The sequence below is a fragment of the Manacus candei genome, unplaced genomic scaffold (assembly GCF_025592945.1).
Source record: "Manacus candei isolate 608988 ecotype Guabito, Panama unplaced genomic scaffold, ASM2559294v1 h1tg000014l, whole genome shotgun sequence".
Lineage (NCBI taxonomy): Eukaryota > Metazoa > Chordata > Aves > Passeriformes > Pipridae > Manacus > Manacus candei.
In genome coordinates, this window is record NW_026138062.1 from 62,350,490 (window position 1) to 62,494,668 (window position 144,179).

The 144,179-nt window shown below is 38.5% G+C and overlaps 2 long non-coding RNA genes across 2 annotated transcripts; both read left to right on the forward strand.

Annotated features, from left to right (window-relative positions):
• Positions 1 to 7,840: 7,840 nt before the first annotated feature.
• LOC127468164 (uncharacterized) lies at positions 7,841 to 106,241 on the forward strand. Its single transcript, XR_007903427.1, has 3 exons — positions 7,841 to 7,863; positions 80,988 to 81,045; positions 105,826 to 106,241. It is a non-coding gene; the product is annotated as an uncharacterized LOC127468164 (long non-coding RNA).
• On the forward strand, positions 61,701 to 67,976 carry LOC127468163 (uncharacterized). The gene is made up of 3 exons (XR_007903426.1): positions 61,701 to 61,758; positions 63,936 to 64,085; positions 67,882 to 67,976. It is a non-coding gene; the product is annotated as an uncharacterized LOC127468163 (long non-coding RNA).
• Positions 106,242 to 144,179: the final 37,938 nt, after the last annotated feature.

Sequence of the window (144,179 nt, forward strand, 5' to 3'; positions counted from 1 at the left end):
TATTATTAAGTATGTCTTTGTTTCTTCACCAGAGGTAAATTCAAGTACTTTATTTTCCTGAAATGGAACCCAAAGCTCTGTTGGTGCCCCTCTCAGAATCTAGCTTAATTCAGATCAGATTTCTCACCATTCACTGTGGTGCCACCTGGATCTGTAAATTAGTCTTTCTAACTAGCATATGCCTAAAAATGTGATTTTTTTTTTCCTAGCCAAACACAACATGATACAGAATTTCTAGTGTTTTAAACCTCTGTATTCATCAAACTCATGATGCTAGTTTGATTATTTTGTGGGATTCTGTGTGCTTTAGCAGGCACATGAGTCTGTTAAAATCCCACCTTAGTATACTGTCAAGAAGCATTAAGACTATTCTTTTAGGGTATACCGTGTCCTGGCCCAGCTGGCCCAGCCTGCTGTGGTTGCTGTTTGTTTTCCTAGAAAAGTCAGTTTTCTGTCATTTTTTTGGTCTGTCATTGGAATTTGGAAAAAAATATCTTGTTGTTAACTGTAGGGCTGGGATGAAATTCTCACAACTCCCACGGGCTTTCTCTTTTACTTCCACTTGTGTTCCTGACCATTGCTTTTTATAGAGTTGCTGAGAGTGCTGTGGCCATTTTTGGGACCCCAAATCCAACCGGGATTTTTTTCCTAGGTATTTTCTGCTTCAAGTCTTTAGGGACTCTGATGTGAACATCTAACAGAAGCTGTTTTGGGGAAGAAAGTGTCAGCAGAGGCCAAACTGCACTTTATTATCTCTCTGCAATTGTGTGACCTAAATATACAGCAGAGTTTGCCTTCTGCGGCCTTTTTGCAAAATTCATACAATTGAAACTGTTTTCTGTCAATACTTCAGATGGGCAATAGTGGATAGCTGTGGTAACATGTTTAAACCTTCCTTCTGTGTAAATTCATGCCCATTAAACTGTGTGCTGTGGTCAGACATTATGGACATAAGTTGTAGCAATAATAGTGAAAGTGGATTTCAGATGCACAATTATTTTTTATCTGTAGAACCTACCTCTTTGCAGAGGGGGACAATATTACTCCAGGGAAACTTGAACTTTTTATTTAGGTAGCTGGTTGAGCATTTTTTTCTTTTTGTCTATTACTTAGTTTTGCTGGGTTTTTTTCTATGAGGATGGAGGAGTTGGGAGTAATTGGAGTGGGTGGGTGTTGGTTTTTTTAATCAATCAACACTAATAGCAAATCTACACCTACTTTGTTCATTTTTTTCCTTCAGTTTCCTTTGCTGTTTTTTTTCCCCTGGTGCTACCAGGGTTAGTGATCTTTTGCTTAACACAGGATCCTTGCAAATTAATTTCATATCCTTCTAAAGTCAGGATATTTTCTTCAGTATACATTTCAATAAAAGTTAGCTGCCTCTTAAAATAATGAAACCTAGTAAGTAAAAGGCACTAACATTGTAGTCAAAGGGGGAAACTGTCAAGTCACTGTGATCAAAATTTTAATTACTTTTCTTTGCCCCTTATTTGTGACTTTCAATATAAATGAATTCTCCTAGTGACCTGGAAAGCTGGACATTTCCATCTCTGTCCTCTGTTCTGCAGAGAGCTATCCAGTTATGAAAAATAGGACCTTAAAATTTTCGTGTTTTGGGTACCTTCCTGACAATACTTAACTTCCCTGCTGAGATCAAAGACATAATATTATTTGGCCAAATATTGGATATATTTGCTTCTGGTTTTGTCTAGGGGAGTGGGAAGGTGTGTCAATGTCCTTCTGCTTTGTTCACCTACTGATTCATAGAGTAGAATCACAAAATCACAGAATATGCCGAGTTGGAAGGGACCCCCAAGGATCATCGAGTCCAGCTCCTGGCCCTGCGCAGGACCATCCCCAGGAGTTACAAAATGTGCCTGAGAGCATTGTCCAAATGCTTCTTGAACTCTGACAGTGCTGTGACCACTTCCCTAGGGAGCCTGTTTTAGTGTCTCTTCTATATACTTATTCCTTCTTACCCATAGCTTTTACGAACACTTTTTCATTTGCTATGTGACTTGGAAGCCTTTCTTGATTTGCAATTAACAGCGCCCTTACTGGTTATTCATCTTCTGCTGAATCATTTTCTTTGCTTCTTTGAAGCTTTATTATTTGTTGAAGTTTTATGGTAGGGGCTTTTATGTTTGCTTTTTCTTTCCTAAATGTGTAATATTTCCTTGGCTTCTGGGTTTTTTTGCCACTGATCACCACTCATAGGCTTACAGAAACTTCGTTTCTCTTTAAATTACTGTTACTACAAACCTAATTTCACTTGGCTATGTCAAAACATGATTCTGGGTCTTCCAGCATAGGGGTTTTATCCCAGATCCATCCCAACAGTGGCTGAGTTTCTTACAAAAAACTCTGTTAAAACCCCCAAAACTGTAAGATAGGGTTCTGTAGGTTCTGTATTTTTCATTTAAAAGCATGTGTCTCTCACCTTTCCTCCTACATGGAATGCAGCTCAAATTTCTGCAATACAGTTTCAATACAGCTTTTTCTGCCAAGTTAACTGAAAACTATTAAAATCATCAAAAGCTTCTGAGGCAACTATTGTCAGAAAAAACACCACTCCTTTTTCTTTTCTGTTTTCACTCACTGCTTGCAGACAAAGAGAGAAGCAGCGTTTAAGTCTTTTTCACTTACTTTCCAGGCTTCTGGAGAGTTTTGGTTCTACTGTTGAGCTTTTAACTGCTCTGTTTGTGGATTTTTCTGTAGTTACTTCAGCTGAGCAGCATTTGTTGTTCAGAAATTAGTTGTAGTGAAGAGAAGTATAGTAAGGCTTCTTCTACCATCACTGGCTGCTTTCTGACTGGCCTTAACATTGCTTAACACCTGCCTGTTAATAGAACACTCCAAATTACTTAGATCAGGACCCTAATTAACTGTAAAATCCACTGAAGTTTTCATTAACCACCTCAAGGTGGTTAATAGCAAGAGTCAGTCTAAACTATTATGTCTTGCACAGCATCCCTTAGCCGTGCCATGCTTTTCTTCCTTTGTTAGTCCTATACCTGCCCCCCCAAATATTACATGGCACAAATCCATCCTTCCTCCTTTTTTTGGAGGAACAATATTGTCTTTTTTGAAAGTTTCAGTCTTATTCTGGATCCTTTTTCTGAGGAAACTTGACTTCAGACACCTGCTGTGAATATTATTTCTGGAAGTACTGTGTCTGTGGACAGAAAACCAACTTTTTCATTCACTTCTCCAGCCTATCTTGTCCCTACAGATTCACACAAGTAGCCCGAAGCTGGCAACCAGCAAAATCTTATCACTTTATACAGCCAAAAATAGTTCAGGCGAAATGTATAATGAAATCAAAAACATTGTAAATTTTACCTAGCTTTTCCGACTGCTCTATGAAGTTAAAGACAAGAGAAATGTCATTTTTCTTCAGACAGCCTATCATAACTTGAATAATAAAATTCAGAAGTAGGAAAATTGCTATTATATGTGAATAATTGCACTGAGTATTTCACAATTTGCGTATTTGATGCCACATCAAAATATATTGCAATGTAAGCCACAGGATCAAATATTAAAAGAATGTTTTTAATTAGAAAAGAGCTTTTATTCCACTTTTGATAATGCCTATCAAAAGTATATTTTTTAAAAAAATCTGCACTTTATTCAATTAGAAAAGCTCAATTAATCAACAAGAGCCAAATGAGTTCTGTTCAAACTAATGAAGCATAACACCGTTTACTCCCTTCATCCATTCATTTCTTTAGAGGTCAGTTTTGTGACTGTTCTGCTGTAAGGCCATTTCAATACTGAGGAGTTTTTATGGCAGGTTGGTTTTTGGTTGTGGGGGTTTTTTTAGGGTTCTCTGCTTTTTTTTTTTTTTCCCCAATGCTTTCCAGTCCCAACATTTAGAATGGAGTTGCAGAAAGATAAGTCCATCTCACAATTAGTTCATGTACAGCCACCAGAGTGCCTGGTAATAACAGCTTCCGACAAGAATGGATGGTTATTGAAATAGAGTTCTATCTCCTGTAGAAATAGTGGGGAATCGATAAATTATTATTCTATAAATTATTAAATGTATAGACATGCGATGATCATAAGTTGAGTTCCTTCTCATCAATTAATTAAATGAGGACATATGCCCATTGTTACCATCTGTCTATTAATTTAATAATTTATGGATGCTGCTAATACGAGGTTGAACATGACAATATCCATCTCCAGCACTAGTCCAACATTAATGAGCTTGACACTACATTAATTAGTCTACTCCACCTTTTTGGCAAATGTCTTTATTTAATATGGTCCAGAAGAATGTGTTGTCTGGATTTTTAACTTGGCGAGTGCTTAATTTCTGACAAATTTCTGTTCTACCAAAAATTTGGCTTCACAAGAGGCACTTTTTTTGACCAGCAAGGGAGGGTGAGGCTCTAAAATTGTGCCATGAAAATAAAGAAGAGGAAAGGAACAAGGCTGATGTGTTTAAATAGGTCAGCTAAGTAACCCATTGCAAAACTGTAGCCCTTCTGGGAAGAATTGACTAGCTCTTCCAAGAATCACTTAGTAGATAACACAGTTTGATAGTAAATTTCCAGATTTTTTATTAACTCTTCATACAGGATTTGAAGAGTTGGCATAAGTTCTCTTAGTACTATCTTCCCCTATTTCTAAAAGAGGAGACAAGAAATTCTTTCAATTTTTTCAAACTCTGTTGCATTTAGGTTTTTGAAAAGCTGTGTACTAAATATTACACATCATTCCTAGTAAGGATGTGGCTTCTTTCAATTTCTTATCCAACTTTCTAATTAAACCAAATTTTACTTAAACACAGCAACTGCTGAATCTAACAGAAGGTATTGATGTTATTTTCTGTGCTCTGAAAACAACATTTTCAGGTGAAGTTGGCTTCAAGATAACTGTGCTGATGTACTGATGTACATCATTAAAAGCTAAATCAAATCAAATGAACTCTTGCGTATCCCTGTGACCTCCTAGACTGTGTTGTATAGAGCTTCAACTGGCTCTTGCAGGCTATATTGACTATGCATTATCACTTACACCAAGTGATCTTTGAAAATCACATTAACTAGATAAATGGCCTAAATACATTTAATTGTCTTCACATGCTTCTCTTCAATAAAATGAAAGGTTGTCAGAAAACAACTTACATTTGAATTTGTTTTTCTTATCTCCAATGATTAATCAAAATTTTTTTTTTAACACTAGATAATCACAGTAATATGGTCCTGATGAAATAAAATGGATGATATTTAGGAAATTCGCTACTGGGAAAATTAACTGAGTTCTAGTTGGTTTGAACCTAAATGAATAAAATGGATAGAAAACATCAAGCATGAACTGTGGAATTAGTTCAAATATAACAGGTCAGATTTTTGTACATTTGAATTTCCTTTAGAAAATGGAGACTTGTAATGGCTGCAAAAGAAACAAAAACAGGAATTGATTTAATCACATAGTCCTTGTTCTTAAGACTTCATGTACAGTTACTTGTCCAAAATATCTGCAGTATATGTCACTTTTCTTTAGTTAGATGAGCTCTATCTCCAGGTCTATGCCTTCCAACAAAATATTACATCATGTACATTTTATCCAAAAAGGCACAATTAAATATTTAACTATTAAAAACAGGCTGTGGGATTTTTTTTTTTCGCATATTCATTATTTTGCTAAGGATAAATTGCAAAAAGCAAGTGATTATCTTATCCCTCTCCAAAAAAATGCATTGAAACTTTTAGAAGACTTATCTTGAGCAAGAGCTTCAGACTTTTATTGACTCTATTGTACAGAGGTGCATAACAAGTCTTGTATAGTGCATGCAGATGAGACTAATGACATATGCATAACTTTGATATAGCTACAACAGTGGCAACATCAACATGAGAGTGGCCTCGTTTTCTTCTTGCAAGGCAAACTCCTATTGAATACATTTGATAAAAGCTTTCCTTGTAATGGAGTAAAATTTTGAACCCTAATTTAGACTGAAGTACAGCTGTTGGAACCTATGAAAAGACTTGTAGAAATTTCAGTGGGAGCTGGAACAAACTCATGATGTGCAGCAATATGTGAGTATGCCCCTCTACCCTCAAAAAAGAATCCTATCCCCCTCTCCAAATTCAATCTGGACAATAGATATATTAAATATATAGCATTGCATGTCACAAGAGAAATGGATGAGAGTGTTTTGTAACATCAACAGACTTCCATACAAAAAGTATTTTTCTAGATGTGGCAACAGATGGCTCCACTTACCAAAAGAATACAACCTTATTCATATTTATATTCTCTTAGTCACTCCTTCAAGCCAAATTCACTTGCAACTCAGCCCACCAGGGAAATTAAAGCACAGCCTGAGACAGCAAGACTGGGGGTTACAAGAAAGGCATACCTGCATTCAAAAGAGGTCCTTGCCAGTTTTACCCTGTGCAGAAAACTGCTGTAATACCTATGCTGCTAGTTAGCCCTCAAAAAGAGTATTGAAGTCAGGATGAAGTGACACATACGCTTTGTGCTGTCATTCAAAGAAGGATGAGTTTTACCTCCCTAGCAAATTGTTCTAAATATGCAAAAGAAGCTTTACCTCTAAATCAAGGATAAAATATTTTAATCACAATTTACTACAGCATACGCACTTTAGAACTGTAGAATGTATAGAATGTGTTGTATGAAATATGCATTAAGCACTTATATATATATATATATAAATATAAAAAAAAAAGTTAGGAAGAGAAGAATCAAACAGGAGTGCAGGAGTAACACCCAGCTTTGTGTAAGCCATGAAAGGATGAGTAGGTAGTAACTATCGTGATTTATTAGAATAATGGCATAGAAATAGACTTACCCTGTAATAAAGTCGTGTGCAAAGTATTTTTCTCTCATGTTAATCATAAGTCACCATTTTGCTTTTATGCTTGAAGAGAAACACCTTGGAGTACCTCAGGCAGTAACTAGGGAAAGAATGGTTTTCATCCAAAGGTCAAGACTGAATCTTGTAGAGATTTCCATTTTTATGCCATCTGGATACAGATAACACAGCACAGTATTTAGATCCAGATCACTGTTAATAGCTCTGGTAATAGAAACTCCCCTAAGGGTAAGAGTCTTTAACAAGGAAATGTCAGTGCCCCATTCAGAGAGAAATAATTTCCATGACATCTAATAGTGATTTAAGTGACCACCGTTGGGATGTCATGGTACAAGTAAGTGATGTATTATCAATATTGCAAACATGAATAAGAGCTGTCAGGGAGAACTGGGTTCTCCCAGATGGAAAATACTGAGTTTCTCTAACTGCGTTGACTAAGATGTTCTTGGTTAAAAGCCAGGAAATCTAACATAGTGCCCTGGAACAGTCCTTGGCTGCTGTTAGCCCAGTTGTTACATTTGGTCTAGATCTTGGACTCTTATCTGACCCCATAGCACTAGTGGATAGGATCAAGCAAGTCAACTTACTGTTCTGAAAATGCTATCTAAATGGCCGGTGGCATAACTACAAGACAATGAATTTTGGATTGAAGCTGGTCCCATGCTGACTTTGTGGTATGGTTTGGAAAATACTTGAAATGGCTTGGGATGTTGCTTTGCTGTCTTATAACTTCCTAATGATGGTGCTGACCACCCTTGCCTGCTGAAGAAAGGACTGTTGAAGAAGTCGTATAAAAAGACACCTCTTTAACCTCTTCCCATCAGAGACTGCGTGGGGTGCCTTGAGCCTTACTGCTCAAGCTTTTCACAGAATCACACTCCAGTTAGTTTTTAGAGGTTTCTTTTTTCTCTGTTGTTGGTTTTTTTTGGTCTTTTTTTTTTTTTCTCTTCAGGGACTTTGAAAGAGCAGCTATATTCAGGAGAGCTCTGGGACACTTCTGCACACTTCAGGTATGAGACACATTTTTTGTGGTCACAGATTTAATTTATCAGGAACTCAAATGGGCAGAAAGATGAGAGAGAGCCCACATAAAAACCAGTGGCTTCTATTTTGGAATCAGTCTTATTGATTAATATTTCTGTTTCCACAGGTCATTTGCTTTTAGTGATGATAAGTTTTTTGGTATTTCTATGAATTCTTGTTATTGGTAGTCAGCAACTGGATTAGCTGGAGCCTACTGGACCAATCACTGGTCCCATTCACAGTTGCTTGAAATGCTTCATTTTCTCGTAAGTCATTGGTACCTTCTCATAGACCGAGAACGATTTTTCTTCATATATACCACTGCCACAGCTTCTCTCTGAGGAACTTGGCTCAAGGTCACCTGTCTGCCTAATTTACATTACTTATAAAATGCACATACAGACAAGAATATTTTAAAAAAGAAAAAAGTCAGGCTCATGATGAGTTTTTGACCAGGTAGAGAAACGTATGCAAATCTAGAACAGTAAAGTTACACGTTGTTTTGTGTACTATTCACCTTTACTGGTGCTGTGGGATAGAAGCAAGTCAAATTTTGGGATGCCTTTACTTTTCTGTCCTGGACCTGTGGATATTTCAGAAGTACGCATGTAATCGTTTTTAAGAGATTCAGGAAAGAATCTAGAAATTTTTTTTAGCTGTGAAATGGGAATCTCATTTTAGATGTGGCCTGTAAACTGCGTGAAGAAAATTTATATCAAAGAAATGTAGCCCAAACAGCAGGCACTAGAACCTGATGCAGTCTGTGCCTTGTAAGCCTCACTCCCGTGTCTGATGCTATTGTTCTGTTTCTTACCAGGAGAGCTCCCAGAAGATGTGACTCACTGTTGTACTGTTATACCAGGCACTCTACAAACATGACTCATGATACAGTTCGCGCTGCCAGTATTCCCTTTGGAAAAGGGAACATTGTAAGTTCTTCGTAATAGTAATAACTAGTTAATTTAGGGCTGATGTGTCTTGTGCCTGGCTCAACCATGTAGGCTAGATGGAGGGGTCAGCTTTCTTCCTTGAATCTGCACAGCCATGTAACATATGAATAAATCCTGCTCAGGGGGTGGGAAACACAGAGATGCTCACAAGCAAGTATCCAGAGAGACTTAAAGGAGGAATAAACAGCACCCTGTCCCCTTGGATATGTCTACCCCAATCCAAACCAATGGGATTGGCAGGATGTTTGGAGCCAAGGAAACTGCTTTCATTTCTGGTGCCCCAGGCAGCTTCTCTACTTCTAACAGTCTTTTACAGGGGGAACAGGAGTATTTTCTGAGTGGTGGTTCCTCTGAGGGCTGCTCATGGAGTAACACAGTTTACGGTTCCCTTCACTCAATGCAACATCTAAGAACACCATCCAGTTGTGAAACAGTACCAGGAGTAATTAAAAGAATAAACCAGAAAAAAATGTAATGTTGCTACAAACCATGGTCTAAAATCATAATAGTAGGTAATGTAGTCTAATTATCTAATTAATTATACTAATAATCACTAATTAATGCATATTTTAAGAGGTGGGAAAAATGTGCTTTCAAAGTGCTGCACATCAACTGTCTGGCTGTATTTGTGATTTGACACTGAAAATGCTCATCACAAAAAACACCTCTTGTCTTTAGCACAACAGATTTCCTGAGAGGCATGGAGACGTCAGAAGACATTACTTTCTGCAGTGTCTAGGCAAACCTTGAGAGCACTTGAAACAGTAGTAGGGGAAAGACTGGTATTTTCTTTTTGTCATGAAGATGCTTTGGGTGATAAACTAATAATTTACTCCTATTCACCACTTTGCAAATTTGTTCAGAAATGTTTATAAATAATGACACTAAAATGTCTCTGGAACAATGTGAATATGTAAGACAGCCATTCTGTCTGGAAACACCACAGATATTTGTCTAAGCTGGAGCAGACTTTTTTTAAAAAATATATATATATATTTAATAGAAAAACTTTGTGGTAGGTGTATTTTTTTCTTATACAAGAGAGCCTCTGACCTGCTTGAGTACATGTGCTTGTTGCTGAAGTGCATAGTAAATTCTGTGCTTTTTCTGCATAGAATGAGTCTCTTCTAACTTTGCAAAAGCCACACTTCTTTTTACTCATAGCGTTACAACAGTTTTATTTCACATGGTATAGAAACTGTCCCATAATATTCCTCAGAGACTTGAGTGGGAGTGGTTGCCCTAAAACCAGTCATCAATCCAGGGTGATTGTTTCTTCTCGTATGCAAGAGCCAGCTGGAAACTGTATATTTTAATCTCAGTTATGCCATTGCCTGATGTATGAAATCACATTACATCATTCTGTAGCATGCAGGGGTTACTGAGTGAGGAATCTCCAGACTGAGATTCAATGCTGTGCTGCCTGGCAGTAAGGAGCATTCTGTCTTGCTATGGTTTGGACTTAACCAGATACTACAGTGGGCACTGGTGGCCTCTGATTTCTGTTTGGGCAGGTGATGGTTTTTGTGGACCATGCTTGAGAGAGAGCAGCTTTTCCAAAGCAGTAGGAGAAAGATGAGATAGGAGGGCAGGAACAGTTATTTCATTAGACCTCCAAATGACTGTCTTTGTCATCCTGTGCTGGGGCATGGGAGGGCAAGTAATGTATGATAAGGAATGAATGATGCCTCGGAAAAAGTAATATGAATGTTCCTGATTTATGTAAATTATAGATAAACTCAAGGCTGTCATCACAAAGAGATAGGGGAGTTGCCAGTTTTTGTGGATAAGGGATTGGAAACTTTGTTAAAGAACACTTGTTCTGTGCATAAAATTGAGACTTGAGCTTCTTTTAACCACCTGTCATGTTTACTAGAAGTCTGGGCTGAGTTTTATGTTGAGTAGGGGGTTGTCTTCTATTTTCGGATTTCTAATTTCTCTGAAAAGTTAGGTATTTTTATGGTATTGAAAGTATTCTTAATAAAAAGAAAAGGATTCAAAGTGAGCCAGGTTTTCCCCTCCCTATTTTTTCTCACCTAATCAGTTAGCCAGCCATAGTTGATTGCATTTTATCTGTACTTGAACATACTCCATTTAATCAAGATTAACCTTGCTTTTGCAAGTCATAAAAATCAGTCAAAGGCAAATCTAAAAACAGTGAAAATTTTAGTTGGCCACTGTATTTACCAACAGCTACAGAAAAGGAATAAAATTCTTTATTAGCCATCCAAATATATTTGTGAAAAACAAGCTCTTTTCTTACCAAAGAGCTTTCAGCTCAAAGAACAAGGTATAGATTACGCTGATAGGAAGTGGGAAAACTAGAGGAGTAAAGAAGCAGAACAAGGGATTTTATGTATATAAATCAGTAAAGAAAAAGAAGCTTTTTCAATACAGTTGTAAACATAAGTAAATGTTTGGTTGGACTGCAGGTGTAGATCAAATTCACAAAGGAAAGAGAATATCATAAGTCTGAATCCTATTTTATTAGTCATGGGCCTTATATTTTTCCCTGGGATTAAAAAAATTCATAGGATCAAATCAGTAACCTCAGTAACTAAAAAAACTCTTCCATGAGCAGTTGTAGTAATTCAGCATGGGAGCTCTGTGTAATCATTTCTGGGTTTCTGTAATCATCCAGATTCCTGAGCATGGGTGAAGTGGGTCAATTAGGGAATCAAGCTCCCTTGGGAGAACTGGAGAATCTTCCTTTCCAAGCTTTGAGTTTGGCAGCATGCTGCCTTGCAAGCTCTGCCTCTGTCACACATGAACTCAAGGCAGGAAGTTCTGGTCTCCACCTCTGCTCCCACATTTCTAGCTCTCATTCACCCATATTGGCAGGTATTTGGACAGCCTGGTAGCTCTAAGTATTTTCCTTAGGAAGCTGAGGAACTGAAATACTTTAACGTGTGATTCCCTTGACTGAGTCTAACACAAGGCTAGAGGGAGATGGTTTTTCCGTGGAAGATTTGGAAAGTTTGAGCAAATCTTTACTGTCAGCATGGTAAACTTTTGAGTACGTTCAGTAAATATTCAGGGGCACTGCTGTGCCATGGTTTCTCCCAGTATGGCTGGGTAATCATGTAGGTAATCCTTGTAGCAGCACTGGCTTGGGGGGAAAATGCTGTCCTAGTCAGGATGGTACAGGCTGGCTCTTCACTCCCTGCTACTTTAAATCCCAGGCTAACTGCTAGCAGTCCCTGTTTACTGTAAGTGTCTGTGGTGGGCATCAGCATAGTGCTCTGGGTGCAAGCAGAGACGGATTTGTTCATGAGAGGGGGAGAATGAGAAAAAGGGCACAAGCAATTCTTTCTTGCTGTGTATTTAACCATGTAGGGAAGAGTGGCCAAATGGATCTGGATTTTTTTTATTTTTTTTTAATGTATTTACCATATAAAGATCTGAGGCAGCTTTGAATTTTGTCTGGCATTTGTCTGGCCCAGGCAGAGATTACTGAGGCTCTGTTTGCCACCACTCAGATATGAAACAGCTGTTAAGCTTCTGGATTTTTGTAACATTGTTAATATAATTACATTGCATGTAATTCACTGTTCCAATCTAATTTTTCAATGATGCTTCTTTTGACATTCTGTAGAGAACATTATCTTCCCTCTGTATAGTTGAAGTTTAAACATCTTTTTCTACCACCTGAGTGATTTTCTTGCATTTTCCTTTAGAGAAACATATATTTTTAAAATTCCATCTCACAAGAAAGACCATCGTTGTAACATTCCTTGCTGCGTGCACATTCAAAGAGTTCTCTGTTCAGAAGCACAGGCCTAATTGTTAGTGAGTCACTTTCAATGTCTGATTCTGTTAAATATACTGCAGATGAAATCTGGACAAAGATGAAAGGAATTTTCATCTAAAATTGAGGAGAGCAGCTTTACAGTAATAGCTTGACCAGGCAAGGAAGGAGACTCTTTCTTCATTTGCATGTGAAGTTATTGTTTTAAAATCTCCTTTGAAAAGAACAGATTTTATTGTTTAATGCAAACCTCTCTCCAGTTGGGTTTGATTTAGGATAAATGTTTTGGCTTTTTCTCTGCAGGTGCAATTTGCTATTGACACATGTACAATGGTTCTAAGTGCTGTTATCCTGATTTTTGTTATGTCCTTTAATCACCTGCTGATCCAGTATTTCCTCCATCTTTTCTTCTTGTTTAAATAATCAGTGACCTCATCTCATCTCTGTGAGCACTGCAGGGCAGCTGGAAGCCTCACATGTGATGCTCCTCTCTCCCTCCCTTCTCTCCCCTCCCCGCCCCCAAAATACCAGGGTCTGAATAGTTGTTAATGAAATTTGCATATTCATGAAAATAAAGTTCTAAGCACAGGAAACCAACATGTAGTGTTGTGTTAATATTGTAAATTCTACAGTTCTGATTTTTATGTACAAACCATTCTCACAGCTGTGTCCATATTAGTCCAAGATTAGTCTTCCAACATTGGCCAGGTGCTTTTACGTCCAGAACAATGACACCTCGTGTGTGTGTTTTGCCATCTCTCTATTGATCTCAGACTACTTAGAAATGTAAGTTTGATAACCCTTTCCCACATTTTGCGTGAATGAGGTAAATGGCACATTCCTTGTTACACAGACAACGATAGACGAACTGACTTCTTCATGAGCACACAGCAGTTGTGTTGCAGAGCCAAAAATGTTTCCTCTGACTACTAACCCAGTGCTCACAATGTGGTTAAAAGAGGATCTTGCTGTATGTAACATCTTCTGTGGAAGTTTGTATGGAAGCTTTGCAGTTGTTCAAGGACATATTAACAGCAGGAGTCTCCTGATTTTTAGATTACATCCAATTTGTATATCTGAATTATGTGACTGGTATAGAGTGCAAACCTTGAGGTTCCTGTTCCACAGGCAGCCCTCAACTCTGTGTCAGTACTTCCCAGGAGGAAGTATTCCTATGAGTTTTTTGTCTCATCTCTTCTTTAGAAGTCTCCTGGGGGACACACCACAACCTCCATATCCCCAGTGTCCTCGTTTATCTAAAACTCACTTGCTAGAAATGTAAGCCTGGTACTGCCTGTCCTAACCCAGTACACATGGAAAATAGTGTATTATCCTTCCTCTGTGCCTTTATTCTCATTTTCATATTTTCACACAATTACAAGGCCACCCTACCAGCCTTCTTACAAAATAATATCAGTCCTTCAATTGTTCCTTGGCAACAGACTTCCAGCTCTCCAATTTTTCCTATTGCTTTCCTTTGGAGTTCCTCTTGTTTCCAATTCATGCAGGTGACCTCCCTTTTAATCCATGTACCCAGTAAGCTCCTCTACTTCGTAATGACTTCATCACATAGTTTGTGACATAACTATCAACCAACATATAAACTCCAAAGCATTCACCATGAAGGGAGACAAAGAATTCTGCTTGCTGCACATGGTTTTCTGAATTTCGCTGACACGCACTTAAGCACTAAGCTTTGTTTGTGACTTTTATATACCTTCCTTATACCTCTGTCCATCAGTCCCCATCTCTGTATAGTTTACCTATTTTGATCATCCCTTTGTTTCCTATTTTGGATTAGTAGTGGTACTTCTACTGGGGTTTGTGTTCTTACTAAAATTTTAGATATACCTGTATGTTAGTGCTAAATTTCCTTATTTTTATGATTACCTTATCCCCTTTGACTGCGTATCTTAATTCAGTTTTAGCCATCTAAAACTGTCTGATCATAACCTAAAAACAAACCAGAAGCACATCACCAATGAGGGCACCACCGGCTGGACAGTAACATTTCCAAGTGCTACTGCCCAGGCTGTGTAATTGGAACTTATGGTATGAACACAAGTGGAAAATCTTCTAAGAGCTAACTCCCAGCATCTTCCTTGCACCTTTTCATTGTGTCTGCTGCCATCATCAAAAAACTACACAAACTTAGTGCTGTTCAGTTTCTATTTTGCAGAGGCTCTGGAGTTGTGTCTATGAAGAATTGTTGTACTTTATCTAATGCATGTGGCATTAACACTGGAGGCATAAATCTAAGCTTTTGGTACAAGAGTTCAAGGAATCTGTCCTTAAGTGCTTGTTTTTGTTATGTTTTAATACTGAGAGTAAAGTTAACATAAGAGTACTGTACAGCGTTGCAATCACAGCTCCATTTTGCTGTGTGGGCATAGTCTACAGCATTAGAAGAGAGAACTTTCTCTCTATAGTGTTGTCAATTTTCCCCATATTTTTATTGATCATTAATTTTAGAAAGGGGGTATGTCATCTGAATCTCCAGAAACAGTAGTATAAAATTTAAAAATTTGGCTCCACATAAAGCCTGCATGAATTTAACTTTTTCCCTGTAAACCTTCAAATATTTGTCTTTGGCACATGCCCAGGTCACCTTCAGTGAACAGTCTACTTGTCCTTTCTCCACCCTTCTCTTTTCCCTTTGATCACTTTCATGCAAAAGGGTGATTGTGATTTTATCTAATAACTTATCTAATAGTCTAAGTTTTAATTCAGGCTTTAGAAAAATTTAGCTAAGTCAAATTGAACTAATGACTGCCATGTAAGTGAGCATAAGTAGCTACCCTCATTCTGTTGAGAGAAGATAAATTTATAAACTGGGTCATCTACTTGTAGATTGATATAGAGAAAATCAACTGGTTGAAACATTTATTGTCTCATATAGTAAAAAGAAGATATACAGCTTCAGTTCTGGTAGTGGCATCAGTGGTTATTAAAGGCTGAGATTTTTGGGTTACCATCAGTGCAGTTGCCATCAAGTCAACTGAAAGTCATACTGACTTCAGAAACACTTATGCTGTATACTGTTACCTAAAGGTCTGATATATTTATAATTCCTTGACTCTCAGTAAATACATAACTTCTCTCTCTCATGCTATATCCTTGAAAGAAGCCAAATACAGAACATGGTCATTTAAAATAGGTGATTGGAACATGAAAGAGGTAGCCTAGAATACTGGGAGGATACTTTCTTGAATAGAAAAATGAATATATTTTCTAAGCCTACCTTCATGATTTTGTTTACTTTTGAGACCAATACATTCCAGGGCTGCTGATCTGAATACCAACAGGTTAAAGGTATATATGAAGGCAGTTTCTCATGATTAGTTCAGCTCAGAAAGATATGCATCATAGCTATGTTTCTAGTAATAACATTTGACTGCAGATAGAATATTGTTTCAGATAAAGGGAAGTATTATTGTAAAAATGCAAAGCTTTTAAGGTCTTAATAAGGTTAAAGTTTCTTTTACTTATCAAGAAACTATAAAGAAAATAAAGGAAGGCTATTGAAGGGGAAAATGCAGTGAAAAGAAAATAATTGATCTATTTCTTCAAGCCCTAGAAGTAAAAAATTAAAAATGTATTGAAAAATGATGCATTTGTAAGACAGAATATTGGACCTCAATCATGTAAATCTTAGAGTTAACATCAGATTGTGCAAGTAGTTCAAACTAACCCCTATTTTATGCTTTTTGTTGTACTTTAGATATCAGGAGAGGGAGCAGATTGTCTTGTGTTTAAAAATGTAGTAGAGTGTCATGTGTGAAAGTCAAGCTCCCTCTCCTCTCTCTTGGAAACTGTGTGCTTGTTTCTTTTATTAGCTGAAACTTAAATAAAATTTACAATGACACTTTGATATACAGTAAAATGTGCTCTGACTTCTGGGGAACATGCTTACTGCTGATACCTAAGGAGTGCTAATGGCAGAGGTTAACAATTCCTGACCCTCTCTATGTAGTATTTCACTCTCTTCAGACAAAAGCCAGGGATTTCAGACTTATGCTGATAGGAATTTAAAGGGTTTTAAGCCCTTCGGTAGCATATACAGAATGAGCAGAAACACCACCTTCATTGTATCAGCCTCAAAGGAAATTTTTTCTCTGGAGCAGCTGTCAAGGGAACGAATGAAACACTGAGTATTTGTTAACTAACAGGATTGATGAATATTGAGTAACTAATTTACATGGCATGCAGCAGCTCTCTATGAAAACCTTCATTTTTCGACATTTCGGGTGTAATAATTAGTGTTATCACTGCTGTCTTTGGGGGCAGAATGTTCTGTTTATCTCTTCAGCCTCTTGAAGTGGGCAGAGGGAAACATGGGAACAGTACAGCAGAGCAAGCAGTAGTTGGCAAATGATAGTAAGAAATCTGCTGCAGCTCTTGCTGTTATTTTGCAACTGGTTAGAGGCACAGGCAGCTAACTGTTGACAATTTACGTGGTGGGGTTTGTAACAGCCACTTCTCTGCTGTCATAACTGAGGGCAGCAGATGTTTACATCAACAAGGGGATGCCTGAAAAACAAATCACAACCATTCCTAACTGCCTGATCAAGACTTGGTGCTGCAACCAGTGGTATGGGTGGACATGTCTAACCGTGTCACTTCAATGAGAAAAGGTGAGTCCTCCTGCCTCCCCTTACTTAGTGAGGAATAGACAGACTCCCCACAGAGCTCCAGCGGGGGCTGCTTATAATTACAACTCAGTGTGTTTGGCTGGCTCCTGTGTGCTGTGCAGCAGGTTTCTCCGTGGGAACAGCATCAGTCAATCACTCCCCCAAAGAAAATATTTTGAGTGTTATCCCAGAAGGTGCAGAGGGCATGGCCATGTCAAGTGTCACAGTGTCCACTGCTGAACAAGGCAGAAATCTGTGAGGCACTGCAGCTCTTCCCATGGCAGAGGGTTCTTCCTTGTGTTGGCAGAGGTACGTGTGTCATGGTGGGACACAGACATCACCAAGCTGAATTCAGCACACTCAACCAGGGAGTCACTCTGGCTGGAATGATGGGAAATTATAAGATAAGGTTGGGGTTTGAATTACCTCTGTAAAGTAGACCCTCACATCCTTTTCTTGATGCCTACAGCAGGGAATCTCTCTTTTTAATTTTAAAAACAGGAACAGATGGTGCTACCCACACCTCTTTCCAATCCCTTTTACTCCATAGCCTTTTTGTGAGCAAACTTGAACAGATTCTGCGGGGTTAATCTTGTTTCCCAGCCTCTTAATCTTGATCAAATTTAAACCCAGCTCTCATCTCCTCTTTGGAGAGTCTACGATGCACAAGGTGTTCTCAAACTCTGGATAAATGGTAGAATCCATCCCTGACTGGTATGAAAACTGTGCCACTGTGCAGAACGAAATGCTGAATGATTGCAGAAGCAATGTGCAGAACTGTCTTCTGGTTAGAGTGGTTGTCTTTAGCAAAGCATTTTGTCTTTAAAGAGAAGCAGTCATATTCGACCCCATGAACTGTAATTTTTTTTAAATAGATAAACCATTTCAACAAGAAGCAAAGTGTTTCCACCCAACAGCAGGTACTGTTGAGATTTTCATACTAACTAGTGTGTTGCAATGGGTTCATACAGAAGGGGAGGAATGGATGTATCCCATGTCCTTTAGTAATGCTAGGTCGTGGCACACAGTAGGATATAAAAATGGCTCTATCACATTTGCCTTTCGTCAGATGCCAGTCCAATAAATGCTCTGGGAAGCTTGGGAGATATTAGTAGAAAAGAACATCTTAACTTTGTATCTTTATCAGGACTGTGTATGAGGCAGATCTGGGTATACTCAGAAGCAGAGTCTTAGGCAATCAATACACTTGAACATAAAACCAGGATACTTAAAAATTTTAAATGCTTTTAGGGTTCAGTGATGTCTTGATCAGACAAATTTCCTAATCTATACATAGGCAGACTATGAACACCAAGGTCCTGCACATGTTTATGATGTTATTTTCTAAATCTGCGTGTGTTTCTGGTTTTGGTAAACATTTGACTTCAATCATAGACAATGCCAGTTGTGTGAAAATCATCTGGCATCATTCTGAAAGGCCCTGTCCCTTTCAATGCCTCTCAAAAATATCATGAGTCAGTGTTCAAGTATTAAGAAGTGCAATTCTGAATGCGGTTAAAAGACCCTGAAATAAAGTGACATTGAAAAGGTGTGGTAGAGACTAAGGTGCCTTTATTACACAGTTCAATGACTGCTTATGCACTCCATGTCTTCTGCCAACTCTATTAGCTACTTGCTCTGAGGAGTAATATATTTGACAAAAAAAAATAAAATACCATTCCATGTTCAAACACCCTACAAATATCCATTTAAATATATTTCTACACAAATTCCATATGTTGACAAGCTTATATTTGAGAAAAAATGGCATTTCCTAATCCTGTATTTGATTTTCTCTGTTATGGACTAAATCCAATTGCCTAGAATGGAATAAACCTTGGTAAAATATTATATTTGTCTTTGTTAATCATGCAGAACACCCACAGCTCAAAAAATACTGAGGTGGAATAATGCAGCCTCAATATGCATCCTAGCAAATAAATTCTAGATGAAATGGGCCCCATGCTAATAGCCAATCTGATAATTTCCTCCTGCAGGGAAATCTAGTGAAAAACTTTAGAGGTGGTTTGTTTGGTTTGTTTTGGGTTTTTCTCCCCCCTTCCTTCAGTGGTTCTCTTGCACAGGTTTTTCAACTATTTTTTCATTTTCAGAAGCCGGAGGAATGTCCCTACACTCCCACAAGTGCATGTCACTTGCACAGTTCATCGGTGAACTTGGGGGGTTCCCCAGTTTCCTCACAAAGATGACCTAGATTGTCCTCCATGGTATCTGTGTCTCATTATGAATGGCCATGCTACTGGGTAGAGTCACTGTGCTGGAGCTGCCCAGATGTCAGTTGTGTCCTGTGCCCATGAGGTTTTGCCTTTGCCACAAAATAATGTGCTCAAACAGAAATTTGAGGAACTATGTTAATGAGTACACTTGCTAACATGTCTTATTCTTATCCATGCTGACTACAGGGTCATCTTTTGCATCAGTCTTGGCTGACATGACTCTGTAGTCTTGTGAGTGTTCTGATCTTATTATCCAAAGGATATCCAAAGTCTTAGAGGAGTCACATTTTAACAAAGGTGAAGATAACACAGGAAAACTAGGACACCTCTGTTCTACTTATTTACTTTAGACCATGAATATTTATTTGATCCATCTAATCCACTCCTACCCCCACTCAAGGTAGAGGGGTGATCCATGTGTAGAGGGCTTTGGTGGCTTTGCTGGAATCAAAGCTCTGAAGTACAGCAGCCCATTTCTGTATATTCCCTTTCCTGGGTCTGAAGGCTTACTGCAAACCAGATATTGGTAGGAATGACTCTTAATGCCCATTTTCTCCTTAGAAGTCTCCTTTCCCTCCTTATGAAATAAATTTATCATGTTTTATAAAATGATATTATAGTCTGTCAATTCTACTTTTCCTCTTATCCAGTTAGTAAGCAAAGTAACAGTATTGACTCACACCACATAAAATGAATGCATAACTACCCTTTTTGTCTCCTACTCTACTACTTTCCCTTTTTTCTGTTGTTAATTTAAATTCAATGCAATTTCAACAGTCTTTTTTTCTGTCAGTCCATGTTCCTTAATCTTTGTTGTCTTGAATCTCTCTATTCCTGAGTTACTCCTTGTTGATGAGTAGGCCATAGTCATTTCAGTAGACCCATATAACATAAATGACATATTCTCATCTCTTTTATCTCATTTATTTACATTTGAGTCTCTTGGTGTTTGCCTGTTGTTAAAAAAAATGATTGTTCTTTATCCAAATGATTTGTTATTTTCAAAATCCATTTGCCTTTATTTAGTAGATGTCTTTGGATACAAAAGCATTTTTAAAGATCATGACAGCTTCCACGTTTGTATTAGGCATAATAAAAAACTTTTGAGATGAAAAAACACTTGCACACCAATGCACAAGCTGTCCAGTTAGCTGCAGAAGTTCAGCTGCAGTAATCTTTTCTCAATTATTGAGAATCATTTTGATGCCTTGTGCAACTGGGATATCAATTAGGTGAATCAATAGTTTAATCCAGTGTGCTAATTCTCATCTCCTAGTCACACAAACACTGTCTTAGAATTTTAGTCAAACAAACCTCCCTTCATTTATTGTGTCCAAATTACCTGTTTGTATTACAGATGATGTCTAGTGAGTACTGAGGCAAAGACGGATAATAGTGTGTAAGGATTAGGACTTTATTTTACATCCCACATTAGCCATTAGCCATCACTGACACTGTGGGACTGTTCAGTTGCTAGCACAGAATACTTTCTCCTTGGAAGAATTAAAATAAGAAAGGCTGAATATTGAATAAAAATGCACATTTCATAAAGTTTTTCAAGATAATTACTGGTGCTAAAATTCTGGGGTTTTTTAGGATTCATGGAAGTTCTTGCAAATAAATTGCTGATGAACTGAATGTACATGAAGGACTAATTTTGACCTCCTTGAATAATGATAGTGCTAACTGGGTACTTTCTTTTTGTGTATATGTTAATGAATGACTTTTTGTACTACTTGACTAGATCCAATTTGTAACATTCTTTCATGTTCCAGGCAGCCAAGTCAAATTTTTCCTCCTAAGCATAGCACTAAGATTACCTATTCCTTATAATCACCTATCAAAAAAATTTTGTGATAGCATGATGAAGAATGGTGCATTGAGGTGTATTTCAAGGACCTGTGTGTTTTTCAAGGCATTTTTCCTTTTAAGCACAGTTTTAGGTGTTTTGTTTTGAAAGAAATATGTGGTCAGCAGAGGTGCCATTTTGTCTTTAAAAAAATCTGCTTTTCCTGATAGAATTAATGTGTTCCAAATAATAAACGTTCAGCTTTGAAACTGCCCAAATAATGCATCTCCACTGTGACACAGGAAACTGCCTTTGTCGAAATTAATATCCAACAGTTACTGGGAATCTAATGTAAAATCCAGTCATATCAACTGGAATTCTTTCAGTAATTTCTGGAAATTGGTAGGATGGGTCACATTTTAGTTGTGGTTTCATCCAACACAATGCTTTGTAAAATTTACATATTTTGGTTTGCGCACTTTAGGGTTGGATTGGGGTTTTTTTTGCTGTTACATTACTATATTTTTGATAGTTAAACCATGTTTTCTCAGCAAAGCAGTCTGTTTTTGCTTGACACCTGTCTCATTTCTCTGGGAAAATACACTGATTTGTGAATTTTTAATGAAAACCAAAGAACCTTAAATTTCAAGCTGGTTTTTGTTTCTTGCAATACTTCTCTCATCCATGCACTTGAAGTTGGATCAAGACAAGAGAATATTCACATATACTTTTAAGTCACTGTAGTGAAATTCTGACTTAACTGACATGATTACATTTTGTTAATTTCAGTGAGACAACTTCTTCTATGATTGTGATGGTTTTGGGTGGGGTAGGTTTAATTTTCTTCATGGTAGCTACTATGGGGATGTGTTTTGGGTCTGTTCTGGAAACAGTGTTGATAAAAAAGGGATGTTTTACTGCTGAGCAGTGCTTACACAGCATCAAGGCCTTTTCTGCTTCTCACCTCACCCCACCAGTGAGTGGGCTGGGGAGTTGTGAAGGGACAGAGCCAGGACAACCAACCCCAACTGACCAGAGGGATATCCCACACCATTTGGCTGGGAAAAGAAGGAGGAAGAGGAAGATGTTTGGAGTGATGGTGTTTGTCTTCCCAAGTCACAGTTATGCATGATGGAATTCTGCTTTCCTGGTGAAGGCTGAACACCTGCCTTCCCATAAGAAGTGGTGAAATGAATTCCTTTTTTTTTGCTTCGCTTACATGTGCAGCTTTTGCTTTGTCTGTTAAACTATCTTTATCTCAACCCACAAGTTTTCTTTTTTCCTCTGACTTTTTCCCCCATCCCACCAGGGGAGCAAGGGAGCAGCTGTGTGGTGCTTGGTGGTTGGCAGGTGTTAAAGCATGACAATGGTGAGCAGGCACCTATGGAAAGAGGTATTCAGTCCATTCAGATAAAACCTCAAAATTCTCTTTGAAGGTCTCTGTTATCTTGTTGACCTCTTATGACCACACCTTCACATAAATGATTTACCAGCATGTTCACAGACAGGGGATGACTTGGACACTTTTGAATGAAGGTATTTTTCCATGAATTTTTTTGGAGTCCTATTCCAGCTACTTATCTCTCTACTTTTTTTTTTTTAATATATATATATATATATTTACACTTTAGAGTTTCCAGGAAAAAAAATTCAAATTAAAGAAAATAATCCAGGAACAGACCTATAAAACTTACATACAGACTAAAGTTTCAGTGTTCAAGGCAGTTTTCAAGAAGGTTCACGGGTTTCGTGACTACCCTCTCTCCTAGCATGGGTTTTCTTCCATGAGTTGGGTGACCAGCTGGTTATGGAAAAGTAAGATTAAATGAAGGACAGATATTATGAATAGAACTCTAGGGACTGTCTTATCTGTAGATGTGAAGTGGATGTTTCAAGTAGTGTTTTGGCAAAGTAGGGGTGTGGGGAATAGTTCAATTATTTACAAATACATACCTTCCCCTGAACTCAGTGGCAACAGCCCTGGGCAGTTCTTTCATCTGGAGATCTGTAATCATCCTTCTTCAACACTTTCTGAACTCAAGAAGCTGAGTCTCACGCGTCACAATGGGTTCCTCATGACTGTTCTGTTTTTAAGCCTACAGTATGCAAATTTCAATCTTTTCTACTTGCTACTCCAGGCAAATCCCTGTGAATATATCTAGATTTTTACTGTGTTTCAGTTATGTGCTATGTGGCATTGAACAATAGTTACCTTACTATCTTGGTGTTCTTCCCATGTAGGTTGAAAGACACACATGTAATACATGAATTATTTCTATCCAGGCATGTCTTTGAATTGAATGGTATTCTGACAGCAATTGCAATCAACTTTCAGCATGAAATTTTCTTTTTTTTTTTTTTTTTGCAACTAGTACATACAAATTGTCTAACTTTATTGTATATTATACAGGATGGATGGCAAAATTTCTGAGAAGAATATCGTTGTATTTTATAATATGTGACTATGATGAAATTTGCAGCACAGACAAGTTATGAAGAGCAAATAATTTGCAAGCATTCCATAGGCTGATACAATGCATAAAACATGTATTTCTAAATGATTAAATGATGATTCATATACTGTGAGTAATGATTTATGGACAGTTCACAAGCAGAGAAATTTACTGGTATTAATTGGTTGTTGTAGATAATTCTCTCACTTTAGTCACTCGTGGTTTGGACAGGATTTAAATTAATAACTAGTATTATAAGTGTTTGAAATCCACTGAAAATGCCCTCAGAGCATCTAGACCTCTTTCTATGAGAGTTCTCAGTTTATTCTGTTTTTTTTCATGATTGGTTTATGTGTTCATTACTAGTACTTTCAGAATGTTCTGATGGATTTTACGTTTATTTTTAACAAAATTACTACCTGCCTTAGCTCTTAAAAGTGGCAGACCATTATTTATTTTGATGTCATATAATTTTTATGGTTAAGCTTAATGTTTTTTAGCATTTCAGACTTTCCTGCAAACAATTCTCATTGCACCATTAGATTGTGTTGACTGCTGCTTCTTGTGCCAGATGATGATTAGAAATCGTACTGAATTCAAACCATTTTCAGCTCAAGGAAAACATTTAATTCACAGACTAATATGTGGTTGAATCCTTTGTCCTAACTTTTTAATGTTTCCACTAGATGCCTCTGGGCAAACCAGAAGTACTAGTAAATAGGATAGATAAAGAAAACTATCACAACTAAGAAGAAATAGCTACAGAAAAGCAATCAAAAACATTTGCCAGTGCTCTGGAGAATTAGACATTCATAGTAAAGTCACTGCAGAGAGGAACCATGAAGCAACACAGTCACTTACATCCACGAATGAATTGCTTCATAGGGCTTTGTTTATAAACTGAACATTTACATAAAGGCCAAGTATTCTCCAAAGAGATTAAACTCCCCTGGGTCCGAGTCTCTGGTATTACTTTAGAAAATGAAATATACTGATTCACAAGTGTTACAAGCTACAGAAAATGAGTCATGATCTGACCTAGCTAAAAGCACTAAGGAAACCTTGCAGTGCTCACATTCACTTTCAGAGTGGTTTCGCCAGCCTGAAAGGATAGGGTTTCAAGGTATAAAATGAAAATTAGTGTCTAAAAGGCTGAGGACTCTGGCACTTTAGCCTGTTTCTGACCTTGATAAGATCAGATTTGAAGTCTTCACGTTCCTAAGAGTGAACTTGAGACTGATAATGTCAGAGTGTGCAAGGGGGAGGAGAAAAGGAAACCCTTGTGTGGATCATGAAAAGACACTTGGAGAGAGTGGGAGGCTCCCAGTGGCCTCTGGATGCTTAGGCAACCTGCAGCTGAACAGAGGTAGCATCCTTTTAGTCTAGAGTTAACAGAGAAGTTTGTGGCAAAAGTCATACAGGAAGAAGCAAAATGGAGCAGTGAGTGCAGCCATAATGGACTTGGGTGGCAGATGGACCAACAAAGGTACCTGGTGTGGAGGGACATATTAGAATTCCTTATGACTGACATGAGAGATGATAAGTGGAAAGACATCACATGAATTAACAAGCACCTGGATGACATGTCAGGAGCAGCGGTGAGGAAAGTGATTTCTATCACTGAAAGTAAAAGCCTGCCTTGGAGGGACAGCACAGCAGGCTAAGTAGTTGTGTGGTATTGCTTTTGTTAGTGGATAGAGAATTGACCACTTCTAGATAAGAAAAAGCCTTGCCAACAGGTACCAATGGATGCCAGAGGGTTTCTGGCTAGCGGATATCTGGAAGGAAAGGTGCCTGAATGCATTATGTTTGCTCTGAAAGTTAAGAACTGCTGACCATCTTGTATCTGGCCCTGGTTCTGTAAACTGATAGGCTGTGTGGAGGCAGATTGGCAGTGAATTGGTGCCAGTGCTTTCAAAACCTTAAACACAGTTCACTGTAAATCTTGGCGGTTTTTCTTCTGTCTAGTTGTATGTGTGTGTATACTACCTCCTACTTTGCTGTTCCAGGATTGCTAGCAAAGAAGTTGGGAACATCCTTCTGTCATCTACACATCTCCTTTTCTCCATCTCTTGTCAGTACCTCTCTTAAAATCACCATAAAGTTATATTTAGAATGATTTCAGATCATACAAGTGTGTGTGATTATATACCTCTGTATGTGGCTTTTTATTCTTATTCTTTCTCCATTTTATCCAGGCCATCCCGCTTGGTTGCATCAATCTGTATTTTAAGATAACTATTTATAACATTTAAAAATAGTGTGTGAAATCGCCATAAATATGTTCTGTAGTGCGCAGGGGCGTGAGTGACTGTATGTGAAGAAGAAAACAGACTTTAACTTGTTTCATCAAATAGCCAGAAGTGTGTTTTCCACAAAACTAAGTAGCTTTTTTCCCCCACATTGACTCACAAAGTCTTGTTAGTATGTTATTTATGTGTACTCTGTTAATTGAGTACCTTGTAGGCCAGGCGGTGGTTGTTGGTGGCAGCATTTTAATATTTCATAATACTAAAAAAAAGTCTTGTAACACCACCAAGTACAGAAGTGCTGTGAACCCAGGAGGTCAGTGGGACTTCATGGGGCCATTGCCCACCTCTGATGGCTGGTACTGTAGAAATCTAGAGAAAATGCTATATCTCAGAGCAGCTAAAGCTTTAATGAGAGGCAACTTAGGGAAGAGGATGTGTTATGACCTTCCCCAGAAAGCAGGGGTAACCCAGGTTCTTGTTAATTGATCCCTTGGGGCAGATTAGAGTGAAGGACACTGAATGATTTGTTTTTGTAACTATACATCTCTAGGGTTTATTTTAGAACAATTTGGTTGCAGTGAAAAGTAGGTATGTAGCCAATTTGGTTATTATTACCTATAGTAATATAGCAATATTAAAGCATAAAAATATCACTTAAGAAAATGTGAGAGGGAAAAGAAAGAAAGAAAGAGAAAGAAAGGATAAGAATAGAAAGCACCACCAATGAGACTTGATTGTTGCGAGGTGATGGTTATAGTCCTGACAAAATGATGATCACAGTCTTGATCCTTTGGGGTTGGGGGAAGCCCACAAAACACAAAGTCCAGTGGGTTAATACATGCTCGGGTTCAGTTGGGAACACCCAGGTACCTCCCTTGGACGGGGAGAGCTTTCTGTCCTCTGGTGGAAGGCCTCAGAAATGAGTCTGGGAGCTCTTCAGGGGTCTTTGATGGTTTATGACTCCTTCTAAGAATGACAGCTGCCTCTCACAGCAGTGCAGTTGAGACAGTTTTGTGCCCCCAGAAGGGATGAATACCTTCAGGCCTAAGTGTGAATGTCCCATGTGAATGTGACTTTCTTGGGGTGGGGAGGGGCGAGTTTTACAACTGAGTGAGTTGTGTAAGGGAGGACAATATGGCATGATAAAAAGCACTATCCCACCTTGCAGGATCTACTTCTTATCTGGCTCAAAGCCTGGCTTGTAGCCTCTGGTGGTGAGTGTTCACCCCCAATGTCTTACGAAGACGAGAGTCTTGCCACCACATACCCAAAAACTCTCCTCCTCCCCCGCAGGTGGTGCCAGCCTGGCCTCAGCAAAGTACTCTGCTGCCTCCACAAATGGGTGATAGTTTTGAGACATTAACCATTAGTATTTCAGTCTCTCACAGGATGGTGTTTGACTTGAAGAGTGAGATGTAAAGGCTTCATAGGGAGGGATGGGAAAGGAGGAGAGGAAGCATCTAGGGATCAGCTGAAGTAGCTGCTCTCCAAAAGAGGGTCATTTGTATGAAAAAGGTAGAGAAGTAGTTGGAAGAAGAGAACAAGGCTCTCTGTCTGGGACAAAAGAGGTGGCCTGATGAGGAGATTGCAGCAAACAGGTGATCATGATGGCAGGTGATCAGGGACAAAGTGACTAAAGAGCTTTACAGTGTCACTGCAGCTCCAGCAGCTGCATCTGCCAGCTTTGGGATCTGACTGCCTTTTCCTAGGACCCTCACCTCTTCTCTGCCACCTGTTTACTAATGGCTGCTAATTGCTTCCAAGCACCTACATGTGAAAAGGACCTCCTGAGCTTGAGAGAGGTGCTAGGTAGGAGAGAGAGCCCAGCCACATCTGTATCTATTCTTTCCCCTCCCATCTAAATATTCTTATGTGCCACTGCAGGTGTTCCTACTGGCACAGTCTCTGACTGCTGTCCTGGAGCAATCTGGGCATCATCACAGCTTTACCTTTCAAGGAACAAAGCCCTCTCACAAAACTACGGTATGCCCTCATTCTGTTAGGTCTCCTGCTGCCTTGGAGCTCTGCCTGATTGGAATTGGGTCCTTCAGGGACAGAGGCATTTCTGTCAGAGCTTTCACCCAGCAGTGAGTGCTGTGAGACCTATGCAAGAATAATCTTTCTCATTTTCTGGAATCCCAACTCTGAAACAAGTTCTTAACAAAAATGAACACAGCAGAGTACCTAAGGAGACTGATGGAAGCTAAAGCTAGAGAAAATGAAGATAGCTGGTTAGGATTACTGCAATGCTATTGTTTTCTGGGTTCCAGTTTAATTTGTTCTTTTATGTGTCCTGAAAATTTGTAGATTTGATTTAAGCTCACTGTAAGGCAAGCTATAGTACAAGTACAGATTTAGGATGGTGAGGATGATGTCTGTTATTCTTTCATTCCCTTGGTAAAATCTGCCCAGTCAGATATGCTCATGTAAAATTAGAATATGAGGCTTCTGTTGTCCCTTGTGCTTATCTAACACAAGGATGGGCCACTAGAAAATTCATTGATTTTTTTTTTTTGCTTCTGTCTTTAATATTTTTTTTGAGAAAATCCTGCCATACCAAAGTCTGGTTGTTCTCATTGCCTAATGCATTTTTATATCATAGAAGTAAATGAAATTGAGTCTCTGTAGTCCTTCCAGTTGCAACTCCCTCCAACTTTGTTGCTGAGATACATGCTTTTTTGGCTTACTTTACTGGTTTTTATTCTTTAACAAAAGAATCCGAACCCATGGTTCCAAAAGACTACCATGGGGCAACAGTAAAATTTATAACAGTCCTAGTACAGGGCTGGGGTCTAGGTTCCTTTGCAGTCTTTTCTCAGCACAGTGACTTTGTCATGCAATTTGGGGCTGTTAGATCTCAGTGATTGTAGAGCTACAACTCTGTGCCTTGGTACTGAGCACAGACAATTCTTATCCTGTCTCAGGGTCATTTGTTGATGCACAACAATTCCTCAATTGCACAGAGGAAGTGGAAGAAGCTCTTCTCTGAGCAATATTTCAGAATTTCAACATTCCTTTCAAGACTGTAAAGATCTATAGTGTGCATATCAATTTTCCCTCTCATACCTTTGTACCCGTGTGACATGTATGTACATCGAGGGTTAGAGTACAGTGACATTCAGTTTGTCTCAGACATCTAACTAGAAGGCATTTCTTCCTGATGTCATTCTTAGCTCAGTGAATTTAGTCACAATCTGAAAGGGGGTGTTCATCCCCAACTCTCAGAGGAAAAACACAGCACAAGTGGGCCCCGAAATTTTAGGTGGTGGTATGAATCTAGGCAGTTGACTGTAACAAAACACCAGCATAAACGTTAAAAAATTAGTATTCTGAAGTAGATATAATGTGATTTGTCTGGTTTTCTGGGATGTTATTTCTGATGACATACATTCCTCCTTGTGGCTTAGAAGAATGGTGGCTATTTGTGTTAGTTAAATAGGATGGAAGCATATATATAGAACCAAAGTAGAATGAGAACTCTCAGATCTGAAATTCTTTTTATTTAGGGGGAAACTAGGAACAAATTTTGGTTCAACGTTTTTCTGACTTTTTGTTCTGCTAGTTACAAGCGTTTGAGTTTCATCAAATTGTTTTTATTTAGTTTTATACAACAGAACTATGGCAACAGTATCTTTCCAAGACACTTTTCCAAAAAAAAAAAAAAAGAGTTTTTATAATGTTGTTATTGTTGTTGATCAATTTCTGTACTTTCAGTCATGAGCTTGCAAATATTGTCCCAGAAAGATTTACCCCATTTGATTTTCAGCTTTTTTTCTGAAAAGGATGTACTCATAACTTTCAAATTGAGCTACCTGCAAACAATGTTAAAGGAAGACAGTACTGATGCTGAACTGATGTCTTTCAAAAGAATTCCTATGATGATCAGGATGCTCTTTTTCCATTTTATTTTTTGTGTGGTTAGCATATCAAAACCAATACTAGTGATTAGAGGTTACCTAATTTATAGTATCTGTGGTATCTACCTGTATATGTTGGCCTGTTGACATGCCTACGTGAAAACCCACTGTGAAACTGTTAAGGAAGATGGAGAATACAAACTGTGTCTTGCAACGAGCAGGTTAATCTGGGTTATATTTGGAGTCTTGGAAATTTGCAACAACAGTTTTGGGTGAGGGAAAGGGAGATGTGCTCACTTAAATTATCCCACTTCCTTAACAACACCAAGAAAAAAATCCTAGAGGACTGTAGACAAAATGAAGCACAAAGGGAAGACAGAGTCCCTGAAGTAAACAGAATTTTCATGAGGAATTTTTGAAATGGCTCAGGCTCAACCTGGATACAGCAGCCTGTCATGTTGTGGAGAGATCTAACTCTTATTTGTTCTGCCTGAGGAATATCTCATCTTATTTAGCTGAAGATAAGAGAATGCAAGATAGAGAATTCTCTCTTCTGGGCAGAACCAAGCTAGGAAAGGGAGAAAATTAACCTGGCTTGTCTGCAGCTGTTATGAATCAGAGCTTGTAATCATTTTATAAAAACATGGGCCCATCTCAGTAATACACATTTACCCCTTTAAGATTATTCTGTTGCTGCTTCTTCCAAGTGACCCGGCTAAAACAGTTAATGCTATGTTTTTGGCAACATACATTTAATTTTCACAGATGTGATCCGAGTGACTAAAAGTGCACTCAGACTGAGGAACCAATTGAAGAACCCTTCTAGTAAACCATTAATAATAATTGATAATTAAATCCGAGAGATTTTTTAAAACACATTTCAGTCAAGAGGAGTCAGGTAAATGAGTCTTATAAAACATGCAAAAGATTAGGAAAGGGGCAGCAGCTTAATCTTGTTTTGAGCATGGATCAGACTGCATTTAAGATACCTTTCACCTTCAAGTAGTTTAAAATAGAGTTGTATAGAAACAAGCCTAAGATTTCTGAATAACTTTTTTTCAGAGGAGGACTATGTTTGCCATTCTACATTTCTGATTTAGAGGTGCACAATTTGGAATGGTTCAGTTCTAACTGTCCAAAGCAAAGTGATGTATGGAAATTTCCCTTTGCTAGGAAATTTCTTTAACAAACTCCCCATCTGTTTAAAGTGTTAGACGTTTAAACTGTAACCATACAATAAATTCATCTGGTTTCATTTTTTGAAACATCTACGTTCAGATAACTCTAAGAGTAGTCAGTCACCTTCCTCCTTCCCCTCTAGGACTACCTTTAAGCACAAGCAAAAAAATGTTTCTTTGAGATTGATTTCAGCAGTTTATGAAATTATTCCCTCTTGTGATGGCCCAGTGGGATGGGAGAACACCGGATGACAGAGATTTTAATGGGGTGTAAGGCAAGATGCATCCACTCTTTTCTTGGGATAAGAGACAAGGAGGAAACTTGCTTTTGTGGGCTGTCTGCCTTACTCAAAGATATGTGGTGTGATCCATGTAAATGAATACCTACAAAGAATGCCACAGAATACTGCTTAGTCTGCGTGGAGTCACAGAGCCAGAGGCTGAGTAGATATAACCACCCAAGAAGTTCAATAATAATCCCTAAAGACCATTACATCTGAAATGCCTTATTGATGTTATGAAACAAAATCATAACAGTAAAAAGCTGGAGTCAGAGTATGTGTTTGGCTGAGTATAAGGAGTGCAGCTGCCTGTTGGCAGTTTCGTTTGTACCTGAATTACTGAAGCCTATTCTGCATCAGGAAATAAGCCATTAATTAAAAAAAAAAAAAAGCTGAATGAAGGACTTCTATGTTTAAAGATTTCTGATAACCTCGCTGGAGCCTTAAAGCCTGTAAGGGAAGAGACATCTGCATAATGAAGTGTGTCTTTCAAGTTACATAGCAGTGTTAGTATATTTCTACTTTTTCACCTCCAAATGACTACTTGGATCACATCATGCAAAAGAGAGGGGTTGTGTCCATATGTAAAACAAAAAAATGGTCAAGATGCATGCCCTAAGAGGCCATGCATTCAGTTTCATCATGCTGTACTACTTAGCATATTTTGTATTCTATTCGGCCTACCGTGCTTGTTAGCAACATCTATAGATATATGTTTTCTGATTCTAAATGAGCAAGAAAAAATGCTATAGCTTTAATTTATGACATTCATATTACACAGGAGAAGGAAGGTACTTTTCAAGTCAACTTTTAATCTAGTTTAACAGTGCTTTAGTTTTGACTTTCATGGAATGATGATACATTGAACTGTTCTTTGCATAGGATAAAATCCTCATCGTATAAACATGTGATGGCTTGGTCTGTTAATTCCCGATTTAAAAAATAACAGGTAAGATGGATTTGATTTTTAAAAGCTTATTTGGAGGTAGCAGAAACTATTTGCTTGAATTCTGTGGGTAAGTAAGCATTCATCATTGATGGTTGTGCCAAATGTGCCATGTAATCAAGGCTGTAAAATAATTTCCATTTAAACACGAATTCTGTGTTCACATATGGCAGTTCAGACTCCTGCATTTTTGGAAAGTTTGGTCAAAATTCAACATATCACTAAATGGTGGTGAATGGAAAGTATTGACATGAGTGGGAACCCACATGCAGACTGAAGTAGTAGAACACCAAGAAAGAGCGCACTAGATAAATACAGAGTGGGTGGATATTTATTTTTCTTGAACATAGGCATTTTGCTGGCACACGAGTTGTGAGGCTGCTATCCCCTTATTTTCCATTTGATCATTAGCAAGAGCTTGGCTTATCCAAAGATTCAGAAAAGCCAAGGAATCATGCCAATAAGAAGCCTGAATTTTCTGTTTTCATGCTTATTTGGGGGAAACATCTTACTGGGGGCTGTTTACTCTGCTTCCTTCCTTCTCTAACTTTGAACAGTTTTGTGTCCTTGACAGTCATCACCTCTAATGACAGTAGAGGCTTAGGAATTTTTACTATCACCTCACAGAGGACTGACTGTTAAATAAGGAGATGGCATTACAAACAATTGTAATGGTTCAGAAGATGTAAGTTATGACAACACTAAGAACCTTCAGGTAAATCAGAGAGCTCTGTAGGCACATTCTTTGATTAGAAGAATCACTCAGGTTAGTTTTTAACTGATGGTAACAAGTTCAGCATGAAACTTCAGTGTTTATCTGTTTTATTTAATATTTTTTATGTGTAAAATACTGGAAGCTAAGTTCCTCCTTGAAGCCCCCTCAATTCCACTAATAATGCTTTTAAAGAGTAGAAGACGTGTATCTGTAAGTGCAAAACTATTAACTAGTAATGCATTTTGGGAAAGTGGCTTACATAACTAATATGATTGTATGGGCTGGAACCTGAAATATTGGCTGGAATCTGAAACAGTCTATGCTGGGGATTGTCTCTCTCAAAACTCCTGAGGCAGGGAGTAATGATACCAGCACCTGTATTGCTATGTGCTCTGTACAATTTGGGCTGTGATTTTTCAAGGCTATTGAACACCTTCGACTTCCTTTGAAAAAATTGCTCGTTTACAGGACATCTTAGAAAGATTTTATATTATTTTGGATTCCTTATCCCTTAAAAGAGTGTTTGTGCTGTTGGGATGACGTCCACTGCCGTGTCTGTTACATATATTCAGATACATATTTATACTGAGATTACAATGTTCCCTTTAACTTTGATATTTAGAACTCGGGAACTGGCTAGCAATCATATCTCAGACAACACCTCTTTGCTACATCCACCAGCAAATCTGGTTTGCAGAAGCATTATCATAAATTTCAGTATTCTTTGATTTAGAATCCAAAGCCAGGTACATGATTCCATACAAATATTCAGGAAAAAAAATCTAAACTCTGATTTACTTTTGCAAAAACATCTGGAACATTTCAAAGTAATCAATACTACCTGTCATTAATTGCAAATCAGATGGAATTTAGAGGTCACACCATAAGGATACATCAGAAGTTTAGAGGAAATATTCAGACTTTCCAGAGTCCAGGATGGTGGTGGAACTGAGTAAACTTCTGTTCATCTGTAACACTCAATATATGTTACTTCCAGATGTAAAATTTAAAGATCAAATTAGCTACGTTATTAGCTTAAGTTCAATTTAGAAGTAGGTGAAGGCTTTTCGCATGTTATTTTTTTTCTTAGCTGTCAAGTATATTAAGCTTGATGCACAGAAAACCTGAGACTAAGTTTTACTGATGTTTCCAGATTTAGGTAAATGGATAAGATCAATCACCTAGTCTGAAGTTTTGAGGAGATAATGCAAGATGTTACCTTTTCCCACTTTTGCTTCCGGATGGTCCTGAAAGTCTTGACTGGTGGAACTTCCATTGCTTCCCACAGCTGGAGGTCTCATACTCCAAGAAAAAATAGATGTGTCTTGTAAGGTGCTTAAAATTCAGAGCCCCCATCTTATTCTGCTATTTTGAATTTCCTGGTTGGACAAGAAATGTAAGGGGAAAAAGTTGGATTTAATGACCCAGCCAAGTCTCCACAGTTCCTTGTGTAAGATGTCTCTACGGCAGCTGCGCTTGTGACCCTGATAGAAAGGCAGCTGCAACAGTGGGGGTTGCCAGTCAGAGGGAAATTATGAATCCTGAAGTGAAACCAGGTGGAAAGCAGTCTGTTAGAAAGCTTAGAAGCTGATGCCAAAAATTATGAGGCTGCTCTGATCATCATGGTTTTTAACAGCAATTAAAAAAACAGCAAGGTTATAATAACACTCTTTGTACACTTTATGAGAAAGAGGGTGAGGAACACCAGGTTAGCGAGATAACAAGAAAAACTGTGATGTTATTGGTGACTGAATTATTATAGACATTAAACTTATTAATTTTTTTCAGTTTTGGAACAGAAATTTTGGTAAATGTCAAACAAACAATGTTTTGTCCTTTCTTTTTATTTGTTTAAGTTTCTGTGACATATTGTGAAATCCCCTGGTATAAGTTTTCTTCCATTAGTACTTGGAGGGATGGATATGACAGCAAGGGGCTGTTTTTAATTAGAAAAAAACACTGAGAAAAAAGGGGTACTATACAACTCTGATTTATTCTGAGTAACTGACAGTCTGTCGTAGCGTGTCTTTCTGTGCTGAGTGAACATCTCAGCAAGAGTTCCGCCTCCTCTCTGTAAACCTGGTAGTTAAGCCAATTAAAAGTGCACAGAATCAACTGTAACATGTGCTTCTAATGTACACCTTTAAATTGAATTACTAGCCTTCGAGCATGCTGGAGCAGCATTTACTTTGTTAATCAGACACTGAGTAGCTCTGGCCAATTTTGTTTCTCTTCTCATTCACGTCGTTACAAGCAGAAAAGGTTTCCCTTTGAGCAACTCACATGAGGAAGCTTTCAGATTCCATAGTGTGTGTCTGCTAATTTCACTGTTACTTTTGCAGTGTGTTGTAACAGTGCAGTGTCCAAGAGCCAGGACTGCTCAGAAGATGTCAGAACAGCACAAATACTATCAGAGAAGAAACCCACACCCATGTAGGTGCACTCTGCAGATGAACAGTGGCAGCTACTGATTTCCAGGGAGGATAGATGTCATTGCAAGGGCTGTAAAACTTTGAGTAGATGAATATTAGTGGCTGGATTAACTCAGTTTTAAGAAAAATAATTTGACATAGCTCTTTTCTGCATCTGCCAGTTTACAGGACTGGGATTTTTCGTTTGCAGTGAGCCACTATGTGCCATAGAGTGGGGAGGCATTGAAGCAAGAGGAACTGAGCTGAGATTTGTGAAATGGGCAAGTATTTAAATTAGTAAAGGCAAAGACTTGAGTAGCGTTCTCTGAAATATTGTATATGTAGGGAAGTATTAGGCCAGTGGCAAATCTTCTCCTGGGATGTGTAACATACTGACAAACTCAGGAAATACGAAAATCAATCCAGTGTCCATTGTTGCCTGGTTCTACTCTCTTTAAGAGTTTGTGTTCACATATGAAAATACAGATCCTCAGGTTGGTTGTGAATAAATATTAATTCATTGCTTTCAAGTATGTTTCCACTAATTTATCCCAAGTGAGAGATTGGCCTGGATTGAGTGGAGGTAGCAATATCAGTGATTTGTCCTCCATTCTTTTTCCCAGGAAATGTGTTCTAACAGCTGAGAAGCCAATAAGTAATTTGAAAAGACAAAATATAGGTCATGCCTCCAGAATTTATTCACTGCAACCTCTGTTGTTGCTGCTTCTTGCTCAGTGGGAAAATGTGTGTAAATCCCCTGTGTAGATAAAGCCCAAGTGATCTCAGATCAGTAACATCCAGTATTGATGCTGTAGTCATATTTACTGAGAGAGAAGGAAATCAAGGTCATCTCATAAAAGAAGGTTTTGCTTTCCCCATGTATTTATGAGGGGATTGTTTTGTTGCTTTGGGGAGTGAGGTGGGGTTTTTTTGTGGGATTTGTTTTTGGTTTTTTTCCAGGCAGTTCTTGCCAGTTAAAGACCAATTAAAAACAAGGGAAACCAAGAGTGACCTTATTCTTCAGCTGATGACAGAAATTGCGAGGCAGGGCTCCCAGTCACTCAGAAGCAGGGACAAATCTTTCTGAGATCCTAGAAACACTGCTTTGCTCTGGCAGAAGTTTGTATCACCCCTGTTGTTGCAAACAAAATAGGTCAGGGTCAAGAATTTGGCATTTTTCCGTGAAACTTTGTTTCCTCTGAGAATTTCCAGATAGATTTGCTTTGAAGTGAGGGAGTCAAGAGGACTAAATTATCATCTTGTCAAAGCTACTTTTCTTCCAAATGCCTATTTAAAATACGGTGGCACAGATGCTCTCTGCCATAACCAGAATGTTTCAAAGCAGGATGCTGTTTAGCTTTCTCTTGTTCTCTTGATGTTCTTTCCCATAATAATGTCAGTCTTTTTGAAGAGACAAACAAACAAAATAAAAGGTGAAACGAGGTGGCCCTGTAAGCGTATGCAGGGGAATTTGTTGCATTCTGTGCTCAACGAGAAAGCCTTTGAAAAGAAGCAACTGGAGGTGTAGTCCAGGGAATGCCCAGAGACCAATCCCCTCCTCCTACTTCCCACATGCTCTGTATTCCTGTATTCACCTTAGAAAAGTGGTCAGCTAGTCTGCAGCATGAGAGACAGGGACAAGCACCTAGAAAGCTGAAGAACCTTGCAATCTACCACAATATCCTCTCTCCATTTTCCCTGCATGTAGACATAGCATCAGGATTAATTGTATGAGAAGCAATTTATGTTTTTCATATCCTACTTGAAAGTGCTTGCTCACAAGATGGTATTTTCATTAAGCTGGAATCACATGTGCTTCATTCTGGTCTTTTTTGCCATTTTTGTTTTCTCTAATTTTTTTTTTGCTATTGCGTGATATACAGTTGACTTAAGCTTTGAAAGAAAAAAAAAGATAGCTTATTCAGTTTTTGAAGGCGATTTTCCATCCACTTCTGTGTGAAACAGCATGTAAATATTTGTCAGCTTCATAGCCTGGATGTTCTATCTCCAAATTAGAGGCATATTCACTTCCCCTCTTTATCATACAGGGATAGAAGTGTTGCCTCAAGATCTAATTCAGGCTTTGAACTTCTGCCAGAGATCGGGCCAGCAGCCTTCCTGATCTGATCAGTCCCATTTGCCAGCCACAGATGGGCCCCTATCATCGCCTGTCAGGCTGTGTGCTAACGTTGTCGGTCCCAATATCCAATTAAATGAACTCCAGTGGGACAAAACAGCACAGGGTACAGCAGGCTTTTGATACTTTCTCCACACCTCTAGGTGCAGTTGTTTGGCTTTGAGGAGGAGACTTCTCCTCCTGTGGCCTGTGTTTAATAGTGGGACAAATCCCATTATTAGTATTAAAAGTAGTAATGGTAATAATATCATAACGATATAAGTCACGTTAGGGTGTGATGCAAACCTACTAAAGCATTGAAAGAGCTCTTAATATGGGGTGAAAGATTGCAGTGGTGCTCTGTGAAGCTTAGAAACCACTATAAAAGATGTATAGTTTTTAGATTTACCAACCTGACATCTCTTCTGTTGACATCAAGCTTCACACAAAGCGCTGGTCATACTCCCGGTTTTTCCTTCCAGTCGGCAGATCTCTCTTCCCGCCCGACTCCAGCCCTCTTTCTTTTTTTAAGTGTTTGAACATGTGAAGTAGTTTCTTACAGATACTAACGTAACTGATGCCCGAATAAATTAAACCATCCAAGTAGTTTCAATGTTGCACGTGTTGTTCCTCAGTGTTCATATTAAAGGGGATTTTGAATTGAGCTGAATGGGAGCTTCCATTAATGTAAAAGCCTTGCAGCTCAAAATCATTTGGTGATATTAGGAGCAAGGAAGGGCAAAAGGAAAAAAAAAAAAAAAAGGGAGATGCAATAGGACTTTGCACGTAAGTGCTTCCATACACTTGAAATGCATTTATTTTTGAATAATATTCAGAAACTCCTGAAAGGGGAAAAATAAGAGAAGAGCATCCATTATCTATTTACCAACTGGAGACCTCATTTTAGCCCATTTAGGAACCATTGTTGCACCTGCATTTCCTCGACATTAGAAAGTCATTCTCCCTCAAAGGGAAAAATATATATGTATTATATCTTTAAAAGATGTTTTACAGTCTGAGGCATAGAAAATCTAGATGCCTTCATGTCTGTTCCATGTTGCTTGACCAGGAGGTCGGTCCAGCAGTACTGCAGGAAGGTTCTGTATCTGCTTTTCTACTTCATCTACTTTGTCTGCCATAACAGTTAATTTTAATGTTATTTTTTGTGCCCGGTCTCATTTTCTTGGACTCTCTTATCCAATCTACAGGGATTAGAAATCCCATAGAAAGTATAGAAATTTTCAGTTTGCTCTTTTTCTTGGTTTTCACTGAAGCTTTCACCCACCAATACTTTCTTCTCTTTTTTTTTCTTTAGTTTTATTTCTGTTGATTGCAGATATTCCGCACCAAAGTTTATTTTTGCTGTTGCAGATACTCAGAGTGAAGTCACCTGCTTCAGTAGGTTTCTGATTTACTGGTTTTCCTTAAATCAATGTTATCAAAGACACGGAGATCAGTAACAAAATGAAAGGAAGGGCTTGCCAGAAAGGGTGAACAGTGCTGAAGGTTTGAATGCGGTGGAAATCTCAGGGTATTCATCCTGAAGAAGACTTGGAAGTGAGAAGGAAAAGAGAGAACAGTCTTTTCTCATCTGACTGTTAACTAAGCTTATTTGAAGAGATGTTCAGTAAAGGGTTTTCTCCCACATAACTCTGCTTTTTCTATTTCATGAGCCTGCAGCAAAATTGTAATCCTATCAGAATATCTCCTTTAGCACAGCTGCTAAAGGAGAGAGGATAAAGCCCAGTAGCATTTTCAGCAGGAGTTCTGGACTAGCACAGTGTTTCAGCAAAGATGCTATTAACATCTGTTTATCTGCTGTTCATGGTTTAAGTCTCAGTGGGAACTTGTCTGCCAGGGGAAGGGTTTCAAGAAAGGTCAAGTGAGAAATATACTCTGCCCCACCCCAGGTCATAGAGGGTTTATTTTCATTGTCTCTTTGTTGTTTTTCCTCAAGCTAAAGTACAAAGTCATCTGGACTGAAAAACACATGTTGTTCATTGTGCATAAGAGATGGGTTTTCCACGTGTGGGAGGCAGCACTGCCATTCATCTTTTCTCTCTGTCCAGATAGTAGGGATATTTGCAAAGAATCCCTCTCTGAACAGAAGGGTTGACCTGATAGGTATTAGGCATTGATAGGTCTTTTGCTCTTTCTGCTGTTTTCCAAATACAGTCAATTATCTTTACCTGTATTGATGATTTCTCTGTACTGGGCATTAATCATTTCTGCTGAGCTGCAGTGGGCTTCCCCATTAAAAGAAAAGGCAAATAGAGAAGCAAACCATGGTTAAGGGTTAAAGTGATGCAAAGTTGGCCAGGTGGCAACTTCAGCCATATAGAACATTTCATTATTTGGGGTCTTAGGATTCTTTTTCCCAAGTTGTAAAGGTTTGAAGACTTTGCATAGACTCCAGGGAAAGACAGAGTGGTATTTATTTTAATGTTATTGTTTCTACACATTGGGAAGTGGCTGTTTGTTCTAAGGTAGCTGAAATGGAGCTAAGCACTACTGTTAATATTTGCATTCCAGCAGGTTTGACATTGACCTTCCTCCCTCAGTTCACCCAAATGAAATTAAAAGATGTAAGGAAAAAAGTTTTAAGTTCTCAAAAAGGACTGTCTTCAAAAACCATGCAATAATACTGCAGATGGGTTTTAAAATAGGGCTTCTTAAATTTATGATCACTAATAACATTTGTAGTTACAGTATGCAAGCAAAGATAAGGCCACTCTAATTTCATGCTTCAGGAGCTGAGATGATTGCCCACGGGGGGTCAGGGAGGATATTTTCCCTCTGTGCATATACGGCACTGCACAGCTGATTGGGACCCATAATCACCAACACACCCAAAGAACATACCTAGCTTTAGGCACATCCTTAAGTGATACACCAGGCTGGGGCTGTAAAGGCTTCTTATTACCATGGGTGATATTTAGGGTTCATGTAGCATTCTTCACTTCCAAATTGTCCAGAAATACTGAACCAAATTCTGCTAATTCTGATAGTAACTCCCTTCAGTTTAGTGTGGTATCTCCGGGATGGCCAATGACTGATTAGGTTGTCTGGTTTGTTCCCTAACATAATTAGTTTTCTAAACTTCCCCACAAAAGGACTGCATATGGAAAACACAAGTAATGGAGACACCTAAAAGACTTTGAACTACTCCACAAGAATCAGTAGGTTTCTCTAATCCTGTTTGTGATTTCTTTTGAATTTCTGAAGTAATGAACCTTTGGTGATCAAAATATAGGGAACATATATATGCTCTATGTGTTTACCATTCACCTATGTGAATGGCAAACAACGAGGAAATTAAAAAGAGCATCCTCATCTGAAAAAATGTAGTGGAAGAGTAATGAAAAGGATAGAAGAAACTAGCCTTTGATTTTAAGGGTGTTGCATAGGTTTGTCAGGAATTGAATATAATGCTGGTTTTTAAAGTACTTATGTGAGTGAATTACAGTAAATTCCCATTCAACAGATGGAAAAAATAAGACAAAGCAATAAAGTGAATCAATCAAAACCTTGGAGTTTGTTTTGGAGAGATTGTGTCATTTGCCAAAAAAAGAACGTAATGTTTGATCTATCTTAAATGTCTGGTCATGGCTGTTCACATGGAAAGAGAAAAGAAGACAATCCACTCATATATCTATTCATTTTTTTTATATGAATATAGATATTTTTATATCTATTCATTTTATAAAAGAGGCTCTATTGTTGGCAGTAAATGTTTTGCAACATAAATTAAATTCACATGGGGTTAAGAAGATATTTTAGCAATTTTTGCCTGGTTGGATTTGGGATGGCTGTTATGAAGTTTAGAAATTTTGACATCATAAATAAAAGTAATCCTTTGGTCAAGTATCTGCAGCCTCTGTTTCTCAGTAGCCCAGACATCTGGCAAAACACAGCATTTGCTTTCACATGTCAGTCAGTCTTTGGAAGGAAAAAGCAGACATTTTGACACTGCATCCAGCAGAGAGATGCACCTTGTACAGGTTTTGTTTGATAGGAATCCATTTATTTCATGTTGGATTCCCTGATGTTAAGTTGCTGTAATTTTTTACCTCACTCATGGGCTCCTGTAGCTACTCCCCTGGGGTCCTCTGAGGACCGAGAGTACAGTTTAGCCCTTCCTCAATCTGTGTATCTCAGTCTCATTAAAATCCAATGTTTACTTGTTTCAAGTGCAGAAGATTTTCAGATCCAAGACATTTGATTCAGATTACCAAGCAAACCAGATGCCACAGAGAGAAACAGGACACATCTCTTTACTCTGTCCCTGAGGAACAGCAGGAGAGTAACTTGGAAGATATTTGTGTGCCCTCAGCCTTTGATCAATTGCTGGATATAGCATTTCCCTGAAACATCTAAGGTGATCCAGACTATAGCTAAGGCTTGCAAAAATAATAATCTGAAAATTACTGCTTCAGAACTGCACACAGTAGGAACTAGACTGGTCCAAAACTATTTTTGACTATTCTGTTGCATTTTATTTTATCGAATAAATTCTATGTGGCAGGTTAAGAGATGAGCTCATTTACACAAAGTGATGTATCAATGCAGTATCATCAAAGCAGCACATCAGCAGGTATATTTTGGTAAGGGTCAGAGTAGAGGGCTTGGTGAGCATAGTGGGGCTATTGTTACATCTGCCTGCCTTTGTTAATAAATGCCTGCCTTCCCTCTGTATTTTCAATCTCTGAGCCTTCAGTGAGAAGCTGAGAGATTGACAGGTCTCTGGCTGATATAGAACCCATTCCATAATTTCCTGTGTGGGAACTGCAGGTACCATGTTTTCACTACACTGTGGGTGACAGTCTTATATTAAACCATACAAAGAAATTAGTGAAACTAAAGCTCAGTGCCTCTCCAAATTTGTTGATTCAGGCTGGTCCAATTTTGAGCAATTTTCTTAGTGAGCAATAGTGATTGTTCTCAGTAGAAGTCATTCATTTATTCCCATTGGGACAACATGGGTTTTTGAAGCTAAAATGTAGTAATGTGGCAGAAGCCAATTACCCACTGTATGCTTGGGTACATGGGTGTTGGGGAACATATGCCTCCCACCTCACCAGTGATTCTGTCCACTGATAAATCCCTAGGGAAGAAGGTTTTAAAAGGCCCAGTAGGAATCTCTGTGTAGTGAGACATGTTTTAAAGTGATTTAATTGCCAATAGCCAACTAGGAGTGTAGGTTCAGGGTTTTTTTAATTATTATTGTGATAATCTTATAATTTTTGCTGCTCTTTTTTATCTGTGACATTCCTTTTTATATAGCTTAATATCCAGCTTTTTTGTATTGCCTTATAGTTAAACATTTATAAACAATTGGAGAATTTGAGCAAAGGAGAAAGCTTTATGCTGAATAAAAGTAGTTGCAGTAGTCTCTGAAAAGTGGGTCTTAAAGCTTCAGCTTAAAATGTAGTGGGAGTAGATGTCCCACATCGGTAATCATGAGTATGATTATGCCTTTGTTAGAGATACTGAAATTGGATACTGTGCAGAAATAGCAGGCTAGGCATGGAAAAGAGTCTGTATTTTATCTTTAGAATTGACTCTTAAAATCTAAAGGAAGTTCAACAAATGCCTGTCAAAAAGCTTTGTGTTTAAAACTTTCAACAATATTTAGAACTTCTGCCCTGTCCTTCACTCCTTTTTCTATTTTTATTTTTTTTAACCTCTTCTAAGTTGAAATCAGTGCCTCCTGATTTTATGATTTTGTCATTAGTTGTGTTTCAGAAATCTATGTGTTGGCAATAGTGTGCCTCAAAATGCAATATCCCAGAGGAAGCAAGCATTTATCCTGTATTACATTCCAACGTAATACAACATAACACACTTGACTTGTACACTCCAAATCCATGCCCTAGAGTGAAATATGATTACCTAAATAAGCATAGAAAGAAAATAAGGACGTCTCAGAAAGTTGGAATTAACTAGCACCTTGGGCCAAAACTGATTTTCCCATCGTGCACTCCTCTTCACCACAGAAGCAAGGAAAATAAAACATTGCTGACTGCAGGTGTGATGTATTGTGCTCTGTATGTCAGTGCAGCTGGGATATGTGGAGTTATGCTGAGAAAAACACAAAATCAAAACAGGGACACGTATTTTCAAAACTTTCTTGATACTGAACCCTGTAAGTCAGTTACACTGACCAATAAGCTTCTGGAAGGCTGCAGGAAGAGAAGAGGAAGTGTTGCTGCATGGTTTCGCCCTATTCAAAAAGTAAGTACCCATTACATCTGCACTGAATTCCTAATGGTAAGTGAAGGAATGATGGTCTATGATTTGGGGTGAAAATTTTTGATTCTGGGGCTACGAGTGCAATTGTTTCCTCCATCTCAAGGCCTATGCTTGATGTTGAGCAAGTTGCTTACATCCTCAATTCCCATTTGTTCAAGGCGGGTGATAGTAGCTTCCTACTTCCCTGGAAAAAAAAAAAAGTGAGATATTATGGGATATAGGGAGTTTTAGAAACCAGAGCGGTAGGGAGAGGACTGAAATCTAGTTGTAGAAGTCCTTAGAGGCATTGCCCTTGAATTTCAGTTACCTGGTGTTGGTAGCCTGAAATATTCCTGGGTTTTGTTTTGTTTTGTTTTGTTTTCTCTCTGCCTCAGACATGCTCCCAAAAGAGGTTTGGACCATAGCTTTGCTGCAGTAATTCCTGCAGTGACAGCAAAAGAGGAGGATTAACAGCAAGTTGCTGGGGGAGGGTGAGCTCATTTTTGTGAGCTCCCTGACAGACATCCTTATTGCTGAGAAATTCTTCAGAGCATCTCAGCAGATACCCTTTGTTTCAAGCCGGACTTGACTTGTTTGACATTGGGCTAGCAGGAGAATATGCATCTGACATGTACTTCTCTCTACAGTATGATCCTAACGTTCCTCTAGCTGGTTGTTTTTTTTTTTAAAAAAAAAAAAAAAGTTGATCCAGTGTTTCTTCTAGTGCTTTTCTGCCCCGAAGGACAACGTTTCTCAGAATGTCTGTAAAAGACCACCACAAGTGAAAGGCAGTAAGTTTTCTGGCAGCAGTTAGCAACCAAACAACTCCTGATGTCACCACACTTAGTGAAAAGATATTTGATCTGCCATTTGCCCACAAGGACTTTTAGAGGGGGAAACCCCTGATGTTTTGAAGAGTGCCTTGGGAACATTCATCACCAAAGCTCAGAACAAAAAGTTGTTATTGTACACAGAAGTATGTGTCAGTAAGAAAAATATCTCTTTCTCCAATTTTTCTGAGGAGTACCCAGATGCACATTAGTAACAAGACTATTCTCTCAAAACAGGATGTCCACCCCCTGACTTCTGAATGAATCACAGGTAAATCCCACCAAAGGCTACAAAATGTTAAAGCAACAGATTTTCTACAATTTTATTAGTGCTGTCTGTAAAAAATGGATGAATAGCCCTGCTATGAAAGAATGGCTTTGTAGAGAATGGTCATCAATCACCAACCATCCCTCAGCTATAAGCATTTGCAAAAGAGGTAGATAGCTTGGAAAGGAGATTCTTGCTGCATCACCTTGGATGACCTGATTTTAAATGTTGCTTTGCTTAGACTGCACGTAATAATGTGATTTATTTATTGATTAGAAAAATAAGGATGTCTCTTTATTGTATTAGACATGCCAATATGATTAATCATGCAACAAATAAAATGAAATTGTGTGTCAGTACTATTAAAATCCATTCCAACTGATCTCTTCTTACCTTCATTATCTAAGGTGAACACACTCTGTCTTCGGTAGAGACCTCTCAGACTGCTGTTGGTTCTGAGACAAAGTTTGTAGGGAGAAGTATTAGCTTTTAGTGCACAAATAGATACTATTAGGAGGAAAAAGTAAGGAGCAGATGGGACTTATACAGAAGTCAGGCAAATTTCATTATTTTCCATAATTTCTATTTCAGATTGGAGAAAGGCTTGAGCACCTGGAAGCTTATTTGGTTTTACTGATTGTATCAGCTATTTGGATCACATTCAGAAACTTGTCAAATCCAGGCTATTTTGAAGAGCATTTTAGAGAGTTCTTTGCAGAGAACTTCCAGTCAGCCATCCCTTCCTACCAGGAAAAAAAGGAGACTTCAGGTGCCATGTCCCTGATGGGCTTGCTGGAGCAAAGTAGTTCTTGAAGTGTTATTATCTTGTTGAGGTTTTATAATACAAAACTGTGGTGATTGCTGGTTGAGAAGGGACAAGGCAATGCTCCAGAGAACATTACTGTCAGGTAACAGAAGAGCTTTAATATTTGTATTGTATCATCCCCAGGCAAAATTGGAGCCTCCAGTGCTCAAGGCAATGTAGAACTGGAGCAGGTATATCTGGATTAGGTGCTTAAGCTAAGCAGGCCAGAAGGTTAAATTCTAGTGTCTCAGCTAGTCTAGTTCATTGCAGCTGGATATGACAGATGAATGATCTGAAGGTCCCGCTTAGCAGCTGCCTGGTGATAGTGGGAAAGGCTCAGCAGAGAGGTGTCAGGTCTTTTGGATGAGAGAGAAGGCAGGGAAGCACCCTGGTGGTGCCTGGCTTCTTGGGAGACATGCCACACAATTACTCATGAAAATCAAAGTGTAGGAAATGCACCCTTTCCTAAAACAAGTAATTAAGAGTAAAAAGCAGCAAATAAAAGCAAATTGCTGTGATACATACATGCCTTTTGTATAACTCAGTGGTAGTCAGAAAACTTACCAGGTCTACCAGGCTACAGTGGTTCAAATTCTTGTCTTCTGCTTGCCAGGAGACAACCCTAATAGTAAATTATAAACAAAGCAGGCAGAAGGAGGGGTCTTGCAACTGATTCATGGCAAAGGGCATTTCTAGGCCATTGGAAGAAGATCACTCCTCTGTAGCCATTCTCAATTTCCAGTGACATAATGCTTTTCCTTATGCTTTTCCAAAATAAAGGCCCACATGAACACCAACACTCCAGTGTCTTCCCAGCAGCTTCAGTTACTTGAGGGAAAGTTCTGTCAATGGATTGTTTCTCTGGCAGGTGGAATGGAACGTAGCTGGACTGTATGCAATTTATTTGGCTGGTAAACTTCTCACCTGTCTTTCATTTACATTATTGAAATTTAGACTTCAGATGCCACACCCTCTTCCTTTCTTTTACTGTTTGACTCTCAGAAGTAGCCATGGTTTTCATGGGAAAAATGAATAAGGTAAACACAAGCGAGAAGCACCAGCACAGTTGTTAATTGCATGGTGGGCTGCCAGACAGTGGGGAAAGGGTGAAGTCAGCCTTAAAAAGTATAACAGAGTTGGGGAGGGCAGGGCAGGAATGGTTCTTATCTTACACTGGCTTTATTCTATATAATCATCTTAAATTGTTTGGATTTATTCCAGGTTTACATTAATGGTGGTAATACCAGGTGGCTGATTGTTTCCGATTCTCACTCAAAAGGCATTGCAATGTTGAAATCCTAATTTTCAAATAAAATCCATACATACTGCTAGATCTAGCAATGAATTTTAAGAAGAGCTTCATAAATGCATTTTGATCTGTGAACATTGGAGTTGCCTCTGCTGTTTCTTTGTCTAGTATTTTCATTATTTTGCTAGATAGTTAAGAGTTAGCTAGTAATAAAGAGAGACTGGAGGTTAAATCTGTGATAGGTCTAAAATCAGAAACAATTGTGATGTATAATTAAGTTGAAAAGGCCACAAAGGAAGAGTTTCTAATTTTAACATAAAATACACAGTTTCAGTTATTAAAAAAAAAATAACTTGGCACATTTTACAAAAAGCAATTGAAGAAACCACATAAGACTCATAACTAATACATATCAATTTTCAGAAGTCATAAAGATTGATTTTTTTAAAGGACTAACTAAAAGACTGGCTTACTTTGAGTAAGCTTTTTTCTGTGTTCCAAAAACTCTTTAAGTGCATGTAGTTTTTTTTCTAGATTTATTCAGTAGGAGGAGGTGTAAAACACTGAGTGCTACCTCTTTGTAGATTTAAGCACCAATCATCTAAACAGTTAAATCCAAACTGACTAATGCTAATTCAGATAATTTTCACAAATGCATCACAGCTGTGTGCATGAGTAAAGACATGCATGCTTACTTCAGTCTAAGATTGAGGTTTAGACCTTCTTTCACATGAGAATAATGGAAGTACTCAGCTGTCCATTGTGCTTGTGAGCTGTTCAGTATACCACCTAGATACAACAGTAATGATCAAAAGACTAAAAGAACTATACATAGGCATCTTTATCAATTATCTGGATGAGGGGATTGAGTGTACCCTCAGTAAGCTGGTGGACAACACCAAGTTGGGGAGGAATGTTGATCTGCTGGAGGGTAGGAAGGCTCTGTAGAGGGAGCTGGACAGGCTGGATTGATGGTATGAGGTTCAACAAGGCCTAGTTCAGGGTCCTACACTTTAGCCACAACAGCTTCAGGCAGCGCTACAGGCTGAGGGAAGAGTGTGTGGAAAGTGGCACAGCAGAAAAGGACCTGGAGATGACAACCAGCTGAATGATGAACCAGCAGTGTGCCCAGGTGGGCAAGAAGGCCAGTGGCATCCTGGCTTCTATCAAGAATAGTGTGGCCAGCAGGGTGATTGTCCTCCTGTGCTTGGTACTGGTGAGGCTGAGCCTCGAGTCCTGTGTTCAGTTCTGGGCCCCTCATTACAAAAAAGACATTGAGGTGCTGGAGTGAGTCCAGAGAAGGGCAGTGGAGCTGGTGAAGGATCTAGAGGGTAGGTCCTTTGAGGAGTGGCTGAGGGAGCTGGGGTTGTTTAGCCTGGAGAAGAGGTGGCACAGGGGGGACCTCATCACCCTGTATAACTACCTGAAAGGAAGTTGTAGCCAAGTAGGGGTCGGCCTCTTCTCCCAGGTAATTGAGTGACAGCACAACAGGACACAACCTCAGGCTGGTTCAGTCTGGACACCAGGAGGAATTTCTTCACTGAAAGGGTTGTCAGTCATTGGAATGGACTGCCCAGGGAGGTGGTGGAGTCACCACCCCTGGAGATGTTCAAGAAACTACTGGACGTGGCACTTAGTGCTATGATCTAGTTGACAAGTTGGTGAGCAGTCAAAGGTTGGACTTGATGATCTCAGAGGTCTTTTCAAACCTAAATGATTTTGTGATTCATATTCAGTTAATCTGTGTACGATATATCGAAAATAAAAATTATTACACAGGTGACATAGTTTTCAGTGTTTACTGAAAGTAAAGATAGCAATGAAGCAAAAGTGTGATTACTTTGGATCCCTTTTTGTTGCACATTGGGAAGGAAAAAGTCTGAAGCTTCAGTGCAGTAGGAACACCACTATCTTTGTCTGTATTAAGACACTGGTTTTAATCTTTATATTGCTTTAGATTTTTTCAATACACAATGGGAGAGAGGAAAGGAAATAAATATTTTGATGTTTTTCTAAAGTATGGTTTCAGTTAGACTACAGCAAGGTAGTAACAACTGTAATATCATGGTGTGCATCATTAAAAATACAGTAATCGGCATTTGCTGCACTAGACTTGCAAAATTTTTTTCTTAAAATACAACAACAAATTTAACTACTGTAGAGGTGAATATTGATTTAGTGATTAAGGTATTTTCAGTAATGGTTTTACATGATTTTTCATAGTTTGTTTCAGTTGTACAGAGTAAATGTTCTATACCTAGTAACAGTAAGTGCAGAATTCTCCTTGAAAAAAGGGAAGAGTAGCTATATGAGTCAAATCAAAGTTCAGTCCAGCCCAGGATCCTGTCACTATCAGTGATTAACTGAATACCTAGAAAAAAATTGAAGACTGGCAGAAATTGGCAGAAATATGTTGTAGTAACTCCCTGGTATCTATTAACAGCTATCTCTAGGCCAGACACCATTTTACAGATGTATTTACTTCTGTACTGAGTAGCACTTGTTGGATTTTCATTGCATGAGTTTGTCTAACTGTTGTTTTGAGATCATGTGAACTTTTTTTAGAATGCACAATACTCCATGACAATGATGTGCATTCTCTATAGATAAATAGTTCCTCCATTCCTACGCTGTTTGGAGTTTGCTTCCCTGAATTTAATAATGGTGTACCACATGGTAAGAGACTCTGGATTTCACACACCCTACCCTGGAAAAATAATTTAGTATTTTTATGTTAAACCACAGCAACTATTTCTGAGCAGGTCCCAGTTAGCCTTCACTTACCTGTGTAAGGTACTTGAGAAGTTTGATGCAAGGTCTCCCAGAAAGAGATATATGCAAGCATTATCAATACTTTAAGGAAGAGGCAGATGGAGCACTTTCTAACATGGATAATTTCTTTCCACTTGCATAAAATTTCTTTTGTAGCTTTTCATGCAGTGATTTTAAAGACTGTTGTTTAATTTTGTCTTTGTCCAGAATAACTACTGTGTTGTTTCATAGGTGTAACAGAGTCCCAGTCTGACCCATTTTAATTTCCTGAACTCACCTGTAACTGTGTTCTGCTAAGCAGCTGCCATGTTTTGTCATGGTAATAGGCGATGTTATTCCTGTGTAACATGAGAGATACACAGCAATGAAAATAAAATATTATTATGCTTCTCAGGAAAATGATGCTCAGGCAGCATTGGATTCTCAACACAGATGAAGTTGTGCAGTGAAACAGAAATTGCAGACTTGTCTTATGTTACCAGACACTGTCTTAAATAATTCACTTTTTGGTTCAGGTGGAGACACTCAGTGGTGGCTTTACTAAGTCACTGAAACTGAAGCTTTTAACAGCTAGTCCCAAGATCCATGTCAGAAGAGAGACTGTGTAGCTACCTCTCCCTCTTCCTTCTCCTTTTTTGTTGCCTTCATGTTGAGAAGGAAACATGTCTCTGTTCATGGCTCCCCATCAGTGTGGTGATGTGTTATTGATAAAGCATCAAAATAATATTTTTTTTCATGTCACACTGGCATTGCCAGTGCATAACAGCAAGAATGGAGTAAAAAACTAGTTAAATTATCTCCTGAATGACTTTAATTTATGTGCCCAACATGAATTGTAAGTGACAGATTAAAAGGTAAATTCAGGCACTGATCTTAGCAACATTTCACCAATACACTTTTCCATGAGTTACTTGTTCCTGAGCAATTTCTCCACTCTATTGTTTTAGACAAAAAACACATTCTCCTTCTGTTGTTGCTGGATGCATCATCCACCTTAAACGCCTTGTTTGTGTCTATGTCTGCTGATCAATGCAGAAGAAAGACTGGTCCTGTTTATAGATGAATCTCTTCAGTCCAACACATGCATTATTCTAGGCTGATAGAAACCCAGTAGAAACTTCTCCCCTGAAGAGTCCCTCTTGTGTGCCATCAGTCAGCAGTTGTTGTAAATCTGCTCCTTTTTTCTTATGAATTTTTACTATTTTTTCTCTTGTGGTAAGCAACAGGTTCAGAAGTCTTGCATTTCAGCAAGTTGCCTAAAATCTGTACACTAAATAGTCATAAACACATGTATCAACGTACAACAATTGGAGTAGAGTCAGGGACAGTGTTATTTTCTACCAGCTAAAAAGAAGGTATAGATAGGGATGGCTTTGATGCCTGGCTGATCTGGACATGGTGCATTATTCCTCTTGACCTTTCCATCTTTCTTTCCTCTTTTCCTTACCTGTCAGGCTTCATGTACTGGGAGATTGCTGGAGAAGTGCACTATGATCAGTCTCACCAAAATGCAAAGAGTTATGGACTAGATTTCTCTCCCTAATGGTTGAAATCCAGCTGTGTTGTTGAAAGACTCTGGAGGGCAACTGGGTGTCCTGTGGTCACAGATATTTGGTGCCAGCAGAGTAATGCAGTGTCTCAGGAACATGTTCTCCACTCCTGTCTCCTGAGGCTGTACAATTCAGCAATACTAATTGTTCAATTAACAATATAAATGAGCCAATGGCCTGTAATAGAACAGTTGGCAGAGTTCACATATTCATTATGTGTTTTCATCTCCCAATTAACCAAAGATTTTATTTTATTAAGGTGTGGAAGCATTGCTTACTGACCATTTGCACCACTAATTACTACATGCAGAGAATAAATTTAGTCTTTCTATAAGCATAAAAATTATATCTTTTTCCCCACATATATTTGTCTAAGACAGCCTAAGATCACTATACAGAAAAGGAATAAGCCTTCATTGCTTTATTGCAGATGTGATGGCTGACCTTAAGTGAGAAATATGAGAAGAATAATTAGACAAAAAATTTATCAGAAGGGACATACTGGCTTTTATCATTCCTACAGTCAGGTTGCTTTGTCCTTCATGAGCTATCATATTGTTTGCCATGAGACTTGCCGTTAATCAAAGAAGGTCTTCTCTGTATTTGGTATGCCTGTGACTCTGGGAAAGGCTTTATCTATGGACAGAAGGACTTATGTTTGGGAAGTTACCTGCCTCAGATGCTTACTTTTGCACAGTAAGAACTAGAAAGAAACAAATGTAAAGTAAGTAAGAGGGAAATGGTAAAGAAAAGATACACCTTGAGGACAGAAAGAAATCACTTGAATACTTTTACCCTTGCCTTTCTGTTGCCTACCTGGAAGGGAATGTAAGAGGGAAGTGAAAAGATGTGTAGAAATTGCCTATAAGCAAATTCTCTTAGTCTATTTTCTAAGACATATTATTGACAACAGAGAGAATAATCTACACCCTCAGAACAACACACAGTATTAGAGTTTTTTGTTGCTGTTGTTTTTCTTAAATTTGGAGTAATAACCATGACAATATCAGTGTGGTCAGGCTATAATGAGAGGGGACATTTCTTCCTCTGTGCTATAAAATATTAATGTACTCGAACAATGTGCTAACAAATATAAATTAGTAATACTACAGAAATCAACTGTCAGTCTAGCTTGTGTTCTGGCAAGATAAAGGGACTTCAAATGCCATTTTTGTCCCATCTGAACATACATGGGTGGGATCTTTATATTTAAATATTCAGGAGAGTCTGGGCTTTTTGAATGCTGTAAAATCATATATTTTGCAAGTTTAAATTCCTGGGCAATGGATTTTAAAAGCTAACTTGGGACTTTTGAATACTGTTCCTCAAGGGCAGTAGTGGAAGTCATGAGAATGAAAAATTGCCTAGATTCTGATGGAAATGAAAGTGCTTATTTCGCTTAGGCCTTTGCATAATGTTTAGTTAAAGTGGCCTTGCAGAGGTTAATCTACCTTGAACAAAAAGGAGAAAAAGGTTGTCCTGAAACCCTTTAACCTAATGTTTATTTAAAAGAGTTGTGGTTTTCCACCAACTGCTCATACTCAGTGGAAATGGTTTACATTAATGCTTCTGCAGTGCAAGCAGTGCATGCTCCATTTCTACTCTCATGTTGTTCCTGCCACCCTACCACCATCATCTGCCCAGAAGACTGCAACCCTTCTTTAGGATTTGGTCCTTAGTGCAGTTACTTCTGCTTCTGTCATTTTGATATTAAATGTTTGCACTGTCCTTTACAAAAGGGCTATAACTTTAGCTCATTTGGAAATCACAGATAGTGAGGAGTGCAGCTGTTTATCATGGGAAATATTTTGTATGGGCAAATGTGGTCCCAGTGCTCTGGAAACTGTGGGCACTTTGAGCTGAAATTGAAGTTGCTGCCTCTGACACGGGACTTGATGTACAGGGAAATTTCTCCTCTGGGCCGTGCTGTAGAAGCCGTAATCCTTAAACTGGAGCTTTCTCATTATGAAAGAGCAACTGAAATTGCTGTCTGTCCTGGGGGCAAAAATTGCCTTTCTGTGGTGACAGGTTGCTATAAAAGCCAGCTAGTTGAAGTGTATCTGGAGAAAGCTGAGAACAAACTTCTCACAGCAATCATGGGAAAGAAAGTAGTATCTATACATTATTGCATTCCCACTGAAATTATTAGATTAATAGTGCTGGATTTTGTTGCATTGTATAAATTCATAGCCTCATAGAATTCTTTAGGTTGGAAAAGGCTGTTAAGATCATTAAGTCCAACTGTAAATATACCACTGCCAAGCCCACAACTAAACCACGTCCCTAAGTTCTATATTTACACATCCTTTAAAGAACCCCAGCAATGGTGACTCAACTGCTCCCTGGGCAGCCTGTTTTAGTGCCTGACAGCCTTTTTAGTGAAGAAATTTTTACTAATACCGATTCTAAACCTACCCTGGCACATCCTGAGGCTGTTTCTTCCTGTCCTGTGACTTGTTACCTGGGAGAACAGATCAACCCCCATCTGGCTACAACCTCCTTTCAGAGCAATAATAGAGTATCTCTCCCATAGAGAGCAATAAGGTCTTCCCTGAACCTCTTTTTCTCCAGTCTAAACACCCCCAGCTCCCTCAGCTGCTCCCCATAAGACTTTTCCTCCAGACCCTTCACCAGCTTCATTGCCCTTCTCTGGACACACTCCAGCAGTTCCATTGCTTTCTGGTACTGAGGGGCTCAAAACTGAATAGTCTTCAAAGGTGCTGGAGAAGCCTAAGGTCATATATATGTCTTTATATTATTTTAATTATAAATAAATTCTGTAGGCACTGTAGTACTCTGTTTTAGTAACAAGGGAAGTGATGAAACTGAACAAGACTGCCTCCTAGCTACAAAATGACAGGTATGGGCAGGTGGGAGTTGGTGACAGATTTCCAAGGTCTGTTTTTCTATGATCTCAGCATCAAGGCAAATACTCCTTCATTAAATATGCACTTTGATTTCTCTAGAGTGATAAATTGATACTACCTCGACCTAGCTTAATTATCTGTGATTTCCTTCAACCCCCATAAAAGGGTCACATCAGCCATCACCAGAGAGATGGGTTTCATGTGTTGTGAAGGAAGCCCTGTAATGCAGTGCCCTCTAGCAGAGTGTTTCCTCTGGGAGGTGGGCTCCAAGCACTATTCAGAACAAGCTAACTCAGTAGGGATGGAAAAGAAAGCAGTATGATGCAGAGAGAGCAGCGTGTTAAGACAGTCATTTGCATGTGTAATATTTGTCAGAGCTGGGTTCCTTTGCCAATAAGAAAGAGATTTTCATAGGAGCATCACAGAAAGATCTTCTGGCTAAATTTCTGTTTATCAGAACTTGTGGTCCCAGGGCTGGACTTCTGTGACTCAGCTGGTGGTTCATCTTACCTTGCAGCCCTACCCTGAGGGAAGCTTAAGAAAACCGAACCATGTGAGAAGAAAACCACACTACCTGAAGCCAGAGAGGATGACATCCCCGTTTTAGTCATACACTGTCTAATTTTACACAGTAGATTACTTTCCCTTAAAATAGAAATGATGAGTTTTGTTTATTACAAGCATTACTACAGTTCTATACTAGTCCAGCTCCCTTGCACTGCCCACTGTACAGATTCTCATACATACAAATAGTCAAGTTGGTGGCAGAAAGTGTTGCAAAAGTGATTAAGATAAGTGATAAAAACTGAAAGCTACTGACTTTTGTGAAGATCACCACCCTGGAAACATTTGGTGCTTCCTTCAGTTCACCTTTTGGTCAGAGGGTTGGAAACTTCTTGTTACAGCTTGTGTAATGTATATGCAAAGATATCCTTGTACTTTCCAAAATTTTCAGGCGGATTATTAACAAATTTTTTGCAAGGCAGAAAACAGTGCAATTTTCTTGATTTCGGCTATCCAACTGAGCATACTTTAGATACAGTTGATGGCAGCTAGTATATAGTTCTTGTTGCCAATAATTAATAGTCTTATAGCAAAAGAATGCTTCTTTTCTAATCCAAGTAGAAAAATATTTGGAAAAATAAAAATCAAAATATTTCCACTGAACAGTGGAACCAGAGCCCAGAGAGGTTTTGGAGGCTCCCTCCTTGGAGATGTTCAAAACCCAGCCCTAAGCAACAGCTCTGACTGACCCTTTTTGAGCAAGGAGAGCTGAACAGGATGATCTCCACAGACCTCATCAAATCTCAGCTATTCTGTAATCAGATTCTGTAATTTGATTCTGTAATCAAATAAACATAGCATCTCTTAGTATAAGGGAATGCAGGCTTTTGCATTGCATATTAATTGTTGGTATTCACAGGCTTAAATGCTAAAGGCTAGAATTTTGAACTCTACATTAGTTTAAATTTGTACTACTGAATGCAACTCAAAAGAATATAAAAGTATAAAGAACTTAAGACTTCACTCAGGAGAAGGACTTGCAAATATTTGAAAAGGGAGCTGAATCACTTCACAGTCACATCGGTGGAAAAATTGAAGTAACTGTAGAGGGTGGAATCTGCTCTTCAGTGTCTTATGATAAGCAAGTAAATTATTTATCACCTTTTTTAAGATAGAAAAAATCAATACCAAAAATGTCAGGGGAAGAAAAAATGTATTCTCAGCCTCTGTGGAGGGGTACTACCTCTTCATATTTCCACATTTCACTCTGTAATTATGTGGACATGACAGAGTTAAGAGGTTTGCCATGCGTGCTACTCTGAGAAGAACAGATTGGCGCAACATATCTATTTTCTCAGCAGATAAACATGATTTCTTTCCTGGCGGGTGGTTTTGCAATTGTATTTGGGCAGTCAGCTTTGCCTATGGATGCCAGAACACCTGCCACTCAAGAATATATTTATAGAAACTGTAAACTAATTAATTCCCTTAAACATCCCAGTGGTTTTTAATGACATATTATGATAGTCTGTCCGGTGGGGATTACATCACTGTTTTTCTTGGAGCTAATTTGCTTATCTGCTTCCCTTTTTCCTTCTACCTTTACCATCTTGCCACCTGCCTCTAAAGCAAAGATAACAAAAAACTGTTCCTGAAAAGCCAGGTGTCAAACCCCACTGTTCTTTGAAACTGCAGGACCTTGCTCTGCCAGTGGCCAGGTGCCTGCCTCCACCTGGAGATCTCAGCTCTGAGATCCAGGTGACAGCTGAGCACAAAAGCCCTTTTTGTGAAACAGATAGTTTCAGAAGGCACAGTGCTGGCAGCTCACTTCCCCCCCAGCTCAGGATCTCCTGATACTGAATAATGAGCAAACTCCTTTGTGACTTTTCTTACAGCAGGGGTTTTGGTACCCTTTCTCTCTTTGTATGGGTGTTCCAGTATCCCACAAGAGAGAGCTCTAACTGCTGCACCTCCCTCAGTAAGAAGGGCAAATGTGCTGCTGCTCTGCTGCTTATCTGCATGAAACGTATAAGAACATGATACCTTTGAGACCACTGTCACACAGACAAATTTGGCAGAATTGGTCACATTCAACTAGTTAGGAAGAGATAAATGGACAAGGAAGGATAACATGACTGCATAAGATAATTTCCATGGGCATAATGTGAGCCAGGTTAAATCTGAAGATTTGGACCTTTTCCAAAGGTGGGAAAGTGTTGTCCTTGTCCCCTTCAATTGCTTCAGTTATCCAATAGCTTCGTGGCTCCATGTCTGTATTGTTCCTTCATTTCCCAAGCCAGTGTTCAAGAACATATTTCTTTCCTAGTAGGAGACCACCCTAACTCTGCTTACAAATGGGTTGTGAAGTGAAGGGGCCCTCAAACCTTCTTTTTGGAGCTGTTTCATATTGCTTGGTATAACTGTGATTTTACTGGGCTAATGTAAGAGTCAAATCCCAGCCTTGTGATGATGAACTTTCCCTGGGAATGAGGATATCTTGGATCTAGTCCCATTTCTTGTTTATATGACTGTAGAAGAGGATTTGTGAGGAGAGAGAGAAGGAAAAAGCAGGGAAGGGAAACTCTTGAGCATTACATGTGCTTTAGGTTATGTCACAAATGCAATTGTGCTTTTGTTTACCTAATTTAATTTCTGTCCCTAGTCTTCTGACACATACATAAAACCAGATGCTAGCTGCATCCACAGGTAAATGTTCATCCTGGGTGAGACCTTTCATCTGGCATAAGTACAGTTTAGTTCTTAAGGACTTGGATTCAATGTCTTCCTCTGCTGTAGACTTTCTGTGTACTTTTACAACGCTACCGCTCGGGAGGGGTCTTCAGTTTTCTGCATCAGCTGTAAAGAGGGAAAGTAAGGAAACAAAATTAACCAGACAAACTGGAGAACTTGAAACTAGTTGCTGTAAGAGCTTTCTTCATGTTCTCTGTGGCTTTAGTTTCCATGCAATAAAATGAGGATAATGATTCACTGATGAATACATTACAGGATGTGAGTTGTTCATATCGTCCAACTACAGTAGGTTTCTATCTTGCCTACACATTGTGCTTGGGCACTGTATAAGCAGCTTCTATGACTTTTCTAGAATAATCTCTTTTGTGAGCTATTTGGATAGTTGTAAAATGCAATGAATAAATTAGGAGGATGTGCTGACTGAGTAGGTAGCAATAACATCAAGCCTTTTACTCACATAATAATGCTAAAATGTCTGAGACCTTAATCAGACATTATTATATTATGTATGACTCTGGTTTAATTACATAATTATTTATTTCATGAATATGTTTACTCTTTTTCCAGCAGGTATATATTCAAAGTATTGTATTTAACAAGCTTTAGTGAATGTAGCCCCATTAGATGTACAATCTGATGGGAATGTACCAGTTTCACCTCAATTTTCACAAACTAGCAAAGGCAATTCATTGTCTTAAAAACAAATCTGATGTTGTTAACAGTACGTTTGACACCAAAACGCCTACTGAGTCACTTCTGGGTGAGAAAAAGGTATTTAACTGCATAACTAATACTGGTTATAGAATTTTCAGAGGGAAAGATCTATTAGTGAGTAAACTAGGATTAAGATACTGGCCTTATTTCCCAGTTCCATCTCAGATTTTCTGCATGACTTTGGACATGTGAGCTTGTGTTGTGCTGCTACATTACTTAAAGTTTTACTTACATGTCATACGTACAGTTCTTGACCACAGGACGCCCCTTCAAACCCAGAAACAAAAATCAGCACAATGCAGATTTTTACTATCATGCCAAACTGACTCAATTCACTAGACTATGATGAACTATCTTTACCGAACCAAGGAACCCCATCCATCTAAAGCCAGTAAACTTTTTAAGGAGAAGAATACCTTTAATTTAGACATCTTTTTTTCCTCAGGAGTTTCTGTGAGCAGTGATACTCATCAGAGCAGTAACACAGGTCTACAGCTCTTATTCCTGGCTGGCATTTGTCTTCACGCTATCTGGGTTTGTATGCCTTGACTAGCAAGAAAAATTAAATTAAATTAAAAACACATATTGATTGATTTACCTTCTGGTGTCACTCCTTACTGTTTGGAATAGTGCACATGCATCTGTTCTGCAACACTAACAAGGAGGTGTTTTCTCATATTTTTTCTATGCATAGTCCTCAATGTTTGATATTCTATATGCACCCTGACTCAACTGAGATACAAAATTTCCTTCCTGGATTAGGTACCCAGCAACTTTTTTTACCACAGGCTATGACATACTTAATTCACTTCTGTTTATGTCTCCTTGGGTAAATTAATTTTTCTTCATTCTTTGAATTTTTTAGCATTCTTTGAATGATAACTGAGAAATACAATCTCATTTATCGTCTTTATCAACTTTCTAAATAAATTTGTTGTCTTTATACTTTCCATCAGTCCACATCATAAGGTAAGGTTTACCTGTGCTGGTGATTGCTGAAGCAAGTGTGATCTGCTGCACACACTAAAGAACATTGGTTGTCAATTCTACATTGTTTCGTCTTGTCTTGCATCTCTGGAACAACATTGTGGATATTTGTCAAAACAAGTTGAACATTATGAAGTTAGTATCAAAGCTGTAGTTGTGACTGTTTGCTGTTTGGACTCATTAGAGTCTTGTCTCAGATCCTTCAAATTCTCTGGACTGAGACGGCAGAAGACTTTATACTGAAAAAAATTCAGTTGGCAGAAGAAAAGTCATGATGTGAGTTCAGTGTAGTTTCATATTAGGTTTAAACAATTTACATCAGGTAATAGATGCAAATCAATGTCTGCACCTCCTGCTGAGTCTTGGCATTTGACTGAAAAATGTGAATTCCTCTTTGGCCACCCAGGATAGGGGGTAAAAAGGGAAGTTTTATTTAGGATACTTATTTGACAGCTGGATCATCATGTGTAAGCATATTTAAAGGCATTTTAAGCTGAATTTACTATAGATCATGGATTCTGGAATGGTTTGAGTTGGAAGGAACCTTAAAGATCATCAAATTCCAACCCCCTGACACCCTCTGCTAGACCAGGTTGCTCAAAGCCCCAGCCTGGCCTTGAACTTTGCCAGGGATGGGGCATCCACAAGTTCTCTGGGCCCTGTTCCAGTGCCTCACCACCTTCAGAGTAAAGAATTTCTTCCTAGTATCAAATCTAAACCCCACCGTCTTTCAGTTTAAAGCCATTCCCCCTCATCCTATCACTCCATTCCCTTGACAGAAGTCCCTCTCCAGCTGTCTTGTAGCTCTCTTTAGGTACTGGAAGGCTGCTTCAGGTCTCCCCAGAGCCTTCAATTCTCCAGGCTGAACAGTCCTGACTCTCTCAGCCTGTGCTCATAGGAAAGGTACTCCAGCCTTCTGATGATTTTTGTGGCCTCCTCTGGACTCAAACCAACAGGTCCATGTCCTTCTTATGTTGGGGGCCCCACAGGTGAATGCAGATCCTTCTCTGTCCTCTGTCCTACCAGACATGAAGATTTTAGGGGAGTTTTGATTATTTTCTTTTCTACCAGAGAATTTAATAGAATTTATTGATTCTGATATTTACATGTACATGCGTAACTATAACATAACTTAGGCCTTTCTTGTTTTATTATGAAAGCCTCTTCTCCTATCGACTCTATAGGATATGGAGTTTTCTTGTGCAAGACAATATATTGACTGAGTAGCTGCATCTGACCGGGTAGCTGGACCATTCCCCTGAACAATCCAACTAAATCAACTTCTGTCATCATGATGTGTCTAAACCATACAACACAGGTAGAACAGAACTATGGAGCACGTTAAAATTTTCCCAAGCTAAACCAATATACTTGGAATGTTGAATGTAAGTAGAATTTTCAATTGTAGTCTCTAGCCAAAAGGCCATATATTAAATTTTTATTAAAGAAGAAGTTTCATTTCTACAATTTCACAAAATAACCTTAGTTTTTACAGGTGCTTAAGCTAAGTATCAGGTTTGGGGAGCTTTTTAAACTTAGAAAGGAATTTTGTGATCTGACTTCTTCCTTCCTGCTATACATTGTGCATAGTAGTTCTTAATATTAATCTAGTTCTTCCAGATATTGTTTTATATTTGTGCTATTCATTATAAAGCATGGGAATTAGAGATGCTGACTAAAATCTAAAATGCTACAGAGGAAATTAAAGCCATCAAAGTATTCATTAAGTGCCCTTTCAACTTGATGAGTTACTAAGTGGAGTTAGCTGGCAAAACAATGACTAAACAACTTATATCAGAATTTTCTCACTCTCTGAAGCTAAAATTTATCAGGTTTTGTTGCAGCAAAGAGTCAATTCTTGCCAGTTTCTCTTTAGTCCCTCCGAGCAGTCTGCTAAAAAAAAACACAAACCCAATTTGCTGTTTCATTGGCAATCTCAGGGCTGTCGAATAACCAATAGGTTATTTCACTTACTGATAGAAAGTCAGGACTCTGTTTCTTTTTGCAGATGGGGCTTGCTTTGGGAGGCAAACAGATTTCAAATTATAAACATTTTCTGAGAGAGAATATTTCCTTTTTCCACACAGCTCTATTGCCAAGGTAACCTGGCCACAAAGAGTACTTCAAAGAGATTGGACAGCGCTGTTTATTTGAAATAAAAGTGTGATCAATAAGAATATCTAACAATGAAGTGGTGAGAATATATTGCTTTATGGTAAACCAGTTTTTATTTTGATACACTGAAAAATGAATGTAAAATGAAAACCCTCAGGGTTAACTTAATGAAATCTCTTAAAACCTGTGAGATCATTATACTCAATTAACTGTTTGACTGGCAGTTACACTTCCCACTTAAGAGATGAACAGATCATGTTGACATACTGGACTACAAGTACGGGTGAAATTACCTCATATTGCTTCATTATGAAGAGCTAAGCTGCTACAGAACTATCAGAAAACGGGAAGGGATTCAAAGAAAGACTCATTTTACTTCAAAAGGCATGTTTCAGCAACTAGTAGAAAAAAATGCTGATGGAAAACCTGTGGCTTGTGGTAAAGGCACAAAACTGTGCAAAGCTTCCTAGAGGGAGCAGGGCCCAAGGGAATCAGGTTACTCAGGTGGTTTGTTGACTCTAGGCAGATCAGCATGTGTGCATCTCATGGTGTATGGCATGAAAACTATAGCTTTTTTTTTTTTTTTCCAGAGGCAAAATCTCAAATCTTGAAAGAGCAACTAACATATTTTCTGTCCGTGTGATGAGATGATATTTATCCAGGTTTTGATTAAAAATGGTATGTTTTGATGAGAAAGTTTACCTAATTGTATTGTTCAGGAATCTAGCTGTCCCACCAAGTAAAAGGGGTCTGAAATATTCCTCTGTATCCAATGGGTCGATCCCTGACATGAGGATGTTTGACAGAGGCTGTCTCAGGCTGTTACCGTTTGGCCAGTGAGGGTATCTCCTGACTGGTAACAAATCAACCCTTGTCAGTGACAAGCATGCTAATAATTCCATTTCTTTGAAGTCTGTTTTAGAGAAGGCAGTATGAAATCCAGAAAGAAAGCAGCAATACAGCTGTCAGCATCTTGAATGAAAATTACATGAATGAACTTTGACTGTATTTCAAGGAACCAGTCACTGAAACTGCAAAACTCACTTTGAGATGAAATGTTTGTGCCAAAAGCATAAAACTTCCTTTTTTTTTTTTTTTTGTGTAAGTGAATCTTTTGTTATCTGTCTCAGAAACTGCATACCCATTTTAAAGAGTTTTAAATAACCATTGAATACTTTCTGTTCTACCAGCAAAGTAATGTTGAGCCTTTGATTGTCAAAAGCATTTAGATAATGAACACCCATTGATTCCCCCATAAAGGAATATGGGGGAAGAGAGATTCTCAGTTCTGAATTTCAAATCCTTCCACTTAAATCACAGCAATAAAAAGAGCATTCACAAACTGCACATTGGAGATGGCTCAGTTTGTACATTTTGTATTGCTCTTATTTTGACTTAATGGGAATGCTGTTAAGGCCAAAGTCTCTGTGGGATACAAGCTGTTTAATGGATGCAGAGAACCTCTTAGGCAAGAGCTGGAGAGAAACCAAGTGGAAAGCAGGCTGGTAAGCAGACAGTATCCTGGCTAGTACCTGTTCCCCAGAAAAGCATACTGTGCACTACAGATCAAAACTCCTTGCATCCAAATGGAAGCTTTCTCTTAAGCTCCAGGGGCCTGTGTAGCAGGCCTTGTGTTCCAAATTGTGACCAAATTATGGAGACCCAGTACACTCAGTCTGCTCCCAGCAGTATGCTCTTCAAGGAATAGCCACAAGAATGATTACAGCACTCAAAAACATGCATTATGGTCAGACTCCAGTAGGCACAATCTGTGTATCCTGACAAAGACAAGGCTAAGGGGGGACTTAATCACAGTTTGCAAGTAACTACATGGGGAACAGTAATGTCATAATAAAGAGCTCATCAGTTTTGCACATGAATGCATAAGGAGAGCTGATGTCTGGATATGGAAATGGGATATATTTAGACCTGAAATCAGGTACAAATATTTAGTGCTGAGGTTGTTAAACCTTTGGAAGAACTTACACTTGCCAAAATGTGTGGTGAATTTTTCATCCCTGCAATTTATTTTTTAACCCAGTCCTAACATAATTCAGGGAATCTCTATTGACTGTGCTATATGGGACATGAGGCTAATGAATAGGAATGTCCCTTCTGGCTAAATTATGTATGAATCCGTTCTGGTGGAAGCACAGAGCATTCTGGCTCTGTAAAATTCAGGAAACATTTTCAAGTACCTGAACATGGATTTTGGCTAGAGGTAGTTAGGAATTTTTCACCAAAGTGAAGTGTAATTTCCAAGGTGGGAAAAAAACATGATAGAAATTTTTATGTGTCATAATTTTCTGATGGAGAATTAAAATTAAAATTGCTATTTTATTTCATGTTAGTTGACCTGAATTCAAGTATTGATTTTGTTTTGACAGTGATCTAAACTGTTTTCCTTCAGGTCAATACTAAATAAATATAATATAAAATAGCATTTTGCCATAGATAAATTTTACCTTTATAAAACTTGCGTTCTTTTATAAGCTGGGGTTTTGGTCAAACATGTATTCTCTAATACATTTTCTGGAATCATATGAGTCACCTTAGGTAATGTATGCTATTGATGGCTTTATTTTGGTCCTGTCAGCCTGCTATGGAGACAGAAGGCAAAACTGGATTGAGAGAATAAGAAGATGAAGTTTAATGCTGAAATACAACTGAGTAACCAAATCACTTGTTTCTAAGAAATTCAGATATTTTAACTGAATATGTAAAAATGGGACCTTTTGACATTTATGAATGCATTTTGTTCCTTGGAGTTTGTTCAATGTTTTTATTCTGCTTCAGGATGGATCCAAGCTTTGCAGGAGGTTTGATTCTGAATTCTTCCCACTTTCTGTTTTCAGATTCATTTTTTCAAAATTCATCATAGAAGACTCAAGCTCATGGCAATACCATGTCTACTCTGGTTATGCTTTTTCTTTGCTAAAAAACAACTTTTGTGGATGGAAGGGATGCAGATTCTATATTAAGGCATGTAAAAGCTGAAGAGAGAGGTAAACTTTGAAGACTGAGCTGCGTAAGCATAAAGATCAAAATTCTGAAATACCTTGTCTCACCTGTCCTACAATATTTCCCCTGAAAGAGAACACTCAGCTTTCAATATTAACCATATCTCTTCCACATTGAAAATTAAAACTATTTCCAACCCTCCTTTAAAATGCCTTTGTTTCATTACCCTTAAAAATATTGTAGGCACCTGCAGGCTTGGCAATCTCCCCAGGAATTAATGTGAAGTTTATTGGGTTTTAGGGAACACAGAACATTAAGTGTTATTGCATTTTCACAAGACCCTTCTGGAAGCAGAGACAGGTGCTAAAAATTTGAAGTGTAGAGACTCAGATGGTGGATACTGGAAAAATGCAGAAAGAGCAAAGAAAAAAAGTTGTAGGATAACTGTGGGTGATGGTGGCAATCAAGCCCCACACAGCCCCTCTCTCCCTCCCCCACCAGTGTGACTGGGGAGAGAGTCGGAAGAGTATAAGTGAGAACACTCATGGGTTGAGATAAAAAGAGTTTAATAGGGAAAGCAAAAGCCATGCACACAGGCAAAACAAAACAAGGAATTCATTCACCACTTCCCATGGGCAGGCAGGTGTTCAGCCATCCCCAGGAGAGCAGGGCCCAATCATGCATAACGGTGACTTCAGAAGACAAAACACCATCACTCCAAATGTCTGCCTGTTTCTCTTTCTACCCCCCCATTTTTTATACTGAGCATGGTGTCACATGGTGTGGAATATTCCTCTGATCAGTTCGGGTCACCTGTCCTGGCTGTGTCCCCTCCCAGCCTCCCATGCACCCCCAGCCCCCTTGACAACGTGGCAGCACAGAAAGCCTTTGGCTCTGTGCAAGCCCTGCTCAGCGATAACAAAAACATCTCTATATTTTGCATAGTGTTTCCAGCACCAATCCAAAACACAGCCCTGCACTAGCCACTGTGAAGACAATTAACTCTACTCCTGTCCAAATCAGCACACTGTGGTATGCTTTTACCCCAGAGAGTGGTGATGAGGGTGGAAGAGATGGCATAAGTAACAGTCTTATTAAAATTAGTTAAGAAATAGAAACCATGAGTTTGGAAATAAATTGACATCTTTAGTATCTGTTTCCTCGAGGAAAACATTCCTTTTTCTTCTTTTATTTATCCCTCTCTTTTCCACTAGAAATAAGGAAATATATTTAATAAACTAAGAATTAGGTTTTTTCCCATTAGGAAAGGATGAGAAGATAATTTAAAATGCTAACATTTTTGATTTACTCAGATTTTCATTAGAATAGGAACACTGTAATTTTTTGTTTGATTGATTTTTTCCTGTTGTGAAACAAAGGATGTTTGGCTATTTCTTTTCAGTTGATTTTTCAACTAAATTTAAAATGGAGAAGAATTTAAAATTCTGTTTTCAGCTGCAAAACAAATTCTTTGACACTTTTATTGACTCTGTTGTTCTTAGAAGTGGATTTGGTAAGAAAAGTTCTAATCTGAAGAAAATTCAAAGATTTCAGGTTTTTTCTTTTAACCTGATCATTGTGACAGATTTTGGAATATTTTGTGAAGGAAAACATTCTAAAGATTTTTTTTTACTTAAAATTATCGCGAATAATTTAAATGTAAAATTAATATAAAATTAATGTAAAATTAATATAAAAACCCCGATTTTTTCAATTTTAGGAAAGATCAGTTATATGGTACATTTTGGAACATTTTGAATAAGTTCTTGTTCATGTTCTTGTTCAAAAAGAGTTCAATTTTATTTCCAAATATCTAGTCAGTCTTACTTTAATTCTGTTCTACACCTTATTTAAAAAAACATGTTTTTGAAGTTTCACCAGAAAATAATGCTCAGAATGCAAATGTAGGACAATTTAGTATAGGGAAACAGCATATCAATCAACTTACTCAGTGGACAGATTATTATTCACAATATGTCTGGTCATATACCTAGTCTTATTTTTCCTAAGATACTGTGAGCTATTATACAGTGTCCTGTCATTGTTGGTAAGCAACTCAGGTCACTACTTTTCATCCATATAGGGTTATTTCTTTTGTGCTTGAACTATGAAAGTAAATAATATTAATTATGAATTAGCTGTTTCTGCTGTTTGTGAGTCATTCATGAATTAGTCCTAATTTCTGTGAATGCCATTTTTGTTTGTCAGTAGCCTCTGAATGTTTTCAATGAACAGCTTACAGTTTGAGGGTTTCTTGAGGACTGTTTGCCTTGAGATTATTCATTATTTATGTTGAACTATGGGAAGCATGACACGGTTTAAGCAACTTGTATGGAAGACCAGCATATTTTAATTATGGAAAAAGCAAACACAACCTCCTCCCCTCTCCCCCTCAAAAAAATGCCACCAAAATTGAATCTGGTAAAATGTTTCAGTCTAATACACTTATTTGCAGAATGGTGAGCAGAGTACACATCTGGTCTCAGAACATTTTCTGTGAAGATTTGGTAACTTTGTCACAAACAAAATTGTAGCTTATTGATCAAATAAATTGGTATAAAACAGATATCATGGTGAGTTTTATTTAATGAGAGCTTGTAAAATATGTAAATATATATTTATTATTGATTCATGTACTCTCTTTGGTTTGATAATGTTGATTTTAGACTCCACTGGAGTCCCCTTTGGTGTTTACATTTGCTTGCTCCTGTTATTTTGTGCCTAATCATTAATTCAAACGTGCAGTATTGAAATGATGGCCTATTGCTTTCATTTCTGCTTTGCTTTCTTCCTTTATAGTTAATAGCACCATGACAGTTTTGCCAATGAACAACTTAGGCATGTTTAATTCTCTTGCATCAGAACTCCACTTCCCTGTCCTCACCCTACCCCTCCAAAAGCAAAACAAAATCAGCAGCTGTTTAGATCCAAATTTTGATTTCTAAAATACAACAGATAATGTGACTTTGAAATTAATCTGCTCGGTAGAGAAAAGATTGGGATTATTTCCTGTTAGCTAATTTCAGATGTTGAAACTATTAAAAAAAAAACCAAAATAAAACCCACTTACAACTTTATAAATAGTTCTAGTGTCCAAACCTGCTGCATATGGTGTCTGCTTCAGTGCATTGCACAGCCTGCTGAGCTGTGACCCAGTGATTTTTAAAAACTCTGAGTGCTCTAGGAGGTTCAGACTGCATGTTATTATCTACCAAGCTCTGCCAAGATACAAACACACAGAGAGCTTGTATCCAAGAACAAATCTTTGACTGTTGACACTAAAAAACAACTCTCCAAAAGATTAAAAAAAAATAGACATTTTCTAGACATGCAAAGCATTTGCCATATATCAGATGTTTTGAAAATATTTTGAAGGATATTCTTTGTGTGATTTATTATTTATTGGAGAATTGCATTGAAAATGCCTATTGTGGGAAATAAATAACTTTCAAGCTATATGAAAAAAGGTAGTATTTTTTTGGTAAGGATTGAATCACAGTGGGTTATGGATTTTTCAAAAGTCCTGATCATTTACAGTTCCACCAGAAATAAATGGAAATTGCAGCTGCTCAGCACCTCTGTAAAATCAGACCCTCTAGGAATCAGAATAGTAATGGCAATTACACTGTCAAGGACGAAATTACTAGACCTATACATTCTTTTGTGTCACTGTTATTGTCTGAAAAGTGATTTACAAAAAACCGATGTCTTAGGGATTTCCATTTTACAGCAACTCAGTAATTTTGTAGATCACTTGTTCCTTTTCAAGGGAAGATCACATTGCTTTTATACCAAAGACCTGAGAATTAATCCTTCCTTTTACCTTTTTTTTCCTCACAGGTACTGTCAATAAAAGTTTTGGGGGATCAAATTCCGTCTCATAGTTGTACCCACTATCCCTGTCCTGTTACAAGTGAAAAGATATACAGAGCTTTAGTTAATTGCACAGTAAATATTAAAGTTTCATAATTTTGAGAAAAAAATGAACATCATACTGAAGATGTAAGCAAGAGTCATATTTGCAACACGCATGGTATAATTCTGACATCCTCTTCAGAAGTGGTGAGTCAATGCCTAAAATATTCAGTCTGATTTTGAGTGTTGTGGTTCAGTAGAGGTTTGGATTGGGAGAGGAGAATCTAGAGAAAAGTGAAGAAAAGCATTAATTGGAACATACTTAGAGAAATGGGTTACTTGTTTGCTGCGGGTTGGAGCAGCTGCCAGCAGGACCTTGCAGATAGAGCCAGCCTTGCCTGGAGAAAGGGAGTTTACCTGATCATCTTTTTAGGTCCTTCCCAGCTCTGTGTTCAACTGATTGAATGGTTACTATAAAAAAACCTTCCACTGATCTTGTTGGTTTGAACATAAGTATTGGAAAAGAGATTCAACAGAGGTAGGAGGAGCAAAATCTGTTCCTTATCTGAACCCGACTTCTCATGCACTCTTGCTGACTTGAGCTTGCTGCTCCTGAGCAAGAACATTTTCTCACTTTACTTCATTTTTTCAAAAGAAGTTTTTAAAGGCCCTGGCTGTATCCTTGATCTGCTTATGCTTGGCTTTCTACTAAAAAATTACATTAAAAAAAAATGAAAGAGAGAAAACCCCTGAATTTGGACAAGAAAACTAACTTCTATATGCCTCTGAAGGGATAGCAGCTCTGTTCAGATAGTCCTGTTTCAAAACCAGTTCTGACAGAGCTGCCTCCTGTGTTTACTCACTTGCAGACTGTGAAGGAAAACAACCGTGTGTGAAAACAGATTTTCTGGCAACAGTGGAAGATCCTTAGTAAAACAAAACAAATGTTGGGCTTCCTGTTTCAAAAGGTTTTGGACTAACTCCTATTCTGAACAGGGGTGAAAAAAAAATGTTTCTAAATTACTAACCTAGGCAGGGGAAGGGAGAATTTGGGGTCAGCAGAACTTTGTCCTAATTTACTAATTTCCTAGGAACTCAGAGCGTAGTATCCTTTTCCAATCAAGTTTCCAAGTGTTTCAGTGTTTCAAAGCAGTCCTTTTGAACTAGAATACCTCAACAGTAAAAAATAATAATAAAAAACCACAGCTTTTATCAGTGAGGATCCTTGCAGAAACTGAATCCTTTGCTTGCAGGGAGTTCCCGTTTTGATGAGCCAACAAAAAAGTTTGTTGAACTCTCTGACTTTGTACCTAATCCTGAAAACTTCTTTGAGTAAAATAGTAGACTCTCACACTAGCTGATGTACAGGCGCCCTCTTGACAGCGAATGTATTTGTCACCTCATTCACTTCAGTGGATGTCTTGCCAGCAGGATGTTGATTTCCAGATTTTTGCCACAAATTATAGCTCTCCAATGTCAGCTTTAACCCTACCAATGTCAGCTTTAACCCTGCCTCTGTCCTTTTGTATTATCTGTGTTCTTCTTAATTAGGTGGTGTAATTTATTCCCCTTAAATCAGTGTTATGTGGTAAAAGGTCCATACTTGGTGCCAAAATGTTGTTAGTAAAATTGCATTTGATTCCCAATATATTGTGTCGTCCTTTCCTGGTCATGGTGCAGCCCATGATAGTTCAGACAACATCTTTGCTGACTTCGTGTTTTGATATGACAGCTTGTTAATCCCTCTCAGAGACAGGTATCAACCTTTTCCTCATCCCTAATTATTCTATGGCATTTCAGAATTTAGATGGCAGCTATTTTAAATACACGTAGAACCTCTTTGTTCCATTATCAGAGAGTCCTCTCCCTCTGTGCAATCATACTTGTTATATCAGGATCATTTAGCTGTCTCTAGGCTTGGCCTGCAATTCTTTGCATATTTGGTTCATTTCAGGGAGCGTGCAAATGTTACAGGAAATCTCATTCCTAACTAGCATTAATACAGAACATTGTTTTACTGCCCTTTTAACAGGACTTTCATATTTCTTATAGAATCAACTGATAAGAATGAGAAGGAAGAGAACAGAAGAAAGAAAACATAATGTATGCACATTCTTTCACCATAAAGAATGCATTAAGCAAAAAATTTCAGCAACAGATGGCTCAGAAATAGTATGAGGATGTGACAGTAAGCTATCTGTTTTGAGGAGGGCTATCCTGAAGAAGCTGGAATTGTTTATATAAGTAAATAAGTAAGTTCTGCCCAAACTTAACTTGGAATTAGGATGCAGCTCAATAGCAGCAAGTACTCAACATGAAAGAAAATAAATTTATGAAAACGTTTGCCCATCCCATTGTGTGACAGGTTATGTTGCCACTCGCTGTGTTACATAATATCGTGTTGAATATAAAGGCAATATCATTTAATGCAAAGTGATTTGGGAGGAGGGAGGAAATGGAGAATCATGTTGTGGGTTCTAAACAAAATGGTTTTTGTTACTCAGAACTGGGGAAGACTTCCTTTTGGTGCCACGGTAAATAGATACCATGAAGTTTGAAATACATTTGAAAACTTGTTGGATCTGGGCTTCATGGGCTACTGGCTTGGAAATTCACATAAAATTATTTACCTGTAACCATTATACTTTTCACAGTTTGATTAGAAGACTGGGTATGATACCCCTAATTGTAAAGTAACATTACTAAGAGAAAATCTTGCTGAGTTTCATTGTGATGGATATTGGGATAGTGAAACAATTACAATGATAGACCATGTGAATGTCAAAATAAATTAATAAACTCTTGACAGTGCAAGATATAAAGCTGTTAAACAAATGAGATTAAATCCTGAAAGCAATGAACACATAAAAATGTGTCAGTTCTGCAGTCCTGATCAAAGTAAGGAAACAGGAGCGAAACTATTGAAATAGTCTGAAAATGCAATTAGTGAATATTGAGGCCACAGCTTATTCTAGACCTGTATGTGAATTGTTCTAAAATGGACCATCTGGTACAATAATGTGCCTTGTTTCATTGTTCTGCACCTTTCATTTCTGTAATTGTTAGAACAGAACTGATCTAGACTGATGGAGCATAAGACAATCTATTATCTCTACCCTAACAGCCTGGCAGAGACATTGGGTAGGCCTGTCTGAAATAGCTTCTAATCATTAGCCTTTATCAGCTCCAGTATAGACTTTTCAGAAAGTAAATCACCATGGACTGAATCATCAATGCCTTCATTTAGTAGAAGAAAACCAGCTGTGCATATATCATCATGAGAAGATTCCTGATTAACAGTGTGTGTTGAAGAAGATTGCATCCATGTTTTTTAAACCTGTTCCCACAAGTTGTGGCCAAGTGTTTATAGAAGGCACATTATTTTCTAAGATGTTTTCATTTTTTTCTCAGCCCAATAATCTGTTATCATGCAATGGAGTGTGTTGGATTCCAGTGTCATAAATATTTGGAGAGAAGGCCAAATGCACCAGCCTTACATTGATGTAACTCTCATCTAGAAAAGCACTTCCAGATTTAGTTCATAAGTGAGGCACAATTGGGAAGCCAAAAAGATTTCATTTTCAGCAAGCCACTAATTAGTATAACTAGAATGTAATTGTGAACTTTTAGAGTCTGAGGACAAATGGGATGTGAAACATCCTCTCCCATTCCATATTTGCTTTCTCTTGCATTTACCTAGAAGTAGGGGATTTTAATATTTTGAAGATCATGCTAATTTTTCATTAGAATTCCACCATAGATTAGCTTCTAATTAAGACCAAATATTGAGATTTTCAGACATGTCAGGTTTTAAGTCAGTTGCTAAAAACACCTGGGTGGATAACCACAGTTACCCAGGTTCCATTGAGGTGTTCAAGCATGTGCCTAACTGGAAAGATGCAAGCAGTGACGCTGATGGTGGTGGAAGTAAGTTTGTATTCTGTCACTCTTTCACCACTCTTGCAGACTTCATCCAGCATCTAGGCTGCTTCAGCAACTCAGGATTTCAAAACCAGGTTAGATAACCCCCCCGACACCAGTTCAAAGAAGATACACGTAGTTTTGCCAAGGAACCCTTTAGCACTGATGTATTCAGAAACAGAAAACTGGATGGTTTGCAAGTTCTCATGTAAAAAATCTGTTGGCATCTGAAATTATAGGAGGCGAGGATGTGCTTTTAGAATACCTTTTGAACTTGAGTTATAATGTAGGTACCTCTTTAGTTATATTTCTAGAAATGGCTTCTATCAAGTATGTAACTGATTCAGATTTAATTTAACTGAAAAACTAAGAAGTATAAAAGCATTAAGGGTTAATGTTACAGCAACTTCAATTAATGATCCAAGACAATTATGCTTAGTTGCAAACCATTATAAAGAAGATGCAAAACAGCCGTTATATGCAGTCACATATAATAGTGTTATTTAACATGTGACCCAGCGGCATATATTATCTAGTGCAGATGTTTTCAATTGAAATAAGCACATAAAACTTGCCATCTCCTGGCATAACTGGTAGAATGTTATTTCTGCAAGAAAAATAAATTCTACGCTGCACAAGCGTTTCATCTGTCACAGCCACGATCCATAAAACTGGAAAACTTTTCTCTGCTGAGAACCTGCCTAACTGAAGAGGAATGAGAACAAAGTGCATTTTTCACCTTTATCTTTTATTTCTAAATGTCTCTGACATATTAACATACACAGGTGTTGGATTTCTTTATATAGTAAGAGTTCAAATACTGCCAATTTTGTTACGAGTGTTTTTAAATAAAATTTCCTCAGAAAAATTATGTGACTATAAATACTAGAGCTCTGTTCCCTACCTATGTGAAACAACTTGATGTGTAATTATTGTGATGTTATATAAAAGGTAACATGACTCTTAAGTTTTCATTTGCCTCATACTTTCTCTCTGGCTGCCTGTTTCACAGTCTAGTCCATTGTGGAGAGGATCACTCAGAGGAGTGGCTGCACTTCTGAGTGGATAGTATTCTGCATCAAAATAGTTTTCATACCATGGGATCCTTTTCAAATAAAGGTAGTGTTTCAATGTTGAAGAGTAATTTTTAACTGTAGGTTGTAATAATGCAGTTTACTTGAGATGACTGATTATATTTTAGTAGACAATTGTCTTACTATAAAATAGTAATAGCAAGTTATTTAAATACATCACTAGTTAAATAGCAGGCATCTTTGCTCTTAATTATTTTATTTTTATCCCACTGAAATGGTAAGCAGCCATGTTACAATACAGCCAGCTTCATTTCAAGAATAAGGATGCTTTAGTGTGCTATCTGTTAAATTCCTGAATTTGTGGGGACTTAAATCAGGATGTCTGACAGCAGAGGAGACAAACTGATGCACAAAAACAAAGGAAAAGCTGGCTGGACATACAGCCAAACTGGTTTTGAGCCTTTCCTGCGTCTTAGAAAGTCTACCTGCATAAGAAATGATAGCACTGCCCTCTCCCAGTGGGACTGAATGGTGAATCCTGCCTTTGGAGAACAAAAGACAAGCTATGATTTACTTGCATGGAGGAGGGTTACTACCCAATTCTGCCTGCAGCTAATTTGTAGAGTTTCCCTTTCAATACGTTGAAAATGACATTTGCCTACAGTACAAAAAAGGGTTTTTCCCCCCAACTTTTCTCAAAGTTACAACATAAAAATAGAGCCAGGTGTTAACTAATGAGTTCAATTCAGTTTTCCATTTCTGTGTAGTACCTTGTTAATGTGATCATGACACATGCATAGTAGAAACACAGTAATAGTAATGTAGAGTCCACACAGGCTTTCTAAAACTGTAATGTGATGACAAGATGTGGGTGACCCAGTGACCCAAAATAGATTGCATTCGATGAAAGGTCTGAATATCCCAGTATCTGGTGTCTGAAAATACCTGTAGTACTAAGAGACAGATTTCATAAGAAGGTATTTTGATGTCTTTGATTTCAGATTGCTGCCCTCTTGCCTATCCTTGGTTTTCTTCCTCTGTCCGCTCCATAACACAGTTGGAAGAAAGAGAGAGAAGCACATGGCAAAATTAAGTGGTCGTGTTTAACCATGAGGTTCATATTCTCTCCTCACCCTTTTGTTGTCCTCTTCCTTAAGAGTTACAGACTCAGGTATAGAGTATTAATACTCCAGCCTTTTTTTGTGACTTTAACCTTACTGATGCATGATCTAGTGATTTTCTGAGAGCTCTGGCTTCTGGACTCAAATAAATTGGTAAGGAATTACCAACTACCTTTTGGTAATTTTCTTTGGGTTGGGATTGTGGGAAGAAAATTTCTTAACTCTAACCTATGAGTATTTTTAAGGTATAAAGCCTAAAAAAGAAAAAAGTCTATTGAGTTTTTCCCCCCCATCTTATAAATTTCCAGAGCAGACTAAATTTTTAATTTTTATTTTATTTTTAATTATCTGCAAGAGGAGTATATCTTCCTTTTTGGAATCTACTTCTCCCCTCTCACATATGTGAGTCAGTAGAGAATAACTGGAAAAACTGGTAAAATTTTTTGTTGGGACAAATTTTAGAAAATTCAAAATGAAGAATGAAAAAGAAAAGAAAAAAAGATAGAGGAGAGATTTTAATGACTAAACAGATACCTGTATGTGTGCAAGGTAAGGCAAAGAATGTCTGTATACCACAATGTAATGCAATGCAGAGAGAAGTGAAATTACTTTAAAGAATGTAGCTCAGCTTATAGTAGCACTTTAGAACCCATAATACAGAATTCAGTGTGGAATAATTTACCCTGGCAAGAAGTTAATGAGTTAGCTAAGGCTGAAGAGTGTATTTCTGTACTGCTCTGCAGCACAGGCATCTGCACACTATAATGTTGTTCTGATTTGGTTATGAGGCCTTTATCTGCACAAATTACACCTCGTTTTATGCACGTGTTCTCTTGCTGACGTTGGTGGCCGCAGCCTGAATTGCCACAGTGTGACGGTGTATGAAAATGTCAGTGCTCAGCCCCATCCCTCCCACCTTGTCTGTTTTATTAGAGGGTTGTTTGACTATCTGTCACTAAGGGAAATGGACAGTAGGCTTCAATAAGATTTTTCAAACCTCAAGTTGCACTGTAGCTTGCCTACCTTGGGAAGTTATCAATTAGGTTTTGGTCAGACTGGCGTAAAACTGAATATTAATGTTCCAGTGGTCTTATCCTTGGGTTTGGGAACAAATGAGACTTTTTTTAGTTGAAATTATTGAATGAGGTTTGGAACATGTGAGGGCTTGCAGGGGAAAGCTACTTGAATGGTTATTTTTATTTCAAGAACAACATGACTGGTCTGTCTTAGCTTGTGCTGTAGCTCTCTGCTTCAGGTCAGAAATAGGTACTAAAGTAAACAGTATTAGAAGCCCTTATGTACAACAATGTTACATAAATATGAGTAAGAACTGCACATCAGGTTGGAAATTCCCATGGATCTGTATCTGCCATGGTGCTCACTTCAGTATCTGGGACAAGAATTTAGATTTAACATGTCCTTGGGTTGCAGAAAAAAAAGTAGAGTGAGTGTGAAGGAACACGAATCTAGAGGCAGCTACATAAACTAAATCCTATCTGGTTGTTTACTTGAGGCTGGGTGTAAAATCCAAAGATCCCTAATTCTGGACTTTTCCTATTTGTTGTTCCTATTTGTTTCAGTTTGTTGGGCAATGGGTTATCAATGTTATCTGTATTCATTTATCCACATTCGAACTTTCCTGATTTAAAGAGAAAGCATATATGATGACCCTTTCTGGATAAAATCTGAGGAGGATGAATGCTCACCATTCCTCCATTACAAAAAAAAAAAAGGGGAGGTTTCTTGTTGAAAACATTAGTGACTAGTGACCTTCACATATGTTGATTTTGAAGGAGAAATTTGTAGTGTGCAGTTTCCTTTCTTTGCAGTGAGAATAATGCAGCTTTTCCTATCTAATAGACTTGTTTGGGTAATTGCCAAGATGCCACAGTGGTGTGTCACCTCGGAGAAATCATGACAAATAATTTAAAAAGCCTGAAGATACATCATTACTAACTGAGAAATAGCAATTATTTAAAAAATATTAGGGCTTATCAGTTCAATGCCATGTAAAAATTGCATACCTTTCCCTGTTACAGGCATACTCAGAAGATATTTTTCATGAGGTATTTTCAATAATATCTGTTGAAGAGCAAAGCTGCTCTTCTCCGGCAGGCATGAGTAGCCAAGATTGTCACACAAATTTCTTCCCTCTCTTCACCACCTTCTTTGGGATGTAACATTTTGCCAAGGGTACATCAAGAACATTTGATCATTTGCAGTTTCCCATATCAAATGGGCTACCAATGACACAGGAGCTGTTGACTTTCAGCATTAAGATTTAAAAATAATTTCCTGGAATTAGCTTAAACAGATAATCAACTGTTTAATAAAATGTTGTCAGGATAGATATAGTTTTGCATCTCAACATGAGGGGAAAGTGTAAGTTAAATCACTACCTTGATAGCTTCTGTGTCCATATCTAGACTGATAAGCAGAAAGCTGACCTGGATGTTCTAATAAATTAACTGTCTTTCATGCATGTTTGATGAGTTAGTTTGGGGGTTTTTTTGGAGGGGAAATTTTATTATGTAAATTAAAAAAAAAAAAAGTAATCATTTAACTCACATCTGGGGTATTCATGAGAGAAAGAACAGCATGTTGTGTATGTGGATATTAAGGGCATGTTCTTGGGATGAGATCCAACATTGTGGCTTTCTCCTCTGGTTGTTTGGCCACCATAACATTGCCAGTGCACTGTATCTGTCTAATTATCTACAACCTCATTTGATATCCACTCTTCCATGTGTCATCTGTCCTGTAGCTCTGTCCCACAGACAGATTTAGTGAGGACAAAGAGGTGACTGTCCCTGTATTCAGAGCTGAACTGGCTTCATCTTGTATGCATGTCAGGGGCAAGGACATGCTGCAGGAAACTTCTGTCTGCTGGGCAGGAGAGTTTCCACCCTGATGTGAAATTGCCTGTAATGGTCTTATTCTTCTGGGGGAACCCGATCCAGGCTATCAGCTGCTCAACAACACTGCTGTCACCATCATGGGAGCATAAGCCCTGCTGCTTAAAGGTGACAGAGACTTTTGCCAGGGCATCATCCCAGTGGATTATGTTGGGCATTTCAGAGATTTCCTATTGAAGTACCCTTGAGAGTCAAGCCCTCCTTTTTTGATACAAAGGGATAAGTAAGACAAACTCCAGAATGTGGTTTTTATTGGTTAGGAACACTGTTTGCTCATCTTCTGGATGTGTAACACAGTTCTTCTGGACGTGTAACACAGTTCTTCTGGAGTTTTCTCTGGATTTTTTCAGTTACTAGAGGGACATTTCAGACACCACGTGGGCTCCCTGGGGAGAAAAGAAAAGATGCTATGGTACCTGAAGGAGCATAATGAGAGGCTTAAATTTACTCTCTGTGTGGACACAGAGATCCTGTAGGCCATTTCTCTTTACTTCTGGTCCGTCTTCTTTCCTTTTTTAGTTTTTTTTTGTTGGAGGATTTGGATTTTTTTGTTACCACAGTTTATTTTGCTTTTGGTGTTTCACACTACTCCACTTTCCCATTCCCAATCTCTTTTGTTGTTAAATGATTAAATGATTATCAAACGGGCAAAGGATTTTTCATCACTTTTGTTGCCATGGTGACTGGATATGAGGGCTAGAGAAGGAATGGAATTTGAGCATCAGAAATAAAATTGAATCAAACTACTTTTGCTATTAGAGAACTTTGCCCACAATTCACTTTTCACCAATGAAGTTTTTTTTTTTTTATGCAAAGGAAAACAAACTCTTCTGGGGAAAAAAAAAGGAGGAAAACTTTTATCTTATTCACTGCATCTTTTTCCTGAATAGTTTTGAATTTTTTAATTTTTTTTTTTTAAGATACCACTTTAGGACCATGTTTACACACAATTTTTATTTGATCAGATTCCTGTGTCCCTTTTTGGTTTGTGTTTGGAACGGGATTTGTTTCGGCACTCACAGACTTCTGTATAGTTCTGGAGAATTCCACATTGGGGTCCTGAGTTGTGACTTTTTCTGCAAGGTGAACCCATGGCTACATAACCAGAAGGGTTTGCTCCTGTGAAAGAGGGTCTGGAGAATCATAGGATCATAGGATCACAGAATCACAGAATCAACCGGGTTGGAAAGGACTTCTGAGATCATCAAGTCCAACCCTTGATCCAGCACTGCTGTGGTTACTAGACCATGGCACTAAGTGCCACATCCAGTCTCGCCTTAAAAACCTCAAGGGATGGAGAGTCCACCACTTCTCTGGGCAGCCCATTCCAATGTCTGACCACCCTCTCTGTAAAGAATTTCTTCCTAAAGAAGAGATCAGAAGAGAAGCACTGTGAAAGGTTCCTCACTACCTCAAATTATTTTGTATAGAGCTTCCTTTTTTTTGTTTTTTCCCCTCCTTATTTCCAGATATGTGGAGTTTGGGGATGCGAAAAGCAGCCATGGAACATTTTTTTGCTTTAACTTCTGCCAGAAATGATGAGCAGAATCTTTTCAATGAGCTATTCCTCCACGTCAGACAGATTTTGAATCAGGCCACAAATGTCTTGGAGCCACAAAAAGACTCAGAGCCATCTACAGAGAACTCCTTTAGCCCTGAAAGACCTTTATTCCATTTTAGAGGTGTACTTACTTTCACAGTCCTCACAGACTGTACAGAATCAAACCTCATGTCCATCCATCTCCACAATCTCTTCCCAGGTCAGATTTCTATACCTAGAAAAGAGTCATGGCTTCTGCACACATATGTTTGTAGGGCTCTGGGAAGATGTATCAATTCCAGCTTGAAGATTCAGTGGCTTCGTTAGTAGGTATACAGCTCCCTTCCAGGTGGTTAGGAGGGAGATAACATTGCAGAGCAGCTTATTTATTCTCCCAAGTAATCCTCCATTTTAACTTTTTTAAATGTTACTATAAAGGGTTGAACTGTTTAGTGATGGTAGGTAATGTAAGCACCTATCAGCCTTTTTCTTCTCAAGTATTGTTTCTAAATACGATGCCGGAAATTGTAACTTTAATTCAAGAAGAATAGTTTGGTTTTCAATTTTTTTGTGATCAAAAGTAATGATTTAGGTCAACATCTGGATGTTGCAGGTTTTTTTCCCTTGATATTGGAATGTGATTAGCTATACCTTTTTTCACTTTGTTTTTCACTGATAATAATTATTCTTATATTTTCTATGTAGAAATGAATACAAGGATAAATGTTTTGTTAGAAGGCATAGAAAGATTAGGTCTTGCATATTAAATGAAAATACTGATGGAAAGTCAGGACTGGACAATTATTTGCCCATTCTCTGGGTAATGCCTTTGTCAGGCACACAGCGTTGGAATAGTTGTGATGGGAACTAAATTAGCTGCTTATTCCTTCCAGCATGAGGAACTGACACGTTGAATAACACCCAAGGGAATGGGGTTGTTTTTAAGGTTTAGAACCAGGCAGTTAATGTGATTTTTGGGTTATCTAATTGACAGGAGTGAGGGATCATAACATTTCTCTTCCCATGGAAACCTTATTTTTCTTTCTGCAGTCTTGATTCTCTAACTGACCAAATACTGGAAAATTTTGAAGTTAAGGCAAAAGTAATCAGAAATGTTATTTTTACTTATCATTAAGTCATTCAAACTTGTTTGAAAAGTACTAAACTCTGCCCAGCTGCAATATTGAACTCCAAACAGTAGGCATTATTTACCTATATCAGGGAAACATTCTCAAACTGCTGTTCCCGGGCAGATGTCTCATTCTAGGAAGCACTGATTCTCCTTCTTGGACGTCAGGCTGTGAAAGCAAATCCTGTCTGGTGGGTTCTCTAAACTGAACCTTTCCTGACCAATTTTTCATTTCCTGGGATGAACTTGTAAGTTTTTCATTCTAACATTCAGGACAGAGGGTTTATATCTTAGCAGGATGCTTGACTTCAGCTGATGCTTTGCTTTGTGTCTTCTAGCAGTGAATTATTTCCATTTTCTCTGTGAGTCATACTCTTGGCTTGCTGGGATAGTTTTTGCTAGATTCATCAGAAGCTTAGATTTTACTTTTTTTTTTTTCTTAATAGGTGAAATGAAAGACAAAAATAATTGCCTCCTGTCTTGAATTTATACCTAAAACCTCAGTGGTTTGGTTAATGTGGTTTGCCTAAAATGTGGGTGAGTTTATGTTAGGCTCTGTATACACTTTTTCCACATCATTGGTTCCTCATTGCTTCAATATTAATAGCAACTGTCATGCAAGAGACCAAAAAGCATCCGTAATGTATTCTGGTGAGCTCTCTTTGTGGCTGCACTGAGCTTTGAAATAGTTACACTCTTACTTCTGGAAGAAAGGAGCAGTCCCCTAAAACAGCAAAGTAATAAGGAAATAGGCTCAAGTACTCTAGCTATCCCCTTCACATACTTGAGAATTTACTTTATTCTGGGTATTTCTGTTTAAAACACAATCGTATTTTCTTGCCTACAGTTTCTTTTCGTTGTTTTGTTTTCATGGGTTTACACTGATCCATGCAAAGTCTGACTGACTTGATACAGAATCATAGAAATAAAGAGTTGTTGTATAACACTCTGATCTGCTGCAGTGACTGGGTTGAAATGATGATGCTTTAGATCCCAATAGTTGCCCTTGAAAATGTGGTTGCATTGCAAGCTGTCAGACCCTAGGTACAAATGGATGTCTGATGTTCAGTCTTGTCCTATTTCTGTTTGCACAGGCAAATATATGCCTCCATTAAAACAGACTCTGCCTGGTGGATGCAGAAGGTCGTGTCTCTGAGCTGTGCAGAATTTCTAAAATTCTTCAAAACCACGGAGACCTCTGTCTAGGAATTACCTGTCCATGTGTGTAACAGTTGCTAGCAGACTGATGACTTTAATCATTGGCAACAGGGACAGAAACAACTTCTTTTCTTCTGCCTTTTGCTGAAGAATCATCTTGAGCTGGAGTTTGCTAAAGAAATTCAGAACTAAAAGCATGTTGCCACAGGGCTTGACACAGTAGATTTCAAAGAGTCACACTGCTCTACATCTTTATTGCCTTTCTTTTTGCAGGTCAAGTCAGCTACAGAACACTGCCTGAAGTGACAGTGATGAATTATGTAGTATTGTTGTAAGTATGAAATGGAGTGGCTATAGTGTAATATGTGAGCATCTTAAAAACATGAGCCAATTCGCCAATGACAGATACGGTGCTGAACATGTGGAACTAAAGTAAATAGCAACAAATGTGTGAGCAATCAATGATTTGCAACAATAAAACTTTGCAATGAGAACCCTTATATTGTCTATTGACTAACCCCCTGGATAATTACCCTGTCTTACCTCTTGCCCAAAAGCCTTGGGCCTGTTGACCTCTCTTTTGCTGCTGTAAGCCCAATGCTTACCAGACTATTTATACTTGGCACTTGATCTTTCTCAACTATCCTAATCATCTCATGCTTAAGAAAAGCCAAATTTTCTGGTGTACTGTGTCTCTCCTATACAGACACAATGCCCCTCTTACTCTCTGAAGGTAAAAGTTAGTAGGAACAGTTTCCATGTTTTTCAGAAAGAACAGGTTTCCAGATCTTTCAGGAACTTGCTAAATGGTGCACAGAGCAACATCACTTTGAAAGGACTGAAAATAAGGTGGATGGTAAACTGCAAGTGCTGAGGGTTGAGAACAGTCTCTTACTTGAGAACAGTTTGGAAGCCTTGATGTTGATTTTCCCAGCCTACAGATCTCAATTCATGTCTTTGGAGTTGTTTTTTGTAGCAATTTTTTTTTAAAAAAAACAACCAACAAACAAAGAGACTAGGATGTGTGATGCACCTTATCCATTATCTTTTCTCTGACACTAAGTGTTTCTCAGGGGGAGGTAAAAGATCTGTGTTCAATTGTTTCTTGATATTGTTTATATTTGCTTTCACATCCTTCTCTCTACCCCAAATGTCAGTTAAGTACTGTGGTTTTGAATATCTTCTTCCTTTATAATGTTTCAGAATTATATGAATTAGGAATATTATTGCTTAGTTTTCTGGTGTAACTCTGGTTCGGACAGGAAGAACCACTGGTAGAGGAGATGAAGAAAGAGTACTTTGATTAAATGAAGAACAAAGATTTAAGTACATTTAAAAGAACATTTTGGAACACTATTCATTCTTCTTTCCTTCCCTTCACTTCCCCCAATTTCTTCTTCTATGATCCTCGTCCTGCTTAAATGCCATCCTATTCTCCTTTATTCTCTTATTGTCTAAACTTTCCTTGTTTTTCTCTCTTATTTATCAAATGATATTTTAGTTGCATGCATTGCAACACCTGCACTGTGGCAGTACTACAGAAAAGGCAGATGCCCAGCAGAAGTGTATTGATGGATAAAAACTAGGAGGAGTAGGGCATTTTCTGCAAGCCCAGAGGCAGGACATCATCTCTCGCACATCACTGTCGCTTAAGCCCAGACCAACGTATTTTGTGTTGTTGCTTCTAGATCATTCTCTATTTTAGGTAGAGCAGTCATGGGAAAAACTGTTGTATTAAAACAAACTTCACAATAGCTGAGTGTCATATTATTTGAAAAATAGGTTGTACTTTTATGGGTTAGTGAATACAGCACTTTGAGGCAACTGTGTGAGCCGTAGTTGTTCACCCAGGGTTAGTTTGAGCCACATGGATGTTTGCCACGGGCTGAAACTGCAGTCTGTCACAGCCCTGCTGTATAAATTATGCATGACAGTTCGAGAGATGGGCTCGGGAACCAAACTGGGCAGAGACCTGGGACAGAACCAGCCCTGAATGGACCTCTTCAGACTCCTGATAGTGTTCCTCATAGGAATGAGGAGTTTACAGCTAAAAAGGCGTACTACAGAGAGAAACGGAAAATAGAGGAGGCTGTTACAGAAGAGGTAGGGGAGGACAGTGGAAATGAAAGGTCACACAGACCAATGCAGAATAATGAAAGCTGGCACTTCCCAGTCACAGCCTATTCTCTCCTGGTCACTCAGTGACCTGAAAATAATACAGATTCATAGTCTTTTCTGTCCTGTCAGTGTGGTCAGTGACCTTACAACAATATCCTGTAGTCCATTAAAACAAACCTATTAAAAAAAACATTACCAGTCCCACCCCCTGAAATTAAAGTAGGGTGGGAGTCATAAATAAAGGCTTTTCTAAAGGAAATTAGCCATCTTGGTATTTGGATAAGAAGATGGGAAATAATGAGTGACATACCAATCTATCAGAGGTATAAGCTAAATTAGATGATGAACCAACAAAATTAACAGAGTTAGTTACATTTGGGATTAGATTTTTTCCCCTCTCTAAAGCACTTTTTTCTTCCAGAGCCCTTTAGAATAAAACCCAGACAATTCTCTATTGTTCATTATACTTAGTTTCTCTGATAAAATATAAACTCTAAGGGACAGTCTGGAGTTATTTACAGTTGACTGATTAATCTCAATGCTAATGCTAAGGTCATTAAATAAGCATTCCAAGAAGACACTTAGATTTGATATGAAAAAGTATCCAAATATGTGCCTGGAGGAGGATTAAAATGTATATTTTTAGAGTTTGAACTCATTTAGGCTTATACCTTCTGAATTCCTTACTGTGTCAAGGCAAATATTACATCAGTACCACAAAGCTGGACGCAACAGATTTGTGGGGGGAGCGTGTTCAGATGTACTCCTGGGTTTTGGCTAAGACTATGTTTGTCTTTCAGAGCTTATCTGAATCTGTGGCTGAGTGCGAACCTGAGTGTTTTCAGGGTAATTTCAAATAAAAGGAAGAATTGATAAGTAATTAGTTAATAGTGAGGTATGACATGGGGTTTCAAGGATAGCTTAATTGAACTTGACCAATGAATGGGATGTGATGTGCTGTAAAATTCAGGCAAACTGCTTTTGATGTCTCTTTTTCCTGTAAGGGCCATTTTTTCCTGTCTCTCTTTACAGCATTGCACATATTCATCATATCCTTCACTTCCCAGACTAACCCCCCTCAGCAATATCTCCAAAATGTCATGTCTACCTTTGACAAAGAGGAAAGTCATCTTATTACGAAATTATGTTTTTGATGTTATGTTGGATTGGGAAAAGGTGGACGGATAGTGAGACCTTTCCAAGAGACATCTACATGATAAGAAAAACAGAACAAGGAAATTAGGATTTTTTCATAAGAACGTATGTTTGGAAACCTGTAACTTGCTTTAAAACAATGCTTGAATATAATGAACAGTTGACTGAACTCCCATTCTTTTCTTGAATTTTCAAGTTTCTAGGAAGTTCTATATTTAACTGTGTAGTTGTACTAAATCAAGTGCTTCCATTTTCCTCATAGGATTCTTATAATATTTTAAAATGTTCAAAGATATTATGGTTTACTCTATTAGAAGTATTGTAGATCTGGCACAAAAATCACCCTTTTATTGGGAGAGTCTTCATGTATTGAATATCGTTGTGGCTTTTGTAGGTGAACTTCCTAAAGCTTTGTACTGTTTGCACTCTCGCAGAGCAAACTGAACCTTGTGCTGTCCATTAAGTTAGCAGTGGGAAGGCATTTCTAACATTGTTTCAGAAATGTAAGATAGAAAGTTCATGGGTTTTAGGCAAAGCAATCATTTGGTTCAGACTGGACTTGTTCTTCCAAGTATCAAAATCCAAAGTGAACTTATCTGTGTGTGCTTGGGATGTGGTTTTGATATTACTTCTGTTAGGGGTCAAGCAGCACAGTTTACTCCTATCAGAAGTATGCACAGAGCAGGCATGAAAATGTAACAGTTGCTTTGCCCCTCGGCACAGGGAACATCAGACAAGTCTGCAATGCTTAGAAATGACATTTTGAACCTTTCAGTCTGAGCTCAGTCACACCAGCAGTGAGGAATTCTGTATTTTGCAGTACAAAAGTTACTGAAATAATTTGTGCCTGCAAATGGGCAGTGCAGAAATAATAATTAATAATAATAATAATAATAATTATTTAATTTTTTAAGTCAATCTGGCTTCTCACTAACATTTGCAAATGCTAATAAATCTAATTACAATTCTAAAACATACACAGAAGGGAAAAATATGTTGGTTTGTTTATTCTTGGAAAATAGTTAAACCCTGAAATCCTGTGACTGATATTCTGTTCAAAAGGACTACAAACTGATGGACAGTTAACCTCACTGCACACTAGTCTTATAAAATCTATTATAAAAGAACTCAGTGAGAAGGTTGAGGGGACTTGAGGGATTGCTTTATAATGTTAAATTAAGGTAAGTAGCTGCAGTTTGCTTAGGCAATGGCAGACTTGCAGGTAGGGAAGTCTACAAACATTGGAAGAGTATACCCATGAATTAGAGAATTGCTTGGCATAATAAATGGAGAGATGGAGTGAATTCAAGTGGAAGTTTAGATGGTATGCCTTGGAAAAACTTCCCAATATTGAGATTTATGAGTCTAATAATGTCCCAAGGGGTGTAGTGGAAACTTTATCTCTTGAAATATTCAAAAAGATACTTGAAGTGAAATGCTAAACATGCAGCATCCTTCTGCAGAAACAGAAAATGTATGCAGGCTTTTCCACATATAGAAATTGTATATTTGTGTGAATCTCAGGATATATTCCTATCGGGTTCTGAAAGGTAAATGCATTTGAACTTTTCCTGAACCTGGATATAAAGAGGAGACCTTTGATGAAATTTTGGAGTCCTGTGGAAGATAGGACTCCTTCTTCAGAAGTAGTAGATAGAAGCAGCTTACCAAAATAGTCTTTAATAGTAGGGGACAGAAGCACCATCGCAGACCTACCCACTACCTTGAGTAGGATAATAGTATCCACTTATTTCATGGGATTTGGTGTGTTATGTTTTTTATCTCCCTACCAAAGAAAGAACTCCTCCTGAACTTTGGGAAAAAGATAAGGACTTTTTTCTCTTTCCCTTCTACTTTCCCTCCCCCCCTCAGTCTTTTTGTTTCATTTGGGACAGAAGGGAAGCAAAACATTTTGTAATATCTTTTTGTTCTTTGCAATGTATTTATCTAAACTAGAAGCAGGGAAATTCCAGTTGTGTGGGGTTGCTTTTTTTCCTTGCAAGGGCTGCATTTTAACTTAATGGGTTTCTCTGAGAAATTAGAAACATTTTTAAATTCCCCCATTGTCAAGGATTCAGTTTTAACCTGAAATCAAGGAGAGTTCTTTTGAGGCATTCCTTGGCAATAGAAGTCTGATTTTAGGCAGTCAAAATATGTTCCATGTATTTCAGTCAGGAAAAAGCTGTATGAGGTCTCTTCACTTGCTTATGCTATGGCATGACTGCTTATGCTGCATTAAAGTCCTGCTAGGCCTGACATCAGCCAAACCACTGGTGAGAGTGGCACCAATCCTCATGGTCCTCTTATTTTGGCCACCGTGATGGATACACTTGCTGAGCCCGAGTCCAGTGAGTCCATGAGTACAATTTAAACAAGTGAACTACAGAAGTAAAGCACAGGCTACAAAATACAGTGGGTATCCTGTAATATGCATCCATATTTCCAAACTGAACATTCTGGCTGGAGTTTTTCTGATCAAAGGACGGGATGGAGGCTACACCTTGCATACCTCAGCCTGTGCTTTACTCCTACCATTAACTATAGCTTTTACTGCATGAGCTCAACCCAACAGAGACACAGGGAACACAGCCTTAACATAATCCTGTTTTAATAAGGTTTCCATTTTGAGGCTGTCTGGGGAAGGTGTAATCAGCAGTCACACTTTGTAACCGCTCGCTCCTTTAGGAACTTGCTCTAAGCTTTGATCCTGGCAACTCAGTGTGTGAGAGCAGCTTATCCGGAGTGTTTTTTCTTTTCACTGCTTTGGAAATAAATTTATCCCTTTCTTGTGGATCCTCCTGAATGTGAGCACCCTAAAACATTTGAAGAACTTTGTGTGAACCCACTCCACTGAGGTCTAGTGGTGACAAAGGAAAATTACTCTGCAAAAATGTGGGTTTTTTCAGTGCTTCTGATGATCGTGAGCAGTTTATTTGTTACAAGAAAAGTTCTGGCAATATTGGATGGATTTTTGAAAGTACCTCAGATGTATAATGTCACTGGTTAACAGTTATTCCTAAAATGGACAAGAAAGTTATATCTCTCTGTACAAACAGTTCTGTAAGGGAAGAGGTCAGCAACTAGCAATTTCCTAATCGCTCTGTTGCCCTACTTTGCCCAAATATTTCTGTGACAGATAGATTGTAACAAAACTGTGCCCACTGAAATACATCTTAGATCTTGAATACTCCCCAAAGGTCAGTGAGGTACCTTTTGGACTAAGACACAAATTGTGGGAATAGGTTCCACATTCAAAGCATTGTATTACTGGCGTATTTTCCTTACATGTCTTTTTATTGTTTTTTTTTCATATCAGTGACTGTTATCTACTGAAGAGTGTAACCCCTCCCAAGGAGAAACAGGCTGGAGTTTTGTCTGACCTTTAGAATAAACTCTTACACTACAAAAAGGACTGTGCAAAACATGTTATGTGGCTATGCAGTCACAGTGGGTTTTTTGTTAATCCATAAAATCTAATCATCAATCAAGATGTGCCCAAGTTCTTTTTCACTCAGCTTTCAGACATACTGCATTGACAGGTTTGGTTTTTTCCTAAGTCACGCAATCTGTACATGTGTGTGTGTGTGGGTGTGAGAGAGAAAATGCAAACCACACGGCAGACATTAGTCACTTTGTGTCGTGGTGCATTGGAAGGTACTCAAGTGCCAGGTTACAAAAATGTTGTGGTGCACTCTGTAGACTGGGGTTCTGTGTGTTTAGTTAAGGTACTCTTTCAGGTCTGTCTGTCTTGCCTTCTTTTTGCTCTGAGTACTTACGGGTGTGTGTGCCAGCAGCGACCACCTTTGTTGCCTCAGACAAGCCACAAGCTTTCAAGGCAGTAGATAGAAATCCTGGTCAATAGCACCGGCATTTTTGGCAGCATGCTCTTTAATTCACTGGGCACAAGGAGCAAAAAGGAGAGGGATTCAGTGGAATTAAGGTCAAACAGAAAGGTCACACACATTAACGCTTATGTACAGGGAATGCAAGGGGATAAAGTGACAGAGAGATCAGAATCCTAGTCTCTCTGTTATAAACAGAATTTTTTCTGAATGTGAACACCAAATAAAAGTAAACCTTTTCAAAGGATGTTTCCTCTCAGAGCTCTCATTGATTATGCGAAGTTTAAGTGTTGTTAATTCAGATGGAATATGTCATGCAGTTCTGCAGCTGGATGGCTGACCCACTTAAAGCCCTTCTGTGCAACTCAACCACCCTTGTAACTCTCTCTCTTAGCCAGCCCTTTAGGTATACTCTAGATGCCTCCCTACCTCGAAAGCTAATATTGCAAAACCCCTGTAGCTAGCATCTGGTGCAGATGGAATGTTTATCCCAGGATGAATGTACAGATGTATGCAGATCAGTCAATCATCCCTACAAATTACATTTTACCCCTTTTTGTGGTATGTACATCTGTGAATTTTTGGTAAGACTCCTGTATGCCATATAGGAATGTCACTAAGCTTGTAAAATTCTATTTCCTGTATATATCTCTTCTACACATATATTGTTTAGGATAGAACAAGAGTAAGACCATGTATGAGAATGAGAGGTGAAACAAATTCTCTTGGATTGTATTTAGGATGTTCTCAATAAAGTAAAAAAAGAACAAGCAATGTCACCTGTGTTTTCAACATCTTTATCCTTTATGCAGAATTTATATGAGTAGAATGCTACACTGGCAATGTTTTAGCAAATTTTGTGTCACTTATTTCTCTGTGTTTGCCTCTGTGCTCACCTTCTGCTGAAGCAGTATGATTATGTGTTTCATTAATAATGGCTGTCTGAGAATCTTAACATTTAGGATAATTCCTCATATTGAAAAAACTTGCGCTGTGATACATAATGCATGAACACGACAGAAAGACGGTCCCCACTCAAGGAATAATGTTATGTGTATGCACAGCACTTCACAAAAGCATTGTCCCTAAACTGGCAGTTAGGATTAGAAGTACATGGATATAAATCACAATCTATTTATCTGTGAGTGACTCAGGGATCAAAATACCGTGGGTTATTGTGAGTGATGATAACAACTTTAGAGGACTTAGCCAGTTTTGTTCTACGTGTTTGAAATTCTAGCCTGATGATGTTAACCCAAGAGCATTGCCAGGGTGGAGTTGGGTGCCTGCCATTAAACATTGATTTTCCCAGTATCTCACAATTACAGCAACATCTGTGCTAAATAACTTTTACTGATTGTCTGTGAAGAGTTCATGGTCAATGTATCTTACTCAAATGTCTCCTTTCATACCTGTGCAGGAGGGAGTTGTAGTAATTGTGCGGTAGGCTGTTCAGTGAGAGGGATGGAGAGTCAAGTTTTTGAGGCTTTTCTTTTTATTTTCTTTTAATGCCATCTTTGTAGATACACTGGCACAGATAAGAAAATTCAGGTGTACTTTGCCTAGTTCTCTAAAAGTGTTTTTTTGACTGTAAAATTCATAAGTAGTTGATAAGTCATTTATTTTTGTACGTTCATAAAAACTTGATATATTAAACAAACCTACCAAACAACAGCAACAAAAGCATGGGTGTGTGCTGAAGTTATAAAATATACTCCTACCAGCTGAGTAAAGAGAAGTCATGTGTCATAATGAATTCTATAGAAGGGGCTGCTATTACTGACTCTTTCCTATGTCAGTGTTCGTGTTTTGGGTATGGCTTCATGTAATAGTGAAGGGAAATGAAATGGAAACTGAAATAGTCTGGAAAGCAAAATAGCACATCCCCAATTTCATTTTAGAGAGGAGGTTACATACAAGCTTCCCAAAATGCTTTACAAGTGCTTGTTAATTAGTCAGCCTGTGCAGCACCCTTGTGAGATGGATACCTGTTGTCATCTGCATCATTGCCCTGGGTGATGTAATAACCCAGCAGTGCAGATGAGATGAGAACGCAGCCAACCAGAGGTTCCACATCCACACTGACCAACATTATAGTGGGCTTCATGATTCAGCCTGAGGCCTTACAGTACCACAGTGCAGGCCTCACTGTGAGACAGTGGGGATTTACAGACCGAAGTAATGAAAAACAGGGATGGGGAGAAAAACATTTTTCTGTCACTGGAATGTATCCTAGTGCGATACTGTCTACTCTGTGCTTTCAAGGATACCCCGGATTTGGGGAGGAGAAAGAGTAGAAAGCTGCGCCCGTTCCTGCAGTGCTGAGGATTCCAGCAAAGTATTGTCATGCAAGTAACCTGAAGTGTTTATAAGAGACCCAACAGGGATGGGAAGCTATAGGTATAGGATTCTGAGGAGACAGCTCTGAAAACAGTGCAGGATAGATGGGTGTACTCACTGAGGAATATCCTGGGCCTTTTCCCCCTTCAATTAGTAGTTTCATAGAACAGTACCAGGGCTTGTGTTCTTTTAAGATGCTTATTTCACTTACTACTTATATTTTTAAAACTTGTCTGGAAGTTGAATTTCTAAATCTAAAAGATGCTACCCAGGGAACATTCTGCCTTGCCTGCATGATCAGTAATGCCAAAATTATCCAGAACTTTCTGTACTACTTTGTTGTTCTCTAGTTATTAAGCTATACCAAGGAAACTTCTTTTCTGAAGTATCTCAGAAATAGCACAAGAGAAAAAGCAGGGGTTAGCATATCCCTTTCATACAGGCCCTGACAACTTCCTGAATTTTCATAGAAGACAAAGACAGATAAAGCCCTGATGTTTTTAAAGGCATCATCTCCATTTTCTCTATATTCAGGTTTAAGATCCAGTGTTATCTTAAACAGAGATAGTTTTGTACTTAATCTTGAAAGACACAGAATCTGGAATTTCAGTAAACTCCTTTATCTGTTTACAAGGTTCCCACCCTGTTAACTTCTACTGTTAGACAGGTTTATTTTGAAAGGAAACATCAAAAGAATTTGTGTTTCTTGCAAGCAATGAAGTTTACTTGTGAGAAACTGAAGGTAAAATTCTGTAATCATGGATCAACTGTTTTTCAAACCCCCAACTAAGAACCACAGGATATTTATAGTGCTCAAAAAATAGCTATTAAATGGATTTCAAAGTTTATTTCTGTTCATTGGTTTATAATAAATTTATATTTAACATTTCAGTTAATATGTAGGCTTCCAAACAACTTTTTTGATTGAAAATTTTCAGATAATCTTATAACATTGAATATTATAAGCTAAGTGGAATATTACAAGATGATTCAATCAGACTGAATAACATGTACTAGATTAATTCTCTTGAAATCCACTGTTCAATAACTATGATTGAAATAGGGTTTACCTTCAAAAAAATATCGTTATGATTATTTCAGCTTCTCTCTTTCATTTCAACTCTTTTGAAAGTCTTGCATCTCTCCCTGAAAATCTCTTTTAAGATCTTATGATCATTAGGTGATTTACTGTCACTGTCTTTGGTGAGGAATGCCTAACAGCAGTTTTGATTAATAATAGCTGACTCTTACATGTCATTTTACTCACCAGTGAAAGAACTTTAACATAGAGCATACCAACTGCATGCAGGGGACATGCAGGTGAAACTAGAGAGTTATAGCATATGCATGCAACTACAGAGGGAACTTATGGGGCAAAAAGCACTTCACTGAACTGGGATCTGTCTGACATGCTAGTGAGTGACTAACCATGATTAAGGAGTGTTATAAGAACTTTCATAACCAAATGAAGTTAGTACATTAATAAGACAGTTCCTTCAGCCATGGACAGAGGAAGGTGTTTAGATCTGGAAGATATTGCTTCCTCAAACCAAATCTGGAAAGAAACTGCAAAGTTGCACAGCAGTCTTGTAGACTACCCATTTTCTTATCACAATGAGGCCTCCTTTCTTCCTCAGCATGTAATTTGCTAGAGCAGGACATGCCCTGGAGTGGCCTGACAAAGGGTCTTGGGATGAATATGATCAACTCTGTCTGGTTATCACTGGGTTTGCACCTTCCTACAATGCTCATATGCAGTTGAAATCCATGATTGTAGGTTATGATGATACACCAAAGGTAGGTCGATGGAGTAGATTCACATCCACTGTGGTTACCTGCCCCAACCTTCATCTTTCTACCCTTTATCAGCAGATGTTGACCCTGCCATCCTCTCTTGGGTCTCAGCTCAATGGTACTTGACACAACTGGTATTTGCTCAATCTGTTTATCTGACTGTGCAAATAACTCAGCTCTCTGTATCTTCTAGTAGATGCTTCTTTCCTGGGCTGCTTCTGTAGCATGCAACCAATTTCACCTAAATTGTGCTACAGGTTCATGTCTTTCCCTAGTCACTCTCTGTACCCTGGCATATTTACAGGCAGTTGTCGCTTCCCGTATTCCCACCTGCTGGTACGTTCTCGTTAGCCCTTTGTTTGAGCTATGCTGTTTGTGCACTTGTTCTGCAGAACTCTGGTAATATGTGTTTGGGAAATCTGCCTAACGGTTAATCAAAAGTTTTCATGAACAGTAACCATACCTCCCACTGCCATGGTTGTTTGTGTATGCACAGCATACTCATGGACTTGCTTTAACAATGATTGTTGTAGCCCTGTCTTATTTATCTTATCTAGACAACCAAACCACAAAAAGGATGAAAAACAAACAAGGTTCAGTTTAAAAAGTTGTTTTAAAAGGTTCTTTTTATTTGACAAATATTTCTTCTGTGAGCCTGTGCTTCAGATTTTGCATATTATGTATGCTTGATAGAAAGGCAAAACAAGCTGTATATTGCTGTTTTGTATATCGGCAACAAAAATACGACATAAATTCTGAATGCAGATTTTTTATTATTGATGACAGTGTAACTGAAAGAGCACAGCTGGATTTTGAGATCTTGTTGCATAGATCTAAATGACTATATAGATTATGAAGCAGTGGAGAGTCAGCTGCTATCTCTTTTTGCATTTCCTGTTGTATTTATGTGTTGCTCTAGGTTTCTCATTTTTTCCGTAATTCTTTCCAGTTTATTTCTGTATTATAGGTGGTGGGGGAAGAAAGAAATGAAAAAGGGTGTCAATGATAACATCCCTATACACAGTTTTTTGGGAGGAATCTGTGGGCATCTTCACTGTAAACACCATTTGCAAAGTTGTTTGGCAATGTTGCAGACTACTCCTAGATCAACTATGGAAGACATTGAGGGGAGGAAGAGAATTACCTATACAAAAATAGTTCAGTGTTTGATTTTTTTACAGTTTTAGCTTACTACGTCCTTAATTTTTAGGTGTCTACCTAATTTTCTTTATATTGAACTTGATATTCTTTTCTTGTGAACACTAACATGCGGGCTTTTGATTTCAAGTATCATTCTTGGTGAGGCTTTTCAGAACATATGTCCTTTTCTTTCACAGCCACATTTATGTGACTCAAGGACAGCTAAGCACAATTTTCATACAACTAACTAAAAGTTTACTTGCCTGTTATGGGCTTTTATCTGCTTTGGGAATCCAGTGGAAAGAAAAACACTTTAATTAACTGTTTCGCTTCTTGTGGAAAGGGAGGAAGTAGACCATAACATTTATAAGTATCTGAAGGGTAAAATACACCTGAGCCTACCTGCAAATGTATTCTGAATCATTTTGTTGACCTGAGTTTGTAGAATATTTTTCTAATTCATCTGTTTCTTACAGTGTTTTAGTGTCGATAGTAGTAGAAAAAAAAGACTGGTTTTGTTTTTTTGAGAAGAGCCCTAAGTTCTTTTCTCTTTTGTTTTGCTTATCCATCTCCTTAGCCTTGATGTGTATTTTTTGTTGTTTTTTAATTACTGTTTAATTTCAGCATCAGCTTCTTTCTACATGGTTTCGTTAGAAACCATGTTTCTGAGGCCATTTTTTAAGGCTGTTATTCTGAAGAAGTGGCTTCTGTGAGCTGCAAGTTTACTTTATGGTTTTGATCACAGGGTACCACAGTTTCTGGGAGAATGCAATACTGTGGTGCTGCTCCTGCAATTTAAGGTGGGGAGAAGAAAGCCATGCAACTCTCAGTGTTGCTGTGCTGTGCTCACTGCCTGTTCTGACATTTTTTTGTTCCCACAAGGTCCAAAAACAGAGTAAGCTTCTTAGTGACTTTTGGTGGACAGACAGTATGAACAGGAGTGGGACTCTGAGACTAGATTTGCCTGTTGCTCATGACTACAGAAGTCTTTATGGCTTGGCTGCCCATGGTCATTGTGTGTACGGGCATTAGGTGGAGCATCCTTATTCGTGGTCATTCCTGGAAGTCATCTCAGTGGCATGTACACCCTCCAGATGATCACAGTGCGGTATCCAAATTAAAAACCAAATAAATTGAAAGGAAATTATCTGGGTGTTCCCCTTCAGGAAGGAGATGATATTTTAGGTTAACAATGCAGCAAACACGGTTCTGAAAAAGGAAGTGCTGGCTTGGAAATCTTTTTTCCACTGTATGCTGCTTCAGCTATCTCTGTCGCCTGTAAGTGCCAGGAACAAGTACTGATTTTGTATTGTCTTAATATGGCACACTGAAAGTTACAGTGATTCAGGAGCTGTAAAATAAGCAGTTCTGGCATCTGTGCAGTAAAGATTGGGCTGCAATGTGACATTGCCAACTCACGTACCTGTCCCTGCTTATTGACCAGAGCCCAGAATTCACCTGAAACCATCACCCATGTCAATATAAATTTTGGCTTTTTTTCAAACAAGGAAATAAAACCAGTGGGATGCAGGGAAAAGAGTAAAACCTGACTAAAATCTTACATGTGTTACCTACTGTAGTGTTTCATGGTTCATCATGCCTTTCTGGTTTTCTGCTAGTGTGAGTGGGATAGCACAGTGGATAAATGTATCCTACAGAATAGATATGATGCACTTGAGAGACTCAAGACAGTAATGTGGCCAACCTGTTAATAAATTGCAATGCTTCCTAGAAGGCCATATGCCAGGTAACATTGGCCAAATGTATTCCCTGTGCCACCCTATTGACTTCAGTGGAGCTACTGCAGAGATAGATTTGGCTCCTATTCCTTGCAAATCTGGTGGAAGAGAACGTTTTTATTTAACTTTTGGCAAGGCTTGTGACTTAGCTGTGGTGTGTTTTATGTTGTCTCCCTTTTGACATACACTTTTAATTATTCTTAATAAAGTCAAATTGGAGCAAGTATCTTGAAATACTTCACTAAAATATAAGTTAAAGCTTTGATCTGTGCCAATCTTTAGAGGATTGTCAACATAGCATTGGAAGTAGGGGAGGAAGACCTCCAAAATGAAATTAACAGATACTTAACAAAAATAAAGAAATTATGTCTAAGCATTTTTATGTTTTTACTGTGTCACATTAATAATTCACCACATTTTCTTCTGTAGAGTATATATTTTTAAATGGTTTTTCCACAGAGATATCCTGCTATTTGTTTCTGCTGAATATAGCTATAGATGATAGTATATTACCCTGAAGCAACTCTTTGCAACTCTCTGCTCAGCAACTAATTGTCAGTAGTCGTAATAGTAGTCCTATTTATTGCACACTGCAGAACAATGAACTTTGGGATTTCTTTTAGTGCTTGTGCCTGCTAACATGTCGGCAAATATAATAATGATGGTATCTATTTCTTTTGGTCTGCAACACCCAAGAAAGAGAGGCAAGAATGATTCTGTCATATAACAGTAAGCAAAAAAAAAAAAAAAAAAGCTACCCAATACGGTGTACAACCCAGGAGTCCTAACTCCTAGTCTAGGGTTCTATTCACTAAGTTGGACTGTCCAGATCCAACAATCTGATTTAGTTTCCTTTGTAGGAAAAAAATACCTGGTAGTGATGGTAGTACTGGAAAGTTGATCAACCAGCATATCACCCTCCTCAACTGGAAAAGCTATTTCCAGATCCTCAGTTCCCAAGACAGATGGGTAGATGTTTTGGTAGGGTTAGTAGGGATAGCTTTTCATGAAGCCTGTCCCTGAGACTATTTTTAACATATAAGGATAAATGCTTTGTTACTGTGAACTCAGAGCATATCTGAACTGCTCCAATCTAACCGCTCTTCCAAAATTCTGTTTGGAGTATCACATTCATCAAGGATGATTCATAAACACCTGGTCAATGCTGATAGCAGCAAGTGTATTGAACAAAACTCTTCAGAACTACAGAGGGAACTTTAACATTCCTGTAAGGCTGTGAATGAAGATCCTTTTACTCAAGGCCTGTAATCAACTTTCGTGCTTCTTCTATAGCCAGACCTATCTCCTCACTGCTCGTCAGCCATGGGAACTTGCAGTGTGCTAGAAAGAAGCAGAGTAGCTCCCTGAACATGATAGCTGGTGGTGCTAGATAGAACAACCCTGAGTTTGACAGGGGGCACACACACACAGAGTGGTGGGGCAGAACTACATGGTACGTGTTTGCACTTTCTGTTATTCTCAGCTACTTTGGTAGGCTCAGCTCTGAGGGAGCACAGTAAGGACAATCTCCAGATCTGAGGACATTCTCCAAACAAACATGAACAACTTTACTGGCCACATTTCTTCCTACAACACCTAGAACAGGTTGGCAGCAGTACCGCTGAAAGATCAGTGCAATCTAATTAACTCCCTTAAAGATTCGGATCTATAAGACTGCCACTCCTTTTACCTTGTGCACCTTCTGTGTGAAAGTAAGATGTGCCAGTGAGTATAACATACCTTCAGAAATGCTGAAGCTAATAATGTCTATCCCCCAACATCACTCTTGTTAAATTATGCTGTCATTCTAGTGTATTCACACTGATATCATTCTGCTCTATCATGAGGAGATCCATTTATTATGAACAAATCCGTCTCCTGTACACGCCAGTTATTTTACATAGGATGGATTGGAAGCAGGTCCCATAATTATACCCTAGTCAACCAGTCAAGTCCATAAACAAAATCTTTCACTCTCTTATTACCTATTTTCCTTCCATCTATTATTCTTCAAATGTTTATAGGACTTGTGTGTGTGTGTTTTAATCCATCAGCAGTTGTACATTTTTCAAGTCCAAATGCCCTAAAACTGTGGTTATTTTTCATGAGGTTTCCAAATGCCTTTCCTGTTTTCTCATCCTGACAGCCAGAGCAGAATAAGCCACCATTAAAGGCAGCGTAAATTATACTCTTAATTAACAATATGGTTGGTGCTCTGGAAACCTTTCATTTTTTATTATTTTTCTGCTGTTATTGTGGGAAAAGAAGTTCAGTGGTGAAATATCCATCTCAGTCACTCCTTTTTATTCCCCTTACAGTCTGTCTGTCTATCTTAGCATTCAGTTTTCCTCTGTTCAAATAATGAATTGATTTTACAGAATCAATGCCACCTCTGTCAATATAAGCTCTGGTATTTTTTCCCTATGTCTTATCTTTTAGTTTGCTTGGTTGATTTTGTTGGGTTGGGGGTTTTTTCATACAATTGCTGCTATTAAAACCAATATTTACACAAAGCTATGCTGTCTTTCTCACTGGATTTGGGTAATTGGATATCTCCAAGATGTTTCATTCAGACCTCTAAATTTTGCCGCTTGCCATTTTGGGAGCATTAGTTGCTGAGGCTCTCAGCCAAATAGCTCGGTTGGTTAGAATATGGTGCTTATAACACCAAGGTTGTAGATTTTATCACAATATGGGCCATTTGCTTAAGAGTTGGACTTGATAGATCTTGTGGTTCTATTCCAAGTCAGAATATTCTGTGATTCTGTGAAATACCAAATGACTGCAGCTCTTGGTTTGGGGAAAAAAACAAAATCCATCAGAAACTATGATATAGAATCATAATGACCTGCACAACTGCAAAGGGCATTGCAAGGGCATTGCTGGTAGGAGTCTTCCAGTTTCTTATGTCCCCCTGCAAGTCTTAAGCCTGAGAGCTGTGTCGGGTTTTACTTAGTCTGGACAAGAAATTGCTTTACTCATCCATAAAATTTTTAGATACCTTTCAAGAAAATATTCCAACTGAGGCTGGGATCTACAGTGTAAGGAACTCAGATTAAAATTATTCTTCTGCACAATTCTTCCATCCTTACTGTTTTTGGGTGTACTGACTGCTTTGAGTTGAGTATTTAGACGTTTTTTAGAGTTCTGCCTGTACACTACAACTCACTGGACTAAGGGTTTGAAGTTGAGTCTCTTACGGATCCCTTTGAGTGCTATGAATGACATTACTTATTGTCTTCCCTAAATAGAGAAAAAAAAAAAGGAAAAATGAACCAAAATCTTAGTGGTTTTACATATCCCTTTTATAGCATGGGTTGCACTTAGGTCAGTTCTTGCCAGAATTGAGTAAGAGCATCAGCAAACCATACATATTTGTAACACTCTTGGGATTATTTCCAGAAAAGTTCCTTGTTGGTGTTCAGTTCCTCTTCTGTATTTCTGTCTCCCAGTCTCAACTCCCTTGCCTTTATCTTGGACTAAGATACAAATTGGCACAAAAGCTGCACGCAAAACAAGTTCAAGGTTTTTCTCTCCAGTTCCAGCATTGTGAAGACAAATCCATGGACCCATTTACAGACAGTGATATAGGACTATCCCTACTGGTATGGTAGGGACCAAAATTAAGCAGAGTAAATTTCAGGTATGGCTTGATGATAATGCTAAGACCTGTAAACCTGGAAGGCTATAGATAGGACTTAAAACATTACGTGTCGAGATAAGAGGCTTGAGTCCTTAGGCTGCCTGTGTTGTAAGTGAAAAGTAATCACTTTCTCCAAAAGGCAATGCATCACTTTGTACAGCCTGGAAACAGGAGTTATGTGAGTCCAGTGTACAGAAAGGTTCAAGCGTGGCATCTCACAACCCATCAACTCTTCTGGCCCACTCATGTTTTTCTGCCTTTAAACACTGAGCTATTAACCTGTCAGTGAGGTAGGTACTATTGTAGCTTTTCATCTCATATATTTATTTCAACAAAGCTTTTATTTAATATATTTGCCACACTTGGATGGTTCTGCTATCACCTTCTCAGAATAATTCCCGTTCTGCATTTGTCAAGGCAACCTGTGCTAAAGCCATGTTATGAACAACCAGGCTTATAAATAGCAGAAACTAGAACGTTTATTCAGGTAGTGAAGTTAGAGTTCATAATATGGTTGTAGAAAAAAAAAATCCTGTTCTGTGTCCTCAGGAAGTTTTCTAACATGTGTCTTTTTAAAGAGAAAAAATTCCTCATGTACACCCAGAATTTATAAATTCAACTGTCATACACACTTTAGAAATATCAACAAAACCTACTTCATGCCCCAGTGCAAGTAGTCAATTAGAAGTGTAGCAACCAGAAACTGACAAATTCTAATAATCAGTGCTGTGTCCTTCCTTGACTGGAAAATCTTCATCTTTTCCTTTGTCTCTCATCAATCAGAATATATGAATGGAAGTGGTCATGCTTTCCAATACAATGTTTAGGAACAGATCTGTCTGCTCAAGAGAACCACTAGTGTTCCCTAGCACTGAAAACTTAAATGTCTTTCTTGGCCTGTTGTGTTACCCTTATTTCTAGTTAGGATATTTGCATTTTCTTTTTTTTTTTTTCAGCATTTGTATAATGACTTAGAGATAGACAAGAATGAGAGTAATGAGTGTGACTGTTGAAGTTTTGGCTTTATGTACTATGTACTGTTTCTCACCCATAGCTCGTGTTTGATCTAAGTTGCCTGCACATCTGAAAAATAGTACTGATGTCACTGTACATGCCGCGAAAGAGAATGTAGGGGGCATGATACTGTCAGCAGTGTGTTTGGCACTGTACCCCTCCTGAACTTCCTCAAACAGATGCCTCCTGCCTGAAACTTTGAAGGAAGCAGTCACAACTAAATCAGTTGATGTTATTTTCTGGTAGTTTTTTTGTCCTAACTAAAGCAATAGATACATTCATACTGAGATCAGAAAGTATTAAGACCCAAGGAAAGAAAGTGAATGTAGACAATTTTGCTTAGATATTGATGCATTTTTAATATATGTTGGCAAGGGCTAAATAAACTAAACAAAATTAGATGTCATGTTTATATTTTCAGGGTAATTTTTTTGCTTTATATTAAATCTGCTGAAATATATATTCTTTTCTTTCTGCCATTGACTGAAACAATGCAAAAGACCATTCATGTAGGCATATCTTGGCTAGGGTCATTTTCAGACACACACACACCATGGTGATAATGTGGATGGGTATGCTTGTTCCCCAGAGCAGGATTTCCCTCCTGTGAGTGTGTCTGCAGTGAAAGTTCTGCCTCTGTGTTGAACTGGGCTGTGGAAATCTCATGTGCTGCCTTCTTTTAGGAGGTATCCACACAGTGAGTATGGACACTGGTAGCAGCTGCCATGATTAAGGTTTTCAATACATACATGACAAACAAGGCTGATCAATCGCAGCTTGGCAGCAACAGAAAGGTGGAATTTATGGAGACTTTCACGGGTCAGAAACTGCTGACTCTGGATGGACACTGTTAGAAACCTTGTATGTGTTTTCAGACATCCTGGTCAGATTGTCAAAACTCATTTTAGGCTCACAAATATGTACTTAGGCACCAGAATTAAAATGTACTTAGGCACTTTCCCAAAGGTCCTGAGTGCCTCCTGTGGACATCAGTTCGATTTGTCCTTCCTTGGTATAAGAGGATACATTTAGTTCAGGTTCTTATTGGGGGTTGGATTTAGGAGACTGCCTTTAACCACTCAGATCAGACCATAATACTTACTTTGTCCAGGTCACCTGTGCCAGACATAATATTGAAATGATCCGACATTGTGTAGTCCCCCCTAGCAATTCTCCCCTTCTGTAACTGATTGCTTTTTTATTACCTGGACATAAGCATGTTTCTCTGAAGGATGGTTCAGGTTGAAGTCTGAGCTAGTTAAAACCCCTAGCCGAAGTTAGTAAAGCACCCTGATAGGAAGTTACATTTTGAAAAAACATCTTTCAGCTTGAATTCAATAAAAAGCAGTGTTTGGCACTTATTCTTGTGGGTTACATTGTCCTATATTTTTAGGGCAATGAAGCTGGTGAAGGGTCTAGAGAGTAAATCATATCAGGAGCGGCTGAGGGAGATAGCGTTGTTTAGCCTGGAGAAGAGGAAGCCCAGGGGGACCTTATAGCTCTCTACAACTACATAAAAGGAGATTGGAGCAAGGTGGGGATCGACCTCTTCCCCCAGGCAACTACCAACACGACAAGAGAACATGGGTTAATAGAATCCTCAGTTGGAAGGGACCCACTAGGATCATCAAAAGCATAGGCTCAAGTGGAGCAGGGGGGTTTCAACTTGGACTTCAGGAAGAATTTTTCACTACAGTGGTTGTCAAGCATTGGAACAGGCTGCCCAGGGAAGTGGTGGAGTCTCCATCCCTGGAAGTGTTCAAGAAACGAGTAGATGTGTCCCTTAGTGCTACGGTTTAGTTGGCACAGGGGTGTTTGGTCAAAGGTTGGACTCGATGATTTTGGATGTCTTTTCCAACCTTAATAATTCTATGATTCTGTAGTTAAATTTATGTTTTAGTTTTCAAAGGAGCATTTTCTCAATAAGTCTGTTAGAATTAGGGGCCTGGTGCTTTCCTATTTCAGTGGGAAAAAATAACTGTGTTGCTTTGCAATTGCAAAGATGGGAAAATCTTGTAAATGCAGGGTTCCACTTACTCATTGATTTGTAAGCATTGTCCCTCTTCATTGTCCTTAAAGTCTTTCACAGATCTCATTGGCATTTAATTAGCTGCTCTCTCCTTCTGCTGTAGTTATAATTAGTGAAATATATAAATATTACTTCATTAGTTCATGTTAGTTATTTGTCAGTAAATTTAGCACATATAAGGCAGCTGGGTGAAGAGATGGATTAGTTTTAAATACCTGAAAAAATAGTCAGAAGTGGATAAAGTGAGTTTGAAATTGTTTGGTTTGCAATAGGAAATCTACAGAATGATAATCCTCTGGATTTGTGCTATTTATTACTTACTGCTCATACAGTAAAAACTGTGATGTTTACTATTCTTTAGAACAAAATTTATAGGGATAAATGATGAGACACACTGTGTACAGAATACCATCTTCATGATTTATTGGACTGCCAAATAAGAGGCAACTAAAATAAGACTGATTTTTCAACAAGGGTAGCTGCTAAGTTTAGAAAGAAGGAATAGTATCCAGTATCATGCTGTTTAGACCGCAGGGATTAATTATACTGAAAATCAACACTAATGTAGGAAAGAATCAGCTTTCTTTTGGCTCCTAACAGCTTGTCTACGTGATGCAAACTGTGACAATGTCAGCTCTGCTGTCACTGGGGGCATCTAGCAAGGAAACAAGAGACTGTAAGCAGGAAACAAAGACATGGCATTCACCCTTTACCAAGTGGTACTGGGTCTCTGTAATTTTTACTTAGCAACAGAAACCAAGCTGAATAATGATCCAGCAAATCACAGGTTCTGCAGTGCAGAAAATAAAGCAATATCCTTCTATCTCCTTGGGATGGCCTGTTGTGCACACACAAACACACACCCCTCCCTGGTCAACAACTCTAATGAGTGCGTCCATCCACACAGAGCAGAAAAGAACTTCAGGATGATGCCATTCCCCTTGAAACTAATCTCTGCCAGTGTGAATTCCCAGGGCTAAGAAGAGATGTATAGCAATTAATCCCAGAAGTGGTTTGATAGACAGGATAGATTGATAGGCGATCCCTAGAGAACACTGAGCCCAGGTGGTCACATCACTGACCTTCAGGAGAAGGTGACAGTGCCAGCATTGCTCACATTCAAGTCCTTAGCCCGATCCAACAGTGTAACATTAGGGGTTTCTCTTGAAACCGGTGTCACCAGATGAACCTTCAAGCTCAGGCGAACCTTCATGCTTACTCCGACCTGAGAGTGAACAGAATATGTGCTACTACCACATCTTCTTCTTTCTCTCTAAAGAGGTAGTCAGGGAGGTATTTCCAAACCACAGACAACCTCTATGAAAGTGAAAGAACTAGGAACCAAATGATAACAAATCCTAGGCATAGTTTGTTGTTTTGACTGTCAACAGTTTTCTTTACAAGGAAGTTTTGTTCTCATTTTAAAGTAGTTACTTTATTGCTATTAAACCTTAACAAAAAGTTTCATTGTTCTTCAGGAATTCTGAGTTTTCCAGAGATGCTGTTTCAGCTGACTGCAAAGGGATATATAGCAAAGAAGTGAGGGTTTGTGGAAGATAGCAAGGGCAGAGATGTATTTATGATCCATGCACTACCTGTACGCTTTGTAATTTTTTGATGTGACTAAGTAATATGTGCATTGCTCTATCCTACCAGATTGTGTTGACTTTGGTTATCTCAAAGCCTTGCATCACATGGCAAAAAAAATCTGTGCCCAACCTTAGCATAAGAAAATGTATCGGTGTCTCTGCTGCAGCTGGCTGCCTGTCTACAGCTGCCTCATGTGAGATCACGTACACACTGAGGGTGAAATATGCAGATACCAAGAGAAATCAGAAGATCTCAGAGCGAACAGTCATAACTTCACACAGCAGATAAAGTCAACTTATTTAAAAACCCAATAAAAATTCCATGGAAATGGTAACTGCCAGTTGACATTTCAATGAATGTTTTTCAAATAAATTCAATGAAATAGTTGAGAAGAGAGGTTTGGATGAAATACTGACAATCCACAGTTTTTCCACTAGCTCTTTCATATGACATTATATAAGCTGTATTTTTATGTGTTTTCCACAGGAAAGAACAGTATTTGGCTTTGGAACAGGAAGAGTACAAAGTAGACAATTCCCATTCAGTATATGAACAGAGCAACCAGTGAAAGAATTGGGTCCAGCAACTTTGACTGACATAGGATAGGAGAATGTAACAGGGCAAGTCTGTGAATTTTAGGTGAAGATGTAGCTGAATAAAGCCTGAAGATTTCCAGTTTCACGCTTGATCTATTGCCAGTCATTTAATTTTTACCTCATTGAATAGGAATAATAAGGCCGGACAATCTAAGCAAGGCCTAGTGAGATCAGGCTAGGAAGCTAAAGAGATAAAGGGATAGTCTTGAACCAGTGCTCTCCAGTGCACTGCTAAATTGTTAGTGTGCTCCCTGGAAGTTTTGGCTCATGACAATTAGTTTCCCACACAGTGCCTGGAACCCACTGAGAGAATACTGAAGGTCAGAAATTGTTTTAGACAACTGACATGGATGAGACCAAATGAGGCTGGAAAGACAAAGACTGCTTAGTTATACAGACCTAAACCATGTTGCTCACTTTGGACAAGATGATGGACCTTGGGCAATTTTACTTATTGTTAAGGACATAGCCTCTTTGTCTTCACTTAATTGCTTCTGCTGGACAAGGGAGCAGAAACAAGTGAAACCTGTACAAAGGCTGTAAGGTGGAAAATATTACATCATCTTTTTCAGGGCTTTGGTACTTTCACACCCTAGTTTGGTTGTTTTTAATAAACTTTGGATTTAGAGGAAAGTATTAGGTACCGAGGCTTTAACTATCTTGCCCATTCTTTGTGCATTTCATCCTTGTTTTCTGAATACCAGGGACAACTTTTCCCAGAATGGACAATTCATGTTTTTGGTCAGCATCAGTTCACAAGTGTTAACAGCTATAGTTCCTCATCCCTCTCCAATTTTATCCTGAGACACAAATGGCTGTGGTCAACCAGACATCTATGCTGTGGTTGACTTCACCTGAGCCAGTCACCTCTTACTTTACTTTGCAATCCATGGAGAGAAAGTGACTGGCCCAGTAGGTGACCACAGCCTATGCAGACACCTGAAGTACGAGGAACTGCAACCAAAGCACTGTTATAAAAACAGCCACAGAGAGCTGTCTCTGACAGATTCCTGTATTGTAGACATATAAAATCAGATCAAATTATTCCACCCTAGAGTTCTGTAGTTCAGTGTTGTCTTGAACTTCTGAACTACTTGAACTTAATTAAAAAAAAAGAAATCTTGTCTGATCCCTTTGTATTGTACTGTCTGTCTTGAAGCAGCTCAACCCCCACACCAGTGAATCTCTTGTGGAGCCTCAGGTAGATTTTTATTTGACTGACTTTACCTTGTTTTACCCAAATCAGATGTATAGCATGTATTTTTTCCAAATCACTACACAAGCATAAGTATTTGCTATAAAATAAGCTTTATTTTACATACCTCAAGTTTAAGGCCTCTCTGTTTCTGGGATCAGTTTTCTGTTTTTTGTTTCATTACTAGAGGTAAGTAACAGCTGTGAACACTGAAGACTTATTCCAAATACTTATATCAAAGCCTGGACACTTGCTGAAATAGATTCAAACATCTCACTGAAGGATAAAGCATTAAAGCTCAGAAAAGTTGTCTATTTGCTATTATTTTTTTTTAGACTGGAGTATTTTCTGATTTTGTTTGAAATGGAAGAATCTGTGTCCTTTTAGTAATATGCACTTTTGGTACCAGACAAAATCAGGAAATGCAGAGACAAGTAAAGCTAAAATAAAATCACCAGTGCCATTGTTACTAATTGGTATCCTTGTTAGCAAGCTCAGTTAGAGATGCAAGAAAATTAATGCATATATACGAAGACACAGTAGTAGTCTGAGCCCACAATTTATAATGAATAATTTATTCAATTAATTTAGCCTACTTTTCTTCGTGGGCAAAACAGATCACAATTTCCTTGAATTTATCCATTATTCAAAAGTGCTCAATAAAAAAATACTTCTTGTTTTCAGTGTATAGACTGATTACAAATATTGTAGCATTGAACTGGGTTGTTAATTTCCGATTGAAGAACTCAAGCAGCACACTTTCACTTTTTTTTTTAACTCCCACTAATTGGATGGATAAGCAAGCACTTAGGGCTCACACATGTGCCAGTGGGAATTTAAAATTTCCTGTCAGCAGGTATTCAACATGCACAACTTTACAGTAACTTTCTAAGAGCATTTTTTTTTTTTTGGTCAGGAAAGGTCAAAAGCAGTTGAGACCTGGCCTCCTGATGATACTAAAGGGTCAAGCACTACAGTTGTTGCAGAAGCTTATTCTTTGAAAGAACACAAAATCTGTAGACTTTATTTTATTTAGAGCTGTAAGTATGTGACTGGCATGGGAGGACAGTTGCTTGTATTGCAATTATTTGTGGAGTGTTTTCACCATGGCTATCAAACCAGGGATTTTTGTTCACTCTCTCTTCTAAGGCTGACCCTTTTCCCCTTCTCTTTACGCTTATAAATATTTTCTTTCTGAAGCTCCACGAAGATTAGAGCTATTTTAACCTTTGTTTGAAACTTAAGGTTTCTGGTTTAGCTAAATAGCCTCTGCCGTGCCCTAGCAACAACCTGCAGTTGCATTAAAATGTAAGCTGTGAGGAAAGAGAAAAAAGAAAGGGAACATGAAGAAGTTACAGTTTTTTGTCCTGCAATTCTTAGCCACAGCTGAATTTCACACTACATCATGTGTTGCACTAGAGTTGCAGTTGCACACCTCTAAAAACACACACCAGGTACTGATACTCTTGACTGAGACCTGTGAGGAGCGGTGCAGCAGACACCCTGGGCATTCAGCTTCCCCCTCCACTCAGCTGCTCCCACGGCTCTTTTTGGGTGCGGAATTCCAGTGAACAGGAAGACCTCTATGGCAGGATTCGAGCAGTCCCCAAACCCTCACAATGTATGTGCCTTCCTGAAGAAAGAGGCCTGGTGTCCTCCTGCCGTGTTCCCGGCTCTGCTGCAGGACGGTGGGAGCCCAGCCAGGTGAGGCAGCCACGCTCCGCAGCGAGCAGCGCGCTCCCAGCCACGCCGATTAGCAGCAATGTCAGGCTCTTGATATCCGACCGATACAACACCATTCTGCAGCCCAGCAGGCAGGCAGAATTTGCAGTCATGGCAATATTAACAGCTGGGTCATTGCACACAAAACCGACAGTCTGTTAGTGTTTACTGTGACTTTTAAGCAAATCCTTTTTTTTTATATATATATTGTATTGGTGCCTCTTTTTGTTTGTGGCATGGTATCTTCCAGAGCAGGAATGTTTTTCACAACAGTGAATATCAAGTCTATATTGCAGAGTGGTCACTGCAAGGTGCTTTTTGGTTTGGTTTGGTGGTTGTTTTTTTTTTTTCACTCAGTGACTAGGATTTGCTCAAACCGATTCTTTCACAGGCTATACTTGGCCAGCCAAGAAACTGAAATGAACACTGTGACTCGTGCTCAGTAAAAGCAATTGGAAATTCAAAGCTTGGCTCTGTACAAGGAACTGCATGCAGGCAATGCAGTAGGCAGGTGATGAATCTCACTGAACACTGGTGAATAATGAATATATTTTTAGAAGACTTGTGGCCTCTTAGTGGACATCTACAAGAATCATGTTGCTGAGAATATTTTGCGTGCATGTGCCTAGAACTAAAAGTTTATCTTGACTTAAATAATGAGATCTTCAAATTAAATTAATGCCCATTTGCTGGGAGCTCTGCAAAAAAGGATTATCTTTCTGTCGTTCACCCTGTAGTTTTTAAGTGAACATAAGCCACAAAGCTGTAAAATAATGGATAGTCATCCTACTCAGATATTTGATCATCACCATTTGAGAAATTAAGAGATCAAATGTAACAAATGTAAGAAAGAAGAAAGGGACCTTAGGAAATGCCAGTGATAGTCACATCAGATTCTGAATTTACTTCCAATTTTTGTTAAGGAGAATGAAATAATAAAATGTAAATAAAGCAGTGAAAATGAGCTTTTAAGAATTACTTGGAATCTCTAAAAGGGCTGAAGACAATTCTTTAAAAGTCTCTGTTTTATACAGAACTACTTAAAGATATTCTGTCCATCTTTTTCTTTCTTTTTTCTTTTTTTTTTACTTTCTTTTTTTTTCTCTTTTCTTTCTTTCCTTTTCTTACTCTTTAAGAATGACATGAGTACTTAAAAACATGGTTATAACATATTTTCTGAACTGTAATTGGTGAGGCTTGTCTATTGGTGGTGTAATATTCTGTGGCCTGAATTTCTTGTCATACAGCATGGCTGCTTTTGGGAGGCTTCTATCTCTCTTTCCCTTTCCCTTTCCATCTTTGATTCAAGATTGAAAAGTATCAGATCATGAAGGAATGATGTCATGTTCAACTTCATATTTTTATGATTTTTCTCTCACGTGGTATGAATTCTGTTGCTCATTTAAAAGAGGGGGGAAGTCTGAATCCTGTCTGTTGTGAGTTCACAACAGATATAAGGAGCCAAAAAATATGTGACTGAAGAAAATAGTGTATCATTTACCTATATGTGTCATGGTTTTAGATGTGACATTTTTGGGCTGTTAATCCAGCAATACAAGATATATTGAAGAAGTAGAATAATGCTTGATCATTGCACTACTTTGGTAAATATCTGGCTCACCAGGACAGTATGCTGCAATTAAAACAATCCTATTCTCTCCCAAACGAGTGTAAGTGTCCAGAGCATGAGGTGGGTAGTAAATAAAGGAACTTCAAGGAAGTTACTTCAGTTACCAAAAGTGAAGTACCTAGCACAAGGAGCTTCTAGCACTCTTGAAATACAATTCTCTCCTAGGGAATCAGTGCAAAAGAACTCATGTGCTGAAAATGCCCATTTTTCCTCATACTGTTCCTCTATTCACAGACTTGAGCCAAAGCCCATTAAAATCTTTCCAAGAGTAGAATGGGAATGCTAAGAACATTTCCAAGCTCATATGGGACACCATTTTACTCTTTATTGTCTATTTGCAGTTCATGAGTTTCCTGTTACTCTCAGTTAAGTTGTTAAAATAGTGGACTCTGACTGAAGAACAAATAAGATGCAACAGCTTGAGAGTGGACGCCCTGCAAAGTCTGTGTGAGTTTTGGAGCATGGACATGGGATGAGTCCATCCATGTCAAATCACTTTATTATTGATGAAATTTTTTTCCAAAGTCTTGCCTTGCAATTAATAATATTTTGCATAAGTGATTTAAAAAAAAAAAAGTCTTTTTGATTTATTTTCTTGCTTGTTTGTTTGCATATTCCTATTTTGGCTACAGGGAGTTTAGAGCATTCACACTGCATGACATGCCGCTCAAAATTCACAAGTATTATTATCACTAATGGACATTTGAACAGATTCTTTGTTGCTTCATTTCCTCTGCTCAAATGTATTTATAAAAACATCTATTTTTGCTTCAGTCTTCTCATTACAGCTTCCTTGCCAGCCACATATACATATGTAACAAAAATGTCTTCTTCATGTCCCCTGAGTGGTACCATATGCTGACAAAATCATATTAAATTCACAAGCCAGATTTCATTGGCTATTTGCCCTTCACTTTAAAATAGACTTGTTAATAAATACTCCTCAACACCGCTACTCTCAATCTGCTCCCCCTCTCCCAAGGTAGCTAGTGAATATAAAATTTCTCTCTTAATGCAGAGGGCAGCTTCAGGTCAACTGTTAGCAACAATTGCATGATTACTAAGTTAATTACCAGTCAAAATCTCACAGATTGCTTCAAAAATCTCTTTTCTCAGGTACATTTTTATTCTTCTCATTTGCCACTGCTTGCTTTCCCCTGTAAATGGCTTGCAACGACACTTTGCAGTCCAGATTCTGCTGCTCTTTTAGGAGTTTTCAGGCACAAGCTCCCGGAGCTGGGAAGGCTTGACATTTAAAAGGTCTTGACATTGTTCAGGGGATTTTTACCCAGTGTTGGACAAGTGCAAGTGCACTCGATAATGGGGCCATTGTCCCCTACCGGCTCCATGTCAGCTCTGCTTTGCATTACTGCAGCCCCCCGCCCTGACAGCACGGCTTAAAAGGGCACGAGTTCAGATGGGTATTATTTAGGCTGAGGCCTCCTATGACTTAATAGAGAATAGAAATCTTCATCAATGGCACACGGATGTGTGAGCAGAAGGAAAAGTAATGATTTAAGTGAAGCTGTGTCCCAGGTTCTAATAGTGTGTGGATTGCTTGTGTGGTGGATACTTCCCTCAGTCATTCCTCGTAAGTTTGTTCAGTCACACATTCCCATGGGCTGGTCACACAGAGTGGGCTGCAGCTGGAGCTGGCTCTGTCCTCTCTTCCCCGGTTCTTCTACACCCTTCCCTTGCACACTAGTTTGCCTTCACACCCTATATGACTGCCTTCTTTGTCTCCTCATCCAGCCTTTCAAGCTGCCCTTCATGGATGGAACAGCTTCTCCCTTCATGTGTGCCAAATTCCTTTCCTCCTCACAAAATATCTGAAGATGTGGCTGCTCAGTCCAGCATCCAGCACAAGTGTCTGTGTCAGGCAGGGCAGCCTGCACTGGCCTTGTAAGTTTGGTAGGGAGGGAAACCATCATTTGTTCATTATTGCCCCACAAAAAGATCTCTATACCTTAATACACAGGGCATTAATAAAATGTTTTCTCTTAGCACATGATTTAAGAACACTAATTAAATTACTGAATGTGTGATTAGAAGCCCAGAATTTGTTCCTAAAATGTGAAACAGCAATGACAGTGCCCTAAGGAAAACTTCAAACATCTCACACTGAAAAAAAGTGTCTGTTACCTCCCAAAGTGCTCTGAGGCAGATTAGTTAGTGTTAGTTCTAGCAGCCAGACAGGCTTGGAAAGATCCCTTTCCAACCTTTTAAAATTAAGATTTCTTAATTTGTCATTTCCACAGTTAAAGACTCATCATAAACTTCAATCCCAGACCTGATGCTTGCTAAAAACTATCAGAGCAATCTGTTGTGAGAAACAGAATGTGGAAAAATTACTGGTACTTGTGGCATTGGATACATCACCTTGTGTAAGTTACCCCACCTGCCATTGAATACTTCTTTATTCCCAAGTTTGGCACTACAAAGCATGCCATGACATCTAGAGATGCATCAGCTCCGAATTAAAATCAGTAGGATAAGAGAATACAAAAAGGAGTCAGAAAAATCAAAGCTTCTACAATTTCAGTAGGAACATGACATTCCATTGCTTGAATTGCAACCTATGACAGAAACAGTGCAAATAGCCACGTTACAAGACAAACAGAAAGGAAACATAAGTAGTAAGCCTGTAGTGAATTTGCATGTGTTGCTTTAGAAGAAAAACCACATCTCTGCCACTTGTTTGTGTCTATCAATTTTCTGGAGCCATTTCCCATGTTTTTTATGTCACTAGTGATAACCATGCCAAAGATATGGCTGGGTTTTATAGGTGTAAAAATGCAGTGGTAATACCCTACAGATGTTAAAATACTCACCGTGTCATGGGAGATTGGCTAAAAGAAGCTTGCAGCTGATGGTTTGAGCTAAGAGATGAACATCCTCAGCATTCACCAATTTGACCTAGGGATTGTTATCACGCTCAGACCTTTAGCTTGGTGTTTAGGCAATTTGTGCTTCTTCTGTTTCTAGCATCTTGTATGGGGGAATGAGAGAGGAGGCAAGAAAAAGCAACATCAGGAGGCCCAAAAAAGTGGAGCAGTTAATTTCGCGTTTTCTTGAGAGCACTTCTTTTGTGATTTAGGGAACAAAAGTTAGCACGCAGTCTTTTGCAGGGATTTGTTCTGCATCCTAGCATGTTCTTCAAAGGATAGCACATTGTGTGCAGGCAAGCCCCGCTGGATCCCATCCAGCACTTGGCCCCTCCTCACCACCCACAGCTGGAGCCTGTAGGCAGAGGCAGGCTGTGCAGCAGGTGCGCTGGGCTGGATCTCAGTTTGAATCAGGCTGCTTTCCTTCTTAATGAATCTTGTTAGTGGAGTGTTTTATTTTATTTTATCTTCTCATAAGGAGGAACACTTGACTTGTTGTTATGAAGCAACATGTCATTAATCCATCTGATTGCTGGAACCTGCTCAGTCAAAGAAAAATACGTGGGAATAGTTAGAGTAACATCAGTATATAGCTTGGTGTTCGAATGCACGCACATACAAAGGTCTTTTTAGCCCAGCTACAAAGACTGAGTGGCATCTGAGCTACATATCTCCATCTTCCTCAGATTAATTTATCAGATGTACTGCGGGGAGTTCTATTTTTGTGGCTGTTCACCAATGCAAGGTGTAATATTCACACTGTACTTAGACTCCGTCACCTAAGGATCACTGAGCATGTTTAAATGATAATTAAATTTTGCATCACCTTTTGTGAGGTTGAATTACTGTTGGTTGTGAAACTTTTCCTTTTTAAACAAATACATAGGCTGAGATTAGGGAATTTACTGGGGGTCCTGTAAGGAAAAACTGAGGTGAGAAAAAAACAAAAAAAATTGTCCTTGAATCCTTTCCTGTGATTGTTAGGTATATCTTAGTTGCAGGCTGGAGTGATTCAGGCATGACAAGCTATGTAGTAATTTAAAAATACAGAAAAAGGCAAGACAAGCCCTGCCTGCCAAAGATCCCCTTCTTATGGTTCTTCTAAAGTTTAAACTAAATCCATTTAGTGTAATTAATTAATTTAGCGTAATTAATTCCTAACCTAAATATTGATTCCAGAATTTAAAAGCCAACTTGAGGGTAATTTTAACCTGATTTATGTCTACTTTTGTACAAATATTGCCTGCAATACTGCTACAGAAAATTTGTATAACTATTCCAAAAGTGGTTCTAGATGACCCTATTACCACTGCAGGTTTTGAAACATTTTTTTTAAATACTATAGTTCTGGGAAAAGAGCTTTCTCTCTTTCATTAGGCAAAATTCCTATTTGTTTTAATAGGGATATTGACTGGGTAAAGATTAGTGGAGATCACAGGAGTTTGTGGTCTTTTTTTGTTAAAAGATTTTTCGTCAGCAACAATGGTGCTCATCATCTTTGGGCTCTCTTTCCCTTTATCTCTCTTTTTTTTTTTTTAATTGACATGAATAGAAATGCCTGAGCCTATTTCTCCTGTAGATTTGGTTACTCACAGAGATAAATGAATACCTAAGAAAAAAAAAAGAAAAGAAAAAGAACCTAATTAATTTGGTTTTCTCTAAATCTGCAGTATTATACTGTCTTATTATCAATATTATTTAAAAAATAGTTGAAAAATCAAGAGATAAATCAACTCAGAAATCCAAACCCTTCTGGTATTCAAATACTAGAATGAATCAGGACCTGGTAAAAAAAAAATAATTCTTTAAATGGTTCATTCCACCAAAAGCAGAAATCTTTTCATCCATTTCAGTATCATTTATCTTAGCATGAAAATCTCTGTCATCTAGAGGACAAATTATTCAACATCTTATTTGAACATAGCCAGGAATTAAGATCACAAGGTAGTTTATCACTAGTATCAGATCGAACAACTGCTCTTCCTTTCTTTTGTCTTTGATATTGAAATAAACATATCAGGCACCAGAAATGTGCCTTAATATAAAACCTGACCTATGCCTTCATCCTCAAGTTTATGCTCTTTTTTAGTTACCTCTACAGATAAACTCTACATGTAATTTGCAAGGGGAACCGCTTCTGAAATATGTGATTATGTATGCTGAACAAACAAAATGGTATGTGTGTTGTTGGAGAGGGCATATACTCTTGCAAACCCACAACACACGGTGGTTTAGATGCACACCTCATACTTTCTCTATTCAAAACACCTTCTCAGAAACCGTTATGCAGCTATATATCACAGATGCTTACATCCAAAGGCACTGCACAATTATTGGAGTGTGTATGTATTGCCTGAGCTTTTCCATGTTCGATGAGTGATAAGCAAACTGTGCAGCTTGGTTTTCTCAGAGGTGTCAGAATCACACAAAATATTCTCCTCAGTCCATTGGGTATCTATCCTCTGAGTTTAAGAAGTAAGAAATTACAATAATAAAGAAAAGAAGTGTTAGGTTGTGGCATGGCAATCTTCCAAGTAGTTATGATAAACCAGCATTGTTCACTGCTTGGGAAGTTAAACAGAATTATGCATTGTTCTAAAGCAGCTGGGGAGTGATTCCCCAGGCTGTCTCTTACAACAGTATTTTAAGAGGTATAATACAATCTAGTATCGCTTTTAATTAAATTAGCCTAAAAGGCAAAAGCATGTACTTGCTAATTTTCAGAGCTGCAGCTGAAAAGTAAACAATGCCAAGGTGAGGGTAAAATGGCTACTTTTTCGTAAAGGAGAAATCTTTTGTCTGAATATTTTTTCATTATGAACTAGAAGCAAAATATTTTAAATAACTGATTTATTGTTACTGCATATTAATTTCAAAGTCATTGTTCAATAGCTTTGTTTCTCATTGTGGGCAATGAATGGTAAAGACTTCAGTTCAATGCCACCACATGGAAAAGAAGCAATGCTTTACCTCTGAGACACCTTGGGCTAAAAGCTCACGCATTTCCAGCACTCCTCTGGGTAGAGTGCAGTTTGAAAGATGAATGTGACTATTCATCTGGGTTATTTCAGAACCAAACTTTGGGGTTCAACTTTACAGAGGATGAGAGCACAGAGCTTGCTGGTCCAAATTATGTTAGGAATCTCAGATAAAGCATTTGGGGAGGTCACAGGAATCTCTCTGAATTCTAGGCATTTTAGTATATACAAATTATATACATATATTGCTCATATGTTTAAGAAGTGACTTTTGGAAGTTAAAGCATCCTTTGAAATAAACAGCCTCTCTTTTGACCCTACCATTCAGATGCATCAGAATGCAAAACAGTTGCTATAGAGACTATTTATTTAAAGCAGAGGAATTGGGGGGGGGGGGGGGGGGGAAGGTTACATAAAACCAGAGAGCTGGTGAGCTCTTTTTAGGTAGCAGGAGCTCAGGAGGCCACTAACCTTCCTATACGTTGTGGTGCTTTCATCCTTGCTACCTGTATTTAGGGGACATCCTGTAGCTCTGACTTGTAGTAGTGAGATTTACCCATGTGATGAACTGTAGCAGGGGAAGAAAGAACAAATACTTCCCCAGAACTTAAGTCATGCCTTCAGCCAGTGGGGATGCTGATAATTTTGTCATGGGTAGAAAATAAATTTTTGAAGTCTAGTCCAGAAAAAAGGGTAAAAGTCTTTAGTGTCTTTTGAAAAAAAGGATGACTGCAGGATGGAATTTCTTGCATCTTTAGCATCTGAATCCTCCTTCTTAGCTAACATTACTGGAAAGATACAGACACTAGAACTGTTGATATTTTTGGTGAGTCTGTCTTTGCTTCAGTGTAAACTGGTACTAATCCAAAGTCTTTCCAAGTTGAGACAGAGCATCCTCGTAGTATCTTCAATGGGCTTTTGAGCAAGGTATATGCAAGCCTTAGGCTGTTTGCATACATTAGATATTATTTTTCTCCTTAACATGGAATGTTTATTAGTGAATGTTAGGGTTCTGCTGGTGGTTGGTTAGTTTTATTTCTATTTTAAAGATACATTCATGAGATATTTTCCTATTCTGCAGGAAATGGAAGATGATTAATTTTCATGTTTAATTGTACAATGTTCTTACGTATTATGTTACGTCCTGAGGATCCTTTGATTTGTACCTTTATCTTTTTCCAAGCTCCTACGGGATGCTCATGAATTTCTAACTTGATAATTACACCTTGAATTATTCCCAACCTAGCTTTAGCTATAAAAGGCTGAAGTAGTATGATTGACATTGCAAAGGTATCTTCCTTTCTTCACTCGTTTGCATATTTCATTGCTGTAATTCTAAGGATTTGCTCCACTGAAAATGCTTTGGTGTGACAAGAATCCTGTATGTAAGAAAGAGGAGAAAAATTTTATCAAGAAGGGGGGGAGAAAGTATTTCCAGTATTGTTATCTAATTATATCTGTTGCAGTGAATCACTTAGTATTGATTTTTGTCTGCAGAACTACATATTTATGGACATGCATACAAAACCATAAGGCTCATTTATACAACACTTATGTTTTCCCTCAATAATAGGAACAGCATTATTATTGACTTGATGACTTTTGCTTTCAAGTGCTTTTATTTCTCTCATTGCTTAGCTGACATTCATTGGTTTCCTGCTGGTCCCTGATGTGAAAAAAAAAAGAAGAGAAAAATGCTAATTGGAGACCAATTTGGTATCCAAAGCTGCCCAACAGTACTCCCTTTAATAACACGTGGGTATTATGGCTTGAATATTTCATATCATATGTCTGGATAGTACAGATTAATTTTCCCTATTTTTCACTGCATCAGAGTATAATGATCTAACATATTGTAGTAAGTGATATTACACACATTTGGGGTTTATATATGTACCTGCTGTCATCCTGGTATTGGCACTTGGAAATAAGGGAAAGATCTGCATGCAGTTGTTAATTCACAGGGGAAGATGAAGACTGGTGCTTTCCAAGGATTGTAGGTGTGTTGCAGAGATGTGTTGAGAGAATGTTTTCAGTGGAAACAAAGAATGCCTCAGAACCATTGTTCAAGGCACAAATCACTGACAGAGTGATGCCTCTTATGGAGTAAGTGTCTTATTCAAGCAGATGAACTAAAGCTGGAGTGCATAAAAAAAGAAAAAGAAAAATGTTTAGATCACGGAAAGACCAAAGAGTTGTCTTACAAGAATGAAAAGGATAACAGAATAAAGTCTAAGAAGGATCTGGTTGCTCTTTATAATCATAAAGGAAAGTACAAGCCACAAAAGGACAATGTAGATACAAAACAAAGTGACATAATTTGACTGTGAATCTTAGTGATTTAGGCTTGGAATCAGGTTTCCATCCGGTGTGAGAAATAGAGTACTGGAAGTGTAGGACTGAATGCATGTATGGGAGATCTCAGTAAATGTCATGAATTGGGCTATGTGATGTGGTTGACTGCAGTGGAGTCAACTTCAGGGGTGGGAAGCATGGGTCCTCTGCTTACCAAACACTTAGTAACTGTAGTTGCCATGAAAAACATTATCACATGCACCTCAACTTTGGCTAAAGTCTGCTCTGTTTCATATCATTGTGAAGAGCAGAAACAGGAAAGCATATTGGACAGAATTCTCTCAGAAAGCCCAATGATAACAGTAACAGCAAAATCCAAGAAGCCTGCACAGACCTCTCTACTAAATCAGTGTTCTATATACAGTTGTATCTCTCCAGTTCGTGTATGTTTATACATGGACATATTAAAGTCATTAAACAACTAGGTGGGTCCACATTGGTTTGCTGTGACTTTTATCATGTTAAATGTGTTTTATTTTTACCAAAACATCCATATTTCCTACTTTAATTGCTTTGTTTTCCATGTTCCCTTGTGGCTATAATGATAATAAAATTATATTTTCATTTTCTCTGTTAAATAATTCTTTCCCTGCCTCTTGAATTATGGCTATGGCATGCAAAGAGGCAAATCGCTCTTTCACTTTTAGAATTTAATGCAAATCCAGCACTGCAAAAAATATACAGTTAGGTAGTCCATGGCCTTGGGTGCCTGAAAAGCAAAATAAATTGAAGTTGTTTTTTTTCTTAGGTCTTTGTTGGCCTTGTTTCTTTCATGCATAAAGAGCTTACCACATTCATTCATACTTTTGTCACCTTCAGACTTGTTAATGCAACCTTGTGGTTACATAAGACAACCACTGTGAAATTTCATCTGGTTTTAAATGCATATAAATATTTCACATGTGGAGCATATTTAACTGATGTTTCAGGAGTTGTGCTGGCTTAGGAATTTTGTGCTTGCATTTATGCATTTGTTCCTTTTCATGGATATTTTTGGGTGACAGTTTTCATCTGTAAAAACGACTGAAAGTACTTGTTTGATTCACCTCTAATTTTCTGGGGGAAAAAACCTCCAGAAATTTCCAAACCTTTTCTTTCTCCCTGTACTCTGAAATCTCTAGTCAAAGACACTTTTTTGAAGTATCTCATATTCTTCCCGCCCCTTTTCTCTCTCTTTGCTGCCTTTTCTTCATCCATCAACAGGCATGAAAGCCCTTAGAAGATTTTTCATCAGTCTCAGAGCTTAAGACTCAATCCCAAAGCGTTCTGCCAACCAGCAGTAAGTTGTGTTGGACTTTCCAGATCAGAGTAAATAGAGGTTGCTAAAGGACTTTGAATATGGAGGTTGGGTCAGAGTTAGACTAATCTCTTAGGGGAGTGACAACTCTGCCAACAGAAGTCGCTGTTGCCTTTTTATAATCCAGTTGCACAAACCCTTATATTTTGATATGTGCTGTCATGTAAGGCTCATATGAAGTCATTGGACCATGTTTTCTGCCTGATCAAGTCACTTAAATTCTTTCAATCTTAATTTTCCCACCCATAAAATACAGCTAATAACACACCCTGCAGATTTCTAGTATTCATCAGGATAGTTGCAGGTGTTGTTTGTGTTAGGCTAACACTGACTTTATTGAACAGAAGAGGAACCTAAGGCATGGGAAAGGTAAATAATTCACCAAGGGAGGGAGCAGAAGGAAGGAGATAGCTCAGGAGTTGACTTGAGAAGTCTTTCCCCTCATTGCCTGCTATGTTACTCCTCTGAAAAGCTATGTCAGCAGCTGTCTCATGGTTCCTGAGTGATATGAGAAAGGCAATGGCCTCTTACCACTCTTCTAGTTTCCAGGAAGTAATGGTGATTTCTACATAATGAAACACGAAACAGCACAAGACAGAACCTGAGCCCAGGGGTTCATGAAGACTGCTGGTTATCAATGTTGAGAAATTGTCAAATTTCTCAGAATTTCAGGCAGAAATCTCTACTCCAACTTCTTCTGAGTTCTGCTGAGAGTTGCAAATTTGTGTCCCAGTTTTTAGCTCTTGTTGGGATTATAAGGCTGCTTGCCTGATTTCACTTGCATTTTTTCTGAGCTCCTGACGCCTTATTTCTGGAGTTTGTTTTATACACCTAGGCTTCCCTCCAAAAGCAGTTTTTTGGGTTTCTTTGTGGAAACAAGGCTTCTGTTCTTGCATCATCTGTACTCACACTAGGCTATTCTGGCCTACTTCCAATCAAATTTGATGTGGATAGAATATAGGAACAGAATTCCTAAAAATAGTCATATGAAAATAGGTGCATGAGCACAAGAAAATTGTCCCTTTGACAAACAAGAAAGAGGAGACAGAAAGTGTTGAAGCCTTACTAGACATCCAAGAATCCACCCCTATGGGAAAAGGCCGGTAGAGAAGCTACAGCTGCAAGAAAAACTTAATGTGGCTCTTTGATCTTCCCAACAGCCAAGTCCAATTAGCCACGAGCCATAAATTTACAGGAAATGAGGCTCATTAATCTTCCTGTCTGGGGAACTACTTGTTTCTCAGTGTTTAGCATTACAAGGACTAACCTGTGGCAGAAGTGGTTGTACAATTTAGGCTCCTGCTCACCTTGGCTCTGGTTAGAGCCTGTTTAAGACAGGACAAGCTTGGAAACCCCAGACCCAGTAGAGCTGCATGATGAAATCAGAAGCTCAGTCTTCATACAAAATATAGTTTTCACATGGACCTACAGACAGTTTTCTGAGTTATCAACTGTTTCACTGAAATCTTCATCCCCTTCTAAGAGAATTAAAGGCCTTGACTATGAGTTCCTGGGAATTTCAATTGGACAACACTTAAGACACATACTTAGTGTCTAAGTTAGATTATTTTGGTGGTCCGTTTTGGCCTCTACAGGTATCAGAACAAGTGATCTGTTTCCAATTCACCTACAGCCTGACTGGCTGGTTAAAAAGCCTTGTTTGGATGCCTCTGGCAGCTTAAGAAATATGTTTTGTCATATACAACTTACATAATGCAAAATGTGGCAGAGAACCCTCATTTCTGACTGTTAAAAAAATACCACCCTAAATTTTCAGGCAATGTCAGGCTATATTCCCCATGTGTAGAATGCACTGCCTTAAAGGGATATTACATTTAGTTTATGCATGGAAACTTGCTGGGAAAGGCTGGAAAACATCCCTGTGTCCCTAATATTATCCTGTAACAATACAGTATAATTACTCTTTGAGGCAGTCTCACCTTACGATGTCTTCTTAATTGTTTTAAAATTGGTCTGCTTGCTTTTGAAATACTCACCAGTGAAGAGGGTTAGTGCTCACCCACCCTAGACCCTGTTCCACTAAACTGCCTAGCAATGAAATGCTTTTCTTCATTTGGCTTCTAATGCTTGAATATTATAAGCACAAGTCTGCTTCCAGAAGCAAATAAAATATAATGGCATGGCAGGTGATGAGGCTTGTATCTACAGCTCTAAGATGAATATGATACTGTTTAATTCATACTTAAGTCTGAAAGCATTTGGAACGATCGGTACATTAATGAAATGATAATTTCATGCAAAATGTCAGACCATTATTTTTCCTGAAAGAGGCCACAGTATTGGCCACATATCTTTATAGGGCTCTTTGAGAATGAATTATTGGCAACTCCCTTTATGTTTGAATTACATTCCTCTGATCCCAAGTGAAAAACAAGCCTAAAGAATGATTACAATAAGCCATCACTTTCCATAGCAGAATGCAATGTAACTTGTACTGAAATTTCTAACATGCAGAGCCCTTTTTTGATGCACTTTACATACCAATTTCATTAGCAGGTGGAATAGGGCAACTATGCTAAATGAGTCAGGATTTATCCTTTCAATCTCTTCTCTATTTGATATTTTGCAACCTCAGTGCAACACTTTAACCTTATGATTCAACTGTAATGATCTTGTGCATTCCTCAGAGATATGTTTAATCTTTTTACTTAGATAAGTTCTTGGCTTAACATTACAGTATCAGACAAGTTGAACAGAAGGAGAATTCATTTAACCTGAATGGAGTATCAGAAGGAGTGTCTCTTTGCCCTAATATTAAACAAAATGGTTAGCACAATTAATCACTAGCTAGCAGAGATTCAAAATATGCTCATGCAGAACAACACAAGCCTAATCCCACTGTCTAATGAAACAAGTGATATCCTTTCATCTGGAAGTGGATTAGGCCTATCAAATAGTCACCTTTTGTTATAAAAAAACCTCAACACTTTTGCACTTTAACTGCATCTCTGTAATAGCATTGTAGAAGATAATGGGACAGGCAGGGTCTCACATGTTCAGACTTTAACTACTTCTTTGGCCTCTACAGGTATCAGAACAAGTGGTCTGATGTTCAGAAGTACCAAACGTTCTCAATTCCCTGCAGAAGAGGCCCTGTTCATGGCTGTTTGTATGACTGCTATTTTCTTATGGTGTGATGGCTCTTAAGAATATAAGAAATAGACTAAAGATCCTGATAACCTAGCTGGATTTTGTCCCTAAAAATGTCCAGGAATAGAGGAGTATATGAACAAAACACTCAGAAAATTGGGCTTCTTGCAGGAAAACCTGTCTGTTACCTATTGCAATCCAACCAGACTCTGCTTACATATCGAGAGAACGGGTATCAGTAAAGGTGGAAAGAGTGTTGTCTAGGTTTGAGACTCCTCTAATCTTAATCTGGATTACTTTCACACAAGGAACTCATTTATTTATTTATTTCAGAAAACTAGTGTTTCATAGTCTGCACCAGAGTGCATTTCTTAGAGCATACATTGAAACTGCAGGGCTGAACACCTCAAATGGTAGTCAGGATTTGGATCATGCTGGAAAATTAACCCTCCTTCCCTCATGAAGTACTTTGAAAAAAAAATAAATTGTTCTCATTATTGGCTGCGTTTTATTTCCGTTAGAAGGAGGCACTGGTGTGCTTTTTGTACAAGCTAAGGCTAAATGTAATGATAATGCAAAAAAAATTCAATGGCATAAAAATGTTTTGGCAGTGAAGAAAATCTATCTCAGAAGTAGGAATATCAAGGGAAAGAATTTACTGTGTTTAATTACAGATTAAACAGATTAAATTAGTCATTCAGTGCAACAAAAAAGGTGGGGAGGGGATGCTTCATGGGGTGGAAAAAATACAGCAGTTTAATAAAACAGTAAGTATCATCAGTATTCTGTTAAAATTGAAAGCATTTGTTCCATAGAAACCAGTTACAGTTTTGCTATTGAGTTTACAGGGATGAAGTGCAGGTTCCTTTTGTTCAAAATGAAGGTGGAAAGGTGGTATTTGAAAATGAAAAGCAGAAAGTAGGGCAAATGCATGAATCTGTAGGTGTATTTTGCCTGCTCATTATTTCCATGAGGGGAAGATTCTTCGAGAACTTGTTTTGAAAAATAATTACAACGCAGAGCATTGAGCAGAATTGTTTTAGTGAATCAGCTACCGCTTGGAAAATAGGAGTGAAAGGAAACATCCAGTTTAGCTGCTGAATTGGGTTTGGTCTCCTGGTTCCAGCTGCTTCCTACGTTCCCATGTATAGTATTGACTTTGTAGGAAAGTGCATGTGGCATATTATCTGTAGGAATACTACGTATTCATGAAGGAGTTTGGGGAGATTGAATCAAGGTTTTGGAGATTTTACAAAAGAAAAAAATACTGCACGTTGCTTGTGAAAGCTCTGTGGTAGTACTTTGCTGGGACCTCAGTTCTCCTGAGCCAGTGAACTTCTAGGAGGGATGAAACTGAAAACCTACCTTTCTGACATAGATCCTTCTCATATCCATCCTTCTCTCCATGCATCCTGGAAGTTTTCCTAATTTTTTTGTCTCCTTCCTCCTTTCCTCCCTCTTTTTTCCTTCCTTTCCCCTGCTGTAAACTCTGTTCCCCATTAACTTTTCAGTGTAGGTCTAGAAATGGAAGCTTTTGTTTTGTTTTCTCCTAGGAGAAAGCCTTCAACAGAAATCAATATTACTCCTGCAGAGAGGAGCCCATAGCAATGTGGTGTTCCAGTGCTGACTGAACAGACAGAATGCAGCAAGGGAGTCCAGAGAGCCATATGCGAACAAACCTACTCACCTGCTTGCATACCTGACTCAAACTGGGTCAGCTGCAGAGGAATTATTTCTCAAATACTTAGATTTACAATATTTATAATAACATATTTTTAAGGAATTGCTAACAGTTCCTTAAAGCGTTCCTAGTGCAAAGGTCAAAAGTGAATGGTGATACAAATCCAGAGGTGGTTTGCTTAAACTATATAGTTACCCTAAAAGTGTAAGAGTATAAAACTTAAGAATTTCAGCTTTTGTATTTGGCAGCTTTAATTCACATTACTTTTACTGACCAAATCAATGGAGTACAGCCCCTGGCTACATTTTGCGAATACCCCTCACTGGCCTAGGTGCTCAATAAAGTACAAGTGAGGATGCTTCTATTAGTGTCAGTAAAGTACTCATGATCTATTCCAGCATGAGGGTCTGGCCCTTAATGACTCAAGGATGATACGAAAACTAGCTTCTATCTGTAAATGGAGAGGATGTAGTTTAAAAATTAAAGATACTTTAACCAAATTCTGGAACTATGCCTAAAATAATAATTTCCATCCTGTGTTTAAACTTAGACATTCATGAGTTACTTCATGTTATTCAAAGCTTTACTTACATTCATTGCTGTGAGAACCCCTCCTATAGTGCACATTACAAGTGACATAGATTACAATCACATCAAAGTAGATTAGACTTCAGAGAGGATAGACAAGAGGATAATTTGCACTTACATAGTTTCTTTCATCCAGGGAGTTCAAAAAGCCTGTATTCATTAGGTCTAAACACCACTCCTTATGGACAGGTAAGTGTAAGTACCAAACCCACTTTACAGACAGAGAAATTAAAAGGTAAAACAAAATAGATACAGCAAAATGCATTATCAGAATGAAAAAAGGCACCCCAGTTGCCAAAACCATTCACTTGCATTAACCATCATGGTCTACTCTGTGTCCCAGCCCAAATTATTGCCCTTGAGGGTAGAAAAACTTGCCCCTGACACTATTTAGGACTTTCCCAGCAAATGCTATGGGCAGACCATTTCATCCAAAACTGGAAGGTTGATTTTGGAGTAGGTTATTTGCCAAATTGTCCTTGCACTGTTCTGCACATGGGGCAGTCAAATATCAAACAGATAAAATAATGCACCAAACAGTTGTAAGACAAATAGCTATCTTTGGCAGAAAGATGAGCAGTGCCATATTACACCAGATCATTACCAAAGACCTAAAAGGCAACCTTCAGGCTAAAAGGCCTATGCACCTCTGATCTCAAGAGAGCACATGATTTTGGAGATGGTTTGTTGTGCACGGCTGGACTGGAACAGCCTGCATTCAGCACATGCTTTTTGGGAAAGAAAAACAGAAGGAACTCTTCAATCCATTTTTTTAATAGGTATGGAATACTGTCTCTGCTGAGCAACACACAAACTCACACACTAAAAATAAGTACCTGAACATACGTGCAGAAAGGACATTTTATACTATTTTATAGCACTCAGAAGGACAGGCTCCCTAAGCCCATCAGAGGAGAAGGGTTAGAGTGATAAAAACAATCAGACAAAGCATTAGCCATTAAATCTTTGGGGCAGTTTCTGTAAAGAAACTCAGTAAGATATTTTTTACCCAAACTGTTAAACTGAAAGGGCTCAGAAGACTAGGAAGAGGTTGCTGAGCCTTTCACCTCAAGGTCAATGATCGCATCTTGTTTCAAAGTAAACACTAAATACACCATTACCTCTGACAGCTGCTGGTGGTTCTTTGTTAAAAAATCTAGAGTAGGTGTCAACTTTTTGATAAACAAACATCTAGGTAAACAGCTACTTAATGTTGTTAACCCGTCTGGGTGGAATAAAATCACAGAATCATTTACGTTGGAAAAGACCTCTAAGATCATCCTGTCAAACCATTAACCCAGCACTGCCAAGTCTACCACTATTCCATGTCCCTAAGTGCCACATCTACACATCTTTGGAATACCTCTAGGGATGATGATTTCACTATTTCCCTGGGCAACTTGTTCCAGTGCTTGACAACCATTTCCATGAAGAAATTTTTCCTAATATCAAATCTAAACCTCCCACAGCACAACTTGTGGCTGTTTCCTCTCTTTGTTTCTCACCTTCTGGAAATCAACATTGAAAACTGTGTTTGAATGGTGGTCTAACAGGACAAAAGGGAGGTTGTCCCATCACTGCAAATGACCAATCTCTTTGGGTTTCCAGGGAAGCTTAGGTTTCCAGAGCACCTTACTTTAATGTGGAGCTCTTTCCAAAAAACTTGTATAATGCAGGGGAAGGCAGGTTGGTCTCCTCAGTGGGTGACAGTGTTTTTCAGGACCTCTTTAAATGAAAGTAGTTGAAAATCAGAAAATAGAGAGACCTGCTTTAAATTTGCAGGAAAGGAGGATCTTTACTATCTTGTTCTTTCCTGAGTAGCTATCAAAGTAAAAGGCTCAAGTTTGCTGGTAGCAGCCTTCTGTATCCAAATTTTCCATATGGGATATTTCTTGAAAAATTAAGTTATGCTTATTGAAAAAGGAGTTATTTATTTTTCAGTTAAATTGGCAGTATCAAAGGATAATGAAGTTTTGAAAAATGTGACATCTTCTCTGACAAGTTCTACAAATGGAACAGAAGAATAAAATGTGAAGTTATTTCTGTTTCTCTGTATAAATAAGGAGTGCTTACACTTTTATGTCAGTGCAGTTTCATCAGCATAGAATCAAGCGGAGGTAAGATTAGTTCCAAAGAACCAATTGTTTTTTTTCTCCTGTTGCCTTACATTCACGCCAACATGGAAGTCATTGCTTTATGTCTGAACTGGCACTGCCATGAATGAAAATGGAATCGGAGCTACAGTCTGTACTTACTCACTTGCACTTGTATCCATTCAATAAGGTTAGTTGGAATTAATTTTCAGAGCTGAACTTGGACAAATTTTAAGATGGCGTAAATCAGCGCACCTCTGTGCCATGTCTCCAGCTGAGGATCTGCTCAATACAGTTTAAATTAGCCAAGATAAGATACTTAAACTGTGTGCTAAAAGGGGTAAAAATCTGTTGAGAACTGGAAAAAAAAATACATGTGTACAAATGACTGGAGACCCCATGCAGCTTAAAGAGAGTTGATCACTAGTTTATATGTAAATCCATGTACTTGTAAAATGTCAGAAAAACTTAATGTACTCTCTCTTCATAATTCAGTTTCAAAGTACTGTCATGACTTTCACTCAGTAGAAATGTCTTTCTCCACCAAAGCTGCATGTTTTGTCTTAAACAATATTCAAATTAGATGCAAGAGTTGAAATAATATTGTAAGGCAATGGTTATTTTATCCACATTTTATCTCCTAGCTATAAATTTTAGACTTTAGATTATACAACTCCCAATAGATCTCGGTATAAGAGACCTGAATAAATCTCAAACCATTCAATATGGAGGAAATTTATTTGTTATTTGTGTCATGTTTTATTAGTGCCCTGCAGTTCAATCTTGACACTGGAGAGATCGCTCCCTTTGCCAACAAGTAAGAAAAAAATCTTTACAGCTTTAATTTATGGTAACAATGTATTTATTATTTTTATACTATGCATCTTAATTTACAGATTCAGGTATTCGAGCATATTTGTCCGAAAATACATCGTCAAATTCTGTGACATAGTTTTATTTTATGCCACTGATATAGGCTTCATAAATCAACAGCATTTAACTAGAGTATGCATGGAAAAAAATAGCATGTAAAAGATTTTATTTTCCCACATTGGAAGTAAAAGCCACACAGGAATGAGATGGATGGGTAAATAGATAGAAATTCCCTTTACTTTTCAATCTCTGGATACCGCATCTGTGCGATACATTGTGCCAAATGCTAGTACTGTTTCTGCTGCTGTTGTGTCTCAAAATTGCTTTGTAATTCATGAGCTATGTAGTCATCTCTAGTTCTTGGAATAAAAAGGTAGATTCAGTCTCTTGATATATATAATGGATATAAGAGTACTCATTTTCTTATTCTCACTCTATAATGGATGAATGGAAAAGAAACCTGGCTTCTAGCTCGTGAAAAAAAAAAAGCAGTATTTCACCATTATCACATAAACAGAGGGCTACAGAGTAGGGCTGGGGGGACACAGACACATTTCTATGTTTGAAAAGTGGATTGGGGGAAAGAACCAAACAGTGCTCGCAGCCTTTTTAACCAGTACGGTGGTGATATGTAAGTAAATTTGTGTTGACAATGGGTAAAAACAATTAAACCCAGGTCAGCAATTACTCCTGCCTGCCCTTCTGGCCCTCCACTCAGCCCCATGGTCCTAATGCAAGTTCCTCCAATTAGCGTGCTTGAATCCCCAGCTGCAAAAGTCTCCCACACAGGGATATCCTCCCCATCATGTGGGGATGTGTTGCCCAGTTTCATGCAGTATTCCCATGAGGAACTGCTATCATTATAACAAGACTTTAAGGTTACTTCTAAAGTAATGGACCACTGGTTCTCTTTCTTCTCCACTGGTTCCTATAAAGGAAAACCATGGTAAGAATGCATGATTAGCAATCACCAACAAAAGAGGTCTTACCTACCTTCAACTCTGATTTCTCAGTGGCCTCGGGCAAGCACCCTCACCTCACAGTGAGATGGAGATGATAATCCTGAGCTCAACTTTTAGCAGAATATACTTCCTTTCTGGAAAATCCTGAGGAATGTCTTGTGTTTTTACCAGGCTAACTAGGTCACGTAGTCAGAAGATCAGTGTGTTTCTAGTTATTTCAAATTTACAGAGAGTATTGCAGCCAACTACAAAACTTTCTTCAAGAACATCTTTCCATTTTGACTTACCTGAATTTAGCTCCATGTCAGTTATGCTGAAATGTCATTATTTCTAATAAGAAGCTTTGAAGATGTTGTTACAAAGTTTTTTTAAGTTTTACTTTGCAATGACTTTTTATTTTTCAAAATGTACTTTGAAAATGTGTGTCAAAAATTACGCTACTGAGTCAACATTGGATTGAAAAGTTTTGAAAATTGCAGTTGAAGGGAAAAAAAAGAGGAAAATGCTAACGTTTTTTTCCCATTTGAGAAGGAAAAAAATTAATCAAAACCCAGGTCAGAAAATCTCATTTTCAAGCATTCGTTACAAATATCTCTTTTCTGCCATATTGGTTCTCTCTGTATCTCTTAGGTATTTTTATTTTAGGAATATCCTGTTTGCCTCATTGTAAAAAAGTCTAAAACACCAGGATAACAGAACATGTTATGAATATAGCGTCACACAGCATGTGACAATGTTTTCGGTGAAGCTCTGTCTATCCTCGGGAGAGAACCATCTGGCCAAAAGTTACCTTCAGACTTCCATGCATAAGGCCAAATGCTGAGAGATGCTGAGTGTTGCTGGCTCTTGTGGTGATGGCCACGAAAGTCACTGTGCCCAGTAACACCACCCCTTCAAACCTGGGCCCGAGCTTGGGTCTGGAGATAAATTCTGTCCACAGATCTTCAGTGCAGTATAGGTGAAACTTAATCTTTTCATCTATTCCCATCAACACTGCTGAAAATCACATAAAATAAAATCTGAGATCTAACACGTCAAAATAGATTTTTCCAGTGAGGTTGGAGTAGCTGATCCTTTCAGTTACTTGGCCTGAATTATAAAAATACTAAATGACAGGCTATATATCTCTTCTGAATACTTTCCACACTGTAGTTCTAGCAGCAACTTTTTGGTGCTTGTGTTTTTTTCTGTTCATATGTGATTATTTTCTCTGTTTCCTTTTCATGTTTGCATTTTAAACAGAACTTTGAAAAACTTGTTTCAGTTCATGTTTGTAACTTTGTTTTTCTTTTATCCTGCAAGCTTCATGTTTTGTTTAAGGTCAAACACCAAAAACATCATTGTGAGTCTGTTAAACTTATCGCTCCAGTTCCAAGGGTGGTGTTTGACCTCCAAGAGCCTCCTTTGTACCCATATCAACAAGCTTTGTTATCAAAACAGTACCACCAACCTCCATCCTGGAAAAATGCTGACAGTAAGGGACAGGAGAAAATTTTGTCTTGATACTTGTTGTAAATTCTACAGGACCCAAAGGCATTTTGCATACAATTTTCCACCTTTCTTTCCTTCAAAGATGTTGGGAATTGGGACTAGTCCCTCAGTGCTGAGAGCACAGGGGACAGAGAAGGAACATACTGTTTTGCAGAGCATGAGGGCTCCTGTTTTCTGCCAGGCTTCCCTGTCTTGTCTGTGTTGTGATTTTCAGCAGCTCCTCCCATATAGCTCCATCTTCTCCTTGTATCTCTGTACATGCCAATGTGACCTTGCTTTTTTCTTTTGTAAAATCTTGAGTGCAGTTTATTTTTTCCCTGTTTCCTTTGTTGCTTTCAGTCATTTTTCTTCTCTGCCTCTGATTCCTTTTCAGGTAGATTAAAAGACTCCCATGTTCTCATTGTTTTCTCTCCACTTTCCTCTTTTCCAAGACCTCATTTCAAAGTGGCAGTCCTGTTCATGGCAGCACTTGTACATTTATGGAACTTGCTTGAAGCCCAGTGAATATATGCCTATGTATTGTCTTAATTTCTCGCTCTCCTTGGCTTTTCCTTTTTTTTACATTTCTTTTTGTTCATCTTCTGAGCAATCTTTTTAAGGGCAAAAAAAGTTTTTATGGTGATATAATTGGGATTATGGATTTTTACATTGCTTTCTTGTTCTGTTAGGATAGAAAAAAAAAATCAACATCGGGTAGTGGGGGCTGGCATGCCTCCTGTTTCCAGCTGAGGTAGTTATTTTTTGTGAGAAGTGGAAGGATCTGATCAGAAATCAACGCTGGGCCTTTAGTGAGACACAGACAAATTCTGAATGCACAGATAACCACATATGGAGCACTTTAATTCTTGGATCAGTTGTTCAAATCCATTCAACTTGCCAATTGCAAAAATTCATTCCTGTCCAATGGCCACTTTGGACTTCTTTGAATTAGTGAGAGTGAGGAAGGGGGAGAGGAAGGGAATTTAGAGGGGGAAGGTAAAAGAGCAGGGGATCATCTATCACTTCACATATGACACCATCCCCTGCAACTGAGAGAGCTTGCATCCTTGTCAACAGCCTCAGCTACAGAAGCAAAAATATGGAGACCAAACTGTAGGCCAAGCCCTCACTCCCCTGCAAAGGTGAGCTGTTGAGGCAGTGCTCAAACAGCCTGATGAGGACCTAAGGATCAGCTTTTCCTGGCACAGGCTTGTTGAATTCTGGTGGGCTTCAGACTGCAGTACTGCAAACGTGCTACATTTTTAAACACATTTTAAAACAGCCTTTGATGTTTTATCTGTCTCATCAGAACAATTAGCTCCTGCATGCTCTCCATACAACAAAGAAAATTAATTAGGAAGAGTCAGATGCTGTGATACAGAGCAGTGTTTGAGAGACTGCAGTGTCTCGGGTGAGTTTTGATGTTGCAGCATCTGAACAGGAGACTGTTGTCATGTGTGGCAGGGTATAGCCAGACAGAAAGATTTGACAGAAAGGGAGAAAGTCCCTTTATAAAAGCTCTGCATTTCCACCTTGCTAAAGGCTGTTTTTCTGGGAGCAGAGATATAAAGGGTACACATGAGGGGCAAGCAGCCACCCTGAGACTCTGTCATGAACATTACAGTGCATGGAGAACAAGGAAAAGACCATACCTGCGTATTTTCAGTTCCTTGATACACCTTGGCTGGAAATCAAAGTGGAGTAGCTCTGCTCTTGCTTCCCCTCTTATATTTCTAAATGGATTTTCCCTGTAAGGCATGGAGATGCTAAACTTTGATCATAATCATCTGACTTTGAAACCAACAGATATCAAGAGCCATTTCTTTTCTGTGATGTATGCAATCTACTGACATGAAAAGAATGTATTTAATGTGATTAAGAGAAACAGAATTTTGATCCCAAGAATTTGAAGGAAGGGAGTCCTGTTTGTAAAATTTGAAGTACAACAGTATTTTCCACATACTTGACAGATGACTGGAGAATTTCTTTCTCTTTTTATTTTTTTTTTTAATTTTATTTTTAGGGTGGGGTGTTGTTACTTCTTTTTTTCATGAATCCCCCAGATTGGTGCAGGTTTCTTCAATCTCTGAACTGCACCATGGTGAAGGAGGTCAAAGCTTGGTTATTCATCATCATTTTCAATAATACCAACCATATAAGGTTTTGCAAATCCCTGTCTGTAAAATTGTGAAAGGATGTGTAAATGTAGACACTTGACTCTAAAGAGACTCTCATGGAATGCTGACACTGTCCCATGACATGAGAAACAGGTTATCAAGCCTGGCAGAAAACTTTGGATAGCGGATTTTCTTGGTTGTCTCTAATGCTGCCAATTCCAGACAGACTGAAAAGGTGGATGGCATCCTGGCCTTGTGGGATGCTTTGCAATCACTCCAGTTGGTTGCAGATCACTCCTTTATCAGTTTCAGAATTGCAGTCCTCTGGCATCTGCAACTGCTGATCTCTTGGGGGTATTGGAGGGAGCTGGCCTATAGCCTAAAATCTGCCAGTCCCTTTCGGGGAACTGTTCAGACCTAAAATCTTAAGCCCAGAGCATGTACACACACTCTGGCAGCAACTGAGGGACAAGACTGTTGAGGGAGCTGTGGATAGCAGTGACATAGCTTAGAGAATCTGTACTCCTGTGTTGCACCCCGTCAGGCTGAAGCAAGAGCCTGAATGAAAGCAGACAAGACAGACACAGCTACAACTTCACAGGGAACAGTTTGTCCTGGGAAATGGAAGACCAGTGACAAAGTGTGAAATCATTCACAAAAGTGTCATGAGAGGAGAAAGCTCTTCTGTAGCAGAGGTTTCTCCTCTAATTATTATCAATAACTTCAAAAGAAAGGCAGCCACATAAAATAAAGACAGGTAACTAATGTTCGTAATATAATTTTTAAAAGTTTTCTAAAGTACTGAAGGAGCTCTTTTAATGCATAACCAAATTACCTGTTGAATGGACGTGGGCTGCAAACTAATTTTCTCCTGTGAGAGTCAGAATATTTTAAAAATACTATACTCCAGCGGTATTTGCATCTGGAATATTTCTTTGTTCTCTTGTTGAAGAGTAGGAAAAAAGTGGCAAATAGCGAAACTTTGGAAGTGAAGACAAAGGGAGAAAATACACGAAGGGCTGAAAGATCTATCAAATTGTGTGTTGCATCATTCTCCCTAAGAAGCATAGGCAAAAGTGAAATGAAGGGGAAAAAGAGCTGTGAACCATGATGAAGATGATTAAAGAGGGTACAGAGTAGCTGTCAAAGCAAATATCAAGCAACATTAATAACTTCATAGCATATCAGAAGACTGTCTCATACCTTCCCAAGAAAACAAGAGCTTTTGTTGCTGCACAGGGTAAATGGAACTAATCCTCAGGTGCAGGTACTAGTCTTTGGCTGTCAGAGGTACTCCAGTGTCAATCTGGAGCAGAACAAGAGATTTTAATGAGGTTAATGTGACTACAAATTACTAACTGAGAAAAAATTTTTGTTCCAAGATTTCATAAGTTTACATCTACATGGGAAAAACCGGCTTCAGGGGGAACTGACACCTTCAGAGAAATGAAAACATTTTTCTTAGCACCCTTTCTTGTATATAAAGGAGATGAATTTTTCTGTGCACAGAAAAAGAAAACAATGAATGTTTGCTGCAAAGAGCTCATTTTTTTAGTCAAACGTTTGGCATTTTTCTTTCTCTAAAAGCATAGCAAACTTTCATCTCATGCAAATTCATGGAAAATTATGCTTTGGGCAATAGAATGGAATTCTGCCCACCTTTACCTTCAATCTAAGCAAATAGCTCTTTTCAAAGCCATAGAAAAGAGTTTGTCAGAGATCTGTTGGTGTGGCTGGAACTCCCTAGCTAGTATTTTAGGAAAATTTTCTTTCAATCAGATTTGCTATGTCCAAGTGATTCCTGCATGTGGATTAAGAAAACATTCAACATCAGACATGAGCAGGTGAGAAAAATCATTGCCTTACAAGAATCAAGCAAATTATCTTAAATATTTTTGTGTCTAGCATGGTGTAATCAGTTTTTAAATGGACATAAAAGAAACTGCTGCAAGTTTCTATGTTCTGTGTCAACAACCAGAACCAAATGCTGTTCTGGGGCTATGGTTTGATATCACGTGTTGTATGAAACTGTAATCCCTCATGTTTCTGCAGTACCCATTAAAAAGGCGTACACAGGGCCTTAACAGCCCCCCTGAATATTAAAAGATTAACTACAAGGAAGCTATTACTGACTGTAGTGATGCCTGTTTTTAATCTCCTTTTCATATTACAGAAATTTCCTCTGACTCAGGTCAACCTGGAATTATTCCAGTTTTATCCCCACTTGAGATGAATGAGTGCATCTGTTCACTTGTTTAAAATGTCCCCCTACTTTGACCTGACCATTCCTCCTTTGTCTCTTTTGAAACAAATTGAATGATGTAGGAATGCCTGAAGCCAACATAAGCAAGCATTTCTGTATTTTTTATGAAGTTCCACAAAACTAGCAAAAGTAGAATTTTGTCTGTTTCTCCTGGAAAGCACACTCTACCTTCTTAGTCCCCAGTCACAATTATATTTTTCAGATCATAGATCTGCTATTCTGTTCTTCTTGCCTCTGCCTCTGTTTGAGGGCTTAACACTCATTTCACATTGAAAGCTATCTCTGGGTTTTCAATACAGATATAAAGACAAGAGGGAAATTCATGCTGATGGAGGGACCCGAGATATTGTGACTCTGCTATGGGATATACTTTTTATTTCCAAAAGCCACATTTCTATACAGTCCAGTATGTTTTCCCTTCACTTAAGCTGACCAGTGAATCTATCAATGTAATGATCAGATGCAAGTCTCTTTCTTTCTATACTTTTTAATGAAAGATATCATTCTAAAAGAAAGAAAACCTTACTTTTTTTTTTTTGCCTTTTATATATATATATTCCTTCACTCTCCATTATGTGAAACATGTTAAAATTTGTGGGAGTGCCCAGTAAAACCAGATGAATTTGAATTCTCTTCTGGTACCAAATGAACCTACAGAGCTAGTTCTGGCTTTGCAGAAAGGAAGTTTTAGTGTTTCTCAGCATGCATCTGCTTTGAGGAATTCATCCTCTTCTGTGCCCGTGTATAATGATTACTCAGACATAATAAGGATGGTGAAAGAGGAGGATGTTCTTCACCAGAACAAAAATCTGGTAATAGCAGAGAGAAATGACTATCTGAGATAAAAGCCTGGTAGCATGAAAGATCAGATGAGTTACTCATATGTAATTACTCACTGGAGTCCATATGGTCATGGTGTATTATACTATTCTCACTCAGCATGCCAGCGGCATTTTGTTGGTGTCTTTCCTGTTATTGACCACATCTACTTCATCAATCCAAACACTTGATACTTTACTCATAGAATTAATATTTTTAGTGTCCTAAATACCTTATTCTGCATTCTCAGTCAGCCCAGTCTCAGTAGCTGCGATGGGAATAGGGAGTAGAGGAGCCCAAAGGACATTTTGTAAGTGATACAGAATTTTCGCTTGATGGAAGATCATGCGTCCCCCTGCAAATGAGATCTGGGAGCCTATCCTAAAGTCTCCAAAGGGGACTTCCACAGCTTTGTCCCCAAGGAACATTCAGAAATTTTATGCTAATGGTACTTATTTAGAAGTGTTTTAGCAGTTCAGTCTGGTTAACTCCTGTGTCCTTTAGTCTCCCAAGAATTAGAGCACATTTGAACATGGGACTTGGTATTCTGAGCCTTTTAGGCAGAAGCCATCTGTGTCCATAAGCCAGCTGGAGTCTCTTTTTCTAACTGGAATCAGACAACTGGAAATAGCCTCCTTGTTCCATGTGTGTGTGCATACGTGTATATATCAAAACTTTCACACAAAATTAACCTCTTTCTCAGATATAATTTTTTTTTACCTTCCTTTAATGGTATAATAATGAATATGTTGGTTTTGAGGGAACTTTGCACTCTTTCATGCCAGTTTGGCTTTGCCAGAGGGAAGTCTCCCCATAATTTACACGTGGGATACTGAAGTATGAACTCCCGAGGCTTCCAGTATGGTTTGAAAAGGTTTTGAAAACAAATGCAAGAGTTTCAGGAACACTTCAATAATTTGCAGTCATACAAGAAACCATCAGCCACACAGCTTATGAAATAGAACTTCTCAGCCAATATGTCTTCTCAAAATAGCTGAGTATTGGCAATGTCAATAAAATATGCAGGCTGTCTAATCACATTTCTTCCCTTTATTTATCCATCAAGAAAGCATGTTACATAGATAGAAGAGCTCTGAAGGGACAGTACATACATCCATGTGTCTAGTGCATGTTTCTCTGAGTATATGTGCGCACATCTGCTGATTCTCTCACAGAAACCTGTCAGAGATTGGTTAAAAACTTTTTTTTGGCATTTGTTTGAGTTTGGCTGCATGAATGTGATCATCATTTCATAATCTAGTCTCAGTATTTTCAGTCGTATAAACAATGGAAGAGGAATTTTTTTCAGGGCACTAATAAAGATTTCTAAATTTTTACCATCACAATAAGAAAATATTTCTCATTGTCTTTGCTAAGAGTATTCCTCTGAGTGGAATCCCTGGTCCCCACCAGGCAAGAGCAATAGCTAACTGTGGTCTTGAGATCATGTGACAAAGCACATCTAAGGAACTCAGAGAAAGAAACCCTACTGGGCTTGGCATTCTCTCCCTATCCCAAGGCTGTCACACTCCTGTGGGTGTTTTGTGCTGTGGGTGTAAGTGCTATAAAGCTAAGATGGTGCTGAAAACATTCATTCGGGAGCTTGGCCACAGACTTCAGCAGGAGTAAGAGCAGGTACTTGCTCAGAACAGAAAATGCACAGAAAATATCTTATTTTGTAAGAAAAAGATGCAGAAAATGCAAATTCCTTAATTGCTATTCAGACTGGAGGGGGGAAGAGTATTATTCACACTGTCAATCAGCTTTAGAATAATTAACACAAACAAAAGTTTGGGGATCAGGAAAAATACATATAGGTCTCTTGTTTTGGAAAGGATTACTCCTGAATGTGCTGCTAATCTGACTAATACATTTATGTTACACTTTGGGGGTAAAGGGGATTAGGTGGGAGGAATTAAAGAGATTTGATATGGATACCATATTTGGTAGAACTTCTAATGAGATTACTTAAAAACAAAACAAAAAAAGCTGCCTTATGCATTGGCTTGACTAAGTCCAGAGTCTCTAATGAGATCATGCATTCTGTCTCCAGTAGGGGAAATGGTGCCAATTCAGAACTATGCTAATAAAATTCATTGGACTCTGATTAACTCAAGGATTGTAGCAGTACCCAAATTGGCACTTAGAATTTCATGTCTCTCAGAGGTCATAAGGAAACACTGTGGAAACAGAACACAGAGTCCATTCTGTACCAATGCTGATGCATATTTATTTTCCACCAAACTAAATTTCGTGGATGAAAGTTTTATTTTCCTATTTCTTAAAAAGGAGATTATATGGAAGGTTTTTTTCAAATGAACTTGAGTTGAATGGATGGTCTATCCCTTCTGTTCATATGATTTCAGATGCCTAAAGCCACAGGATATGAGGTGAGTTATTAGATATGCCTTTCCAAAGAGGAAATGGTAAGACAAAAATGACCTGCCTGAAGTTACAGTTTATAGATTAGACAAAGGCACAAACAATTAAAAGACGGAGACAGTTACAGCAAATTACTTGCAATCAAGCTGCAGCTAAATGAGCTTCTTGATGAGGAAACCAAATTTATGTGGTTTAGAATCACAAAGAAATGTTCTCAAAACAAACAAAAAAAGTTGAAGGTGAGTAAAGTGTTAGCACAGTTGGATAGAGAGGTGTTGATAAGAGAAGTTATGGATACAATTAAGGCTCTGGTCTGGGATAAGAAAAAAGGTAATAGGAACTGCAGAGAACTTTTCCTGTCAAATCCAGTGAGACAAAACCTTAAGAGGTGTAGGTTGGTATGATTTTTTCCCCCTCTCTGTTTTCATGTGTGGCTAGCAACCCAATAATCAGTTTTGACTCAAATCAAGCGAAATGTGGCAGTTCAAATCAAAACATATATTCTCAAAAAAATCATGTATTTAAAGAAAAGGGTGGCTGCTAGGGGCAGGAGTGAGTACATTTAACACTAGAATTAAACATTTTGTTCTCTCCTTCTATAAAAATGTGAGTTACCTCTTTGGCAGGTTTTTGAAAAGATCTTTGTAAAGTTATGTATATTCAGCAAGAAAGACAGAAAGTCACACAAAAGCCCTGAAGACATGTGAAGGCTTCAGTGTGAAGCATCACATTTTTCTCTTTGTTGCTCTATATACATTTTGCATTCAATGTGGTATTCATCAGTTTTACTGAATGCTAGTGATTGTCTACCTATATTTATCTGAAAGAAGTGACTTTAAAGACTTTGTAATTATAAAAAGGCATCAAGCAAAGCTATCCTTCTCTGTTCTTACTGCACTGAAGTGGTAGGCATAACACAGTAGACAAAAGCAAGACATAATAGGGCTTCTTATTGGCAGCCAGAAAATACAAGTATATGTAGAAGGAGATAATACTCTGCTGGAATTTCCCCTTCTCTAGATTCCTCCTGTCCTTTCATACAAAAAGTTGTGTGTGAACTGGACCTTGCAGAAATAGGATGGTGGAGAACAAAAGTGAAAAACTTGCAGTCTTGAGCGAGACAAACTGAGATTTTCAGGTATGAAATTTTGGCCAAAAAATTAAAATGACTGACCCTGTCATGTTTAGAAAGTAAAACAGAAGCCCAAACCCCTAAGCCCCATAATATTTTATAGCATTAAAGCACTGATAATACTGTATATACAATTTTCTGCTCATCTGAAAACAACATTTATCATCTGGCAATCTTCCATAATATTGAAAGAAATAGATTAGAAAGTGGTGGACCAGTCAGTAAAAAAACCTAAGAATATGTTTTTCCATTGATATGGCATAAAGTATAACTTGTCTGTTTAGTTACATTTTGAATTTTGAAAATTCAACGTAGATTTTGTACATATATGTATATATATGTATTTTATATAGCCTTCATTTTGTTGCTGAAATAAGAGCGGACTTTGGAAGGACTTCCTTTGTTTTCAGTGCCTCTTCTCAGTTTGTATAATCAAAGTCATTACACTGCTTAACAAAAAATGTGACTGATACAAAGTATAAGGTCGAGGTTCGGTTTGCAATCATGGGCTTTATGCCTAGTCACTGGTCTTAATAGTGTTTTATAAATGTGATTAGGATTGAGGTCAATACACATAATATGCACTATTTACTTTTACATTATGTGATAACTCATATTCTTAAGATATTGAGAATGGTAACATGCTTCAGTTATATGTAGTTTAATCCCCATTAGCTGAACCTTTGTACAATCCTTAATTCTGTCTTTTCAGCTTGATGTGGAGATGATCAAGGGAAGTAAGATAAGTTTGAGAGAACCTGCTTTTATTTCTTATCAGAATCATAAGGGCAGCATCACCTGTTTTGAGGGATTGTTGGCAAGGTGTGAGATTAGCAAGGAAATTCAATTTTCATTACTTGTGATTTGAGCATTATTTTAAAGTCCCCAGAGATTAAAGGCTTGGATGATTAGACAGGTAAGTAATGTGAAAAGTCTAATGACTTGGAACTGCTGAAGGGAAAATTTGGCTTCTCATTTATATACCAACATAAAAGTATATAAAATGAAGGAGTCTTTGATTAACAGCTGCAGGGAGATTTTAAGAGTCAGGTATTAATTCAGTGGCAGAGGCCTGGCAAGAGGGGTGAGGGTTCAATTTGGTCTAAATGAACAGAACTACCAGTGTTCCTCTGAGAACACACTTACTTTAGCCTGGTTTATCCTTTCCACTGCTCAGCAGGAAGCCAACTCAGAGGCCTTGAGAAACAGCAAGAGAGGAAATGGCTGGAATACACCACAAAAGTTCTCTCTTACAACATTTTCTCCTCTATTTGTTAGGTCCTCCTCAGTTAGCTCTGTCTTGTGCAGTGCACTTATCCTCAAGGGATAGCAAGGCAGGCAGGGAGTGAGGATGGGATACTGGCAGAACCTGAATCCTAATCACGTTTGTATGATAATATTAAGACCAGTGACAGAGCATGAAGCCAAGTACATGGAGGTACCTATTTCAGAAGCTGCTCAGAGCTGTTCAGTTGCATTTGATCCTGGTCTTTCTTGTAGCTAATATTGAAATGGCCCCACTGAATTATGGTAAATGTGGTCTTCAATAATAATAGCAATCTCGTTTCATGCTGTCCAACTGAATTGCACTGGAATGAACAGGTGGGACATGAAACAAGACAGTTTTCCAGTTTCTCTGTTGTAGAGATGAAGATTGGTTTTTAAATTACCAGAAGCTGTTGTAATATTGGCATGAGATGGAAAAATGGAGTCATTAAAAGTGTCTTCTTTTCAGAGAATAAAACAATATAGTATCTCAAACTGAATTTATATTCTCTGCTTCTTCTCCCCCTCAAATGTACAATAGAAGTTTCTTTTCTTTCCAGGGAGAGGCAACATTCCTGTGCAGACTTTGGCTCTGGTTCACAATCTCTTCCAGTGTTGCCTTGAACTTGGATAAAGAGTTTTGTTTTTTCTGTTTGCATGCAAGCCCTATTCTGCTAGTAAAGTTTGATTGTCCAAATGTCTCTTCAGTAGTACATGGTTTTGGAACTCTGCAACAAGCTTGTCTCTTCCTGCAGCCATCCTTCCTCACTTTACAGCTAGAGCTAAATATGATGGTTACCCTTCAAAGACCAGATAATCTTTACCTCTCTTTTTTCCAGGAGTACTCTTTGACCCAGAGGGCAACAACAAAGCCAAGGAAAACTGAGAAGTCTTCTGCTTAGCCATGCTCTTACAATGCCATGGTACACAATGCCTACAAAATTAGCTTAGAGCACCAGGTCAAACTCTTAACTCCTCTGTCAACAAATGACATTGAAAATACCCCCATCTTTCTGCCCTAAGTCATCACTGTGTGTAAAAAGCTCTCAAGTTAAGAGTCCCATTGAGTTTATGGTATTTGCACTCTGATCATCTCTAACATACCTTCAGCTGTAAAACAAAGGAAAACCTTGCTGGGTAGAGCTCTTTACATTGACTTAATCCATCCCACAACATCAGCTATGTAGTTCTCTATAGATGCAGGCATTGAAACACATTCCTGACTTCATCTTTCAGTAGTTTCCCACTGAAGGCACCAGAATTGCAGCACATACAGGGTTTGCAAATCTGGAGTCCAGATGTTACACGTGAAGGGCACTGTGGTCAAATCTAAAGACACACTGGAAAAATTGCCTTTGGAAATTTTTACTTGTGCCTCTCAGGCCCCTTCTTGCAGCAGCTGTTCATTAACCTCAGCTTGAAAGGGCAAGGTGAAGGCAGAAAAGGAGAATTCATTGCCTGTGATCTGTAACAGCCTGTAAGAGTCCTTATTTGGAACCCTTATTTCAACTTCTTTCTTCTGCAGATGATCACTCTTCTTTCTTTCCACATCCTTTCCCCAGAAGCTACAGCAATAATGCAACACACAACCTGGGTTGGGCTGTGAGCAAATATCAGAAAAAGTACTGCATGCCTTTTGCTGAAGTGTTTCCTGACTGGACAGCTGTTTCACCTCCAATAGGACAGGGTGGGAGGAGTAGGCACCAAAAGGAAAAATCAAATCCCTAGAACTTGGTCAGGTGTGGAAGGATTGTCATAAGACTGTATACACTGGGGATAAATTTAGAATTATTTCTACCAAATAAAGTACCAATTAAGCCACTAAGTGAGGGCATTTTCTGATGAGTAATTCTTTTTTTCCCCAGATATGAGTATATTATTTATATTCTGAGGAAAAAAGGCTACATTTGTATTTTTGTCCCAACCTGGAGAAACATTGTTTACTCAAGTTTGTTTTGTCAAGTGGAATTTGGAGGTAAAAGTCTAAAAAATGTCTCAAGGATGATTTGGTGTTTGTGTGGTTTACTGACCTTTTGGGTCCTCTTTTCTTTGTTCAGATGTTGTTTTATCTTTGTTTGCTGATGTTTCTCACTTCTCGTGTGTCACCTTCCCTCCACCTCTCCCCAGTTAAGTAGGATTTTTAGCCTGATCTTCTAAGGGAACGAGCATACTCAGTTGTACTTTTGTCCTCTTCTTCACTCCAAGCAACCTGAAAACCCAATGGTAAAATTCAGTTCAGTTTCACAGACAAGAAAAGACCTCAGAGAATTTCCTAAGTTCTATGCAAACAGGTGTCCAGGAATAGCAGAGAGATCCTGTTAGGGTCTCTGTCTGAGGAGCCAACTAAAAATCTTATTCTTTGTTTGACACCTGGGAAACTACACAGAGGACAGACCAGGCTTCTTTGGTTCTGCTGTGTACAGAGGAACCACGTGTTCCTTCAGCTTGGTGTAGGCTAGGACTGTCTCATGTTTCAAGTGATGAAATGGTGATAGGAGAGAGGTCTTCACATCTCCAAAAGTGTACATAGGGTCTTTTCTGAGGGTGTGTGTTTGTTTCCCAAGTACGAAGTGCTTAAGTTAAAGTTTGATGCACCCTTTATCATGAGCACAGAGAAGAAACATCAAAACCACTCAGTATATACCCCAGAAAAAAAATGGGAAAACACACAACAGAAAGGATGTACATTACTAAACTTCAGTGCTCTGCAGTCTGGAGACTTCAGAGAGCAAATGGATTTTGTGTATACTAACCAACAGATTGATGAAAAAATCTCAAAGGGAAACATTCTGAAAAAAAGGTCTTTTAGGAGGTCTGCAATATAGTTAATTTAGTTAGAACATGGGTGAATTCTGATCATACCCAGGGTTATCACAAAACACAGTGTTATAGGTATCTTTCCTCCTCTGAGTCTTCCCTAAATGTGTATGTATGAGGAGGAAAATAAAAGGGCTTCTCTGGGGATCTGTCTTCTTCCTCACTGGGGTTCTGCAGAGTGCAAAACACTGATAGAATGCTGAAGAAATGTGTCACCTCAAGTACCTGTTCCTCATTCCTTCAGGCCAGTGGCAAGAAGTCCTATTTCTCAAATGCTGGACTGCTACCTGAAGGCAACAATACAGTTGGTACACTCACCCTCATCCAACCAGCTTGGACCGGTCACGTATGAATTAAGACTGAATTCTTTCTTTGCTTGAGATTTTGTACACTTTTGTGATATATGTTTGCTTGATGGATGAGGGGAAGGCTGTGGATATAGTCTACCTGGACTTCAGCAAAGCCTTTGACACTGTCTCCCATAGCATACTCCTGAAAAAGCTGGCAGCCCACGGCTTGGACAGGGGCACTCTGTGCTGGATTAGGAACTGGCTGATGGCTGGGCCCAGAGGGTGGTGGGGAATGGTGCTACATCCAGGTGGCAGCCGGTCACTGGTGGTGTCCCCCAGGGATCAGTGTTGGGTCCAGTTCTGTTTAATATCTTTACTGATGATTTAGATGAGGGAATTGAGTCCTCCATCAGCAAATTTACAGATGACCCCAAGTTGGGGGGGAGTGTCGATCAGCTGGAAGGCAGGAGGGCTCTGCAGAGGGACCTGGACAGGCTGGAGAATTGGGCTGATTCCAACAGGATGAGATTCAACAAGGCCAAGTACCGGGTCCTGCACTTTGACCACAACAACCCCCTGCAGTTCTACAGACTGGGCACAGAGTGGCTGGAGAGCAGCCAGACAGAGAGGGACCTGGGAGTTTGGATTGACAGGAAGCTGAACATGAGCCAGCAGTGTGCCCAGGTGGCCAAGAAGGCCAATGGCATCCCGGCCTGGATCAGGAACAGCGAGGCCAACAGGTCCAGGGAAGTGATTCTTCCCCTGGACTCAGTGCTGGTGAGGCCACACCTGGAGTGCTGTGTCCAGTTCTGGGCCCCTCAGTTCAGGAAGGATATTGAGGTGCTGGAGCAGGTCCAGAGAAGAGCAACGAGGCTGGTGAAGGGACTCAAGCACAAGTCCTGTGAGGAGAGACAGAGTGAGCTGGGTTTGTTTAGCCTGGAGAAGAGGAGGCTCAGGGGAGACCTCATCACTCTCTACAACTCCCTGAAAGGAGATCGTAGCCAGGTGGGGGTTGGTCTCTTCTCCCAGGCAGCTCTCAGTAAGACAAGAGGGCATGGTCTTAAGCCATGCCAGAGGAGGTTTAGGTTAGATATTAGGAAGAAATTCTTTACGGAGAGGGTAATCAGGCATTGGAATGGGCTGCCCAGGGAAGTGGTAGATTCTCCATCCCTGCAGGTTTTTAAGATGAGAGTGGATGTGGCACTTAGTGACATGGTCTAGTAACCGTGATGGTAGTGGATCAAGGGTTGGACTTGACAATCTCAAAGATCCCTTCCAACTCAGCTGATTCTATGATTCTATGATTTTGTTTGTTGTGGGTTTTTTTTCCTCCTCTTCAAACATTCCCCAGAGTTTGGGTGAGAAAAACATTCTGTACTGTTAATATTATTGCTATTATTCCAGCTTCATCACAGAGGTGTAGGATCAGCCTTGCAAGCCTTAAATTATGTGTTATCAGCTTTGCTTTATCATGAGACATGACCTTTTCAGAAAGTCCAGGGCAGAAGAGGTTGGATGTTTTGAGCCGGTGTAATGATGAGTACAAAGAGATACAGATGTAAGACAAATTCTACCTCATGGGCATACAAACCATGAAGGATGATTCTCGAGTTGAAGAATGACTCAATGAGACAATGCCAGATATTCATCTTATGCTATATTCAATGATGAGGTTTTCATCTGTTTTAAGGTGCCACAGAAAAAACAAAATGGATCATTAAAGACTATTATGAAAGGCTCAGGCAAGAGTCAGAACTGGAAAATGCACATGATACAATAATGTCCTCAAATTAAAATGGCATGTTCAGATCCAAGATAGATGACTGCTCAAGAGAGATTTAGGAATACTACTTTTCGAAACATCAAAATTAGTCCTGAAATATAAGAGACAGTTTTAGGATCTAGAAAGAGCCATAGGGATGCAAGCAGATCCATCATATGTAACTAAGGAGTTGCTTTTCTCCTTTTCTGGCAAGTTCTTGAGTTGAGACTAAGAGAAGTCCCATCTGAAACTTTCTGTAAGGACAATCAAAGCTTATGAAAGTCTGGATCAAAAGAAGCCTAACATTTTGTGCTTAAATGTGTATCAGGAGTTAACTGTGACTGTTTCAGCCTTCATTCTACCAGTTCCTTTCATCTACTCTAGGGAGTGTTTTTGTGCTTGTATAATTCTCCAGCTCACTTAGAGCGGAGCACAAGATGTTGAAGTGTAATGTTGAATTTGTACTTTCTTGTATATTAAGGCAGGTTCATTATGCAGCTGCTCTGAACCTTAAAACAAGTAATGGATTTATCACCATTTTATTAAAGGAAGACCAAAAGGGAGGAGGAGGTTAATTTTTTTAAGTAACTCACCTCCACCTTTATTTCAAAGATCCATTACCTGTCCTCTGACTTTTCTCTGAGTTTTCCCCAGTTATCCATAATCAACTGCTGCCTTTTGTCTGAAGAAGGATTACAATAAATCCATTAGCACTTGCTTCTCAATGGGTGGTTTGGGTGAGAAGTGATGTTAAAGCAAGGACATACTAGAGGGGTT